At 45.9% G+C, this 144,179-nt stretch overlaps 2 protein-coding genes and 1 pseudogene across 3 annotated transcripts; all 3 read right to left on the bottom strand.

The window, feature by feature from the left end:
- Nucleotides 1-48,347: 48,347 nt before the first annotated feature.
- Nucleotides 48,348-53,393, bottom strand: LOC144130447 (uncharacterized). Its single transcript, XM_077664369.1, has 3 exons — nt 53,114-53,393; nt 51,233-51,326; nt 48,348-50,920 (listed from the first exon to the last, which is right to left on the bottom strand). Exons 1-3 carry the CDS (start codon nt 53,264-53,266, stop codon nt 48,459-48,461), a joined length of 2,709 nt encoding a protein of 902 aa, XP_077520495.1. The 5' UTR covers nt 53,267-53,393; the 3' UTR covers nt 48,348-48,458.
- A 19,872-nt stretch (nt 53,394-73,265) lies between these two features.
- On the bottom strand, nt 73,266-139,759 carry HPS1 (Hermansky-Pudlak syndrome 1 protein). 2 transcript variants are annotated; one of them, XM_077642607.1, is made up of 15 exons: nt 139,532-139,759; nt 139,029-139,178; nt 130,340-130,461; nt 130,180-130,285; nt 121,512-121,669; nt 110,958-111,045; nt 108,675-108,809; nt 105,057-105,212; nt 101,404-101,481; nt 99,609-99,724; nt 99,304-99,510; nt 80,878-80,980; nt 80,347-80,460; nt 79,058-79,146; nt 73,266-73,438 (listed from the first exon to the last, which is right to left on the bottom strand). In XM_077642607.1, exons 1-15 carry the CDS (start codon nt 139,658-139,660, stop codon nt 73,285-73,287), a joined length of 1,905 nt encoding a protein of 634 aa, XP_077498733.1. In that variant the 5' UTR covers nt 139,661-139,759; the 3' UTR covers nt 73,266-73,284. The 2 variants fall into 2 exon arrangements, with proteins under 2 accessions (XP_077498733.1, XP_077498736.1); XM_077642610.1 differs by lacking the exon at nt 101,404-101,481.
- On the bottom strand, nt 116,914-120,066 carry LOC144113432 (uncharacterized; annotated as a pseudogene).
- Nucleotides 139,760-144,179: the final 4,420 nt, after the last annotated feature.

Below are 144,179 nucleotides of genomic sequence, written 5' to 3'. Positions count from 1 at the left end.
TGTTTTGGTCTGTTTCAACAGCCGAATGAGGACTGTGACGCCAACGTGTGCTTACAGGTCACGCGAGGCAAGAAAAAAACTGCAATATAATCGCTGCTTCCACATTAGTTGTCATTCTGGCTCTTGAGGAAGGCTGGCTTCAGCACTGCAGTAAATTATAACGATGATGCAGCGATTATATGGGCGTTTTTCCATGCCTCATGTGACACAAAAGCACTCTTTGACGTCACAGCAATTGTTCGGCTGTTGAAACTGAAACAGCGGGACAGGAAAAATTCAATTATAAATTATTTAGCGGCCATGGGTAAATATCACGTGGTGATTCATGCGTAGTAGTATTTTCTGCATCGTTGTAGAGAAGAAAACATGCCACCAAAATTACGTGTCTATATTCCTTTAGCACTCAGAGAGCCAAATGGAAAATGCTCTTGGCCATTCCCTCCAATGCAAATGCTGTGTGGTGTATAATATTGTTACGTGGTGGCCGTCCAAAAAGTGAGGCGCGATGAACGATGGCAGAGATATAATTTAATGGCCGTTGGCCTAGCGCGAGTGCTCTGTAACGCACCACAGCCAGCTTCGTTGTCTTTGTCGCAATATTCCTTTTTCTCATGGGCACTGTCACATGTAGGAAGCTGGGTGGTGTTTCATTGTTTGCGTAAGAACTTAAGGACACTGAGAAGTTCCCTAGGTAGCCGCTGACCACACACCATACGTGGCAAAATTACTTTTGAAAAGTAATTAAATTCCATTACAAATTACTGGCCTCAAAAAGTAATGACATTACATTACAATTACGTGATTTTAAGTAATGAAAATTACTTAGTTTCGATGCTAAAATGTTGCACATTGGTCATAGTTTGTGCAAAATTTCTAGAGTTTTTTGTTTGCACCGCCACTGAGCTTGAAAATGGGCGTCAGAAATTTTGCCCCTCTTAGACAATTTCAACAGCCGCATTGTTGATGTAGATGAGGTCTTGGTCATATCACTCTTCAATCAGAAGGACATCGTTCAGTGTGTAATATGGTCCCACCATCCTGATTTTGAAGAATTTGTCATCCGCGTAAACAGCGGGAGTGTATTGACTGCTTATCCACGCATCATCCCAGAAGCGCACAGGTGCGCGAGAAGCTGCCAATTCTGCTGTTCGATTTGTTCTGGAGGCAGGTTGGTGGAAATACATTGCATGTCGCTGGGACGCTGTTGCCTATCTTGCACTTGAGTTAGAAGTACGGCCTCAGATGAGGCCACAAAAACCCGACAACTCATGGCCAACTTTCTTATACATGTCAGTTGAGACTTCTTGTCAGTGCGGCGACGTCAAAGTACTTGCTCAAGCACTCGCAGTGCGTCTGCGCGAAGGTGCCATATGGCATGCCTTGGTCATCGAGCTCTCCTGGTGGCCATGCAGTGCGTTTGTGTGAGACCTTATGCAGTGCAGGAAGATGCGTAGCAGTCCTGTGACTGATATGCAGACTCTTCTCCAAGGCAGTGCTGACACCTGCGCACACATCACCTCTATCTCCGCGTGCGCCGCTTCCCTGGGGTGCTGGCTATTACTGGTTGCGCGCTTTTAAGGCACAAGCCTTAAGTGGCACATTAACATCGATACCCGGCGTTGTTGTCGATGTCCAGGAAAAGTGGTCCATAACCCCCAATGACATCATCAGCAAAAAGAAAAATTTCTTCCAAGGGTGCAGAGAATTGAACCAAGGGCCTTCAGATTGTGAGGTGATCACACAACCCATGGGCCACAAAACCGCTTTGCTTCGTGGCAAGTAATGATTCATTTAATGTATGTGTTGCCCTATGGCTATAAGCTAATGAGTAGGTGTGTCACTAGAAAGGAAGGAAACAATATAAATTAAAAAGCAAATGTTTTTCGCCTTCAAAGCATGGAAGTAGTCTCTAGTGCCCTCCGTAATTTGTTCTTGCTTTGGGAGTCGCCGCGGTGGCTCATTGGTTATATTGTGCTCGGCTGCTGACCCGAAAGACTCTGGTTTGATCCCGGCCACAGCAGTCTCATTTTGGTAGAGGTGAAATGCTATAGGCCCGAGTACTGTGCGATGTCAGTGCACGTTAAAGAACCCAAGGTGGTGAAAATTCTCGGAGCCCTTCACATAGCGCCCCTCATAGCCATAGTCGATTGCTTTGGGACGTTAAACCCCCATAAACTGTATCTTTGCTTTGTATATGTTCATCTCCACAAACGCGAGGCCAAAGCATGGCAGATACGAGGAGAAGCATGAACTCGGTATGCAGCAAAAGTAATATTGCTAGTAAGTAATTACTTTTCCGTGAAATTACGGCTTGAAAGTAGTTCATTACATTAATAAATTACCAGGCCACAAAAGTAATGAATTACATTATAAATTACCGAGAAAAGTAATTTATTCACTGTAATTATATTACAGTAATTTAATTGCTGGCTAGACTGCCACACACTGATTTCAAGGTGATTGCACGCTGCTTTTCAATGAATGCGAAGTGCTGAATGATAGGTTCTGCAAATGGTACGAAAAAAGGCCTTTTGCATTTTTAAGGCAAAGGTTTGTGCCACCTTCCCTTTTATTTTTGTCTTGCCCCCCCCCCCCTCTTTTTGGATGTTATGAATGCCATGTTTTAGCAACAAGCTTGAATTAGCCCCTATGAAAAAAATTTTTGCTGGTCTGCACGTGACTGTCTCTATGTTCAAGTTTTGCACCATTTCCTAGTCCCTGGCATTTATTGGCACTTTCACTTGATTAAAACTTTTGTGAATGTGCTGGCACAAATTTTGAAAAGTTCCTTTTCTAGCGCTTGCGATTTGTTTCCATATTTTTCTTTTCCATTGGGGTGAAGTTTCATGGCATGTCCAGACCGTCAACTATTACTTACCGTTCTCAGATACTTTGTCCCGTTACACTTGTGCATTGTGGAAGAGCCGCAGCTGCTCTTAAAGGGACACTGAGGAGAACTCTATCATTTTTTTTGTTAGCAAAATCTGATAGTTCGGCATTTCATGGCTTTGTTGTCGCTTGTCCGGGCGCGAAAGATGCATTTATTTCAAAGAAATTTGGATTCGAAGTTGAGAAAGTTTTTCCCGCCGCTCTGTTGTTCTGAACGGTATTTCTTCACCGTATGCACCAGTTACGTCGGGAGTTCCCCAAGGCTCAGTATTGGGACCACTTTTGTTTTTGCTGTATATTAATGATATTTCAGTTGGCATACAGTCTTCATTCAGGATGTTTGCCGATGATTGTGTTGTTTACAGAGTAGTAAATTCCACTTCTGATTCACAAATCCTGCAAACTGATTTAGATACTGTGGCAGACTGGTGTGTACGTTGGGACATGTCCTTAAATATAAACAAAACTGTTCACGTCACCTTCACAAGAAAACGTGCTAATCATCCGTATAGGTATAGAATTAATGATCTTACTCTCAACATAAGCAAGTCATTTAAATATCTAGGCGTCTTTTTTACATCGGACTTACGATGGAATAAGCACATTAATTATATTGCGAATAAGGCAGCGTCACGTTTGGGTTTTCTACGGCGGAATTTTAGCCATTTACCAAGTAACTTAAAAACACAGCTGTATTTCAGTTACGTACGCTCCATACTTGAATATGGATGTGTTTGCTGGGACCCACACACATCTGAGTGTGTAGGAAAATTAGAGAAAATTCAGAATAGGGCAGTTAGATTTGTTCTTGGTAATTATAATTGGCAAGTTAGTATGACGGAAAGCAAACGAAAACTTAACTGGCAAGAGTTGAAGGACCGTAGAAGGTACATCAGATTGAAATTTTTTCATGAGATTTATTATTCAAAAACTGGCATAAACCGCGAACAATATATCCAGGCACCTCATTATATATCAAAGCGACTAGACCACTGTTTGAAGGTCAGAGAATTTTCTTGCAAGGGTGACGTCTTGCGTTATTCTTTTTTTGTTAGAACTGTTCGGGACTGGAACAGTTTGCCATCGAGCATTGTATGTATTACATCTAACGAAGCATTTTTCCATGCACTGCAATAATTGCTTTATACCTATAAATGAAGTCTGTACCCCCCTGCTGTAATGCCCTGCGGGGCGATGCAGGTAACTAATAAATAAATAAAAATAAACTCTTATGACGACAGAGAGAACTCTTATGACGTCACAGAACGGAGTGACGTGTAACGTGACGTAAACGCAGACTCCGTGATTTCTGACGGCTAGCGGTGCGGCGCGCAACCTTCCTTTGCCAGCCTCAGAGATTCGTCGCTTCCATGAAGTAAGGAAAATTCCTCCAAGGTGGCGCCTCTTGTCCTAGGAAGTCATCAGGCTTCAACTTGCGAGATTGGCCTGTGGCGGCGACACCTGTATTTTGGTTCTTGCTATTTCTGCATTACAAGAGCTTTGTGTTCAGTAAGAGTGGCGTTATTGTGATCAGGAGCTGCTATTCTATCGATACAAGCCAACTTCAATTTCTCCTCAGTGTCCCTTTAAGATGCTTTCTGTCCTTGCCTTTGTGAAGGGCAGCAGCGGCGTCTTCTTCGCAGTGCTTTTTTGCATGTGGGCAAAGCATCCAAAAATGATGACTAGCTTGGCTGGCATTTTCTCTTGGTCTCTGAATGCAGCATATGGTCAGAATTTGGCAAAATTATAGACCTGTATACCAATAAATCGTTTCAAAAAGTTATCCAGGATTTGTATTGTGAATAAAACTAGCACAACACGCATAATTTTTCGTTTTGTTATACTGCAGATTACACGAACCAAGAACAGAACAGCAAGGTTCTACTGAATTTCTTTGAAGGGCTGTGACGGTTTTAAAGGGTGTCTAGCAACCTAGAATTGTCAAGAGGAATTTCGTTTACATGGAAAAATCGGGGAGTTGTGAGGGATACCATCAAGAAAGTGGTCAGGTTTCGGAAAAGGACGAACTGAAATTAACGCAGAGGTCTGCTGCGAGGTTTAACGATACTGTGAGTGTCCAGCACACGGTTCGTTCTTATTGGCATGACATATTTTTGCTTCTAATGAGTATTAGGCACGGCAGCCTGTCGGTTTTAGCTGTCTTTTTCTTGACTTCAATTAAGTGAGCATTGTATATACTGGTTGGTTCAGTACAGGTTGACAAACTCCTCATTAAATTTGGTCTGGAGCATGTGGATAGACACAGCTACGTTCAAAAGTATTTTCTGTGAAACAAGCCGTAGTCATAGTAATGTGCAGAATTCATGCACTTTCAGTATACTGATGTGAGGTGCCACGCCCTCCCAGTGTGGCATCAAAATCGATCTGTAAATCTTGCTCTCAGGCCTCGTCAATCTTGTAGGCTATTGCAGAAACAAACAAATAGAGGCTAGTTTGTCTGCGGTTCGAGCTGTGATGACGAGGTCGTAAAAAGCTGTTACTTTTTGTGGAAATCGCTTGGTGCTTGTCCTGTGGCATTGCTGTTATCGAAAGGGATGCCAGAGTGTGCCGGCGGTAAATGCGGTGAGCAAACCAACCTTTGTCAGCCCTCTTGTTCAAGGGTTCCTTCTTGAAAGCCTGAACTATTCTTTTGCAGTACAATGAGCAGTGTATGGAGCCCCTGAAAGCATGCAGAGTGTTCAGTTTAAAAATTTTCCAGAATTTTCTCAAAGTAGAGTTGTGTGTTTTTTTTGTGAAAGCACATGTAATGTCAGCACATATGGCCACCACTCTTATGAACCATTAAAAGAAAGCAAAAACTTGTAAGCATAATTTTAACAAACTTCCAAATCTAAGACACCGGATCAGTCAGGCACTTTTCGTCCAGTGAGAAGGGAAACAGCTGCTGAAATTCCTGCACAGAGTCCTAGTTGAAATGTGCCAGCATCTGTGGGTCCGTTACGGCCAGGGAGTTCAGTGTGGTGAAACGCATACACAAGAGTTAAGCGGGCCATGTCCCGTCAAGAATGCTGCATCTGGGGCAGCATTCCACGGCTGGAGGTGTCACAAGGAAGTGTGGAAGAGGTCGTCTTGTTAATGCTCTCACTCTTGCAGCTTAAGCTGCTGTTCATCGATTTTTTGTGTCATTAATGTTTCTCAACAATGCCACATCACGTCATACGCCTTTTCAGTGTCTGAACTGTGACAAGAGCATCTCCACCGCAGCCGTGGCCTCGTACTTGAGTGCTCGCCTCAGCTACGGGAGGTCGTGGGTACGATTCCCGCGGCCTCCAGTCCTCCAGCCAATTAATCCAAGGGGAACAGGCGGTCCCCCGGCCTAGTGCTCGGCTCTCCAGGGGTGCACTGCGTGGGAAGGATAGCCTGCACCTCAAAATTCCCGTCAAATGCGGGCACAAAAACATCTCCACATGATTAAAACCCGCAGTCCAAAACTCCCGCTTTATGCCAGTTACAAAACTTACAACGTTCACTTCTCTATCCTCAAGAGAGATGTGCCATAGCTCTCTCCGCTCACAAACCCCCTTCGAGCAAAGTGCAGCGGTATTTGCTTGCTACCGTTGTGGCTGGCTCACACGCATCGGCATGTGTGCATGACGGGTTAAAAAAAAGATGGGCTTCTACCGCACGAGGTGGATTTAGGGTTGCTTGACGGCGAAGCTTATCTCTGATCCATCAAGGCAACGGTTTGGTCGAAGACCCTTCTCCCAAGCATCTCACCCTAGATGAACCGAGCACCATGGCGGGGAAATCTTAAAACCGGTGGTTATCCAGCGGCACTGGGAATCGAACACAGCACCTCCCGAATGTGAGGCGGATGCTCTACCACAAGGCTGCGCTTCGGGGCTATAATCTTCGCCAAAAGGCCGAGAAGTGAAAAGCCGTAAGATTGCCGTTCGGCAGCTTACAAAGTCAAGTTGTCATGTTTTTTTCTGAAAACAGTTATGGCTCAGACTAACTGTACCTTTCTACATAATTTTCCCTCATTCATTAATGTGCTCAATAAGCTTTAGGATGCGATAAATTATGAAGAGGAATGAAATATTTGTGTGAAATGTTTCTTTTCATCACTGAATTTTGTGGAAACATGTTTGTATTGTAATTTCAAATATGTTTTATACTTTGAACTACTCGAAAATAAAGCATATCGCAGTACTGGCCGGCATTTCGAAAGGCCCTGATATGCACAGCGTGTGTACGAGAGCAGACGACGCAGCGGTCCCTGTGTCACTACTTTTGGAGCCCACATGTCCAGGGTTGCTGCTCTTCCTCGGGAGTGACGTCATAATGCACCCCGACACTCAGGAGCCGAAATCGCTCAGTATAAATAATGCGGTAATATTTAGTGTGCATATTTGAATTGCGGAGCACGTATCACGCACCGGGTGGGAGTATGCAATGTTTGAAACTAAGAACACTCCAACCAAAAATTTGATGTCTCCGCCCCTTTAAGGTTTTGGGTTTAACATATGGAGCTTGTGACCTCCTGTGTGCCAGCGTCGGAAGCCTTTCAGAAACCCTTTCGTTGTTTGTCTTGACTATTTTTTTTTCATTCTTGGTCTCTGCCTTGTACACACTTCATTTTGTGTGTGGTGTCTCTGGCACATCTTGAACAATGTTCCTTTCATCTTTTTTTTAGGACCTTTCTAATGTCCATACGCAGAGCCACTGCAGGAGTGCGTGGGCTGCTGCTGTAGCCTGTTGGGAGATGTCTTTAACTTTTTTCCCTCATGCATTCCATTTTTTGTGTATTTGTTTGTGGGTTTCTCTTAGTGGTTTATTAGTTGCATTTTATTGTTCTGAGCTTGCATACTTTTTTCTCTTTTCATGGCATCCAACCCTGTGTATGCCTGACACTAGCGGAGGGACTGCAGCAGCCGACCTTGCATGGCGCGGCATTCTCTGGTCCAAGGCACCTAGCTCAAGGCTACTGGCTCAAGATTGTGCCCACAAGTCTGCACCTTGGCCTACAGGCAGAGTCGCATTAGGCCCACGTTGGCAAGGACTTCCTTGTCAAATAAAGTATTCCTACCGACACGCCTTGTCAGTAACTGATGAAGCGTATGAATAAATGAGTAACAACTTCGTTGGCCGTATAGAAAAACCGTGTTACAAAGCAGTTTTTTTTAAGGGCATACCCAACCACCACATTGTTTCCTCTGAGTAACCTACTCATCTTTGAGGTCAGTGCTTGCCGTGTGTCACATCACAGTCTGAAGTGTTGCTGCAGAACCGCATATTGCCTTCCTGTTTATGCCATTGCAGCAGAAAATGCTCCCCAAAGCTAATGAAAAAAAAAATTTTGCTAACATACTGCCTTGAGAAAACTGCTAAATGGGTGCTGAAGCCCACTGAACATTGTAATTGAGGCCCTTTCAATTGAATGTTCTTTGTAGGTATCTTACAAAGGCAAGATAACAGTCCTAGCAGTGCTACAGGGATTGCAACTCGCTGCAAACGAGGCGGATTCTGTAGCGCTGGGCTCTTGCTGGCAGTTTTTGAAATTCGCATTACCCGAAACTGCACTATAAAAGAGCATAAAGAAAACGATGTCTTCCTCAGTAATTCATGCCATGCAACATGACATGGAAACCATCACATGGCCAGTTTATCCATTGCCTTCAGGTTCACGACATCTGCCAGTTTCTATACGGTAGCTTCGGACTGTTGCACTGGAAAATTACATTTCTCTTGAAGGCACTTTTTGAGCAGGAATTGGGTTTACTCTGGTTTTCGTGTTTTATGTTTCGGGTCCACGAACTGGGTAATATCGGGCTTTAACTGCTAACAAGAGGCCCTAAATATTTGCTAAATTTGATTTATAGTCTTCTCTTACTGTTGTAACCTATATTTCCTCAAGCAGAACAGTAACCTGAGCTAGGTGGCTGAGTGAATTCGCATCACCTGTTAATGTCAGATTATTTTTTTCTTTTCTCAGCTGCTGAGGGCCATTATTGCCAGAGAGGTATGTAAGGTGTGTACTGTAGACAGACAGGGAAATCGCTTAATTCAAACCGGCGATATTTGCAAACTGGCACTTCGCTCCCGCCAAAATCGCGTATTTCAGTGCGACAAAGCTGCCGGTAATATAAGCATACGCAACGGCCGTACAGCTTACCTGTCCTGACCGATGAAGCATGGCAATGCAGCGTGCTGCATGCGGCCATCGTGGAGAACCACTCGTCTACTACCCCTGTCACACGGTGCTTTCGATTCTCTCCCCAGCTGCGCTCCTGTTCCTGCCATGACGTGGGACCAGTTTATTTTACCGTATGCGGGGCCTATCGAGTGGAATCTATGAGGCGCCGCTGACATTGCTGATGAGCGATCGCATAAGAATGAAAAGACCCGTACCAACCCATCTGGTCGGGCTCTCTTTGTTCCGAACTCTGCGTAAAGAACTATTTTTCGGTCCCCTTACCCTTTGTTTCTAACCAGCATAGTTTGAACAAATTTTCGGTCACTTAATAGTTTTAAGTATCGAGGAGTCGAATGCCTGACCATTGGTACGTGGCCATATCTATATTTCCCACCAATGGCGCGCACACAATTTGTCCCTAAACGTAATGTCCGTTGGATATATTGTCTTCATCTTCAAAAGACTTGTCGAAAATCTCAAAAAGTTTATTATAGCGACAAATTTATATATAAGACTGCTCAAAGGAGCACGACTACAAAACCACCGCCGCACACACGCGTTCACTCTTGGCGCTCTTAATTCAGTTCCAATAGATTGACCGAAGTTTGAGCTATAAAAGCGAGCACGAAACAATGAGAATTCACTGTGTGAGCGTGTGTTTGAGGAAGGATCGCGCATAAAAGGTTTTACCACTAAACGCACTGATCATAGTGCTTGCATGCGGCACAGCGAAACAGTGATATCGATTCGAGATGGAATTCCGCATCAGGCACTTCTAGCCCTCGCAATGAAAAAAGGCAGGATTAATTTTTCCCTTTGCAAAACAAAAATCTAGTATAACCCGCTGTTACGTTCGCGGTTGCTGCGTTTTTCCCGGTATGTTTTTTCTTATTCATATGAGCCAGATAGTGCAGCTGCCACAGAAACCCCTACAACTGAAACTTGATCGCCTATATCTGTTACATAATGCAATTGTTGCATAATTCCCTTGTCGTACGTCGCGAAAGTCATCTCACGATGGTAGTTTACACCGTCCCGGAATTCGTTCAATGCGCGCGTAATTGCGACCGCCGGCCAGAAAAAGCGATATTATACACGTACTCTATATAGGCACTTGTTCGCCGTTGCGTTCGGCGACTTCTGGAAGCACCCAGGCCAACGCCAACATACGGACAGACCATGTGGTTTTTTGTGCGTCTGTTTGCACAGTTACATCGACGCTGCGACACTAGCGCGAACGACAGCACAAAAGCGAAACTATGCCGCGGCTGACGGCACAATCAACGTTGTACGAAATGCGCTTGCGTGGGTTCGCTCCGACAATTTTGTTTCTGCCATCCGCCTTTGTTCTTGTCACCTGCACCTTAAAATGCACAATTTCTAGATTCCAATATAGCGATGATTCTATGGGATTAATGCGGCCACCGCGATAGCAGCGAAGAAGCGCACGCGTACCGCATCTTAGCACGCTCCAGGCATGCTCCCTCTTCATTGCTAAATACCTTCCACAGACAGCTGCTCAGGCTAACCGAGACTCGTCGAAGCGCATTTCTGAAGGATGGTATTTGCTATTGTCAGCTTTGTCCCCCTTTCCCTTATATATCGTGTTCATTCTACTTGATCGACATTGGATGTGCCCAGTGTTTCCCACAAATCATCTTGAATAACGTTGCCGTAGGCTCGCCTGATATCCAGAAATGCTAGCCATAGGGGACTGTGTCCCTTTTCAGCAATCTCTATATAATGCGTCAATGAAAACAGATTGTCCTAGCTCGAACCTCCTCTGTTTCCGGAACCCATTGTGTAGCTCCCCTAGCACCCCCTCGTTCTCCACCCAAGCATGCAGTCTGTCCTTTATAATCTGCATCACCACCCTATAAACCACACGCTTCACTGCTATGGGACGGTATTTGCTTATGTCAGCTTTGTCCCCCTTTCCCCTATATATCATGTTCATTCTACTTGATCGCCATTCATCCACTATCATTTTGCTCACTATCTCTATTAATGTTTGCTTGGATTATGGTCCTAGCTTCTTGATTAACATAGTCGGAATATCATCTGGTCCTGTCCACGTGCCACTAGCAGCCTTGTTCTCTTGTAACGCGAGCGCATGGTTGCGCTCTCTGGAAGGCCACTGCGTCCGACACGGCCGCGCATGGAAGCGAAGTGGCAAATGACGCGAAGCGCCACGCCCAGGTCCAACTTCTGCGCCACTCGACCGCGATGAGTGGCCGTGTCGGACGCAGCGGCCCTCCAGAGAGTGCAGCCACGCACTCGCGTGTTCAGGGTGGACGACCCTGTAGTACGTATGGGACCGCTGCTCGCTTCGACTGAAGGATGCCTCGGGGACTGCACAACCACCGTGCCTGATGGTATTTCTGACCATTGCCACACGTTGTAAAGAATTCACATTACTGACTTGCCTATACTCTGCACAAATGAGGACGAAAGCTCGGAACGGATGAGCGCACATATGGCCACTCGAACAACCCATAAATTACGCGAAATGAAAGCGTATTTTCATACGGTCAATTACGACAAGATTTTCCTGAGAAAGCTTCGAAAAGACTTTCATTTTTCTGGAGCGCCTTCGAAGGCACAGGCACTACAGAAGTGCGAGCACACAAACCACACAAGCGTCTTTTCACAACGAATGTGCCACACCACACGTCTAGAGCATCCAGAGGCCGACCAAACAAGCAAGCGATGCAAAACGCCCGCGCCCGCAAGACCGCGATCCACAAATCACAAATGACGCCAAGCCAATCTATAATCCATGGGTGAAAATAACGCTTTCGTTATTACGACCAGGTCGGAATAACGATTTGGCTTGGCTTTCCGTTATTTTCACCTGGTCGAAATAACGCCTTTATTGAATCGTCTCTGCTGCCCCTACAAACCGGATTACCACAAGGTAGTGTTTTAGGCCCGCTATTATTTAATCTATACATTAATGATATAGTTCGTATTAATCAGTCAGCTAAATGGCTTATATATGATGGTGACAGTAGCACTCTTTTTAAAGGTGAAGATCCAAACTATTTAGCTTTGCAGTGCAACTGAACGCTTGAATCACTGTCAGGGTGGTCCCACACTAACTGCATAGTAATCAATCCCACTAAGACTAAGGTTTTACTATTTAGACCAAGAAATAAAGTTTTCACATTGCAAAATAAGATCAATTATAAGAATAAAGATATAACAATAGCAGATGAGCATAAGGTTCTTGGCGTTACTTTTAATTCTCACCTAAACTGGGATCACCACATTAATCATGTCTGCAAGAAGCGCTGTCTACTGTTGCAAGCAATCTGTCCTGCTGCAGAAACCTCATTCCCGAAGGAGTAAAACTCCAGTTGTACCAAGCGTTATTTGCACCCCACATAAATTAATGCAGGCTTGTCTGGAGCTCAACAACAAAAGGAAATATGGATAAAATTAATGTGCTCCAGAAGAGTCATGCGCAATGTGGCCCCTTATGTAATACCCTGTGAAGGGTCCTTAAGGGATCAATAAATGATGAAGAAAAGTTGGAACACACACATCTACAAAAAACCTATTTCCGAAGTGTGGGATCATTCGTTTCCTGCACATTTATGAATATCACCTCTTAAACCGGCTTTATTTTTCGTCCGTTGAATCTGCAGATTTTCTTAAATCTGTTGCAACATTACAACAGCGAACAACAGATGTATTCACTAGAAACCCCCCATACTGGCTAGTTCCCTATTTCCGCACCCAAAAAAAGTTTGTCAATAAAGCATAATGTTCCGTTACTTCTAAACAAATATCCAAAAGAATTTTTTCCATCTAAGAAAGAATGTAAAATTATTTCTGTAACCTCAACTGAACTCTTACGTGTCACAGTTATTTGATGTATCTTGCCTTGGTTTTGAACTGAATAATTGTCCTTTGACCGTGTGCTTCCATATCATCTAATTTTTTTCTTTTTGTCTCACTGTTTGTTTCGTGTATATATACGCTTTTGAAACCTGCTTTATTGTCCATATATTTTGAACGTGATCTTTGAACTCCGCCGTGGTTGGGGATAGAGGGTGTGGGAAGGTAGCACATGTGAGGGGGACATGGAAAAAGTATTCCGGTTTCTCGCACAGTTTACAGGAGGAGAGGAATTGATCGGGCTAGCGGTCATGGAGGGGAACGGGGTAGAGAGCAGTATATCGAACTTTTTACTCGTCAGACTATGCACCGAGACAATTCCAGAAAATTGAAAGAATACACCTGCAAAACCGATGCATTTAAGAATTCTTTCTTCCCTTGATATGTCGGTGAGTGGAACGCACTTCCAGCTTGTATACTGCGGATGCCCCACTCTCGGGTATCTTGTATGAAAATTCAAATACCGATCTTAATCTGTTCGCGTGTGGTGCTCCTGCATTGCTCTTAGAGTTCTTGTGCCTATGGTATTATATATGTGGTTTCATTGTGCTTTTTCTTCTCTTCGTTTTTTTTTCATTTCATTATTGGAATGCGGAATGGCTGAGTCATTGTATCACAACTTAAACGCCATACTTTGACTGTTCCCATGTGGATCTGCTGTGTTGCCCTTAGCGTTTTTTCGTGCGTGTAGCTTTTTTTCATTTATTCTAACTTTTTCTTTTATCTATTTATGGTCACCACATTTACTGTACGAACTGCGTGCCGATGTGCACGACATTCTATACACTTTTTCGGTCACGGGCCAACTCCTGAAGCGGGCTTATCTTGTCTTATGTTTTGCTCTATTCCCGTCTTGTTAAGCACTTTTTCATTTCATGCTATGTAGCTTTTTTTTCCTTTTCATCGTGTACGTTCTACTCCTGCCTAAAGCCATCTATGAAGGTTAGCAGTAATTGTGAAATAAAACTAATAAAATTTCGAAGAAATCGCCAGAGTTGTCCGTAAGCAATGGCCTCCAAACATGCACAGCAATACTTGAGAGGAACGGCTTGGGCCCGAAGACACTAGACTCCCGGCATCTTGTGCGAGCGCATACCACTTGGTTTTCATGTGGATATCAGGTTTGCGTCGGTGATCAACTTGATTGAATGATTGCGACTTCAGTCACTCGCGGCGGCCAATCAAGCAGCATCGATCGCCTACAGACACACTTCCGGAATGACATTCCGGAATGACGTTTCATCGCCCGACGAATGTTCCGGTGCACGTAGTCACACGATAAAGTTTAGCGCAACAGTACATCGCACGGCGACACAAAGAAAAACTTTTCGAGCGACCGCCGTCTACGGTGTGCATGCAAGCACCTCAACAGAGCGCAGCAGACGACGTGGGCAGAGTATGCCCTTGTGACGTCAGCGATCAGAGGTTGCCAGATCATCAAGCTGTTCGCAGTAGAAACGGAATAATTTCTTTTTAAAAATATTTTCCGCATAGAATCAACTGAAACTTGGGGGAATTTTAATTAAACGTGTTGAGAATTAAATGCGATAAGCGGGAAGATGGGGAACACGGAGCGACATTGAATACAGCACTGGCGTGCAGTGCGTTCGAGGCCCACAGAAACGCAGCCGTCTCAGCCGGCATTGATGCAATCTGTGGTTTCTAAAGGAAGAAGGAAATGGCGCATTAACTGCCTGATTTCGCGGCAGGCACCTCAACCGCGCTTCAGGAAAGTCAGGAAGAGCGAATTAAATATGAATAGGGAGAGCTGCCGTTGGGGAGTTCGCCGCAATATTTTCGATCGCCCAGTGATCTCTAACGTCCGCTGACACGCACAGCACTGGGGCGCTTTTAGCACTTCGCCTCCGCCAACAATCGGAGGGCGTATAAGCTCCGTCTTTTAAGAGTGGGGCGCGGCAGCGTGTTGCAGCGTTGCCAGGAATCCACAAAATGCCATCGCCCGTTCGGCGCGACGCCTTGCCCATTGGACAATTTGAGGTTGGTTGTGAAACTTTATTTCCAGCGGATATAGAGGAGCGACACGAAGTCGCCCCCCGCTTAAACGGCGGCCGCTATCCCTTGGGCAGCGGCGGCGTCTTCAGCCAGCTGGAGGAGTTTGATCTGTATCCCCGGGTCGGGGCTGAGCAATAGAGCCTCCCAATGAGCAGAGTCGGTAATGAAGTGACTCGCGGGTAGGGACTGCGGGCAGTTCCAGATCATATGATTTAGATCGGCTTTCGCATCACAATTTTTGCATTTGTTTGAGTAGAGTCCTTCTGAATAGAAGCTACACAATTGGGGATTTGGATAGGTGTTAGTTTGAAGTTTACGCCAGGCTTTGGCCTGTTGCTTGGAGAGCGTTTTATCTGCTGGGGGGAATCTGAGTCTTGCAAGCCTGTAGTGCTGCAGGATTTCTCTGTAAGAAAACAACCTGTCCTTGCCAGAGTATAGGGCGGGTGGGCTGCACGAACCAGCTCGGCGGGAGAGTTCTCGAGCTAGGTTATGAGCCGCCTCATTACCAGCAAGGGAAGCATGAGCAGGCGTCCAGTTTAGGCGAATGCGCCGCGTGGACTGATAATTTAGGAGAATCCGTGCTGCTTGTGGGGAGATTCTTCCAAACGTGTAGTTACGTATAGCCAATTTTGAGTCGCTGACAATGGTTTCTGCCGAGGATCCCACAATGGCTAGAGCAATGGCTGTTTTTTTCTCCAACATGTGTGTGCTGAGTGCGTATAGTGCCCCCAGTTATTAGTGTACCACGTTCCGTGGTGACCACAGCTACCATCTTGTCAGCCGAAGAATCTGCCGCATCTACATATACCACAGAGGTATCATTAATAAAGCGTTTGCCTAATGATTTGGCTCTCTCTGTACGACGTTCAGCGTGGAAATCTGGGTGCATGTTCCGAGGTAGTGGAGGAATGACCAGAAGCTGGCGTATATGTTTGGGAAGGTCAGTTGTGGGAAAAGAAATGACGCCTCGCTCACATATCTCGGTGAACACCCGAACCGCACCGTACGAATAGGAAAATAAAAATCGGTTTCATAGAAAGGAAATGACCACTGCCTCACATATCTCGGTGGACACCCGAAAGGAATATTTCCGACGCGCATGCCGACAGCTACTACTACTCCGACGTCTACGGGTTTTCGACTGAACGATCTGTATACGCTGTCGCGAAAAACATAGCCCAATCTGTAGGGTCTGAGCCCGAGTTCCCGGCTGAATAGCCGACGGCCTTAACCAACTTATCCACTCGGGCGAGTCTAACACCTGAACCGAAAAAAATCAAGCAAGAAATCAGGGCGTGGAAAGGGGAAAAAAAGCAACAACTAAACGTTTGAAAAAAGGACTTGCCAGCATTTTTTGTTCTACGGAGTGGACGCTATTAGCGCGAGGCAAATGTTACCGGAGACTGCGTCCGGCTCGCGCGTGAGAATTGATGTTAACACCTGTATAAGCCGCCCGTGTGCAGTGCGATGTCAGAGCACGTTAAAGATCCCCAGGCTGTCGAAATTATTCCGGAGCCCTCCACGGCGGCACCTCTTTCTTCCTTTCTTCTTTCGCTCCCTCCTTTATCCCTTTCCTTACGGCGCGGTTCAGGTGTCCGCCGATATATGAGACAGATACTGCGTCACTTCCTTTCCCCCAAAACCTATTATTATTATTATTATTATTATTATTATTATTATTATTATTATTATTATTATTATTATTATTATTATTATTATTATTATTATTATTATTATTATTATTATTATTATTGTAACTCGTGGTCTAGCGCAATGGATGGATCTAGGGAGTGCGCAAAGCGAACCAAAAAAACGCCGCAGTTATGAAAAACCTGCAAAGCCATAGCACACCTTTGTTTTACTTGCTTTTCTGTGGACGTAACAGCTAAATTTACAAACTAAGGTAGCCTGTTCAATAGCAGTTTCTTGTACCGATGCGGTATTATATTTATTTAAAATGAATTCTACATTTGCGGAGTAGTTACGCTCAGACTGGAGCCACTCTGCATGTTCAAAAGCATGGCCTAGGAGCGGTTGCCGCTGTTAAGGTTGATTAGAATAGCGATAAAAGAAGGCTCTGCAACCAAATTATTGCTGTAACGTTGGCGCAGTGGTCGCAACGTTAACGCAGTTTTCGTAATGCGTTCAACAATGTTTCAATAATATGGTCAAAATGTGAGCTTGTTTGCGATACAGAAACCTTGCCTTAACAGAAGGTCAACATTGCTGGCGTGCCAATAATTGCAATAAACATATTTTTGCCGCAGGTACTCTTGCACATCCTGAGCAGGATTGCTCAATTGTAGATGCAGTATCAGCAAATCATTGGCGACCAACGCGCCCGACGCGCACACTATGTTTTCCTGAAAAAAAAACTGCAGAGTAAACTCCCGCGGTTTTAAGCCGTAAAAGCTGCCTTGTAACTCATTACTGTTTAGAATGGAAAATGTGGGAAACTAAAAAGCACTTTTCGAGAACACCGAAGTAGAAACATAAATCAAAACCAAAATTGAAACTGCAAAAACGACAGTCTTTGTAGGCATCAGTCAGGGCTCCGTAATCACGTGGCCACTTGTTCTCTGTCAGTCTGCGGTCCGAAGTGGGGCCATTTTTTGTGCTTGGAAGGAGTTTCCTGTGTGGTTTGCGCATAGACTTTGCAGTGATGGCATTTAGCTGCTCGCAAGGTTTCGGTAAATACCTCTTCCCCTCTTTTGCTTATTTGATTCATTGTTTGTCTGCATAATCGTGTTGCCGGGAATCGCAGTGCCGCCAGTGGCTGTGCAGCATTCCCATAAACGTCCCAATCAATCCTTTTCAATCAAGTGTGTCGGTAGTTCATCCGCAGATGAAGAAGTCGAGGGTGAAGAGCTCACACTGAAATGTGGCACTTCTCCACAGGCGAAGGTGAATAGCTGAACATGTTCAGAATGAGATGCAATATATTCTGGACAAGTTCTAAAGCGGCAGTTAATGCCAACTTGGTGACTGATGTACTGTCGGCGTCAAATGAAATGCGAACAGCAGATCGCGTGGCCAAATGTCGAGTTTACGCCGTCAGCCTGTCGCCATCAGAGATCGGTGCGCTCATCCGGATTCTTTGGCGTTGGTTTTCTCGCTTTGCCACTGCAGCACCTTATCCATACTTTCCACTGATCTCAGCTTCAGCAGTGCAGCTTCCCAGGTGGCAGCATGTGCAGCCCGCGTGGCTGGCTTTCCGTGCTTTGATTTTACATCTGTCATTGCCCGGTTATCAGCGTCTGGCTGCTGTGTGAACAGTGAGAAAGACCGATCGGGTTGCGGTCGGTGTCTATCGAGGTCGTTGCTGAATCGCTTGTTTCTAGCAGTGAGCAGAACTTTATCGCAGCGCCGCCACCAGAAATGTGGCTCTCCAATGGCAAATCAGGAAAACGAACGTCGAAGAAAACAGAAGAAAAACTAGCGCAAACCAGAAGAGCGTGCTTATCTCTGATGAGAACAAGCAGAAGGCGTAAAATGGACCTTTGGCCACGCGCTGCGCTGTTCGCATTTGACGCCGATAGTACAAAGAACGATCAGTGGAAGAGCAGCAGCCCTCATAGCATGCAGTAGCTGACGACAGTGCTTATCCGTGCTGCTCTTCTATGCAGCGTTTATTTGTAAAGGGTTTACAAACGCTTATGGTTTGGTTTGGTTTATGAAGGTTTAACGTTCCAAAGCAACTCAGGCTATGAGAGACGCCGTAGTGAAGGGATCCGGAAATTTCGACTACCTGGGGTTCTTTAACGTCAACTGACATTGCACAGTGCACAGGCCTCTAGAATTTCGCCTCCATCGAAATTCGACAGCCGCGGCCGGGATCGAACCCGCGTCTTTCGGGCCAGCAGCCAAGTGCCATCACCACTCAGCCAAAGCGGCGACTTAAACGTATATGTTTCTATATAACTAATGCAGGGGCTAGATTGCGCAACTGTGACAAATTCTGTCACAAGTTATTGACAGTGACGTCAAAATGACGACACAATGAGACGTCACCACGTGAAGCAACGAGGAATCAGCCAATTACAGCAGGGCGGCGCCCCGAGAGCATTTGAGGGACCGTCTGATTATTTTTTTGTTAAAAGAAGTAAAAAATAAGCAACGTTGAAAATAACTAATATTTTATTTTGTCAAAACATTGTGTTTAAAGTTCGAAAATATTAAGCAAAACAAAAAGCGCTCGAAGTTGTGCTATTAAATTGACTGGCGGGTAACTTTCGGTGCCGCGGAGGTGTGGTGACGGCAGTAAAAAGGCCACTTTGCACTAAAGCAGGCCATGTTGTTTTTTTTTGCGCGCGGCATCTGGAATCGAGCTACTGTGCGGTTGACCTAAGTGCGCAGAAAAATTTGAACGAATGCAGTGAAGGCCACGTGACTACCGAGCGAACTTGCAAGGAGCGCATGGTACGTAATCGACGAAGACAACTTGTTGAAGTCTGTGTTGTTCGGCTCTTTCGATCGATCACAATAATGCCAAAAGGTGAGGTGTTGCAGTATGTGATGTGTGGTTGTTTTCCCCTTGTGAAACAGAAGACGACCACGGAGCTCCATTTGCTGGGAAAAATAAAGTGCTTTGCCAGCATAAGCGTGTCTTATTTATACGTAGCTGTGTGTCACAGAGGTGACGACGGAACCCACCCCTCCTGCGCACTAACATTACAAATTGCCTCCAACACCCGCTGTACGCATTTGCTCACCGCCAGTTGTGCGATGCAGACGTACGCCTCGCTACCAACGGCAGCCTGAAAGCCGCCCGTGGCAAAGAACCGCAGTCCACATAGCACCTGCAGTCGCACCGGCAGCGCACTCGCACGCAAACCTCCAGTTCATCGGCGAGTTCGTCACATAGCCACTCCACAGTCTGCTTCTCCAGTCGAAAGAGGCTTCGCAACAGCCTGTCCGGCAAGTCAGACATAATCAAACGCGTCTTCGTGCGCTCTCCTTCGCCGTTGCTCGCGCCGGCGCAGCCGCTTCACTGGTATCGCCGCCTACACCGCCGCCATTTTCTGTCACAAAGGCAACGGTCAAATTGACGGCTTCAAAACTGTGACAAAAAGCTGTCAAATAGCGGCTGCATAATTAGGTGTGCAACGTCATAACTTCTGCCACATCCGTGACGTCATCTGCAGCCACCCATAACGCAAAAAAGCAATGTGGCCGCCGGCCACGACCGACCAATAGGAGCGAGGCTTATTGGCACCCTTGTGACAAGTTTTTGACAATTTTCCTAATTGACAGTCACGTAATCTGGCCCCAGCATATCTAAAGACACATGCAAAACCAACAGTTTCACTTGTGTGCAGTATTGCAGCCGGTGACACTTCTGTTCCCAGTTTCTTATTTTGTTAGCGTGGGACCAGCACCATGCTCACCTGCATTTTCCTAGCATCAGAATACTTAAAACTTTGTGTGTCTACCGATTCAAAACATATTTAAAATGTTTCACAGTACTTCTGATCCATCCATCGCAGGACTCGGCAATCTTTTTGGAGGCGAAGCTTTCAATTACACGAAAAGAAAAATTATGTACCTTAGAAATCAGCGCTTTTTCCATTTTATGCCGACTGTGAACCCCTGCCCAGCATAATCGGGAAGAACAATGCCTATGCCTTTTTATATGCATTATAATTAGGGGTTGAATGTTTCAGTTGTTATTTTCTGAAAATTCGGCAGACTTTTTTTGGTTTCTATTTAAGAACCCAGTATTCCGTTCGGCGAGTATTTTTTCTTGCGGTACAAAGTCACCTATATGTTTATCTCAGCCGCCGTTCCAGCTCAAGCATTCCATTTTCAAATAAGTAATGCCTAAATGGTGGTATGTAGAGCTGAGCTTGTTCAAGGATATGTTATCGGCGCCATTACAGAAAGTAACAAAGCTAAATTATTCGACCGTAAGGCAAAACTTTAAGTGAAATTTGATTTCCTAAAGGCAAGTCGTCATATCAGCATTGAAATGTTGCACTGGATTGATCAAGAGGACGGCTGGGCATCGCGTAGTCTGAATGTTAACAGCAGCGATGGAACTGCTGCTTAATAGTCACAGTAACCAGAACATGACACTTTTTCCAGATATTTATGAATGGTCTTGCATGAGTTTCCTAATATGCAATTGAGGAACCTACTTAATCAAGTAATTTGCCTACTGTTGTAATGACAGTGAACAGCGCTACGCTAGTCCACGAAGCTTGATGAGGAGGTACATGGAGCCTCTCGATGTACAGAGGCCTGTTAGGTAGTGGATCAATGTCTCAAATGCATGAATGCGTTGCTTAATCCAAAAGTACCCCCATGTCACCACGTGGGCCCCTGGCTAGCGTACATGATTAATTTCCTCCTTTGACCGGGCAACCCCTACCTAATAGCAAGCTAGCTGTGTTGTGCATGCGCATCATGGGTACTCACTTTTTTCGGTTAAAATTGAATGTTTAAAATAGAATTCGGCCTATCTTTATCAGATTTTTTTTTTCAGTTATACAGAAAACGCCAACCCGTTATAACTAATTCGGATATAATTTGATTGCAGTGCGTATGCATGCATCATTTGTTCAGCGCCAAATTTAGAGCTTTTAAAGCACCTCAGTACAGCCTGACTGGAATTAAGGAGTAAGCTTGGACATGTTATGAAATACTTGGAACAGGTAACTGGGGGTCTAATAGAGTGACATATTGAAACCAAGGAAGGGAGAACATAGTCAGGCATGGCAGACAGTTAGGCTGAGTAGCAGAATTAGGAAATTGCGATTTGAAGGGTGGGAGAAGCAGTCACAGAATGAACATAATTGAGTTAATATTAGGGAAGCCTTCATCGTACAGTTAGTTTGGCCTATGATACTTATGAATGGCTGCAGTGTGGTCATTTAGACACAGCGCACTTTTGTTTAAGTATACTGGCTCGTTGTAATAGGAAGTCACTAGCACTATATACAGTGTGTTTCACCAAAGACTACACAAATTTTAAACATAGGTTTTTGAGTTAGAAGAGCGATTTTAGGCATATCATTGTCAACGACGTAGAACATCAAAGTACAGTTACAGCATGCTAACTAGCGGGCTGATTAGCTCATATTGAATAGATAAATTTTTATCTTCAACTGTTAGTGTCCTTAATGATTGAGAGACATGTTGCGCACTTTAAATAGTACCCATACTAGTTTTTAGAATTTCTAAAACGCGGTTACCCTCGGCGCTGTGGCCCAACAAATTTTCTCTATTTCGATATGCTACGCGTGCTGGAGAGGTTGCTTTGCCTGCAGGCTTCTCGAAAGCACATGCATTTTGGCGCCATGCAGGCGAAATTTGTTGGGCAACAGCACCAAGGGTAGTCGCGTTTTCTAAATTCTATAAACATATGGATATTACCTCCGGTGGGCTACACACCTCTCAATAATTAAGAAACCTAACAGTAATAGGTAAAAGGTTAACTATTCATTATTAGTTAACCAGCCTGCTAATAAGCACGTCTTAGCTCCATTCTGATGGACTGCACCGCTGACAATGCTATGCCGAAAAAGCGCTCTTCTAACACAGAAAGCCTATATTGTCACGAGGTGGTGACGGGAACTCCGCCGGGGTCACGTAGCACCGACTGGGGTCCGGTCTTGAGGAAGGCACAGAGCAGCTCGTAAGAGAATACTTTAATAGGCTGGCTTACGCCCACTAAGAACAGCTCTTCGACTTACATGCTGACAGTTTCGTTTGGGTGCTGCATCCGTGAGTCCAGCAGCATCTGCGCCTTTTCCTTCCGGAGAATGTTGGTAAACGCCTTCCCGACTTCAGACTTGAATAATTTCCAGGTCTTCAAGGTAGTCTCGTGGTTTTCGTACCACGTTCTTGCAGGACCGTCAAGGGAAAAGAAAACATAGCGGAGCTTCATGTCATCTTCCCACCTGTTAAATGTAGCCACGCGCTCAAAGTTGTCTATCCAATCTTCCGGGTCGTCGCCAGGGTAACCGTGGAAGGTTGGAGGCACCCGTGGCTGGTGGAGCATGACAGGGGTGGACGTCGCTGGCTCGGTCATGGTGGGCGCTGGAGCTTGTTGTCGTTGTCGAGTAGGATCCGTTAGTAATCCGTGCTGAGCTTGCAGGCCTTGAAGACGGTGGCTGTGTCGTACCTCGGGATCTTCTTGGCTCTCGTTCTCTAGGGTGGATCTTCCAGGTTGGGTTGGGTGCATGTACCCAGCACCTCCACCAGATGTCACGAGGTGGTGACGGGAACTCCGCCGGGGTCACGTAGCACCGACTGGGGTCCGGTCTTGAGGAAGGCACAGAGCAGCTCGTAAGAGAATACTTTAATAGGCTGGCTTACGCCCACTAAGAACAGCTCTGAAAACTCAGCGGCGGCGATAGCAGCGAACGTGCTCGGCGGTCGTCGACTAACAGAATGCCCGCCGCTCTTAGCCGTGCTCGATTTTAAAGGCGGCAAGGAAAGTTCCAGAACATAGTAGGCACACTTGCGCGAGGCTTGGAAAAATCGAGATAACTCTGGTCGCGTCTCGCGTCCCAGAAAATTGATAATGCGGCGTGCCTGCCGCGATAAGAAGATCAGACAAAAAGCAAGCTTCGCGGCATTACTCCCCCCTTAAAGAAGCATCGACCCGATGCTTAAAAACAGGGATAACGGACATAAAGATACAGAGCATACAAAATAAATACTCATATTGTAAACACAAAGAGTCATTAGCGCGAATAGTAAGGCTTCAGACGGGCGACGTGGACAACTTCTGAGCGTGTGCGGCGTCTCTGGGATGCTGTAACTCCGTCAGGGACGACTTCATAGTCCAGATTACCCAGTCTGCGAAGAATCCTGTACGGGCCGAAATAGCGGCGCAGAAGTTTTTCACTCAGTCCGCGGCGGCGAATCGGCGTCCAAACCCAAACTCTATCGCCTGGCTTGTATTGCACTGCGCGTCTTCGAAGATTGTATCGTCGGGCGTCGGTGCGCTGCTGGTCTTGTATTCTCTCACGGGCAAGTCGTCGAGCTTGTTCTACGCGCTGCAGGTAAGCGGCGACGTCGAGGTTACTTTCGTCGGTAACGTCGGGCAGAATGGCGTCGAGTGTGGTCGTGGCCTCCCTCCCGTGGACGAGACTAAATGGTGTCATTTGGGTGGTCTCTTGCACAGCGGTGTTGTAGGCGAACACCACATAGGGAAGAATGACGACCCATGTCTTGTGTTCTGCGTCTACGTACATAGAAAGCATATCGGCGATGGTCTTGTTGAGGCGTTCTGTAAGCCCGTTTGTCTGCGGATGGTACGCAGTTGTTCTCCGGTGACTTGTATGGCTGTGCTGCAGAATGGCCTGGGTTAGCTCCGCCGTGAACGCTGTCCCCCTGTCTGTTATCAGTAAGCCTGTTATACTTAGTGGCACAGGCAGGGGCATATTGGTTTACATTCTTTTTCTGGCTGCCCCACCATACTTTTTGTCTGTTATCAGTATTTCGGGGGCGCCGTGTCGTAAAAGAATCGATTCGACGAAGAATTTGGCGACTTCTGCTGCTGTGCCGTTCGGGAGGGCCTTTGCTTCGGCGTACCTGGTGAGATAATCGGTCGCCACAATAATCCACTTGTTGCCCGTCGTTGATGTTGGGAAGGGGCCAAGTAGGTCCATACCGACCTCCTTGAAAGGTTTTGATGGCGGTCGAATCGGCTGCAGGAACCCTGCTGGTCTTTTCGGTGGCGTTTTCCGGCGTTGGCATTCACGACAACTCTTAACGTAGTGCGCGACGTCGGAGGATAGACGAGGCCAGTAATATCTCTCTTGGATTCGGCGGAGGGTGCGAGTAAACCCGAGGTGGCCAGCCATTGGTTCGTCATGCGAAGCCTGCAGAATTTCCTCCCGAAGGCTCTTCGGGACGACGAGAAGGTAGGCGGCCTTGTTCGGTGAGAAATTCTTCTTCACGACGATTCCCTGTTGCAGACAGTAGGACGATAGTCCACGCCTGAAGAGGGCAGGAGGTGAAGGAGACTTCCCCTCAAGATACTCGTGCAGGCGCTGTAGGTCAGGATCAGATTGCTGCTGTCGTGCGAAGTCGCTGGAACTTAGCAGTCCAAGGAAAGCGTCGTCGTCATCGTCTTTTGGCGGCGTGTCGACAGGGGCTCGTGACAGGCAGTCAGCGTCGGAGTGCTTTCGCCCAGACTTGTAGACCACCGTTACGTCGAATTCTTGGAGGCGCAAGCTCCATCGAGCGAGACGGCCAGAGGGGTCCTTCAAGTTAGCCAGCCAGCACAATGCATGGTGGTCGCTCACAACCTTGAACGGGCGTCCATACAAGTAGGGACGGAACTTCGATGTAGCCCAGACGATCGCAAGGCACTCCTTTTCACTGGTCGAATAGTTCGCTTCTGCTTTCTACAATGAACGACTTGCATATGCTATTACTTTTTCGACTCCTTCGTTTTTCTGGACGAGCACGGCGCCTAGACCAAAGCTGCTTGCGTCGGTATGGATTTCTGTCTCGGCGTTTTCGTCAAAGTGCCCTAGCACCGGTGGAGACTGCAGGAGACGCTGAAGTTCGTCGAAGGCTTCCGCTTGTGCCGAATTCCATGTGAATGGTACGTCTGCCTTGGAGAGCTTGGTCAGAGGTTCCGCGACGCGCAAAAAATTCCTCACAAAGCGTCTGTAATAAGCACACAACCCCAGAAATCTGCGGACCGCCTTCTTGTCATGAGGCTGCGGGAAATTGGCAATGGCGGCTGTCTTCTGCGGGTCGGGGCGCACGCCGTCCTTGCTTATGATGTGGCCGAGAAACAATAGTTCGTGGTAGGCAAACCGGCACTTTTCAGGCTTCAGGGTAAGTTCGGATAACTTGATTGCGTCGAGTACTGCCTTCAGCCTCCGGAGGTGTTCTTCGAAGCTCGCTGCGAAGACTACAACGTCGTCTAGATAGACGAGACAGGTTTGCCACTTGAGGCCTGCCAACACTGTGTCCATTACCCTTTGGAAAATTGCGGGTGCGGAGCAAAGCCCAAATGGCATGACTTTGAACTCGTACAGTCCGTCCGGTGTGATGAAGGCAGTCTTTTCCCGGTCTCTTTCGTCGACTTCAATCTGCCAATATCCACTCTTGAGATCCATCGACGAGAAATACTTGGCGTGGCAGAGCCTGTCCAGAGTGTCGTCGATCCTCGGGAGGGGGTAGACGTCTTTTTTCGTAATCTTGTTCAGTCGCCGATAATCGACGCAGAATCGAAGAGCACCCTCTTTCTTTCTCACTAGAACGACCGGTGCCGCCCATGGGCTCTTCGAAGGTTGGATGACGTCGTCGCGAAGCATTTCCTCTACTTGGTCCCGGATGGCCTGTCGTTCTCGCGGCGACACACGGTAAGGGCTTTGGCGGAGAGGTCTGGTGTGTTCGTCGGTTATAATTCGATGTTTGGCTATCGTCGTTTGTCGCACCTTTGATGACGAGGCGAAACATTCGCTGTAACTTTGAAGAAGAAGGGTGATTTTCTCTTGTCGGTCCCGGGGTAATGCTGGGTTGATGGCGAACGTGGGAGCATGGTCTTGCTTTAGGCTGTCATTTGCAGGTTCGTCGGAGATGATGAAGGCGTCCAGTAAATCAGTTGCTTCGTCCAAGAACGCAATTGTAGTGCCTCTGTTGAGGTGTCGGTATTAGTTCGTGACCAGTACTTCGGCTTTTCCATGCCGCAAATGAGCGATGCCTCTTGCGACGCCAAGTCGTCTGTCTAAGAGCAACTGCGTGTTTCCCTCGATGATGCCTTCTGCGTCTTCGAAATTTCTTGCACAGACGGGGACGATGACGCTGGACCGGGGTGGGATGGTTAGTTCTTCATCGAGAACACTGAGGGCCTTTGACTGCTCTGGGGTCGTTTTCGGAGGTAAAGCTTCGTCCGTCGAAAGCGTGATGGACTTGGACTTGAGGTCGATGACTGCGCGGTGCTGTGTCAAGAAGTCCATCCCCAGAATGACGTCACGGGAACATTTCTGAAGTACGACGAATACTGTCGGATATGTGTCCGTTGACAGTCAGTCTCGCAGTGCACCTTCCTGATGGCGTGATGAGGTGTCCGCCTGCTGTGCGTATCTGCGGGCCATCCCAAGTCGTCGTCACTTTCTTGATCCGGTCGGCGAAGGAACCACTCAGCACGGAATAGTCAGCTCCCGTGTCGATTAGAGCAGTAACGTTTCGGCCGTCGACAGTCACCTCTAGATCGGAAGTCCTTGCTCTTGCGTTGCACGTAACTTTCGGCGTCGGGTCACGGCTTGGTCGGTGATTGCGACTGCGGCTGCAGGGGCTTGTCGATGTCGGTGGCCTGGGGGTCTCTAAGTTGCGTCGTGTCGCCGTGAGTTCTCGTCGTTGGAGGGTCTTCGTTTTTTTGCCGGGAAGCAACCTCACCTCCTAAGGTTGCTGTTTTCAGTTTCCCCTACGGGGGCTGGGGGACCTTCCTCGCACAGCCGCTGCGTAGCTGTGGCAGGGCGACGTGAAGCGCGAGGCTCGCGGCGAGGGTGAGCGGGAAAATCGGCTCGACACGTATTCGTCGCGGCGCAGGTATTCGTCGATTTCTTGTGGATGTTGGCCGAAGCGTGGTCGTGGTGCGTCAACGGCGAATCCGCGAAGACCGATGCGTCGGAACGGGCAGTGACGCAGGACGTGACCGGCTTCACCGCAGTGGAAGCACAGCGGACGGTTGTCACGGGTTCTCCAGGTGTCGCATTTCCTTGGGCCCGAACGTTGTTCGTAGGTCGGGTGGGCGGGGCCCGGAGGGCGGCGGTCCAGCACTGCTGGCTCACGTCTAATAGGGCTTGGGGTGGCACGTCGAGGCGCGGGCTTGCGTACTGCAGCGACGTAACTCATGGCTGGAGCTTGAGGTTCAGTCGTCGCAGAAGGGGAGCCAAGCGCATGCCGCTCTTCTTCACGGACGACTTCCGTCAGGCTCGCTACTTGAGGTTGTGAAGATGATGGCAGCAGCCGGCGTAGTTCTTCGCGGGCGATTTCACGGATGATCTCCCGCAAGTCGCTGGTTGTAGTCGTCGTGTCCGGAAAGCTGGAGCAGACCTGCGGTGGTCGGTTGTACTGCCTTGTGCGGGCGTCCAGGGTCTTCTCAATCGTTGACGCTTCTTCGGCGAATTCGGCGACAGTCTTGGGCGGATTTCGTACGAGGCCAGCGAAAAGAGACTCCTTTACGCCCCGCATTAGATATCCGGTTTTCTTCTCCGTCATATTCGGGTCAGCTCGGCGGAAAAGACGCTGCATTTCTTCGACGTACATGCTGACAGTTTCGTTTGGGTGCTGCATCCGTGAGTCCAGCAGCATCTGCGCCTTTTCCTTCCGGAGAATGTTGGTAAACGCCTTCCCGACTTCAGACTTGAATAATTTCCAGGTCTTCAAGGTAGTCTCGTGGTTTTCGTACCACGTTCTTGCAGGACCGTCAAGGGAAAAGAAAACATAGCGGAGCTTCATGTCATCTTCCCACCTGTTAAATGTAGCCACGCGCTCAAAGTTGTCTATCCAATCTTCCGGGTCGTCGCCAGGGTAACCGTGGAAGGTTGGAGGCACCCGTGGCTGGTGGAGCATGACAGGGGTGGACGTCGCTGGCTCGGTCATGGTGGGCGCTGGAGCTTGTTGTCGTTGTCGAGTAGGATCCGTTAGTAATCCGTGCTGAGCTTGCAGGCCTTGAAGACGGTGGCTGTGTCGTACCTCGGGATCTTCTTGGCTCTCGTTCTCTAGGGTGGATCTTCCAGGTTGGGTTGGGTGCATGTACCCAGCACCTCCACCAGATGTCACGAGGTGGTGACGGGAACTCCGCCGGGGTCACGTAGCACCGACTGGGGTCCGGTCTTGAGGAAGGCACAGAGCAGCTCGTAAGAGAATACTTTAATAGGCTGGCTTACGCCCACTAAGAACAGCTCTGAAAACTCAGCGGCGGCGATAGCAGCGAACGTGCTCGGCGGTCGTCGACTAACAGAATGCCCGCCGCTCTTAGCCGTACTCGATTTTAAAGGCGGCAAGGAAAGTTCCAGAACATAGTAGGCACACTTTCGCGAGGCTAGGAAAAATCGAGATAACTCTGGTCGCGTCTCGCGTCCCAGAAAATTGATAATGCGGCGTGCCTGCCGCGATAAGATCAGACAAAAAGCAAGCTTCGCGGCAATATATAAAAATTGTGTAGTCTTAGGTGAAACACACTGTATATTCTTAGCAGGCAGCACCATGATTTCCACTAGGTTCGTGCAGTATGTCCCGGATCTCTTCGGAGAACACTCGGACCGAAAGAATGGACTAGGCGACAGGTGTACCCACACAGGCGCACATTTAATACACCCTACGTGACACAAACGCTATCACACAAAACTAACAAACTAACACAAAACATACTAGCGTTATACTATATTAGCGGTCGGCGTTCGTGCTCACAGTTGGTTCGGTGCGGCTGCGGCGTTGTATGGGTTCAGTAGGCGGCGTCGAAATGGCGTTCGACGTGTTGCGACTGGCGTCGCTGGCGGCGTCGTTGGCTGCGTCGTACAAGCTCTCGGTCAAAGCACCCGTGGTGGTGATGCCGGTGTTGTTGGCGTTGGGGGCACCAAGCGGATGGGTGGAAACAGCGCTGGAGACACCCCTGGCCGTAGCAGGTGGTAGCGTCCTCAGTTAACTGCCCGGAACGGGCTCAGGAATGGCAGGAAGTCCACGATGCAAAGCCGTAGAACGCGAGCTCACCGGAGCAGTAGCCGGCGTCGCTCTCTTCCAGCCGAAGCTTCCCTGACCCGCCGGATCCTCCGCTTCTCTGTTCACCCCCCACCCCCACCCCCCGTGCCTCGCTCTCCCTCGCCCTTTTATAGCCTTGGCGTTAGTCCACGTAAGCCTTGTCGTCGTCTTCTCCTTCTTCTCTTCTCCACCAATCATCTCTCTCCATCTCACCGAATGCTTCTTCATCTTCTTTAGTCTTCGGTTAACCACGTTATCCTTATCGCCAACCTCTTCGTCTTATTCACACCCCTTTCCTTCATAATTTTATTTTAGACTCCCTATTGTATGTGACAAGGGCCCCCTCTCTCAAGAGTTTTTCTGTGAAAAACTGCTCACATCATCCTCATCGTCAAGCCTTCCAGCCAATCGGCTATCTTCTGTGGTGATTCTTGACCCCGCACACAACACACCGCAGATGTCCAGCACACACCAAAAGCACACCACTAACACAGCACACCAAATTGCAGTTACGGAACATTAACACACCACTGTCGTTGTCTGTGCGGTGTCCTTAATACACATGTTAATGTTCACAACACACTCCCTTGTATAATCAAATAACAACAACAACCGCAACAACCACAACAACAAGATACATCCCGGGGATACCTAGCAGGACAACAAGATACATCCCACAGATACCTAAAGCTGTTTAGTTGGCTTTATTTGCATAGAGATCTAATTTGCAACATACGACCCCCGTTTTGCCAGGCACCTCCGAAAACATCTCCTCCTTGATTTGGAGTAGAGCTGTGATCGTCTGCCTTCATTCAAACTTGGCTTTATTAGTACCTCATCCCAACCTACACTTTTCTTCCCACTGCACATGGGCACCTCGGCAACATCACCTGTCTCCTCTGCCATTAGCGAACATGCTACCTTGGGGGCGTACCGCCGTACGGGACCTCTTCGTATTTCTTCAACATATTTACATGAAAAGCCTTCTTAGTGTCATCTATCAATATCTCATAATCCCTGTCATTTTTCTTCCGCGTCACAAGGCAAGGGCCCTTCCACTGCATCAGTAACTTATTGTGATCCGTGGCTAGCAGGATGAGAACCCTGTCGCCCGGGTTCAGATTCCTGTGAGTGGCTTTCTTTTCATAGTAGCCCTTATAGCGTTCGCGCGCACTTTCCAGGTCTTGATGTGCAAGCCTGCATGTTTCCTCCAACTTGTCCCGCAACTCAAGAACGTATGTGTATGTTGTTTTGAGGTCTGATGCAACCTCCTTATTAGCCCACAGCTCCTTGAGCATTGCAAGTGTACCTTGAACGGTTATCCCATACATCTCGAAGGGTGAGAAACCAAGACTCATTTGCGGTACTTCGCGGTAAGCGAACAAAACAGCTTGGAGATATCTATCCCAATCAGTATGTCTCTCCTGGCACATTTTCTTGGTCATGTTTTTCAGGGTGCCGTTGAACCGCTCTACAAGCCCATTACACATGGGATGGTAAGGTGCTGTCAGTAAATGTCTTACTGACAAAAGGCTGTTGACCTTCAATAGTTCCGATGTGAAGTTCGAGCCCCCGGTCACTCAAAACTTCCCTAGGGAACTCATAACGCGAAAGCATTTCGACAAGATCCTCCGCCACTTGGATACTGTCAATAGTCCTCAATGGAATAGCATCAGGATAACGAGTGGCCACGTCAACCAGAGTAAGCACATACTTATTGCCTTTGGCGGATACTGGAGAGATAGGCCCTACATTGTCAATAGCCACTCCTTGAAACGGTAGGTCGATGGCCGGCATCTTGCCCAAAGGTACGGAATCAACTCTTCCCTTCGGAACTGTGCTCCGGCACACGTCACATGAGCGAACAATGCGTTTAACGTCACTCTGGACACCCGGCCAAAATAACTCCTCGGTGATCCTAAACACCGTTTTTTGAACACCCTGGTGTCCGGCCATAATGCCGTCATGTCCTAAGCATAGCACTGTCCCTCGCATATCTCTCGGTAACACCAGCTGTTGGACCCGCCTTCCTGAGCTAAATATGCATTCCCTGTGCAGAAGACCATTTACAAATTTATATTCGAATGGCGTACGACTATTCTTTCTTTTCACTTTTTCCCCAAACTCCTTCGGAACATGCTTTCAAGCTCGGGTCCCCTCTGCCTAATTGCAATTTCGCCCGGTGTTACGCTGAAACACATCGTCAATTTTCCACATAGTTTGTTCTTGATTGCGACGTGCAGCCGATCCAGCTCTTCACAATATCAGAAAAAGATTGGTATTTTCTCCAGGTTTACAAAATTCGAGCAGTAATGGTCCCTAACGATCGAAATAAAAAAGTGAGCAGAACCCCTCCGGCGGAAACGACGGCTCATCAGCTCAACCTTTGCAATTGTGTCGGGGGTGATTGCACGGTGGCATTGGCCCGGTCTTGGATTGTCTTAGCAACGTTCACGTTCTTTTTTGAACCGTTTACCCAAACGCTTCACCGTGGCCAATGAAATGCAATGTTCGCCATACACGGCAACCCCACGGCGACTAATCACTTGTTGGGAAACACCTTCAGCTGTCAAAAACCTCGAGACACCATGCTGCTCAACCATTGGAGTGTCCATTACGTCGCACAACCGTGTTCAACCATATGTATATGTGAGCATTAAAGAACATTGATCCTCACACCTGCGTGTCAGTTTCGTACATGAGAGATGCCTGTGCACTACCCGCATGACCCGCAGATAATGGACCGAACTATTATTGCGCGAGGTGGGTTGGCTCACTTTCATCTGACTCGCCCTCGCATTTGTTTAAAAAAAACAGTACAACAAAAAGTGCCTATATCGATATACCTGCTCTTAGCGGTTCAAAATTTTACTACCACTGCCTGGGCATTGAGCGCTTAATGTAGTAACTCGATTTTTTTCTAGCATTTTAAAAAGTAATAAATCAAACGAGACTTAGTTGCCATAATGAGCAAAGTGCATCCGACACTCGCAACGGGAGTTTGGTAACGACAGTAAGGGCAACGACTTCCACGGATGCTGCTCAATCCTATCGGATAGCTTAGAGACACTTCTAACATCCCCCCCTCCCCGGGCTCTAAACTTTTTGAGAAAAACTGTACGCCCACCAAGTATAGAGCCCCTCAATGTTCTTCAGCTCTTACTTTTCGTGACTGTCGATTTCTGCGGTCAAATCATGCACATGCTCTGGTCTTGCGATTATGCAGCGCTATCGGTAATGTTGCAGCACGAATAAATTTGTAAATGCATCTGCAAATATATTCTGCCAGCATGTTCAGCGACTCTGATGACAGAGGCAAGCAGTGAAAGAAAACTGCAACGAAGTATCAAGCAGCCTATTTCCTCATTTTCCTTTGCGCATTCTTTGAAAACGCGCCTCGCCCATTTAGTCACATGAAATTTATATAATAATAATAATTGGTTTTTGGGGAAAGGAAATGGCGCAGTATCTGTCTCATATATCTCTGGACACTTGAACCGCGCCGTAAGGGAAGGGATAAAGGAGGGAGTGAAAGCAGAAATTAAGCGAAAGGTGCCGTAGTGGAGGGGTCCGGAATAATTTCGACCACCTAGGGATCTTTAACGTGCACTGACATCGCACCGCACACGGGCGCCTTAGCGTTTTGCCTCCATAAAAACGGAGCCGCCGCGGTCGGGTTCGAACCCAGGAACTCCGGATCAGTAGGCGATCGCCCTAACCAGCTAAGCCACCGCGGCGGGTCATGAAACTTTGCTAATCACAAATTAAGACAGCAAAAGAAGCGAGCCAGAGCCGAAGGGAAAAATACGGAGCCAAATGAAAGTAAACAAAACCTCAAAGTTCATCCTATGGGTGTCTTACAAAGGTTGAAGTTTACGTGCTATGTTGGACATGCATGGTTCCAGGAAGTGAACGCATCAACGATTTGAAATGGTAGTCGTTGCCATGCTGCGACATGCGCCTTAATGTACTGTACATTGACATGGTTTACGCAAAAAAGCGTACAGGCGCTAAAAGACTAAGACAAGCAGACTCAAGACAGGACAGGCGCCAACTTCCAACTAAGTTTATTCATGGAAAAAACCGCTTAATAACCACACCAGCAGGCAAAGATAGAAGCAAAACAAAAACACGCAGTGACAGAGCATAGGAACACGTGCCAAAAGGGTCAAGAAATGATTACAACTCTGATAATGACCCACTGAGAAACCTAATCTCTTCTTCTGAGAGCGAGACAGATGGCTTGCTTATGCAGATATGACCCCTCCGCTTGATGTAATAAGCTTCTATGATTTCACGCTCTAATTTGTCTTTAGGCCTTGCGATGAATTTGGTGTTTTCAAAACCTGGACGACACATGCAGCTTTTGCAGTGAGTGGCCATGTGGCTCCCACAACCATTTTTTATCGCAATCTTGTGCTGCCTCACTCTTTCATTGTAGCATTGACCTGTCTGGCCAATATATTCCAGACCGCAGCTAAGAGGCATAGCATACACAACGTCAGTAGTGCAAACAGTGGCGCGGATTTGGTGATTAGTTTTGCACTGCCTAACCATTCTTGCTTTGTTCAAAGTGCACACGCGCGACAGCTTGCAAGGAGCAGATAGAACCACATTGACCTTATACCTGCTGGCTACTTTCTTTAGATTGTGCGAAAGCCGATGAAGCGCAGAGGACCATCCAAGACTACAAGCGGCTGGCGGCACAGACAATGGAATTTCTATGGCACAGGATTAGAGCAAGCTTCCCCAAAGTGAAGGAGGTGCGACAGTCTTCGGCTCACGTCAGGGTGCTTGGTGATGTGGTTCTCGAACCCGGTGTGAAGTCAACGCTCGAGAAAGGCCCTAAATTCAGCTTTGAGCCTATGATGAAGAAACCTGAGCTTCTTGCCCTGACTAGGAAGGTGGCAAGAGCCAGAGACAAGGATGAGGACCGAAGGCTTCGGATGCCCTGTATTGCCTGATGCAGCACGTGAGCCGTAGCCGCCCTTCTTATCCTCCTTTTAAGAAGATCAAGGGCTACTTGAGAGACAACAACCTTGAGATACTTCAAAGCGACAAGGAAGGTGGCTTCATTGTCCTTCCCGAGAAGCTATTGAAAGAGAAAGCAGCTGAAGCTCTGCAGAAGAACTTTGTCGCAGTGAAGTTCAATCCTGGCACGGTCAAGAAAACCGCTGTAAAGCTGCTAACTGACATTAATTTGGAACCGCTCAAGAAAATGGTGGAGAGCGCAGACAGAGAGTTCCTGGATGTTTTCTTTACGGGCAAGTCTCACAAACCTGGATGCCCCCTGCGCACGATTGTTTCGGAAAAAGGGTCCTGGCAGCTGTGCGTTGGCCCCTTTCTCCAGTGCCATTTAAAGTCCCTACCTCTAGATGACCCTTTTCTTGTCCGCAGCTCTAATGAGGTTGTTCAGGAACTTAGAAACGGAATGCCAGGAGCACAGTGGGCTTTTTCGATTGATATCAATGATCTGTATTATTCCATCCCGCATACCGAAATGTTAATTTTCATCAAAGACAAGATTGCATGCATTGGCGAACTACCGTTTCAGGACAAAACAGGAATTAGTTGTGATGATTTCTTAACCCTTTTAGAATTTTACCTTTCATCGACTGCCGTTTTTTTCAACCATCAGTTTTATGTTCAGCGCGATGGTGTTTGTATTGGGTCGTCCCTTGCGCCTATATTGAGTGACATTTATTTATCATGTGTTGACAAACGTGTCAGTGACCGGCTTTTATTGACCTCTAACGTTGTTAGGGTATTCAGATATGTGGATGATTACCTAATTGTGCTAACCGATCACGTAGGTTCAAAACCAAGCGCCATTTATGAAAACATTGTCACCATTTTCAGTAGTGAATCCAAAGGGCTTCTCTTCACTCAAGAACTTCCCCGCGATAATAGCCTACAGTTTCTTGACCTGAGACTTGTGTTTAGGCAGGACAGACATATTTGCTGGTCCTACAACCCCAGATCGTGCAAAGAGCTACTCCCTTTCGGTAGTGCACATTCCAAGCTAATCAAGCGAGGAATCGTTGCGACATGCCTGAATGCAGCCTTGGAAAAATCTTGCCAGCATGAGATGGCACTGAGCTTTGATGCGCAAACTGAACGCATTCACCAAGCCGGGTACCCAAAACACCTCATCACGAGTATTAGTGAGAACCTTGTAAAAAAGCGCAAGGTGGCGTCAAGGGGTGAACAGGCTCAGAAAGACAAGGACAAAGAAAAGAAACCGACGGTGGTGATTCCCTATATTCATCGGCTTTCGCACAATCTAAAGAAAGTAGCCAGCAGGTATAAGGTCAATGTGGTTCTATCTGCTCCTTGCAAGCTGTCGCGCGTGTGCACTTTGAACAAAGCAAGAATGGTTAGGCAGTGCAAAACTAATCACCAAATCCGCGCCACTGTTTGCACTACTGACGTTGTGTATGCTGTGCCTCTTAGCTGCGGTCTGGAATATATTGGCCAGACAGGTCAATGCTACAATGAAAGAGTGAGGCAGCACAAGATTGCGATAAAAAATGGTTATGGGAGCCACATAGCCACTCACTGCAAAAGCTTCAAGTGTCGTCCAGGTTTTGAAAACACCAAATTCATCGCAAGGTCTAAAGACAAATTAGAGCGTGAAATCATAGAATCTTATTACGTCAAGCAGAGGGGTCATATCTGGATAAGCAAGCCATCTGTCTCGCTCTCAAAAGAAGAGATTAGGTTTCTCAGTGGGTCATTATCAGAGTTATAATCATTTCTTGATCCTTTTGGCACGTGTTCCTATGCTCTGTCACTGCGTGTTTTTGTTTTGCTTCTATCTTTGCCTGCTGGTGTGGTTATTAAGCGGTTTTTTTCCATGAATAAACTTAGTTGGAAGTTGGCGCCTGTCCTGTCTTGAGAGTGCTTGTCTTCGTCTTTTAGCGCCTGTACGCTTCTTTCCGTAAACCATGTCAAGCTACAACCAACTAGCTCAAATGAAAGTCTTGCTGTAATGTACTGTACTTTTTACACCGCTTTTAAGTTTGGTTTTAGTTTCGCACTCCATGTATGCCTGTGGATTGCAAAACAGCGGCTCTGTCAGTCTGTACTGTGTGTGTACTGAAGATTAACTTAATTACTTTGCAGGATTGAACAACGCACACAGGACGAGCACACTAGGAGAGAAATAGCGAGACACGAGCGCCGTCGCTGCCTTCACCTTCGCTCTCGCCCTAACAAACAATGGCGCTCGCACTTTTCCGATGGCATCAGTGTATGATGAACAATGAATCGCAGCGTTTCCCTGTCAAGAGCGCGATTCGTTATAAGGAACTGTTTATAATTTGCGTTCTGATGAAAAAATCGTTCGTAGCAGCTTTATCAGCATATCCAAATATGCACAATTGGTCTTTCTACGTCACTCCTGGAGCACCACTTGCAAGACCTAGCCTTGGGACAAACATCGACGGTCTTGAGACTGGGGTCAGTGTAGCCACAAATCCGCTTATACCTTTCTTTTGTTTTCTTATATATAGAGACGAGGACCCACCTCACCCTCATCGTGGAGGCTTGGGTAGGGCCCAGCCTTCACGCTCTTCTGCACGAATTACGGATTGCAGGATTCTGTGCTGCATCGTGAAGTCCTGGGTAGGGCCCAGCCTCCACGCTTCTTCTTCACGAATTACGGGTTGCAGGATTCTGTGCTTCTTCGTGGAGTCTTGGGTAGGGCCCAGCCTCCACGCTTCTTCCTTACGAATTACGGGTTGCAGGAGTCTGTGCTGCATCGTGGAGTCTTGGGTAGGGCCCAGCCTCCACGCTCCTTCTTTACGAATTACGGATTGCAGGATTCTGTGCTGCATCGTGGAGTCTTGGGTAGGGCCCAGCCTCCAAGCTTCTTCTTTACGAATTACAGGTTGCAGGAGTCTGTGCTGCATCGTGGAGTCTTGGGTAGGCCCAGCCTTCACGCTCTTCACGAATTACGGGTTGCAGGATTCTGTGCTGCATCGTGGAGTCTTGGGTAGAGCCCAGCCTCCACGCTTCTTCTTTACGAATTACGGGTTGCAGGATTCTGCGCTCCATCGTGGAGTCTTGGGTAGGGCCCAGCCTTCACGCTCTTCATCACGAATTACGGGTTGCAGGATTCTGTGCTGCATCGTGGAGTCTTGGGTAGGGCCCAGCCTCCACGCTTCTTCTTCACGAATTACGGATTGCAGGATTCTGTGCTGCATCGTGGAGTCTTGGGTAGGGCCCAGCCTTCACGCTCTTCACGAATTACAGGTTGCAGGATTCTGTGCTGCATCGTGGAGTCTTGGGTAGGGCCCAGCCTTTACGCTTCTTCACGAATTACGGGTTGCAGGATTCTGTGCTGCATCGTGGAGTCTTGGGTAGGGCCCAGCCTCCACGCTTCTTCTTTACGAATTACGGGTTGCAGGAGTCTGTGCTGCAGCGTGGAGTCTTGGGTAGAGCCCAGCCTCCACGCTTCTTCTTCTTCACGAATTACGGGTTGCAGGATTCTGTGCTGCATCGTGTAGTCTTGGGTAGGGCCCAGCCTCCACGCTTCTTCATGAATTACGGGTTGCAGGAGTCTGTGCTGCATCGTGGAGTCTTGGCTAGGGCCCAGCCTCCACGCTTCTTCTTCACGAATTACGGGTTGCAGGATTCTGTGCTGCATCGTGGAGTCTTGAGTAGGGCCCAGTCTTCACGCTTCTTTTTCGCGAATTACGGATTGCAGGATTCTGTGCTGCATCGTGGAGTCTTGGGTAGGGCCCAGCCTCCACGCTTCTTCACGAATTACGGGTTGCAGGATTCTCTGCTGCATCGTGGAGTCTTGGGTAGGGCCCAGCCTCCACGCTTCTTCACTAATTACGGGTTGCAGGATTCTGTGCTGCATCGTGTAGTCTTGGGTAGGGCCCAGCCTCCACGCTTCTTCACGAATTACGGGTTGCAGGATTCTATGCTGCATCGTGGAGTTTTGGGTAGGGCCCAGCCTTCACGCTCTATTTCACGAATTACGGGTTGCAGGATTCTGTGCTGCATCGTGGAGTCTTGGGTAGGGCCCAGCCTCCACGCTTCTTCATGAATTACGGGTTGTGGGATTCTGTGCTGCATCGTGGAGCTTGGGTAGGGCCCAGCCTCCACGCTTCTTTACGAATTGCGGGTTGCAGGACCGCATGTCGCCTCCTTATATACCCGCCGTAAAGGTCACGTGATGAGGAACCACGCGAAGCACAAACGACCACGCGGCCCTGCGCGCTCGGCTTCGTCTTTTCTTTTTGGTCACGTGGGGACGAATTTCTTTCGGTATTGAAAATTGGTTTTGGGGGAAAGGAAATGATGCAGTGTCTCTACCGCACATCTGCGTACACATGAACCGCGCCGTAAGAGAAGGAATAAAGGAGGAATCGAGTCCCGGAAAAGGAAGAAACCCTGGGTTACCTCAGAACATATTAAACGAATCAAAGAAAAGAACAGGCTTTATCACGCCTTTTTACGTTCGCGATGTCAAGACAAGCTGAGGGAATTTAAGAATGTGCGAAAGACTAAATGCTACACTTAAACAGGCAAAACATCTGTACTACAAAAACCTTTTCACTGAAACTATAACTAAGAATCCACCTGCCGTATGGAATTTGTAAATGGTATTCTTGGCAGAAGGGAGATTGCTCCCTCCAAAACGATACTTCATAATGGCGTAGAGTTGTGTGGTGTACAACTTGCTGATCATTTCAGCCGGCATTTTGCTAATATTGCCCAGGCAGTTAATTTAAGCCCACCAATGATAAGCACAGTAAGCCTTATTCCCCCTCACACTTTGTTTCTTGAGCCCAAGGATACTGAGGATGTCTGCCACACATTTATTAGCATGAAAAATAGTAAATCGCTGGATCCCAATAACATACAGATGAGGCCAGTAAAATTCGTAATAAAATTTATTGTTCCTCTTTTAGCCCACATGTTTAATTTAGCTCTCGAATAAACCATTTTCCCTGATTAAAAAGGCTAGAATTACTGTAGTGCGCAAAGGAGGTGATATAAATGTCGTGAATAATTATAGGCCAATATCCATTCTCTCGATTTCTTCAAAAGGGCATGAAAAGGTTGTATTTCAAAGATTTAATAACTTCCTCGAGAAAAAAAAACATAATAACTGACTCCCAATATGGATTTAGGAAATGACGGTCGACAGAAATGGCATTACTTCTACTAAAAGAACCGAAAGTTCAAAATATATATTTTGGTCTTTTTACCCTTTTCTGTTCATTGACTTCAGTGAAGCATTTGACTCCCTCAACCACAATGTCTTGTTAGGTAAGTTATCACAGTATAGAATACGGGGTGGACCCCTTAATTTAATTATGTCATACCTGAAAGACAGAGTCCTCTGCGTCCGTATACATAATACTGAGTCGTCTCTGCTGCTCCTACAAACCGGAGTACCACAAGGTAGTGTTTTAGGCCCGCTATTATTTAATCTATACATTAATGATATAGTTCTTATTAATCAGTCAGCTAAATGGCTTATATATGCTGGTGACAGTAGCACTCTTTTTAAAGGTGAAGATCCAAACTATTTAGCTCTGCAGTGCAACCGAACGCTTGAATCACTGTCAGGGTGGTCCCACACTAACTGCATAGTAATCAATCCCACTTAGACTAAGGTTTTACTATTTAGACCAAGAAATAGTTTTCACATTACAAAATAAGATCAATTATAAGAATAAAAATATAATAATAGCAGATGAGCATAAGGTTCTTGGCGTTACTTTTAATTCTCACCTAAACTGGGATCACCGCATTAATCATGTCTGCAAGAAGCGCTGTCTACTGTTGCAAGCACTCTGTCCTGCTGCTGAAGCCTCATTCCCGAAAGAGTAAAACTCCAGTTGTACCAAGCGTTATTTGCACCCCACATAAATTATTGCAGGCTTGTCTGGAGCTCAACAACAAAAAGAAATATTGATAAAATTAATGTGCGCCAAAAGAAAGTGTTGCGCTATGTGGCAAATGTTGGAACGCACACATCTACAAAAACCTATTTCCGAAGTGTGGGATCATTCGTTTCCTGCACAGTTATGAATATCAACTCTTAAACTCGCTTTATTTTTCGTGCGTTGAATCTGCAAATTTTCTTAAAACTGTTGTAACATTACAACAGCGAACAGATGTATTCACTAGAACCCCCCCCCCCCCCCCCCCACTGGCTAGTTTCCTATTTCCGCGCCCAAAACAAGTTTCAGTCATTAAATCATAATGTTCCGTCACTTCTAAACAAATATCCAAGAGAATTTTTTTCATCTAAGAAAGTATGTAAAAATTATTTCTGTAACCTCAACTGAACTCTTACGTGTCACAGTGATTTGATGTATCTTGCCATGGTTTTGGACTGTCCTTTGACCATGTGCTTCCATATCATGTTTTTTTTCTTTTTGTCTCACTGTTTGTTTCGTGCATATATACGCTTTTGAAACCTGCTTTATTGCCCACATATTTTCAATGTGACCTTTGATGAGTCCGGTTTTCTTTCTTTTGTTGATAATCTGCATCGTCTGCTGTCTTGTAAGGTGGCCCCTGGGCCGTCGTCAAGTTGATTAGTACAACTTTTAGTCCAGGGGACCATTCAGAATATGTGTTTGTACCGCTCTGGAAAATAAACGAATTGAATTGAATACACCTATGTAAATTTACGTGCCAGTGTCACCTACGCCACATATGCAACTTGAATTCATTGCTTTCTACCGCATTCATTAATAGCTTCCGACGCCGCATGCATTTTGTGAAAGGTCGTACATGTGATTCAGCTGGAGAGGAACCTAGAATTTCGCCATGATGAGTGTCCATTCACCAATTATCGCGTGCTTACATCCACTCCGCCAAGTGATTACCACGGGAACAAAATTGCTTACAGTATAAATCGTGCATTGATCTCCGCAATACCGACCCTATATATAGTCATTTTGATTCCTGAAATGGGAGGGTTACTTAGCGGTATTTTTAACAGCCTGCGCTATTTGAACAATTATCCACTGTAGTTCTATCCCCATAACGTACATGCCTGTGTTGTTCCTCTGCTTGTGTTTTTTTTTTTTCGAGGCGCCGATTGTCGTTAATCAGCGCTCGGAAGTGCGGAACCCGGCGCGCGCCACCAGCCGCCAGAGGCGCGAGCGGCCCGCGAACGGTAGGGTCACCGCGCACCTAGCGGCGGCGGAGAGCGTGACTAGAGCGTGATAGACGAGCCCCCATTGTCCGGGCGCTCAGTGCAGAGGCGCTAACCTTAACAACGGCCGCGCCTTTAGCAACGCGCGTACCGCCATCGCTACCAGTTGCCGCGTAGCACCATCCGGTAATTCGTATCCGAAGGTTGCACGGAATGGCCCGCACCTTCCGCGTTGGAACTATATTCGGCATGCGCACTGACGGCTGCAAGTTCAAATAGTTGGTTACTTACCTCCAGATTGTTTGTAGGATGAAAGGTCACGTGTTGCATGCGTGCCAGGCGTTCCTAGTTGGTTTACCGAGGCTCTCGTGCAGGGAAGAGAAAGCGACGGGGCGTCCGCGTCTCGTAAGTGTGGATGTGTCCTAAGCGGACCACAGCCTATCTTGGTTTCCACAGTGTCGTCAGGCAACGAGACTAGGCCAACGAGACAGTTCGTTTGAAAAATAGGCCCTGCGGAGAAGCTGTCACGCGGAGTTTCAATGGTTGTCCATTGCGCAGCGCGTCTGCCGACGAGAGTCAGCAACCCGTCTTTTTGGTTTCTGGGTAAAAACAAGAACGAAGGGGGAGGGGAGGGAACGGCGCCAGGTTTCGTGGGTGCCCGGTTGTAGACAGCCATGCGCTTGGTCCGAAGCGGCGAGCACCGTCAGCTATCCCGAAAGATCTATTCATGGGGACAACACAGGGTGTTGACCGTACTCGTGGTGGCTTGATGCGCTCTTCTAGGAACGAGGGACTCAGTTTCTAACAAAGAGGATTCTACTTCCCGATTACTTCATTACCTGTTCCTCAACGAAATCATTCGATCGGTTCTATCTGCTGGCACATGGAACAAAACTTCCCAGACAAGCATCGGGTTACAAGGCAGAATTTTAATGATCAAAGCTCCGGATGCAAAATTTCCGATCCTCAATGTTACAACCTACGGGGTTAGACAGCATATTTACACAATCCATAAATCTGGTCCGTGGTTCAGCCCCCGGGCGGTGCCGCCCGCCCCGTGGTAATGTTCCTCCTTGCCGACGGCGAATGACGTCAGTCGCCGTCCGCCGTTGGCACTGCAGTCGTTCCATCACACAGATGGGCCTCAGCCGACCCTTTCAGCAGTTCTCAGAAGGCTGCCCTTGCCGTAGCTTCCCTCAACACCACCGCAGACGTCGTCGCTGCCTCCACCGCTGTTGCGCCTTTGTGTTTCGCGCCTGCACGAACGCTGTCCGTGCTGCGGCATCCGCTGTATTCGCTGCATGACACCACCTGGGCGCAGCGCTGCCAAAGAAGCCAGTGAGCATCACGCTAGATAATTGACCAGGGACCCGCCCGGCACGCGGAAGGTTACCGAGTCGCGCGAGGACAGCTCTGGTACTTTAATCCCCTTTCTGTCCATCGGCGCCGTCTCGCTGAAGCCACCACAGGCGCCCGTCCCCGTGTTTCTCTGGAACCTGCAACAACGGCGTCAGTCCGGCTGCCTCCGTAGTCTTCGCTGGCCCAGGCAGATAGCCCTCCCTGTGCAGCGTCGCCCGGTGCAGGATTGTTCTCCGAACCCGCTTTCCGCCACCGCGTACTTGCCGACTCGCCGTACGCTAGACGAAGCGTTCATTGTTCACTACGTTGAGCTTGCAGCAGGGCTGGTTTCAGAGCCGCGAAAGAGAGACGAGCGCGGAGCAACAAAGATAGTACGGAAGGATCAGCTCGCGATGTTCGGCGCCATGGCACCGTCAGTACAATGCACAGCTGCCGGCAGAAGGAACGTTGGGAAGAAGCTCCTCGAGGAACAAACACCCCGAGACAGCCGCCGTATGGGCACTTTCATCAATTGCGGGTGCAATTACCGTGGAGCATGGTTGACAGGAGTCAGTTGGCTTTGGCCCACCGTTTACTGGAACGTGGAAAGAGGGTGTAGGCGCAGAGCTGGCAGAGCGCGCGGCGTGCGCAGGAAAATAATTTCATTTTTCTGTGCCTTTTTCTTCGGCCACAGCGTCCAGGGTAATCGCGTTTTAGAAATTTTGAAAACTGATTTGGCTTTTACTAACAACTGGCTAGCAATCTATATTTCAACCGAATGCCTAGCTCCAATAGCTAAAAGCTATATTACCAGGAATTAGTTATAACCGGCTACAGCTGACATTATTCTCCTTTGTTATGATGTCTGCCAACACAGGTAATATTGTGCTGCAGAAACCATCGCGATGTCTCTAAAGCCTATATTTAAAAATTTTTATTAGCTTTCGGTGAAACAGTCAATTTTTAGCTCGTCTATAAGGCGGCATATTTGTGTGACTAAATGGTTGGTAAAATAAATAAATAAAAAAGATCAATGAATAAGTAGCTAACAGGCAATAGGAGTTAAAAAAAGATGAAACAAGACGAATTGTAAAATAAAAAGAAAAGGGAGCTTTTAACAAAAGGGAACAGAAGAAAGTGTTGTACTTCAGGGTACGCTATTGTACCTGACCCATAAGGTTTCCATTCAGTAGCGATGGTTACGTTACCGAGGGCTGGCTGCCGAGATTGGGGCAGTTAGGCTTGTTCAGTGATCTGGTTTATCTTCTTTACTAGTTCTTCAATTGGGTTTGGTACGTACCCTGGTGTTTGAATATTTCAAACACCAGGTGTTTGTATTTTGTGGTGTTTGGACATTTGCGTGTCAGTAGTAGTCTTTCCGTTCTTGTTAGGGGCAGTCTATAAGTTAGTCACGGATGTTTTGTGCAGGTTTTCCGCATTTGCAAAAGTCTCGGTCAGTTTTGTTGGATCTTAAGAGGTAACGCGGAAATATACAGTATCCAGTGATTGCCTCACTTGTGTATTATTTTGTAGGGCAGCGCTGTGGTATGAGGGCGATATTTCTTATCCATTGATGTGTGGTTGTTTCCTCTCCATGTGTGAATAATCCGCCAATTTTTGTGCATCTCTTTAAGTCAAGAGTTTGGTTACTGGTATGTTGAGTGGCGTGCCTTAATTTGCGTTTTCTTAACCGGCCATCGCAGAGCAGGATTTGGCCACCCTGGTGTAGTACTTGGCCACAACCTTCTATGATCAAACCAATTAACTATAGCTTTTGTCAAAAGTTTAATTTCAGCGTAAACGGTCGAAAAGTGGGGGGCCCTGCCCCTCTGAAAAAATGTTGGGGGGAAGGAGGGGGCGACGGCCCCTCCCCCCTGTTTCGGAGTCCCCGCCAGCATCCTAATGATGCTGACTCTTGGTACCTTACTCCCTCCCACGTATACCTCTTGTTTGTGTAGGCGCGGTAGGCGGGATTCTCGGGTTAATTGTGCTTTGCTGCACATTGAGAACAGTTCAGATTTCTGAGGAGAGCAAGATAGTCTTCTATAGCTAGGGCATAGTACTCAACTATACACGCCGCTTCTTGCAGTCTATGCGAAATATCGGCGCTGGAGCCTCCTTCGGTACAAATTGTGATGTCGTCTGTATAGATGCTATGTTTGACGCCTATCGTATTCAGCCGAGACGAGAGATCTTTTATTACGAAACTGAAATGTACCGGGGGGAGGACATATCCATGGGGCGTCCCTCTGCCCCCGGTACTGATGGGCTCGGATCTGAGTCCCATGAAGCTAACTTCAGTTTTGCTGCAGAGTCTGCAAAGACACCATGCCGGATCTTATACTAACTCACAGATGCGGCCCAATTTTGACAAAATAGCCGAGAAACCACTTTAAAACCAACCGCGCAGCCGCTTTCTCTTCCTTGCGTTTCGCTGCAGCCTCAATGGTGGAGTGCTCGTTCCTTCGGCGGGCACAGATGGCGCTACGGGTATGACTGCAGTAGTGTTCCTGTATATGCTGCGTTGCGCGACTGTTTTCCCCGCGCCGCTCGTAACACTATTCGCGGAGCGGCGATCACGTGCTCACGCTGACGTATTTTGTTCCAAACCATGTCTGCTCATGCCAAACACATGCGTGGGAGGGGGACAGCCGCTCCCATCTGAGCACATTCTGCTTTGTTATCCCACTGAGGGGGTATTGTGAAGCCCCCACTGGGAAGAGGGTGGGGCCCGAGGTTCCTCATCTTGAGGGCAGTCTGCTTTGTTATCCGACTGAGGGGGTATTGTGAAGCCCCCACAGAGATGAGGATGGGTGCTTCTAAACGGCCGTCTCGTGAGGCTCCTCCCACACGAGAAGCAGCTTTCCCGCAGAGCTTGGAACAAAATGGCGGACCTTCGCGCAACTCTGCTCCCTGAGGGTGCATCAAGGAGGTTATATATTAAAACTTCTGGAGTGGAGGGGACGCTCGAAAAGTGAAGCCGGCGCTCACTGACGCGGCGCCATGTTGCCAGGGGCAGAAAACAGCCGGAACGCGTAGCGTCCGCCGTATAGCTTAGTGGCTCCGTGGTGTTTTGTTGCGGTTGTGCTAGTGCACTGTTTCTTCAACGGACAGCAAGCGACTGCATCGTCAATGGTGGGGTCGTGCGTCGCATTTGGATGTACGAATCGCGTCAAGGCGCCGGGAATAACGTTTCATTTGTAAGTATTTGCATAGCAGTGTACTAGGCTTGGTCGATCGCACCTGACCGCCCCGACCATGCGCGAATACAACTGTGCAGATTACATAGCGCTTTTTAAGCACTTTATTTTGCCAGAATGGAGCGTATACTGAGCCATGTTATCATGTTTCCCTGTAATAGGTTTCCTAAAGATCCTGGTTTGCGTGGTGCGTGGGAGCGTGCGGTACGCCGGGATGGCTGGGCGCCGAAGGATGGTGACCGTCTTTGTTCAACGCATTTTGAGCGTCAGTGCTTCGACAGGACCGGGCAAACAACCAGACTGCGACCTGGCAGTGTTCCTAGCATCTTTCCGGCATTCCCACCGCATCTCCAAAAGCCTGTAAGTACAAACGCGGCCTCATGTAGTACGTTCGCGATGGTTAGTGGAGATGACTTGCTCTTAAGCTATTTTAAAAACGCGCTGGTACAGTATCAGCGTTTCTAAAGTTGTTGATGCTGGCTCTCCAGCACTGCATGACTACGTGAGTATCGCAATGCAAAGCGGGTCACGAGTAATTAGGAAAGAACACAAATGCTCTATTGTCTCTGTGTTTTTCTTTTTTCTCAGTTTTGGTCTCTCGACAGTCGTATTTCATGTTCACTTTGCCATAACTTTACGGCAATATATGTAAGAGGTGCTTGAAATACACAAGCTTTCACTGACTCATACGCTTTCCTTCTTACAGCGAAAGAGAAAGCGTGACCCCCCCCCCCCAAGTGTCGGACGGTGCCCGCGATAAGTACCGAGATCAGCGAGGAGCCGGTGGAGCCCGAAGGACCTACAGATCAAGCTACAGATGAAGTGAGCTCACCAAGCAAGGATTGGTATCGGCAAAAAGCCAGAGATGCAGAGGGACAGGTCAACCAACTGAAAAAAAAGGTCAAGACATTGCACCAGACAAAACGAAGACTAGCGGCGCGGTGCAATACTTCCCGCGAATTGGTCAAGGAGCTGAGAGAGATGAAGCTCTTGTCAGAGAGAGGCCTTGAGGTTTTTGAAGCCTCCTTTTCTCCTGACATGCAACAGCTCCTTGGCAGAGCCATCGACAAGACAAGCAACAAATATCCTCCTGAACTGCGCGCATTCGCATTAACGCTTCACTTTTACTCTCCTGCTGCATATGAATATGTAAGAGCTAAGTTTAATAATGCTTTGCCTGCTCAGCGCACGCTGCGCGAGTGGTACAAGGCAGTGAATGGTGAGCCTGGGTTCACATCTGAAGCGTTTGCGTTGTTAAAAAATGTGACGCAAGGCCGGGACGAGCCATTGTTTGCTGCTCTTATGATAGACGACATGTCCATCAAGAAACACGTCCAGCTGGTCGGCAACAAGGTAGTTGGCTACGTCGACCTTGGCACAGAACTGTCTGACGACAGCCTCCCAGAGGCAACCAATGCTTGCGTGTTTATGGCTGTTGCATTGAATATGAGGCTGAATATGAGGCTGAAACGACACGCTTTACGCGCTTTGTTGAGAAAATTATCAGCTTTCCAAGGCAGCGACAGTTAACAGGAGAAATCGCCTACCGGAGCCTTTCAGGCAAATTCACGCGAAAATCGGGGAGAATATACAAGCGAATTTAGTGCCCTTAGAAGCAACATCCCTACCAGAAGATGTTTCTCACTTATTCTTGCGGCTGAGGCGAAAAAAAATCGCAAAATTAGTCGTTCTTTGCTGGCGTTCTCTGCTGGCGCGCATTTCACCACGGCCTGTTTCCGCCCCTGGCGAGATGGCCGCCGGTCGGTCTGGCTGGCTTCACCTGTTCCTGCATGCATGCATAGGGGGCCTCCACTCCAGAAGTTTTAATATAACCTCCTTGGGGTGCATATACAGGAACACTAGACTGCAGCATGTATAGGAACACTAGGGTGCCTCGATGCGCGCGCGCTCCGCTGAGGGTGAAGACAACTGCGTCGTCTGCTACGGCGGCCGCCATTGCCATGCCCACTTCAGAGGCGCGGGGCGTGCGCCAACAGGCTTTTTGCACTTGCCGCTGCAAAAGCGCGCTTGTCTTCGCGACCAAAAGACAATACAACTGCGTTTCACGCCTTTTCTAATGAAGTGTCAACAGCACAGGCTTGTAAGGGGCAACTGTCCAAATATTTTAAGATTTGGACGGTCGTTTCTCCTAGCACACGGCGACTCGGGTGCTAGATTGGAAAGAGTTCATAGAGCGCACTAGGAACCTAACTGCAGGATTAAAATAAATTAATAACAGCCGTATCATAAGCAATATCATAAGCAATCTTGCGTACCTGTCGGTCAGCGTTTTCCGTATTTCTTCATCATGGCTTGCGCACAGCTTCAAGCGCGGTCGGTATGCTTGCTTGCAGCAGACCTTTCCTAGGTATGCTGTAAGTGAGCGGACAGGTGACTTCATTGCCACTAGTTTGCCTGTGCACCATGAGTTTATCCCTACAAAGTGCTCCTCGTAGATTTTGAGCATGTGCATCACATCATCACTGGGATAAATTAGGTTGTCACCTTCTGACACATATTCCATCAGAGCAGTCAGAGAGGCATGTTCGTCACTAGCACATCCCAGTAGGGCATCCTTGCATTGCTGGCAGCTGACAGACGGCAAGATTCCTTTCAAAATGAAGCCTCCTATGTAGTGTAGAATGCTGCACTCTGTTGTGGACAGTTCTTCAATGAACAGAATTTCTGAGTCATTTATCTCATCAGCTTCCACTTCTGTCCTTTCTTTCTTTGCCTGGGAGAGAAGGTCTACCAGATATTCGCGGTCATCGAGATCGTAGCTCGTCGTCCGTGGGGTAAATAAAAACTGGCTCACGCTCACAAGCCTCAGAGCGCATTTCATATCATACGCACTGGGCACAGGTTTTCTTAGTCGAACCACCGAAAAGAGGTTCTCCAGACAATCCTGTAAGAGTCTGCTGGTAAGAAAAAAATCGTACCCCTCATTTCCCAGCAACACTTCTTGGAGGTGGATGACAACGGTTGTTGCAATGAGAAGGCCAGCTTGGCATGGTTTCCACAGTGATGTGGACCCCATTTTCGTACTTCTAATGGTCTCCATTGCCGTGTGCAACGTGCCTAGGGCGGCATAATACTTGGCCATACTCCTGCGACTTAAGGCCATTGTTGGGTTGCGAGACATTAGAGAATACCATTTGAAAATGAGCTCCAAAAACCATGCAGTGGTTTCAGCTTCTTCTTCAATTACAGATGCTCTTATTAAAAACCGAATAGCAGCTGGTGCTTCGCGGAAAAACTGAACGGCAACACCAACTTTCATTTTCGTGAAATGGCCACTGCTAGTGTGCACCTCGCATAGGTTGGGCGCTACCTTGAGCTCGTGCTCTGCGTCATAGTCGAGCACAGCCTGAACATGCTCGAGTTTGACCTCCGATGATGGCAGGTTGTTCTCCTTTACAGTGGCGTCACTCAACGTAAAAACTGATGAACTTAGTAACTGTCCTCTGAGATTTTTGAGAACGTGTGCAGGGTCAGCCGTGAAAAACAGTTGCTTTCCATCCAAACATGGGTGTGGTATAGAGCACACAGTTGAGGAGTTCCTGTGGCTTGAAAAGCCAAAGTCTCGCCACATCGCTCGATTTGACGCACCCATATCAGATGTCACAACACGAACTCTGAGGGACACCTGGCTGCATAATTGAACAAGCTCAAGGACATAGTGCTTGAGCACAGAGCCCTCTACGTGATGTCCGGTGATTTCAGAAGCGATCACCTGTTTCCACCTCTGATTTAAACCGCTTAGCATGAACACTAACGCGTGATTGGCAGGCTCGTCAGGCTTTGGCGGTAGCGTCTTTCCTCCAAGGAGCGCATCTTCAGCACGGTCCAACTCATATCCACTTGAAATCTCCATTTCATCCAAAAAAAGGATGCAATCTTTCTCCACCTCCTCCATGGCCATTGCCTTGCACCGCATGACGTCAATCACCTCGTGAAGTATCCCCAGAAGGAACTTCAAACCTTCGAGCCTGCGAGTCAGTGTCCTGTTTGACGGAAGGGGATATCCCAGCTTTCTGAGCGTTTCATATCCGGTTGTCCCGGAAGCGAACTTAATTTGAAGGCCTTGCTTGACCGTTTCAGGCGTCCAGGAATTGCCCCGGTTGTTGCTCCTAGACAGAGCACGGAGCTGATCTTCATTCAGGAACTTGACATTTTTTGAAAAATTCCTGATTTCGCTTTCAAGCCTCTGAACTTGATTTTTGAGGCCCTTAATACTGTTTCTGGCGGCAGCATGATGGTCCTGAAGGTCTGTGTATTTCCTCGTGATGTCCGCTAGCCGCTTCTTCAGCTCTGCAGAATACGAGGAAGCAGTCTGGGTCCCACTAGGTTCGCCGGCTTGCTCTCTCCTGTCTGCATCCTGAACCTGCTGTGGACACTCAGCAATAACATTGCTGACCTGGAACGAGTCCATTTCGGATGTATCTTCCTGAAGCGGAGGTCTGAATTGAGACTGCTCCGTGGTCGCAGAGAGCGTTATTCCTTCACATGACGAGCTGCTTGCTTCCACGGGGGTCGCATCTGATTTACCATTTGAGAGCGAGATCTCTGAAGCCGCTCTCTCCTTCGGTGCTTTTCGCTCCTTAGGTAAAGCTGCAACATAAAAAAATATGCACTTTAAGATCGGTTTATTCGACCTGGCGAGCTAGTACATTCTTTTCTACAACGAGCAAGATGGGACCAAGGATCACATCTTTTCTACAGTGTACTCTTGAGAACGCACATAAACTGGAGCAAGCATGTTAATGTTGTACGCTAACGTGCACGAACCCGACATTTCCAGAAGGTTAAAAATGTTTTTTTTATTTAATGCTATCCACAAGCATGTTCCCGAGACGGCTTGTAATCAATGCAGGTAACAATAGCTATATAATACTTATCCAGACTTTAGAAATAACAACTTACGTTTGAATGAAAAAAGAGTTGGAACTGCATTCGGCTTCAGCTTTTTCCATCCATCTGAACGATGCTGTTCAAAGCTGCTTGGTTCAAAGTGAGCCTGCAAATGAATGTGTAAGGTTGAGGCACATTAGCATTTTTGTTTCACTGTAGATGATATAGACAAAACCAAGTATATCATATAACTGGTATGTCCAAAACTGTGTAGTATAACCAAGTGTGTCATAAATGAAACTTTGTTTTACACTTGCTTGACGGAGAGCACCCAGAGCGAGATTTTATTTACAGACCCCAAGTATAGATAATTAATATAGCAACGTGCGAACAAAAATTCCAGTCATCATGAATATGTGCTCGCAGCAAACAATGCAGGTCATAGAGACGAGGGGGTGCATGTGCTCAAGGACAGGGTGCGAAATAAGTGATAGCAGGTACCAAGAAAAGCTTATGCAGAATGCCCTGAAAAAGTGAAGCTTTATTTTCGCATGCATTACTAATCGAACAAATTCACTTTTTCTCAGCTGTTATAAAATATTTAGGACAGTACCACTAATTTTATTTGTAACAAGCACAGGAGCACAATTATGCCATGTGTACTATAAGCGGCTTTCCGCGCATCTTATACCGAGCAATGAAATCAATTAGGTGGCATCAGTGATGTGAGCTGCAGTCGGTACACTGTTACGGCTGTCGCTAAACGTTTTAATGTGAGGGCAGCTCTCGCATTCCTTGGCTCGTTGTGCGAAAAGCCCGCCGTTGCCGTGGCAGGAATGCGTGGCAAGCACCCCCCCCCCCCCCCGTAATTAACCCGGGGGGCGGGGGGGGGGGGGGGGTTATGACAAGTGTATTGTCACCGCGGGGGTGACAATGCACAAGTTTAAACCTGTCGGCGTGGTGAAGGAATGTAGAAGAACTTCTTGCTGGGCGAGTTGGTGCATAGCTTTCTTGGGATCGAGCATAGCTTTCTTGGGAAGGAAGGAGCGAGCAGACAGCGGAATATTTCTGCAGCTACCGAGTGCATTAAAACGAAAATCCCGCGGTCAACATCAGCTGGCCTTCAGTTTTCGGAGAGCGAGGTTGCGGTGCTATGCCGTCTTCACCGTCTGAGGTTCAATCACTCGCGTCCACATCACCCACCACTCGAGACAGCAAAGCGTGGCCGTAGGCGGCAGGGCATGGTGAGAACTCCGCAAATAAAACCCAGCTGAGAGATCGCAATATGACCGATTTGTCGTCTCGCTTTGTCGCGACCTCATAACAAGCAACTTTCGGAGCCTCGCAAAAATTACATAGCCGCACTACACATTGCAGTAGTATTTCGCCGCAGCCCTACACTCAGCAACAAGTAACGCTCTCGCCTTTACACAACATGATTGCTTAGGAGCCCACATAATCAAAATAGACTGCACTTTTCCTTTATTTTACTATGAAGGGGAATTGTGTGCGCCATTGTGAAGAGATTTCATGTTCATTGTTTCAAGTTAAAATGCAATCAGTGAGTCAGAAGAGCAGGCGCACCAAAAAAAGCCTCAAGCTTTTTTTCAGCGAGAAAGTCTCATTCGAAGGAAAATACTCGAACAACGCCTCCTTTTTTTCTTTTTTCAGTCTCTCTCGTCAAGTGAACGCGGGCATTTTTGTTTTCTTAAAAGGTGCGGAACTTTCCGGGCAGCGATACTCGTTCTGTGAGCAATCTAATTTGCTCCCAACATTTGCCACACAATCCCTGTGCACGAAGTTGCTAATCCTCAGCGGCACTTAATTTCAGAGCGATCATATTTACATGTCCCTGTTCAGACCTTCCACACGTTCTCTCAATAAAAATGAATCGCGTACCTCAACGGCACGCACATGCGAATCCTTTGGCATACGAAGGAAAGTTTTACTCACGCTGCAGATGCACGATGTGTTTGTCGGCTGCCACTTGTCGCGCTTGGTCTTTACTGTCCAAAGCAGCCTTCTCTTGGGGTCCCTCGGGAACTGAAACATTCTCCATCCCTTTCTGGAGTGGTTGGTGCACTGCGGCACACAACAACCCGGCATTTTTCGATGTGCGCCACCGGTCAGCACCAAGAGAAAAGGCGACAGAGCGAACGCACGTGTTACGGCCGCCGCGCCGCCGCGAGAAAGGGCATGAAAATGGCCGCAGGTGGACCGTCCCGGCCGAGGAGGCGGCACTCGACCTCCCAAAGGGTGACCTCACCCTAGAGGGCGCGCGCGCATCGAGGCACCCTAAGGAACACTAGACTGCAGCACTACGCCGAGCATGTGGCGATGCGGGGGAGAAGCTCTATGGGAGGAGACCATCGAGCACCTGGTTACAGTGCTCTAGAATATGGGTAGTGGGTTCAGGGAGCGGCCAGCGGTGAGGCGACTTGTGTCGACGATACCAGATGGCGCCACCAGAGCATGGGCTGTATGAAATGCGGCGCGCCGCGCCGTGGATGCGCGCTGTGCATAGAATAGTCGGAGAAATAAGCAAGGCTCTGTCTTTTAAAACAGGTCCTACAAATAGGTGAAGCTGTACACAGATATTGTCGGCGAATCAAGAAAATTAGATGTAGTAGTAGCCAACAGCCGATAGCGCGGTGGTGCGGACGAGCGGCCCCGTTAATGCTTCGCAACGCTGATCGTGCTCTTTTGCAGGTACGGCTCCCATATTTCAACGTTAGTGCATACTAGTATTATCGCCGCCCATAGGAAAGGCTGAGTACAGGGAGAGGAGCAAACATTCTATCGATCATCGGGGTTATCCAGCGGCCAACTCGAAGCTGTCGGTAAACGTGGCCGAGTGTACTCCAGCTTGAGCCATCGGAAGTGTTTTAGTAGAGGGGCGGGGCAACAAGAAATTGGAAAAAAAAAACGCTTCACTTGGAGACCGTTGTGTGTACAGCGTACTATATGTGAATGCGATAATTTTAAGTGTGGTATGCATGCCTCTGTTTTGTAAAAAGGAAAGGAACGCCGACCAAAGGTTGTTAAAAAGAAGACGTTCTGGCTTCCCTATGGAAGCCTTGATAACTCTGATCAAGGCTTCCGTAGGGAAGCCGAAACGTCTTTTTTTCTAACAACCTTTGGTCGGCGTTCCTTTCCTTTTTACATGAATCTTCTACCTGACCGGACGAGTTTTCGTCGAACTTTACATTTCATGCCCCTGTTTTAATTGTTATTTTGATGCATGCATTTTTTTCATCAAAACGAAGGGTCAATTGCCGCCGATGTATAAACGCTGATGAATGCAAGACAAGATAAAATAACTTTTATAAAACAAAGCACTCCTTTATTGCAGCGCTCCAACTATGCACAGTGTGAGACCTATTCTTGAATTACTCAAAGGAATGCCGTGTTTTCTTGTTTGCACAGTACATTTAGCCGCGCGACTATGAGCACTTGCCCATCTTAGCATGAAGCTTCTTTTTCCTGCCAGCTTCTCGCGACTCATTGATTTATTTAACATAAAAATGCAGCCTTGTCAAAACATAAAACTTGAGAATGCTGGCTGTGAGCGCTTCTGAGTGCTGGCTGCACCCTACACCACATGAAATCTGAGATTTTCCCAGCACCATAACATCTACTATGCTGTTACTGCACAGATTTTCCTGACAAAAAAAAGTTGTGAAAAGGTTTTCCAGCCTTCTCACCATCAAAAAAAAAAAGCACACCAGACGGGTAGAGCAACCCTCCTTTGTCACAAATTGCAGTAAACTCACTGTCCTGGCTTTGAAGGAACATCCAGCTTAGAAAAATCGTCCGGCACAGGTGCTTCGTGAACTTCAAAAGGGTCTTGGTCGTTCGCCAACACGCTACTCTCAGTGTCAATGCCCGGACACCTCGATTCCTTAACGTCGGAAGCATTACTTTGTGGTCTTTTCGCTTCATTAGGATATGTACTTGTGCTTTTCCTCTTCCTAGGTGGTCTCTGTAGCGGTGTTTTCTTTGACCGATAGCTCGGCGCGTTCGGCAGCAAAGTTGGCACCGCATCGGGTAAACGTTCCGGCTTTCCACGCGGGATGCGGACTTCTTTGCCGTCAATGATGTGTATAAAGTCCCTCACAATGTATGACGGCTCGAAATGTAGCTCACACACACAGCAGGTTTCGTCCAAAACCTTATCTTTTCGATGAAGGTTGCGTTCCCACTGCTTCCGTCGGTTCTCATCCTTTGGCACAGCGAAGAGCGACGGCTGATCGCCTTTTGTCCACTGGTATCCCGTTTTGCACCCGGGAGCAAAACAATGCCGTTGACGCCGACGATTCGGCATGACCGTAGTCTTAACGCCGCGAACTCACAAAGAGGAAAAATGCACCGCACAAAAAGCAACAAACAGCTGCAGGCAGCTTGGCGGGACTGCTAGCCGCGCGCGCGGGCGCGCCGAGCCTACAGCCCACGCTACAACAGCGCCACCGCTTACATCCGGGACCTGTCGACACTCGCCGCCTCACCGCATCGCATGGAGCGCGCTGGCTCCTGAACCCACTACCCATATTCTAGAGCACTGTAACCTGGTGATGTCGTGCCAGACTCCATCCGATGCCGACAGAGGGCATCCCACAGGCGCCAGGGTCCTGCAGCGGGCGACGAAGGAGGCGCTCCAAGGGCAAGAGCGAGGGGGTGCTGCGAACCAAGCGCCGAATAACTCTTTGGTGGGGCATTGTGTCTAACCGCGCGAAACCGTTGAGTCGGACGTGAACGAGGTCGATGAGCGAACCTCCCCCCTCCTCCTGCTCGCTTTGACCTTTGCGTTTTTTTCTTTTTCAGGTGCGCTTTCTTCTGCTCGTTTTTTTGTTTTCTTGTTTTTATATCTTCTTTTGGTCCGGGTGCCCAACCTAGTGGTTCCCGCCCGTTACAAAGGGTAAGGCCTCAAGTATCTGCGAAAGCTTGCTGTTTCGGTCCGCCCAAGGAGGATATAAAAATCCTCCTAGGGTCCCCAATCACCGCAGACGATGGGGGTTTTCGATTCTGATCGAATCAGGCAAGTACCCCACCTAAATGTAATATAAAACGAAACTGACCACCAGATGCAAACTCCGCGTGAATTTTCAGCCCGAACGTGCGATTAGACCAAGATCCTTGTTTTGACTAAAAGTAACTGGAAGGATACACACTGTTCTGCAATTAAATGCGCGCTGTAGAATGCACCTCACCGCTAAACCAGTGAATTGCTCGAGCTCAAATTTCGCACAGAAATGGCATTTAGTCGGCAGAATCGTATTATACCACGAAATTTGTTTGGGGTACTTAAAGAAAACAAAATGAGATCACTGCTGCACCCGCATTAGAGGAATGCGTAAGCATTGACGCCTCGCTCCTCTTTGCCTCCGACCCTTATCGAACTGTTTATCGATTAATTATCGATCGCCTACTGGTCACGCGATCATGATTTAGAGAATTGACGTCAATTCATCCAATTGCCTTAATCAAGTCCATCATTGCCCAGTTTGAGTGTTCGAACTTGGCGCCAGCTGGGTAGTCCACTTGGTTTCCCTATAGCCCCAGTTGGACATTCCAATTGGTTCTGTGTTTCCAACTGGACTACCCAACTGGTTTGTGAGGTTCCAATTGATATCGCAGTCCCAATTGGATCGCCAACTGAAACCATTTGAAACCAATTGGGCTCCCAGTTGGAACCAAGAAAACCGATTGGAAGCTGATCTCCCAACTGGAAGCTCCAGTTGGTTCCAAATGGGCGATCCAATTAGAAAATCAAAGTGTAAGTCACTGATATCCTTCATTCTGTATATATATTTAGCTGACTATAAAGCAGAACACTCGGCTAATTAGGTTCTTGTAAAAGAGACATTAGCAGCTTAATCTCTTGAATTATTTTCATCACTTCTACCATCACTGCGGGCGTTCTTAAATTAGATATGAACATGAGGATTCATAGCGCACAGAATACACAGGACACAACACAAGCGCTTACTTCCACTGAATGGTCTTTATTTGGCGCTGACAGCCTTAGAAAGGTCAGGTATTGCGCAGGTACAAACAACTAACAATGATTATCTTGTCAAGGTCATGATGTGCCAAGGAAAGACGAAAGCCAAAACAATAAAAACATTAAAAATAAAAAATAAAAAAAACCTACCAAACAGTGCACAAGTTTCACACTTTCGCCCTCTGCCTTGCACCTAAGAAAGCCAAGTCTTTCATTGATAAAAACACCGAAGGACCACTGATACAATTTCCCAGTCCCTCTTTTTCCATCTCTGCCGCTTCAATTATTTCCGTCGTTTTTTTATTGCTATTTTTTTCCTAATACTGAACACTCCTTGAAGTTAGGCGTGCACTTGTGACTACGGCAGTGACGAGCCAGATTACCTGGTCCCTGATCTCTAACACTTATGTGGTGCTCGCTGAGTCGCTTGTTCAGGCACCGGCCTGTCTGCCCGATATACAACTTGCCACATGAAAGTGGCAACCTGTATATAACGCTATCGGCACAAGTTACAAATGGGTTCTGATGCCTTACAGAGCGGGCCTTCTTATCCTGCTTGTCTGGACATGTGTTCTTGCACATGCGGGACAGTTTTTCTGGGGCTGACATGCAAATCTTTACACCAATTTTCTCTCCAATCTTTTTGAGGTCTTGGGAAATCCTGTGAATATAAGGTATTACTTCAATTTTGCGGGTACCTTCTTTATCTGTCAACGTTGTGTTTTTCTTTTGTCTGCGCATGCTTTCTGCTACTGATACTACAAGGTACCTCGGGTAACCCGCTTCCTGAAGGCGATGAACCTGATTATTGAAACTTGTTGTCATTAGGCAGGTGCACGACTTATTGACTGCATTGGACAGGCATGTTTTTACTACTCCTCTCTTGACTAACTTCGTATGTGCGGAGGTAAACGGTAAGAGAGCCTTATTCCCTCTAGGCTCATACATCCAGCAAACCCGACTCACAGAAACTAATTTTAAATCAAGGAAACGGATCATTCCTTCAACAGGAAGCTCGTGAGTAATGGACAGTGGCTCAAGACACTTCGCGAAGGTAGATATAGTGCTTTCTGCTACCTGAAGAAGGCTTCCATTGCTCTTCTGAAGAACAACCAAGTAATCATCTACAAACCGGAACGTTTTTATCACCACTTTACTATCTAGATTACTCTGTATCCTCCTATCTGCGCTCGCAAGAAACAAGTCACTAAGGGCAGGCGCTATGCACGAACCTATACACACTCCCTTTTTTTGCAGATACAATTCCTCATTCCACTTAAAGGTTGACGAGAGGTACAGGGACACTAAATTCAAAAAACCATCAACTGAAATACCAGCTTCATTTTGAAACGATACGGCGCCATATTTATGAATGCAGTCTTCAATGCATTCTAAAAGCTGCGGGAAATTGTATCAGTGATCCTTCGGTGTTTTTATCAATAAAAGACTTAGCTTTCTTAGGTGCAAGGCAGAGGGCGAAAGTGTGAAACTTGTGCACTGTTTGGTAGGTTTTTGTTGTTGTTTTATTTTTATTTTTTAATGTTTTTATTATTTTGGTTTTCGTCTTTCCTTGACACATCATGACCTTGACAAGATAATCATTGTTAGTTGTTTGTACCTGCGCAATACCTGTCCTTTATAAGGCTGTCAGCGCCAAATAAAGTCCATTCAGTGGAAGTAAGCGCTTGTGTTGTGTCCCGTGTATTCTGTGCGCTATGAATCCTCATGCTGATTACCCACTAGCCCGAACCCTGACCCTTCTAAGTTAAATTAGATAACTGCTTAATGTTCACCCGCCACTGTCTCCGGCTAGACAGTCTCATGAGTGGGGTATATATAATTGACTGCAAAAGTGTGTTCTGTGGATATACGTTGAGAACTTGTGTTGGTATAGTGTTTGACTATATGTTTGTAATGTGCTTGTTGGTCTCTCTTGATTTTCATGACGTGTAGTTATAATTTCAGTTGCCTTGTATAATGTTGGAAGCAGTCTCACAGCAGTCATAGAAGAAAGGCCAATTGATTTCAATGCAACTCTAATTTTCTTTTTGCTGACCCGTTCAAACCATTTGAGCCGAATAGGTATGCCAATTGTATTCAATTGGTCGGCCATTTGGTCTGGTTGGATGGCCAATTATTTCTAATTGGAAGCACCAGTTGGGCTCAATAGGTCGAGCCCAAATGGGTGGCGAAAACACAATTGGTTTTCGGCCCATTGGTTTCAACTGGAAATTTTCCAACTGGACCCATTGGCTTTTTTTGACTGGGATGCTTTTGAGGAGAGCCGTATAACTGGCTCCCTGGGACAGTGGACGCCTCAATCGCGCTTTTAGGCCCGTGGCGGTGGTGAGAGAAATGTGGGCTGCGTGCATTAGCACTGACAATTAACGTTGTGGCAGACACGCGGCACTGTAGGAATAGGGTAGTATAGCGTTCATTGGGTATCCAACCTCTCGCCATCAACCATTAACTGCTACTGCCACCTGCCAGGCTAGCAAGGTAGGCGCAGTGCGCCTATCCAGTGTGCGGAACGCACTCAACGTTACAGATGCCAAGACGGGTTTACTTGTCCGATAAACCACAGCTTCTAACCCGGTTTAGCAGTAGATGAACCGCAGCTAATTTTTTCTTATTGATTCAGGCAAGTACCCCAGCACACGTGGTATAAAACAATTCTGCTGACCAAAACATTTGTGCGAGATTTGAGCTCGAACCGGTTTTCACCGGTTGAGCTGTGAGGCGGCCGGAACACGCTGTATATGCGTCAATAAAGCCATGAAAAATTTTCTCTATTCTCCATACACTGGCACAGCGTTGCAGTTACCATTGTTGGCCAGGAGAGCGGCCAAGTTTAACATGATGACACAACAGCAAAGGGTGTACGAAAAACGAAAGTAAAGCGCGGCGCGCAGCCACGTGCAGCAGGCAGATGACACTTCCACCCACCAACCCTAGCAGACCCGATTTTGGGTCAGTCCGCGCGTGAAGCAGATGCCACACGAACATCACCCGCGGCCGCGTGTTTCGGTCGTCCATTAATTGTCATAGAGATCTCTTACATCAAACGCTGGAGGAATTGGCGCTACCGTCTGTAATTCGCGGCCGGTGGGAGGTGTGCAATGTTTCACGCCCGTGTCCACTGATATGCGATAGTTACAGCGCCTTTCCTTTCCTCTAAAATCGCAATCACAACGGAGACGCACAACGGCCAATTCAGGGAGCAGCGTCACTGCAGCCTGTTCGTGCTCTCTTCAGGCGGCGGATATGGGCTGCTTTCAGAGGCCTCCCGAAACTCCGAGCGATATGTCCAACGGGCAAGGCGTCGTGCCGAATGGGCGATCGCGTTCCGTGCTCCCTGCCAGCATTGCAGCATGCTGTCGCGTTCTACTTATTTTTTTCATTCTTATTTTCCATTGTACAAAGTGAATGCAACCCTTAAAGGTCATATTTACTTTTTTCATTTCCTTGCCATGAGCTTCAGCAGTGCACAAATCTGCTCTCTCATTGCTTTTTATTCAGACATAACTCAGGACCCAGCAAGTTTGTTTCGTCCTTGAGCTGTGGCTGTTACTATGTTGTGTATGATGTCGCCCAGTAGTGGAATGATTGGATTTCTACAGTGAAGAGCTTTGAGTATGCTTAGTGAGTCTTTGTAGATGACATTATTTGCAAGGCTCTCGTTTAATAATTTTTCTACAGCTACACAGATGGCGGAACATTCAGCAGTTAAGACAGATGCACAGTGGAAGTCACACCGTTGACTCCCAATTCCCTTGTACTATTGCACTTCCAATGTAAACATCCGTTTCTGAACCATCAGTATAAAAATCCATGAAGCTACTGTATTTTTCTTTGAGTGCAAGAAATTCTTGTACGATATGTTGTGCTGGAGTTTGTTTCTTACGGAATTGTGTAAGAGTATAATCGCAGCTTGCAGGAATTCTACCATATGGAGGCAGTGTACCTAGTCTTTGTGCAATACCAAGTAATGTGTCCAGTACACCGAGGTTCTGGCACACCTCTTCAAAATGCAAGAGCAGTCGCCTGGTAGCTTGCGGTTTGTTGTTAGGGTTCTAGATGGGCACTTAGTAACATTATGGTAACGCACATATGTTTAGGCAGGGAACCGATTTTTAAAATGTATGAACATGTGAACACGATTCTTCTGTAAGTGGTGGCTCTTTGGTTTCTACATGAAGACTGTTTATGCGTGACGTCTTGCATGCACCAGTGAAAAGATGCGAACCTTTAAATTATGTACTGCATCCAGTCGTTTAAGGTACGATGGTCTCGCTGACCCATACAGTATACATCCATAATCCGTGGTGGAGTGTACTACACAACGATAAATTTGTAAAAGACATGTCCTATGGGCCTCGAGTGTTTTCATTAAAGTAATTTGAGTATATTTAAGGATCGGGAGGCTTTATTTTTCAGTGCGTTTATGTGAGGCAGGGAAGCGAGTTTTCTGTCAAAAGTTATGCCTAGAAATTTTTGTTCATTTTTTACAGGTAGCTGTTTTGTTCAGGTGCAGGGTGGGATCTGCCTGTAAGCCTTGTTTGAGCAAGAAAAAAATGGCCAGTTTTCTGTGGAGAAAATCAGAAACCATTTTTGTCCATGTTGCCAGTTTGTGTATTGTTAACTGCACTTGTCTTTTGCACATTGATATGTTAGAGGACTGAACATAGACTTTGTAATTATTTTGCTAATAGAAATAATTTTTACATTAAAGTGTGTTGTACTTAAAATACACCCCTGAGCCACTCTTTTCCTGAATGGGTTGAACCCAAGCATACATGGAATGAACGGTTAGACAAGTCTTTTGGGCAGTTCAACATCCTGCTGTGGAGGTTGGCAGGATGGAAGAACCATTCGTTATCTTAGCTTTGCATTACATGCCCTACCCAAGCCCATTTCTTCCTCTTGATTTAAACTAGGATGTTATTAACCCACATTTGTTCCCACACCCACCCTGCTCACTTTCTGTCTCTTAACGTTACACCTATCACTTAAGACTTCAGAAAACTTCAGAATAAGCCAAATATGACAGAGCTTTTTTAGAGTCATCGCTATATAAGCTCACTCTGCAGTCAAAATGGATTCTATAAAGTTGGCACAACAAGGCTATAATGAGTAAAATTTTACGTTTCATGCCTTCACTATAAAAACTCGCTTGATACAGGTGCAATAAACATGTTATACTGTGTACTGTATGAATTACCAGAGGTCATAATGAGCCCATTGCATGATTTTTTACAGCTTGTTCCCTGTATTTACTAAACAAACACTCTCTCTACAGGTAACATGAAGATGCTATGGAAAGTGTAATAAAGAAGTTAATTACATTTTGTCGAGTCCACTACAAAGGTGTCCACATGGCAACACTGACAACTGCCCATCTAGTTGTCAATCTCAGTCAACATCATCTCGTCACTGCTGCTTGCTACAATAGGCCGTCAATGACGCTAACATGACAGATGAGTTTTCTACAAGTACTCAATTAGTTGAGACTGTGTACGACTTCATATAGTCGATAAATGAAGGTAAGCAAACAGATGCTATATTCATGGATTTTCACAAAGCACTTGACAAAGTGCCACATAATAAATTAATACATAAATTTATATAAAAACCGACCAGATACTTGCATGGATCACTGCTTACCTTTTGAACAAGTCATTGAAAAAGTAATAGAAGTTATGAGAATTACACACAAGAAAATTCTTAAATATGTGTATGGTGCTAACATACAGTGTGCTGAAAGTAACACACTACAAATATTTGGGCCTGTGGGTAACTATATTACCTTTGTGGACAAAACGCAGGTACCGTTGAAGCAAATTCCCAGTAGAAACTGTTTTTATTCAAGCACTCATTGAAGTCATCAATGTGTAGTGTTCATCTTTTAGTGTATGATTCCCTTATTCGCCCGCTGTTGGAATATGCCGTAATTATCTGGGACCCTTTCACCTTAACCAACATTAACAAATGAACGAATACAGCCCAAACTAGTTAGGTTCGTTTTAATTCATACAGCCGTACATGCCAGCGAGCTCTTCAATGCAATGGATTAACCCCAGTGACTGTGTGCAATGGTGTCTGCCGATAATTCCCTTTCAGCTGGTAAACAGACATTAAAAAGTTAATACTTCACAATTTTTTGCTTACTCATCGCGGTACAACACGAAGACATGCACCAATAATCACCCATTTGAATGTGTGGAACAACTGTTTTAAACAATTACAGACTGCAATAACCTTAACAGCGTGATTGTTATGCAGAATTTCTTTACAGATGTTTGAAAAATGCCTGCAAATGTTACGAATTTGTGTTTATATGCTCGTATGTTTCGTGTATACCATATGTTATCATTCTGTACTAGATTGCAGTCTCTACAAATACATAAAAAATAATTATATTCCTTTGTAGTTGGTGCAGTTGTAGGTACTAGTAATGACTATTACTGGTTAACGTTTTGTATTTTCCTACCTTTGATGATGCCATGCCGTTTCGACCAATCGCGACTTTTGTGATGCCGCCACTTTTTGGGTGACACCGGGTTTTCGTGTCGATGAGTCATCTTATGTTTTCACATTAAAAATTCTACAAACACACTGCTATATGACTTGGTCAGTTTTTTGACAGTGCTTGCCCACTGCTGTCAAAACAGCACTGTACGAAAAAACGACGAACCAATCATGGCCAGGCGCAGATGCAGGAATCTGCAAGTGGTGGTGCCTCATGTACTTCAATTTTAAGGTGTAAGCTTTACTTGCCCTGTTCAGCGAAAACACCCATCCCTCCCCCTCTGTGTGCGTGTGGACACTCAATGGCACCCATAAAAGATGGCATCCTCACGCAACCAGCAGATGGCAGTTAAATTAATGATTGGTCGAGCAAGGTTGCTCAGGAAGAGCAACTTGGATCACACAAGACTCACTGGTGGCAGCACCTGCATCCCAGGGCGCTGGCACATTGCTGAACCGCTGCACAACTGTGCCAGGAGTTGTCCGAGGACTCCCAGAGATCTACGGGTGCTAAGTAGAGAAAGACCAATTTTACGTACATGGGCATTAGCCCATTAGCTATTGTGCCATACCCTTAAGGCGGAGCTGGGGGAGGAGTGAGCGTGCAGATCAGAAGGGCGGCGGCTACTTCACGCTGCGCAACGACTGCATTCACAAAGTGAGCGGGCGGGCTTACGCCTACTCACAGGTGAGCAGTCTTAAGTGCCTCTGCCAACCTTTACTTGCTTTTACAATTTTCTTGCTTATCAGTACTGTTTTCGGTAACATTTACTTATCTGCTATCAATGTAGCTTGAATGAGTATTCAAATTTAGTGTCCCTTTAAGCAGGGTATTCAACTAACCTAAAAGTCATATTCAACTTACCAATGCTGCTGATGCCTGGCAGCACAAAGTCATCGGCATCGCTTGAGGACAACAAATTAGGCCTTTTAATTATTACACATGGGTGCCAAACATACCTGTGGATAAAGAAATTTGAAGTCAAGTACAGTTGAACCCAATTATATCGATTATCCTTTATATCGAATAATCTGTGAGCACCTTAAAGCTACAACGTGAATGTATAGGAAAATGTATGGCTATATGGTACAAAAGTTAGCCGTCACATCCGATAGATCAAAACTTCAGGCAACACTAGGTGACGTAAGAAACTGGCTTTCACATAACACACCTGCCAGGGTTAGCTTCCTCGCAGGTCCTATCGAACTTCGGACAACTCCAGTCAACTCAAGAAGCTGGCTTTCCTTCAGCACATCTCCGGAGGTTAGCTTTTTCGCATGGACATGCGAATGCTAAAGGTGCTACGTAGTGTGCGCACACCAATGATGATGTTGCTTTCCCATGATGTAGGCAGCGGACATGTACCCAGCCAACCAAAATATACATTTTTAGAGCGTTGAGGTCACACTGTCATGCAGTTTGCATACACGATGCATTGTGCTGCCATCAGCAATTTCTCATGGTTTCGTTGCCTACATGCGCGCGCGATGGCAGTCGCGAAACGGCACAGCCTCCCTCCCCTTTTCCATGAAACAGGGAATTACCAAGCGAGTTGAACGAGCTGAAAAGAAATCTGAAAGTCGCCGCAGTGTACAAGATTCTGAGAAGCATGCCGAGCACCATTTTGAAGAACACAGCTGACATTTGGGCTAAAGCGCAGAAAAGACCTGGCGGAAAAAGGAAGCCTCTGTGATAGTTGCAGAACATGTTTTCGGTTCTGGTGACCTACATGTCCAACTGAAGACTGTGCTCCTCCTTGACAGTGGGTGTGTTTGACGGTAAACGAGAGGAAAGAAGAATGAAAAGAGTTTGTGTGCTTCTTGGTGACGAACTGTTCAAAAGCACATTATAGTAGGAGAGGCACTCGAAGTGGACACAATTTGCAGCAAGCACATTCCTTCTCCGCCTGAAGAGATCCTCCCGAGAGATAGAAAGAATGGGTTTAGACCCCCAGTTTATTTCACCTTCAGGCTTTCATAACAGTCGGTCTCTATCCTAATTTGATCTGATTACTTTTGAGAGATTGTGACCGGCAGAGTGAGACCTATCATAGGAAAAATGATGGTCATAGAAACAAGACCAGGATGGACCGCTCAAGGCTCACTGCCTTGATCAACCCATGAGACCCAGTGTGGCAGTGTGATAGTGCTTCATGACACTTCTGCCGAATCTGAGGAAATCTCTCATGCACTCACTCCTTTTTGGGAGCTGCAGAGCATTGGGCACAAGAAAAACGGTCCACAAACGAAAGATCAGGTTCAGAATTTAGTCCTTGCGGACTTTGAATGGAACATTATCAATAACGAAGAGCCGTTATAAGGTAGCTCTGCCATGGAAATTGCACATAGATTTAGCCAACTGTGCTGTAGCAACCAAGCACGTTAACGCTTTGCTGCAGAAGCTAAATGGCGACATCAGGCTGTTGGAAAGATTTTATCACACCATTCAAGCTTTCCTTGGAAATAGCCATGCCGAGAAAGTACCGCTGGCAGAAGAGGATTCTCCTAACAGGAAGTATCATCTTCCTCATCGTGCGGTCATTCGTGAGGATCGATCTACAATGAAGGTGCGCATTGAGTTCGACGCCTCTTCGCATGAGAAGAGTGCGAAATTGTTGAACGAGAATCTGGAGGCAAGTCCTAACTTAAATCCTTACGTCATAACGCTGCTACTTTGGTTTCAACGATACAAAGTAGCCCTGACAACCGACGTCGAGGCCTTTCTTCAGATAACAATACGAGACGAAGACGAGGATGCACTGCATTTCCTCTGGTTTAAAGCGCCACTAAGAAAGTGGTGAACCTCTGCCAGAACAAGAGACTTGGCAGATGACTCAAGTCCCATTCAGAGCCACTTCAAGTCCTTTTTTACTCACTGCTACTTTGAAGCACCATTTTTGGTTCGTAGAGACTCGCTACCTCGAGAGAGCTCGCCTCCTGCAAGACTCCATGTATGTACATGGATGATCTCATTGGAGCTGCAACTGCTGAAGACACACTTCAAATGCAGGAAGAAATCATCAACATTTCCACCGCTAAAACGTAAATCACTCTGGCAAGACTTGAATTAATGTCGGTGTTAGCAGCAGCAAGAATGTATAGCTACATCTTAAAGAACTGTAATTACGACTTTTCCGGTCAGACTTTCAGATCACTCTTTGCTGGATCAGGAAAGAACCGTACAACTGGAAGACCTTTGTACAGAACTGAGTTCAGGAGATTCGTGATCTCTCAGAGTAATCCCACCGGCGTTTTTGTACAGGTAAAGAGAATCTAGCTGACTTGCTAACCAGCTACTTCAGTCACACTTAAGGTGGCAAGAACCGATATGCATTACAGACTACACATGCTGACCACCCCCTCGATTCGTTAGAGGACATTCAGTTTCACATTCCTGAGCAGAAGCTGCCGTTCACATGTCGTGAATACGACTTGCAAGAGTGGCAGATCGGGCTAGTTGGTATTTTTCCATAATGCGATACAGCGCGAATAAAGACAGGGACGAAGCGAGACAATACGGCCTTTCGGCTGAAATCGCCTATCGATATTGAGAGATTCAGCTCTCTTACTAGGCTTTTAAAGACAACTGTGTGGATTTTTCGCTACGTCAACAACCAGAAGAACAAGGAAAAGGAGACTGGACCACTTTTGGCACCAGAAATTTAGAAAACGGAACGTCACGTCGTTTACAACCCGCAGCAGACCCAGTTTGAAGCCGAGACAGATTGTGTGGAAAAGAAAGCCCTATTTTCCCCAGGAAGTTCAGTGAGGCAGCTTAGGTTGTATTTTGACAACGATGGGCTGCTGCAAGTTCTGGGGAGAGTGCAAAAAGACACAGGTGACACGTATTGAGCACGGCATCTCATCTTTTTGTCGAAGAACTCCTATTTTTTCCGACTGATCGTCCAGCAGGCGCATGAGCAGGTTTATCCCACTGGCGTTCGAGATACTTTAACACAAGTGCGTGAAAAGTACTGGATTCCTCGGCAGCTTGTTAAGAAGGTGCTCCGAGAGTGTTTCAGCTGTCAACGACTGCAAGCCAAGCCGTTTCAACAGGTGACGCCTCCAGTGCCTGTCGACCGTATCAACCAGTCTTTCCCTTTCTTTGTGACAGAAGTCAACTTTGCTGGACCTCTTTACATAAAGCATGATGGCCATGAGAGCGTGTACGTCACACTATTTACATGTGTCGTAATAAGAGCTGTACATCTGGAACTTGTTGGAGATATGACAGCAGAGAACTTCCTGTATGCTGGGTGAAGATTTGTTTCTCGACATGGGCTCTGTCAGACAATGTACAGCAATAACGCACGAAAGTTTGTGAGATCTTCTCACTCGATAATTCTCGCCCCCTGACATACGTCTTTAATGACGTTGACAAGCCTTATCCGCTGTCACAGGCCTGTTTTCAAGGTGGTCAATGGCTGACAACGTTTCCACCCTTTCCTTCATGATATCCACCGAGTTCTTCAGACAAACTGAGAATGCTCCGGCAAGAGCGGGAAGACCAGCTGGAAGTTTTTTGGTCACGCCAGGTAGATTTGGTTAACCCACACGTAGTTATTGGTACTAAATCCTGGTTAGACAGCACTATAAGCAACAACAAGATATTCCCATCTAATTACGCAGTTTATCAAAAGGACCGTAACACACACGGCGATGGTGTTTTTGTCATCGTAGAGAGCAGTTTGAGTAGCATATATATTAATGTCGAAAGCAAGTCATGTGAGACAGTCTGGTGCAAGGTTGTTCTAAACAATGGTACCTCGATGGCATTTGGGTCGTTTTACAGGCCACCTGGTTCCAACACTCTCGAATCCTTATTTCAGTTAACCGATATATTATTATCCTTAAATGCAACGTGTATTGTTTTTGGAGGAGATTTCAACTTACCCAACATAGATTGGCTTTCTTCGGCCGAAAATCAACACTAGTTCTAGTATTTACTCTGCCTTTCGTGAAATGATCAGCGCGCATTCCCTGTTTCAATTTGTAGAAAGTTCTATGAGAACAACCTCCACTGGCGCAACTCTGTTAGATTTATTGTTTTGCTCCGATCGCACGCTCATTGCTTCTGTTGATTTAATACCCTGAATAAGTGACCATTAAATTGTCATTGCAAGCCTTCCATGCATTGCAAGCCGTCGCCGCAGTCTGCCACCGCGAGTGGTATTCCACTATGACCGAGCAGATTACGCTTCACTATCTAGAGAATTAGATGCATTCTTGTCCGATTTTAGACAACACATGCCTTCCCTTGATGTAAACTCTGCATGGCATCTACTGAAAACCAAACTTCTATCGCTAACAAAGTCATTCGTTCTGTCCCGTGTCATCTCTTGCAAATGTCGCACCGATAAGCCTTGGATGAACAGGAATGTTCGGGCATTGATAAACAGGAGACACCGCTTGTACCGCCTGTACTGCAAATCACCGAAACCTGAATTACGTGGCAAGATGAAAGAACTCAATAAAGAGATAGCAAAAGAAATGCGCAAGGCAAGAAGTATGTATCTGGGCGTTCTGGGAAAAAAATTAGACAAACCCGAAAGAAGTCTGGAAGTACATCAGAAGCAAGCAAGGAGCAAAAAGGATGCTATTCCGGATATTATAGATGACAATAATTATGCCAAAGAGAAAAGCTGAACAGTTTAAATAGCTAATTCAAATTTGTGTACTTACAGTCCAATCCCCAGGCTAGTGGCATACAAACTCTGCAGAATTTTCAACAAATGAACGAAATATCCTTTTCAGAACAGGGTATAACAACACTAATGCAAAAAGTGAAGTGAACGAGAACTTTGCACCCGGTCCAAATCACGTTTCAAATTACATAATAAAAAACTATGCCGCGTCAATTGCCCCATTCATAATGACTCTTTCAGAAATCATTCCATCTTGGTAACTTACCAGATGATTGGAAAACTGCAAATGTGGTTCCTGTTTTCAGAAGTGGGGACAAAACAAAATCCAGAAACTATAGACCGATATCCCTCACCAGTGTTTCATGCAAAGCACTAGAACACATTATTTACTCCAATTTGATGGCTCATCTCCAAGAAAACAATTTTTTCTGCCCAACACAGCATAGTTTCAGAAGGGGACTTTCCTGCGACACCCAATTAATTGAGTTTTCTCATGGTATAGCTCCATCAATTAATAACGGTAAGCAGGTTGATTGTATCTTTTTAGATTTCCAGAAGGCATTTGACTCTGTAGCACATTAGCACATAATTTGTTAATCGTAAAACTGTCTGTGCTGAATATTCCCGTTGATCTTTTGCGTTGGATTGAGGCCTATCTAGCTGACAGAAAACAGTGTGTAGTGCTTAACGGAACAAGTTCATCGCATAAAGCAGTCTTCTCAGGTGTCCCCCGGGGATCAGTCCTGGGGCCCCTTCTCTTTTTGATATTTATTAATGATATTTGTGACCAGGGATCGTGTCATATCAGATTGTATGCTGATGATTGTCTTTACCGTTAAATTAATGGCTCACATGGTAGTGTACAATTACAAAGTGACCTTGACTCTATATTACTGTGGTGCAAAACGTGGAATATGACACTGAATGTTGCCAAATGCAAAGTTGTCCAGTTTACTAACAAATGTCATGTTCTGCATAGTGCATATTCTCTCGAAGGCGAAAATCTGTCAATGGAATCAGTTATAAGTACTTGGGTGTTTTGTTTAAAAACGACTTCTCCCGGAATGAACATATAGACTACATTGCAGCTAAGGCTGGCTGTGTCCTTAACTTCTTAAAACGGAACTTCAAGCAAGCCCCTGCTAGAATAAAAGAAACACTTTACTTTTAAAACGTGCGCACAATATTGGAATATGGATGCTCCGCATGGGATCCTGCCACAAAAATATGTATTGCCGAATTAGAGCGCATACATAAGTGTACAGCGCGATTTGTTTCCTCAAATTATAATTTCACCCAAAGCTCATCTGACATAATAATCAATCTGGGCTGGCCCCTTCTGCAAGAAAGAAGGAAATACATCCGCCTAAAGCTATTCCATAAAATTTATTCAGGCGCAACAGGTATAAGGAAAGAAACATATATGCTTGATCCTACCTACAGATCCGCCAGAATAGATCACTCATTAAAAGTTCGTGAATACAAGTGTCGAATCAACATATGCAAATATGCGTTTTTCCCAAAAAGCAGTTCATGATTGAAATGGTTTGCCAGAGCATATTGTGTAAGCGCTGTCCTCTAGCTTTGACGATGCTCTTGCCGAATTTTGTTTACTTAGTTAAAGTGTAAAATTTTCTTCGTGTGCTTTGTGTACACAACTGTAGTTTTTGTATCCAGTTCTTGTATATACGTTGTTTTGAACATTCTTTTTCTTGTTTGACTATGTTGTGTATCTTGCATTATCTCTTTTGAACATAGTGTTACATTTTTTTTGTTGCTGAATTGTGCTACCTGTACAATTTTTCTATGTCCCCCCCCACAATAATTCCCGTTTCAGGGCGCTGTAGGTATCTGAATAAATACATAAATAAATAAAAGTACCTGAGTGACCTCAGAAACTTTGCAACAAACCAGGTAAAGCAACCCAACCCGTTGAAGCCTGGAACAATAGTGCTTCTTGGTGAACGACAATGTCCGAGACATATCTCTGGTCCCTTGCAAAAACTGAAGACCTTCATCGTGAGCGCGATGGCAAAGTGTGCTCTTGCTCCCTATGGTTCCCATCGCGGACTATAGTAAATCGTCCCGTCCAGCTCCTGTACCCCATGGAGTTTACCTAATATCATTTTGAGCCAGGCAGGATGTTGGAACTTCTTCATCGACGGATGACGATGTCATCATCATTTGCAAGTTCACGTGGGGCTGTGCCTCTCGTGCATCAGCGTTTCATCTTCATAAAAAATTTAAAAAAACAATGCTTCATTCTTTTCCTTCGTGGCTGTCTCAGCTCTGCTCCTTTGAGGCGTCCATGCAACAGCGGGTGGACCCTGAGGTCCATCACAACTTCAGATGGTAATACTTCTCCAAGTACCGCTAACACGCAATTTTAGGCAGAAAATTATCATCACCATAGAGCACCATGTCCTTCTCTGTAGAGAGACCTGACTGGTGTGGGATACACTGGTATCCCCTCCTCGTCCCTCGTGCCAGCGGCGAACGTAAACACGGGCGTGCTGGCCACCAGGAATGTGGAGAGAAGGCACCCCTGCGACTCTGCTCATTTCCGCCCCAGCACTACTGACGTGACGTCACGGCAGCGCGCTGCCTTCTGCGGAGAGGGTAGCATGCCTAAGCTTGACGGCAACGATTTGCTGCTAGGGAGGCAATGACCGAGGGGATAAAAGGGGGGAACATGCAGCGGGAAGGACTCTCGCTGCCGGACCTGACCTGAGTGCCCCACGGACCCCTTTCGCTGCCCGCCGGCCCCCGAGCACCAACGCCAGACGACGTCAAGGACCTGGTGAGCTGCTGAACATCTATTTTACGGATAGAACATTCTTCCGCAGTGTGCTTTACCTCGCGTTAGGATAATAAACTATTTCCTAGCGTGACCTGCCGTTACCTATTTCACCCGGACCTGCAGTGGCTGCGACTCTGCGCCACGGGTTGGGAAAACGTGTTGCGTACTTGAATAACGCCCGGCCGGCTGGACGCAGAGTGACCCCATACTGGATAGTGCAGTGGCCAGTTACTAATCCTGAATTTCGACGCGCTCATGACGCCACCTGACATATCACCGTATGTAAAAATCGCAAGGTCATCAGAGTAAGCAGGAACTCCTCCCAGTTCCTGCTTGCAGAGATCCTTCCTACCACCATCAATTTTGTGATAATGCCCCCCCCCCCCCCCCCCCCTCCATTTGTCATTTGTCCTGTGCTCCTCCCAAAAAAATTCTCTGGCTACGCCAGTGCTGCCGCATGCCTTGGTGAGCGAGACTCCAAGTAACCACTCACGGGTGGCCCTTCCTCTAGACATGCGTGCATCCCCATGCCATGACTCTGATAGGCTTCGCGCAGCACTCAAGGAGAGAGGCAAGTGGTGAATGCATGACTGCAAAAATCGGTTCCCGAGAACGCTTGCCCATTACCTAAAGGACTGCCTCATGGAGCCCAGGTACCCGTCTACAAAGCGCGCACCAGTCTCGCACTTACGAAAGATGTTCTTGCCAGGTAGTGCACTTATACACCAAGGGCATGAGATTGCACTGGAGCACTATCGACAATCCAGCACTTGCTGTGGGACTATCCAATTTGGAACCCATACGTACTAAACGCACAGGCCGCCGAGTTGATTTGCTAGAAGAGTGCACCGGGGGCCAAAGTGTGTACCATGCTTTGCTCCCTGTTGGGCTTTGTCCGCAAAACCAGCCTGCTCAGCAGAATGTAACCTGCACTTCCTTAACCCCTTTAACCCACCCCTCTCCCAATTTATAGGCCTATGTGCCATCCCTGAGAGTACATTTTTTTTCCTCCTTTGACAGTGTGATGTTAGTCACCACAAAAGTCTGCCTCGTTTCTAAAGGTTGATATGTTTTGCTGCAGCAGCAGCTGCATTGCTACATGCATGTGCAAACTGGGAACAGGCAAATGACTTGGCTGAGATGCAGTCCTTCATTGGAAGCAAAGATCCCTCAAAGATAATGGCAGTTGTTGCAGCTGCTCCAGTATGGTAGAAGCGGGGATGCTGTTGGCATGGGCACACATGAACTCCAGGCACGAGAGCTGTTCCAGTGACACATCCGGGAAGCAGTAGCGCATCAGTTGCCTGCAAAAACAAAGGGGTGCACCTTTCTACCAAACTGTGCAGTGAAAAAATTCAGGCAAACAATGGCTCCAGGGAAAAATGTGTGCATGACTGAATGAGTGATACTAATGATCTTGAAGATATAATGGTCTATAACAGCTATATTGCCACCACAGTCCTTCATAAAGTAAGTTATAAAATTCCAATGAGGAAGGCTATCAGGCAGAGAGACGCGATCTCGCCAATGCTATTCATCACCTGTTCACAGGAGGGATTCAGAGGCCTGAATCAGGAACCATTAAGAAAAAGAGTTAATGGAGAATACGTCAGTAATATGTGATTTGCTGGTGACATTGCCTTGCTAAGTCACTCAGGGGATGAATTGCAAAGCGTGATCAACGACCGAGACAGGCAGAGCAGAACGGTGGGTATAAAAATTGATATGCAGAAAACCAAAGTAATATTCAACAGTCTCGAATGACAGGAACAGCAGTTTACATTTGGTACCGAGGCGCTGTAAGTGGTAAGAGAATACATCTACTTAGGCCAAGTAGTGACCACAGACATGGATCACAAGAGTGAAAGGACAAGAAGAATAAGAATGGGCTGGAGTGCATTTGGCAGGTTCTTTCAGATCTTAAATAGCAGTTTACCAATATTGCTTGCTTGTTTTGTGCGGTGATGGTTCGGGCTAGTGGGTAATTTACATGAGGTTTCATAGCAGAAAATGAAAAAGTCTGCAGGGATAGAGCTTGTGTTCTGTCTTGTCCTTTCATTTTGCGCTATGGAACCTCATGTTTTGTGGGGTTTAACATCCGAAAGCGACTCAGGCTATGAGGGATGCCGTAGTGGAGGGCTACAGGCAATTTCGACCACCTGGGGTTCTTTAACGTGCACTGATAATGTACAGAACATGGGCCTTTAGCATTTCACCTCCATCGAAATGCAACTGCCGTGACCGGGAGTTTACCAATATCCCTCAAGTAAAAAATATATAACAGCTGTATCTTACCGCTACTCACCTATGGGGCAGAAACATGGAGGCTAATGAAAAGGGTTCAAATTAAATTGAGAACAATGCTTTGAGCTATGAAAAGGAAAATGATAGGTTTACCGTTAACAGACAGGAAAAAGGCAAGATGGGTCAGGGAATAAATGCATGTTAATGACATCCTAGTCATAATCAAGAAGAAATTGGCTTGGGCAGGGCATGTAATGCGAAGACAAGATAACCGCTGGTCCTGAAGGGTAAAGAAGTGGACACTAAGAGAAAGCAAGCGTAGCAGGGGACGGCAGAAGGTTAGGTGGGTGAATGAGATTAAGCAGTTTGTGGGGATAGGGTGCCTACAGCTAGCTCAGGACGTATATTAGTGTGGGCAGAGGAAAAAGAAAGAAAAATAATGTTGCCCAGCCTGCACCGCCTAAGGCACAACGGGCTTAACTTAGGACAAGGTTAAATGAAAAGATATGAGAGAGGTATTTGTCTTGCAGTGGGCATAATCATGCTGATGATGATTAATGGCCTTGAAAACTACGCCAATGACAAGGACAGTACTGCGCTACTGTTGGAAAACAGCCACCTCTTGCAAGCATCAGCAGCCTTAATTGTGCAATGTAAATGTAGTCCAAGGTTTGACAAAATTTCGTCTGGCAAAGACGAAATGATAGCATGGCCAAACAAACACTTGCCAAAACGAAGAAAAAAAATGAGCTAAAACAGATGACATTTCGGGACTGGTGAAGGTCTCTTGTTCACAAGGAACCCATATGGGTCCTGAACCGGTCATCTGTTTTAGCTCATTTTTCTTCCTTTAAGCATGCGTTTGTTTTATCCATGCTATCAAGCCTTGTGCTATGCCCACATTTTCAATGCTAACAGCACAATCACATATGATGACCACGTAATGAATTGGGGACTGTATGGATACAAATAGGTGTGATAGCGCCGAATCATTCTCCTACAATGGCAGCAATTTTGCTTTATGATGCAAACTGTTGCTAAGATTGGACACAACTGCAAGTTGGCACTGAAGATATGCCCACATTTATGACTATCACATAGAGTTCCTCTGCGACCAGGAAAAGCCCATTGTTAAAGCTTTTCTCGTTGTCTAAACAAAAGCCGTTATCACAGGAACAAATTAAAAGTATGAGAATTTTGATTCTTCCGATTTGCTTACTAGAATGAAACATTAAACTGTTGCTTTCGTTCACTGCTGCCAATGGTTAGTGGAGAACCCCACTGTTGCCAACTGCTGTTTTCTAACATTGTAAGAACTCCATACACATAAAAAAGGCTCAGAAAGTGCTGCAAGAGAGGGACAGTGACACAACAGTAACAACACACGCAAAAACATGTCATTAATGCTTCTTTCACTGCCCCTGTCCCTTCCACGCAGCAGTTTCTAAATGTCTAAAATGAACCACTAGCCCAACAAGCTTTATTGAAGTATCAAGAAAAAAAAAACTGTCCGTTTGGCAAAGTGTATTTATTAGTGCCGAGTTATTTCCTTTTATTTGGTGATGAACACACATACAACTCAGTGACACTACAGGTTTTAAATTATCATTAAACATTTTGTTTATTGACATCACTAACGAGGACGGTTGGTAAACTAATACTCAGAGCTTTATTCTGATTCACACAGTCACTGCAGTGGTGCCTTATCTTTCGTAAAACTGAGTCAACAAGAAACTGCCAAGCAGAGAAACGCCATTAGCTGATATGGCAGTCAAGTGGACCCTGCTCTTGATCACTGACAAATTTTGCTTCAAGTACGATGGCAATTACTGTCTGCAGAAACTATAAGCAATTGTAATGTGAGGGCATCAGTTTCTCAAAGGTTGCTTTGAGAAATTTTACCAGGCTAAATGTATGCGCAAGTATGAGGTTTTGTTTTCGGGAGCATATACTATTCAACATCAGCGAGATAGGACCACAGGGAAATTTTTCAGCATCTGTGGCAAATTCTTCAGGTTTCAATTTATTTCGATAGCAGTGCACTGCAGGCTAGTTCTCGATCCCTTGGCCTTTTTTGCACCTGATAGACTTAGTTCACAATGCTCAAGTATGACATGTGGCCAGCTGTTTGGGCATGCAGAAACACAATGTCACAGGAAGCAGACATTTAACAAGTGACAAAACTAGTATTTAGTGGTGTCCAAGGTGACATGTTTGAAAGTTTGCAGTTAAGTGGCACCAAAGAAATCAAGGCAGTAGCAACAGATGGCCCCAACTGTTCTGTTCTTCTGTTCCTGCTGTCTTCATTTCTCTACCGAGTTTGCCATACATGATTTATACATTTAGATCACATGTATGATTAAACAATGACAACGGTAATGAAAGTGCTGCAACAGATGGAAAACGCTACTTCACATGGTGCCAAATGCATATTTTACAGCGTCACTGTTACTAGCCCATTAGCCAGTTGAGCTGCACCAGTTTTCTGGCCATAACCGATTCTGTGACCACCCTTTGCACATGCCTCATGTACCTTTGTCATCTTGGGGCACTCAACCCTCATTACATGACCACGATAGAGTAGCACTTCTCCATGGTTGGGTGACAACCCCTTAGACACAGATGCAGCGTGCCACTTTCGTTGTCATCAGGTGAGGCACAGGAACATAAGACGCTGCCAAATGCTTCTAGACACCTCTAGACACAAAGAAACAGCTCGTTCTCAAAAATTCTCTTGTTACTGAAACAAAAAGTTAACAAGTTGAAGTTATGAGTGTGAAAATTTTGATGTCTGTCAATTGATTAACAGAGGGACACATTTTAATGTGCTGTAATTTGTCACTGGAGTATAACAGCACCCTGCAGGCCATTTCAGTTGCTGCCAAATGCAGTTTCTTGAAACTGCAGCCTGTTATACCTGATTTTAGTTTCGATGACTGGTCACCGCCATCTTACTTTGCTGGTGGCACCCTGTATGAACCAAATCTAAAAGCCCTCACCAGCACAATCTTGGGCTGTGCGTATGGCGTTGGTGTAGCAGTTACTGCACGGTGCTTGCGAATGCTGCCTGGCAGCGTAATGTTTTGCGGTGTCCCTGAACAGAGAATATAGCTGGTTTTGTGTAAATGAGCCGAGAAACCACACAATTCAGGTGAGAGATTGTGAGTGCTGCACGGTGCAAGCAGCAGCAGCGGCCAGAGTGACGTTGAAGAGCTGTGCTCCTTTTACTACTAAGACGTCTACGTTTTATCTTTTGTGGAACACATATTTCGAATTATGAATTGTAACTAACTGCAAAAGTGGACACAAGCGCACAGCAAAGGAACCGCATGCGCGGCTATTGATTGCGCAATGCAGGTGCACTACAGCTCACCGCAGTTCACGCACTGACGTTTGTTTCATGTATATATCTGCCAATGGTGCCTGTGACTAAAAAGCGAGCTTCCTTCATATTTCACAAAAGAATTTAGTGTTAACCAGGTCAGGTCACATGCCGATCGTTTAACATTGTTTATGAGGTTTGCCGTCCTGTCCTGGTGGACATAAAACCATACGTTGTGCCTTTTGCCTCCAGGGCTATGCCATAGCGTTAAACTGTTGGTTTGCCTAGACCGTCTCGGGGCAATGAATGTGCGCTAATGGGCATTTTTGCATCTTGTCCTCATCGAAGTCGGTGATCGCACTGAGCGGCAGCCACAGAAAGTCACTCACTTAACTAACGTTGGTGAGAAACGAGCATTAGGATTGGGTACCGAAGTCAGGTTACGAACGTTAAGAGTCTACAGTGTTAACGATCACTGGTGCTAAGATGCTGAGCGTGCTGTCTTGCCTAGAAAGTTATTGCTATATTAACTGGAATCACTGCACAATCCACCTTATTTAATCCCTTTTTCCAGATGGCTCACCATACACACATTCTCTGGAAGTCGTTGAATTGGTTTGGTTTACTGGAGTTGAACGTCCCAAAGCAACTCAAGCTATGAGGGACGCCGTAGTGAAGGGTTTCGGAAATTTCGACCACACAGGGTTCTTTAATTCCGGCGCAGCGCCATGCCGGAATGCCAGCATGCGTCGAGTTCCCAAACCCAAGAGAGAGAGCTGTCTCCCACATACGCGCAGCAATCACGTCGGTTCATGGCGCTGTGACGCTGGCGCCCTCCCTTGTTAGTGACGCTGGCGCCCTCCCTTGTCCGTGGTGTCCCTTGTAGGGACACCACGGAAAAGCAATCCAAAGGGGACGGAGTGGGGCGAGTCCCCAATGTTGTGTACAACTACAATTACTTCTAAGAACCAAAGCAACACTGGGCAACGAGACATGCTATAATAGTGGGGGGAGCCATGAATTATATTTGACCACTTGGAGTTTCTTAATGTTCTGCGAAATATCAGAATGCACAAGTTTATGGTTTATGGGGGTTTAACGTCCCAAAGCGACTCAGGCTATGAGGGACGCCGTAGTGAAACGCTCCGGAAATTTCGACCACCTGGGGTTCTTTGATGTGCACAGACATCGCACAGTACACGGGCCTCTAGAATTTCGCCTCCATTGAAATTCGACCGCCGCGGCTGGGATCAAACCCACGTCTTTCGGGCCAGCAGTCGAGCACCGTAACCACTGAGCCACCGCGGCGGCTAAAAAATGCACAAGTTGATGAAAACGCTTTCCAAGGACAACTCACCCATAAAAACTGCTGGAAACTACTCCAGGGTAGGCCATTTGCTGCAGGCTTGCAGGATTTACGGCACACTTGGGCTTCACAGTCTTGCCCTGGTAAGCAATTGAATAACCAAATGAAAGTGCTTTCTTTGCTCCTGCATATTTTTGCAATGAAATAATCCTGAGAGGAAAGTTTTGGTATCAGTCGTTTGTAAGGAGAGCTTGAGGGCTTGAAAAAAACTGTTGACATCCGAATCATTGCTCGTGCATTTTAAGCCAAATGGTGTTGTCATGCGATATGTCACAGGCAGTTTAAGTTCGGGCTCACCAACACCAAGACTGCCACTAACAACTTGTGGCACACGAAGCACTAACAATGATGAACCAGAATTAAACCTTAATAGATTGTGAGCCCATAATTTTTGTTTGGCATGAGTCATTTTCAACAGTAGCTGTGTAGCAGAAAATTCCTAAACCACAGCTAGAGATATATATTTCAACTGAAAAGTTTACTTATATACTACTACAAACACCTAGGGACCGATCAGCAAATATTGTAGGGGGTTATTTATATGCCCCAAAGTTAAAAGAAAAGCATGAAACCAGCCTAATGAAAACATCCGACCAAAGTTAAAATAAATGCACAAAGAAAAGCATGAAACCAGCCTAATGAAAACAATCCGAGCAATGCTGTTATTCCAGCGAAAAAGGAAGACAAACAAATCACACAAGACCTGTTAGAAAAGAAGTAGTACAGAAAGACTACGCGCTAAGAGAGATTCATGAACAGTGTGGAGGTTGCGCTCCCTGTAGTCCGAGACACGAAGCGCTGTTGGGGCCACCGACACCAGCTCCCCTCTCCTTTATACACAGCTGATTGAGTGTGATGAATGATAAGCTACATAGCAGCCTCGGATGTCCAGCAGGTCACAGTCCGACGAAGTGCGGGATAGCATGCTAAGGCCTATGGTTTTCTTCTAGACAAGCAATTCAGTTTTGCTACTTTCCAGACTTCTTGAATTTTCTTTACTACTTGAGACTGCGATCAGCATACTCTTGGCATCTGTGTATTGCCAAAGTGACTCGGGCTATATGGATAATTCCGACCACCTGGGGTGCACTGACAATGCACAGTCTCTAGCATTTCACCTCCGTAGGAATTCGATCGCCGTGGCCAGGATCATTGAACCCATGTCTTCCGGGCCATCATGGCAGCTACAACTAGCAGAAGAACAATATCCTAAAGGTGCAACCATGTGAGGAGCGGAGAGCAGAGCAGTCAGAAGCAGAGCAACGCAAGCGCCAACTCACTGCGTGGTTCTCAAACCACAGGGTGTATGAGAAGTGCAGGTCCCCATCTGCCCACATGGCGGTGAAAGATCCCTCGTGGCTGTAGCGCTGGGCAGACTCCCAACCTCTCCACACCTGCGGACATACAATGGGCAAAGCATGTGCACATGTCAAGTCTTCATGTTAAGGACAGCATTCAGAGTAACTGCAGTCTGTGGCCCAATTACTTGTACAATCTTTTTTTAGCCTCTGCCACATGTCGTACCCCACGAAAATGAGGGCAAGGTTTTCTTGTATGTGATCTTCTTGTGAAGCGCCAACCAGCGCAGTAAAAAATTTTCTGTGGTTCTCAAGATAACATTAACCATAATATTAACCACTGCTTTCTATAGCTGTCAAAAACACAATGCCAACTCATCTCGTGTGTCTACGTAGGGCGGCATGAACACAGAAATGGCAACCCTGAAAATACAGCCTTCAGTATTGCACTTTGAGCCTAGATGTCCCTAAACAAAATGCAAGTATGAGAGTAGTGGGAGACATGCACATTACCATGGCATGAAGTTCTGCAGCATTGATGCTTGTTGCTAGCATGCGGTTGGCTGTTCGGTTTATGTACACAAAATGAAGCAGGCCAGGGTACTGTGCAGAAAAACTGTTTACACGCATAGTCAAGGCAAATGTCATTTCATCTGAAGCATGCAAGTTCACCCTCTCCCATCTAGAAATAAAGCCACTAATCATGACTTCCACAATGCCCTCTTTGCGAGACATTACAGCTTAGGAGGAGGCTGACATGACGAAAGGAGAAGAAAATCACATGGCAGTCATTGCATTCTTTCCCAAAGTTTCACATAATGTAGCCGCTCAGCACAACACCAGTGTTGCAGTTTCTGTTCCATGCAAGCTGGCAAAAATATGCTCAATGGTCAACAGGCAGAGGCAGCTTGCACCAACACACACCGATTGCCATTCCAGCACGACTTACTTGACCTCCCTTACGTATTGAGCAGAATGCGAGCAACACAACCTATCAGTACAAAACATATCTGGGACTCTCCTCTCAGATTACAACAGTTGATATGTCAGAAGCAGAATTGACATCTGAGCTAGTTGGCTTTTCATTTTCAAAAATTATATAAAGCGCACTTAGGACAACAGACAAGGGAGACCAAACAACACAAGTGCTTACTCGCAACTGCGCGTTTATTCGAGAAACACACAAAAGGAAGAACAATCACAAACAAAACAAAAGCCATCGCGCCGGCGTGACAGGAAAAGTGCTCATACAGGTGCGTCAAGATAACAAAACTCTCTTTCATGCAAAACCACCATAGGGTCGGCAACACACGTGTGCTGATTCTTACGGATGTGATAGGCCTCTGAAATCTCTCTGGTTAGCTGATTAGGGTGTCGGAACAAGATTTTAGTTTGGTCAAGCAAAGGCTTGCAGCCGCTGCATTTCGAACAGTGCTTAGCGAGATTAGATGAAGGCGACTTATTCAATGACAAAAAATGCTCTTGCAAGCGCACATTAAGGCAGCGGCCCGTTTGACCGATATAGGTCCGGCCACAAGAAAAGGGAATGTGATACACCACTCCTTTTGAACATCTGACATAGCGGTTCTTGTGATTCACAGTGCAGCACCGCTTTCGTTTATCACATACACCGCTGCTAGAGCGCGCAGCAACCTTCGCACAAACACTACTAACTTTCTGAGGGGCAGAGAAGAGAACATTAACACCATATCTGTTACCCACGTTTTTTAGTTGATGAGAAAACCGATGAACATAAGGTATGACTGCAATATTTTTCTTTTTCTCCTCAGAACCCTTCAAAAGTCACCTATTGAACTCTTTTACTTTTTTGAGCACCTTGCTAGAAGCTAGAAACAGCACGTCCTCTGGAAATCCAGCCAATTTTAGTCTGTTCACTTGCTCGCAGAAACTTTCCTTCATTTCGTGAGGGCACGACTTGAGCAAAGACGATCCTAGGCAGGAGACAGCAATGCCGCACTTCACAATTTTTGAGTGATTTGATTGATAATTTAAGAGTGGTTTATCAGACCTCGGAGAATACCTCCAGCACACATGATCCTGCACGAAATGAAGTTTTGTGTCAAGGAACTGCAGGCAATCGTTTGTAGGAGTTTTAAAGGTGAACTGTAATCCACGCCCATATTCTTTAAAAATCTTAATAATGTCGACCACCCTCCTTGTAAATTCATGTCGGTCAACAAACACCAGATAATCATCGACATACCTGAAAATCTTTTTTGCAAGGCCACTCTGATTCTTTTCAATATAAGAGTCAACTCGAGACAGGAAGATATCACTGAGGACGGGCGCTACTTTGGATCCGATACAAACACCTGTCTTTTGAATAAACAAATGCCCATTCCAGTCAACAAAAGTAGAAGCCAGATAAAATGACAGCACTTCTAAAAACGAAGGAACGGAAATACCACAGGCATTGACAAAGCATTGTTCGTCATTATCCTCGGTAATGCAATCACTAACAAATTTCATCAGTGTGTCATGTGGCAGCGAGTAGAAGAGGTCCTTAACATCAATACTAAATGCAGACGCTCCTTTAGGATTATGATTCTTAAGGTAGTTGACAACAGCCAAAGAATTTGGCGTCTGATATGGGTCCGCTAAGGTAAGACCTTTTAGGTGCTTTTGCAGGAAGCATGAAACGACATGTTGCCAAGTCGACCGCTCAGTGACAATAGCACGGAAGGGCTTATTAAGAAAAAGGCTTATTCGGCAATGGAAGCACATTTTAGACCTGTTAAAGTCAAAGCTACAAAGGTCAAGGAAAATGCTCTGAAACTCTTGTCGCTTTTAAACCTAGAGAATTTGCGCTCTAGCGTTAAAAAGGCTGAAGGCCTAAGGCTCGAAGTCTTCTTTTCAGCCAAAACGCATAAGGACGACATACCCTTCCGTGCTATTGTCACTGAGCGGTCGACTTGGCAACATGTCGTTTCATGCTTCCTGCAAAAGCACCTAAAAGGTCTTACCTTAGCGGACCCATATCAGACGCCAAATTCTTTGGCTGTTGTCGACTACCTTAAGAATCATAATCCTAAAGGAGCGTCTGCATTTAGTATTGATGTTAAGGACCTCTTCTACTCGCTGCCACATGACACACTGATGAAATTTGTTAGTGATTGCATTACCGAGGATAATGATGAACAATGCTTTGTCAATGCCTGTGGTATTTCCATTCCTTCGTTTTTAGAAGTGCTGTCGTTTTATCTGGCTTCTACTTTTGTTGACTGGAATGGGCATTTGTTTATTCAAACGACAGGTGTTTGTATCGGATCCAAAGTAGCGCCCATCCTCAGTGATATCTTCCTGTCTCGAGTTGACTCTTATATTGAAAAGAATCAGAGTGGCCTTGCAAAAAAGATTTTCAGGTATGTCGATGATTATCTGGTGTTTGTTGACCGACATGAATTTACAAGGAGGGTGGTCGACATTATTAAGATTTTTAAAGAATATGGGCGTGGATTACAGTTCACCTTTGAAACTCCTACAAACGATTGCCTGCAGTTCCTTGACACAAAACTTCATTTCGTGCAGGATCATGTGTGCTGGAGGTATTCTCCGAGGTCTGATAAACCACTCTTAAATTATCAATCAAATCACTCAAAAATTGTGAAGAGCGGCATTGCTGTCTCCTGCCTAGGATCGTCTTTGCTCAAGTCGTGCCCTCACGAAATGAAGGAAAGTTTCTGCGAGCAAGTGAACAGACTAAAATTGGCTGGATTTCCAGAGGACGTGCTGTTTCTAGCTTCTAGCAAGGTGCTCAAAAAAGTAAAAGAGTTCAATAGGTGACTTTTGAAGGGTTCTGAGGAGAAAAAGAAAAATATTGCAGTCATACCTTATGTTCATCGGTTTTCTCATCAACTAAAAAACGTGGGTAACAGATATGGTGTTAATGTTCTCTTCTCTGCCCCTCAGAAAGTTAGTAGTGTTTGTGCGAAGGTTGCTGCTCGCTCTAGCAGCGGTGTATGTGATAAACGAAAGCGGTGCTGCACTGTGAATCACAAGAACCGCTATGTCAGATGTTCAAAAGGAGTGGTGTATCACATTCCCTTTTCTTGTGGCCGGACCTATATCGGTCAACCGGGCCGCTGCCTTAATGTGCGCTTGCAAGAGCATTTTTTGTCATTGAATAAGTCGCCTTCATCTAATCTCGCTAAGCACTGTTCGAAATGCAGCGGCTGCAAGCCTTTGCTTGACCAAACTAATATCTTGTTCCGACACCCTAATCAGCTAACCAGAGAGATTTCAGAGGCCTATCACATCCGTAAGAATCAGCACACGTGTGTTGCCGACCCTATGGTGGTTTTGCATGAAAGAGAGTTTTGTTATCTTGACGCACCTGTATGAGCACTTTTCCTGTCACGCCGGCGCGATGGCTTTTGTTTTGTTTGTGATTGTTCTTCCTTTTGTGTGTTTCTCGAATAAACGCGCAGTTGCGAGTAAGCGCTTGTGTTGTTTGGTCTCCCTTGTCTGTTGTCCTAAGTGCGCTTTATATAATTTTTGAAAATGATATGTCAGCCATTGATGGAAGACAAAAAGTTTTAACAAAGGAGAGTAACCTATGCATAACCAACCCTTCAATTTTGTCATGACAAAAACAGCACACACTTTTGACAGACATAACACAAAGAACAAGAAGGAAGGCACCACCAAAATGCTAACCGGTGCATCAGTGAACCTTCCATGGCCCTTTCAGACAGGGAATTCTGCTATTTGGACAATCAGCTGCACTCTGCTCATGTTTAGTTACCTCTTTCTTGCCACACCCGTTAATTTGTTCCCACGTGGTTCTGACATGTGCAGTTTTAGGTGGTTACTGTATATTACGTGCCCAGTTCTTTAGTATTGATGCCCATTGTTCAAACAGCTTTCCGGTCACTTCTGGCGTGCCGCAAGGAAGCGCAGTGGGACCATTCTTGTTTTTGGTCCACATCAATGACATTGTGGTTGTAATTAGTCAATCAGTGCAAATTAGGCTTTTTGCCAATGACTGTGTTTTGTTTCATGAAATCAGATTCTATGAAGACCAAGTCATTCTTAATTTTAACCTTCAGAACATTCACTCATGATGCAATTGATGGGAGATGAAGCTTAACAATGACAAAAGAGTCTCTATGAAAGTGACCAAAAAACAAAATAGCCTATCAATTCCGTATGCCCTTCCAAATCATCTGCTTGAGGAAGTTAACGAATACAAATACTTAGGTGTTACTATAACCAATAATCTTAGCCGGGAATAAGCACATAACCAACATATGTACGTCATCCTTTCAGAAACTTTGCTTCCTTAGGCATAGATTAAAAGGTGCCCCTTCTAGTGGAAAGCATTTAGCCTACACATTCATCACGAGACCGAAACTTGAGAATGCATGCATCGTCTGAGACCCTTAACAAAACAAAACGTCAAGGCACTGGAAATGATTCAGCGAAAATCTGTACGATTCATCTTTAATAAATATTGTTCTACTGACTCACCAACCATTCTTATGACACAACACAGTATACAAACATCGCAAACACAAAGAAAAACTCAGATTGAAAGTTATTTTCTTAATCAAAATTAACAAACTCTCCATGAGCCCTGATTTATTAATTAAGCCGATCACAACGCGACTAACATGACATCATCACACAGAATCACTAACACTGTACAGTACCAGAATCAATGTTTGAAATACTCATTTTTTTCCTCACACAATAACTCAAATGGAATGAACTCCCATCTGAGGTTGTAAACAGCATCGATGCCATTGACAAAATTTCTTATTGATAGTTGACGAGTTGTTTTTCCTTGTTCTTCACTATGTCCTATTACTCATTTGTTAGCTTTCTGCAATGTAATTTGCTGCATTTCTTTTTGTTGTTGTTTTTTGTCCCTCCTGCTTGGGCCTATCTTAGGGTCTGGAGTATTCTATAAATAAAATAAATGCATATAACTTCAGTTGTGAGTCAGCACTTGTGGTGTCATTCTTTGTGCTATGTCAAAGTGTGCACTGGTTTTGTCATGATGAATCAGTACCAACTTGCCCAAATGTCTCCTTTACTACCTTCAATTTAGCTTACAAGCGGACAGTGTTTTAACCATTTCTTGTTTTAATGTGTGTGTAAGTACACCCTTCATCCACAATTAGACCTCCCGACTGTTTTCAAGTGCTTTTGCACACTATGGACTATTTGTGATATTTTCATCTTCAACTCTTGGGTCAGTCTTCTTTTTTCCTTCATTCTGCTGTGCTTGCAATTGTCGTTGCAGTGCATTCTACACAGTTTCCGTTTTTTAACATTAAAATTTCTTTAATCTTATTTTATACTGCCGCATGCAAGAAGACGCCAAAGATGACGACTGGAACTACGAGCGCAAGGCTGGAAGAGGAAGAAGCTGAAAACGCGCAGGGACTCTTTCTGGTTCACCAGTAAACCGTTTTTTATCTTCAGCTCTCCTCAGGGTTCTACAGAGTCGTGACACTGGTGGAGCGTGCTGGGTATTAATAGGACTCCTGGCAGTCCACAGCGCGTCCCGGACATCGACACGCCTGTTCATCACGCTAGCCGCCGCCGTCTAGGCCTTGCCCGGGAGACAACAATCTGCCGGGCGACTTTTCAAACGTCAGTTTGCCAGGCCTCCCAAGCCATGACACCTTCCACTCCTGCGCCTTCCGCAGGAACGCGTTTGAAGATGTGGAAGACTGGCTTGACCAGTTTGAACGAGTGGCCAAGTTCAACCAATGGAGCGCGGACCAGAAGCTTTGCAACATTTATTTTGCACATCAGGATAATGCTAGAACTTGGTTTGAAAACCACGAGGCCAGCTTGTCCACATGGAATGACTTCCGCCGCCAGTTGGTGGACACTTTTGCCAGTCCTGGTCGACGAGAGAATGCGCTGCACCTGCTTGAAGTGCATGTCCAGAAGCCGAATGAAAGCGTAGCTATGTTTGCGGAAGACATGGCTCGACTTTTTCGCCGTGCCAACCCCGATATGACTGAGCAAAGGAAGCTACGACATCTCATGCATGGCGACAAGAAGCAGGTGTTTGCCGGCTTGGTGTGCAACCCACCTCAAACCGTCAGTGAGTTCGTCAAGGACACTACAGCTATAGAGCGAGCCCTCCAAGAACGGTGCCGCCAGTACGACCGACCCTTCAACGGTGTTCCAACGACTGCGGCGGCGCTCACTGCAACCGATAGGACCACTCTTCGAGAACTCATTCGAGAAATTGTCCTTGAGGAGTTGCAGCGAATTACTGCTACGAGCGCTCAGTCACCAGAGGCCATCACAGCAGCCGTAAGGAAAGAGCTCCGGTACGGCCTGTCATCGTATGTACCATACAAGGAGTCTCACCCAGTTGACAACGCGGCAGCCATTTGCAAACCATACCACGTGCCACAACCCAACAGCAACATGGCCGTCATTACTGCGCCTTACTACGAGCCGGAGCCGCAACCCGCTAGCTATGCGGCAGTCCTTTGTGGCCCGCCGCCAGACCACGCCCCACCGAGCTTACCGAGCCGTCAGCAGGCGCGGTTCTTCCAGGGGCCTCAGTGGGCACCTCCTGGCTGCTCTCAACCGTGCCGAACTGACATGTGGTGCTCTTATGACAGCCGACCACTCTGCTTCTTCTGCAGACAATCTGGCCATGTGTATCGGTAGTGCCGCTACCGCCAAGAGGGGCAGGCCTTTCCGCCTGCTTCTGCTCACCGCCATTTCGACGCTGGCCCTGCCCAAATCGAGGACTCGCACTCAGCAGGGAAGCCAACTCACCAGGCTTTCGCCGCCGCTCTCCATCTCCACAGCGTTATTCTTCGCCGACGCGTCGTAGTGATGCTGACGTTAGCGGACGGTGGACCCCGAGCCCTCGCCGGGGAAACTAACAGCCGCAACCTCGCGAGGGGAGGTTGCAACCAGTCGGAAGAGTTTCAAAGCCCTCATTACAGCCGCAACTGCCGATCACAATCCGTGACTGACGCCGCTGTTCTCATTGACCCTGCCGCACTACCACCGAAAATACCGCCTACATTACCGCCAAACATGCTGCACCAGATGAGCAGCCCCGACGACGAAACTGATAGCGCCAACCTTACCGCACTTCCACCGCAAACGCCGAAAGAGACGAGCAACCCAGACGATATTGTTAGCGCCAACTTCGCCGTTTGCATTGATGGGCTGGAGGTACACGCTCTCGTGGGTACCGGGGCGGATTTTTCAATTATTAGCCAAAAACTGGCTGACAGGCTGCACAAAGTAAAAACCGAATGGACTGGGCCACTAATAAGAAGCGCTGGGGGTCAGCTACCGGCACCGACTGGGAAGTGCACTGCCCGGATAGGAATAGGAAACTCGGTGTTCGTTGGCAGCTTCGTTAATCTCTCCGACTGTTGCAAAGACCTCATCTTCGGCATGGATTTTCCATGCCTCATGGGGCTGTAATAAGTTTTCGGGACAACGTCGTTACCTTCACCAAAAATCAGAGACCTTGGTTATGCGGAAGTACCACTGATGCCCTTACGCGTCGCCAATGAAGCGGTGACATTACCTCCGCCATCATGCTCTCTTGTTGAAGTGAAGTGCGACGTGGCGCATACCGGTGATGGCGTCGCCGAACGGGCAGTAGTCCCCCTTATACTCAGCCGAGGTGTGTCCATAGCTAGAGGGCTAGTCAGCTTGGCCAATGGGCACACCGAAGTGCTGCTGACAAACTTCAGCGACGAGCGTCAGCAAATTCCGAAAGGCACAACTGTGCCCTTTTTCGACAGCCTCCCAAGTGCGCAGGACTGTTTTGTGCTGCAACAGGAAGGATCAGTGAGCAAGGCGCCCGTACCCACCGTCGATGTGAGCCCAAATTTGTCATCTTCAGAACGGGAACGTCTTTTGGATCTCATAGATCACTTTCGAGACTGTTTTGCTTCAGAATCGCGGATAGGCCAAACACCTTTGACCAAACATCGAATTATAACGGATGACGCGATTCGCCCGATTCGACAAAATCCTTACCGTGTGGCTCCGAAAGAGTGCGAAGCCATTCAGCATCAGGTGGCCGAAATGCTTACAGACGACGTTATCCAGCTGTCACAGAGTCCCTGGGCTTCCTCCGTGGTACTTGTTAAAAAAAAGGATGGCAGATTACGATTTTGCATTGACTACCGCAAGCTCAACCAAGGGACCAAAAAAGACATGTACCCTCTCCCTCACATCGATGATTCCCTTGATCAGCTACAAAATGCACGTTACTTCTCATCAATGGATTTGAAAAGTGGATATTGGCAACTTGAAATAGATGAGAGGGATCGGGAGAAGACAGCATTCGTCACTCCCGACGGATTGTATGAGTTTAAGGTTCTTCCATTCAGTTTATGCTCGGCACCAGCAACATTTCAGAGGCTGATGGACACTGTGCTCTCGGGACTCAAGTGGCAAACATGCCTGGTGTATCTTGACGACATGATTGTATTTTCGGCCACCTTCGAGGAGCATCTACGCCGCTTGCTAGCTGTCTTTCAGGCCATACGATCTGCGGGCCTCACACTAAAACCCGACATGTGCCACTTCGGTTACGAGGAGCTGCAATTTGTCGTTAGCCAAGAAGGTGTCCGGCCTGATCCCGAAAAGCTCTCCGCAGTCGTAAAGCTCCCTACACCTACGGACAAAAAGACGTTGCGGCGCTTCCTGGGGCTTTGTGCCTATTACCGTCGAAATATTGCTGGCTTCTCATGGATCGCCTGGCCATTAATTTCACTGACACATGACAACGCTGTCTTTCGCTGCAGTGAAGAAGAGCACCAAGCTTTTAATGAACTCCGGAGACGTGCACAGACGCCACCTGTCCTGGCGCACTTTGATGACGACGCCCCTACCCTGCTTCATACCGATGCGAGCAATGTGGGTTTAGGTGCTGTATTGGTGCAGCGCCAGGGTGGTGTAGAAAAAGTGATTGCTTATGCCAGCAGGACTCTGTCTAAAGCAGAAGCGAACTACTCGGCAACAGAAAAAGAATGCCTTGCAGTTGTATGGGCGGTTATGAAATTCCGCCCTTACTTTACACTCGCCCCTTTCAAGTCATTAGCGACCATCACTCTCTCTGTTGGCTGACAAACTTGAAGGATCCTTCAGGGAGACTCGTGTGTTGGAGCCTTCGGTTACAAGAGTTCGACATGACGGTTATTTGCAAATTCGGAAAGAAGCATGCGGATGCTGACTGCCTTTCGCGAGCACCGATCGAACCCTCCACCATGGCCGATGAAGACACTGCTTTTTTAGGAGTCATCGATGATGCAACTCTTTCCCAACAGCAGAGAGAGGACCAGGAATTGCTCCCTCTTATTGATTTCTTGGAGAAGCGAACTACGGCTGTGCCTAAGATTTTCGCACGCAGCCTCTCTTTATTCTTTCTTCGCAACGACGTAATTTACAAGAAGAACTTCCGTCCTGGGGGGGAACAGTCATCTACTCGTCCCAACAGCTCTCCGCACAGAAGTCTTGCAAGCCTGCCACGACGAGCCAACCGCCGGCCACTTTGGCTAAACCCACACGTTGGCTAAAGTACAACGCAGATACTACTGGCCGAAACTGCCAGTGACAGTGAAGCACTATGTACGAATGTGCGTAGACTGTCAACGTCGTAAACCACCCCCTGCAAAACCAGCTGGCCTACTCCACCCTCTTAAAGTGCCAAAGACACCTTTCAAGCAAATTGGCATGGACCTGCTTGGACCATTTCCGATGTCTACTGCCGGGATTAAATGGATAATTGTCGCCACCGATTATCTAACTTGTTACGCGGAGACAAAGGCTACTGCCACCGAAGCAGCTCGGTTATTCGTTGAGAACATTGTCCTCAGGCATGGCGCACCGGCGCTCATTATAACTGACCGAGGAACTCCATTTATGGCCGAGCTTTTGGAAATCGTTCTCCGCCTCAGCGGTACCAGTTATCGTAAAACGACGGCCTATCACCCTCAAACCAATGGATTGACGGAACGCCTCAATAACACCATCGCAGACATGCTCTGTATGTACATCGACGTGGACCACAAGAATTGGGATGAAATTCTTCCCTACGTCACGTTCGCTTACAATACGGCACAACAAGACACCACTCGCATGACGCCTTTCAGCCTTCTTCATGGGCGACCAGTGACAACTATGCTGCCATGTTGCTCCCGAATGCCGATGGCGACGATGTCGATCAGGACGCCGAGGAATTCGCACAGCGCGCAGAGGAAGCTCGCCAACTAGCGCGTGTGCGCATCAGAATTCAGCAGGAGTATGATGCACAACGCTACAATCTTCGCCACAGACATGTCATATATGAACCTGGCGACAAGGTGTCGGTCTGGACGCCTATTCGCCGCTGTGGGCTTTCGGAAAAACTATTACGGCGATACTTCGGGCCCTATGTTGTGCTGAGACGTTTAATCGACGTAACGTATGAGGTGGTGCCAAACGGGTTATCGACATCCAAGCAACGCCAGCCACAAGTCAACGTCATCCATGTTGTATGTATGAAGCCGTACTACTCGGACCGATCTTAACCTCCTACTTCCGTTTCTTACCATCGAGACGATGCTTCCTGAGGAGGGGGGCAAATGCCGCATGCAAGAAGATGCCAAAGATGACAACTGGATCTAAGAGCGCAAGGCTGGAAGAGAAAGAAGCTGAAAACGCGCAGGGGCTGTTTCTGGTTCACCAGTAAACCGTTTTTTATCTTCAGCTCTCCTCAGGGCTCTACTGAGTCGGGACAATACTTTTACCAAGAGTAATCACGTGCTTTTGATCTGCAGGTCTTCAGCTCCAATTCACATCCAAAGCTTTTCCCTAACCTCATGACATGTGGTTTTTGCTCATTTTTCACGCTTTCTAGTAGTACCTCAGCACTGCCTTTGCTGGTTTTACCTTTTCACCTCATGTGGACACACCCTTCACCTTCACAGGGTGTACTGTTCCCGTTTCTAAAACTTCTTTTCTTCTACAGATTGACAATCTCTGCCTCCTGTGTGGTTTGTATTGGCCCCGGAGCATGTGCGTATTTTGGCCTTTGCTTTCTTTCCATGGCTTCCTTTGTTTGCATGTGCCGCCAGTTTAGCTATTTTTATTTCTTCACCTTGAGAACTGCTGACTCCCGTTTTTGAGTTTGTATATTGTTTTTTACTGTAAGCTTCTTTTTACCGTGTCTGTATATTGTCCCCTGCATTATACTGGGTGTTCAGTTAACTTTAAAATACAAAGGAATAATAGGTGGAGGTAACTTCCACCATATTGTTGACCACTGTATGGATTAAGCCATAGGATTTTCTTATTTGGTACACTTTAATAGTTAAAAAATTAACTGTCTAGCTATTGCATTTTGGGCGAAAATTCCAGAGCGAAATTGAAGCATCTCAAAAAAACGTCTAATTCATCAGTTCCTATTTTGATGTATGCAACTGATCAGACTTTTTTCTACATTGAAAAAAAAGCCCATGAAATATGAAAAAATCCCACGTGACCATGCACTCGCACGCCGCGACAACAGCGCTCTCATAAGTGGAATCTGTGAATATAGCCATGCTCAATCGCACCACGAATGTGACAGGGTGAAAACAACACAGTGGGTGCTGACGGCAAAATTAAAAATAAAACCTGCGACCTGGCCGTATTCAGTGCAGAAAACAGTGGCCGCGCTAATTAACGGTAGCAATGTGCAGGCCGGAACACTAAGCAGTCTTCCTAGTTATTGGTTGGGATGGAAGAAATCACCAATTTCAAGAGTAAAGCAATGCGTCGGAAAGCAAAGATGCTATGTGCTAGACACCACACACAGAGAACTGTCCAGAGACTAGCAATGCTGTTTAGTGTTTTGGCCTGCATGTTACTACTGCAAACCAGCACACCCGCTGTTTTCCACACTGAATGTGGCCAGGTCACAGGTCTTACTACAGGTCCACAGGTCTGCCAGCGCCCACTTCATTGTTTCTATGCTGTCACATCTGCAGCACCATCAAGCGTGCCTATAGTCACGAATTCTAACGTGTGAGAGCAGTGCTGACATAGCTCAACAACGCATGGTCACGTGCATACGAGTGCGTGCATATACTCTCAGACGGTACAGAAAATCTGAGCAATGGCATGCAGAAAAGAGTGACGTGATCAAGTGGCCGTATGATGCACACAGCAAGCCAAGCACCACGCCACTTGAGATAATCCTATAGATGTCGTTCATCTATATATACCCACCACTGGCCAACCCTGATGTGGCAGTGTTCATGTGGTGGCATTCGTACCAAAGTTGCGATGCAACCGTTTGTCGTATAGCATTCCGGGTGATGTCATTTGATTTCTCGTTGCATATAGCTTACATGTGCTAGTCAAGTTGAACCAACAATATATGCACCTTCAATTGCATGCCTTCTCGGACTCTACACCTTCCCTTACGGCAAGACTGAGGTGTCCACTGAGATGTGAAACAGTTACTGCACCATTTCCTTTTCTCAAAAACCAATTTTCGTATGGTCATACTGCGTTCCGGGTGGTGTCTATGCAGGCGTGTACAAGTGTGGGTGGTGTCATACTTCCAAAAAAAGGAGAGACTGATTGCCTGAAATCACTCAGTTCACAAACCGCAACCAAATGTCTGCGTCTTGTGTCTATGATATATTTTCGCATTTCCACACGTAAGCAGTCTTAAGTGTCTATGCCGAATGCTTTTTAATGAGAAAAAAACTCTAGCACACAACAAAATAAAAACTAATAAATTACAGTAATCCCTCGTTATAACAAAATCGCTTTACTCAAAATATCGTTTTATTCGAAATTTCTTCCAGTCCCAACCCAAACGCATGCATTTTAGGTCGCATTACTCGAAGCGCACGAAGAGCTTGACCCGCTTAGAGCGAAATGGAGGCATCGTCGCCGTGGCGGCGACCCTCTTGCACATGCAGTATCAAATTAATACAGCCGATGAATTAGTTTCAGGCAAAGAACAGGCCATAAAAGTACCAAAACTATGACCGATGACCTGCCTAGTAACGAGTAAGCAAGTGCCAAGTGCCCCCAGCTGTTTACAGCGGATGCGAACGGAAGCGCGCCCGAACCGGTCGCAATCGCGTTGCTGGTGTCCCCCGTGATAGAATCCAAACGAAAATGAAATTTTCGTGACGCTTTGCGATGCCAGAAAACCGCAGTCGCTTGGATGCCGAAAAGTGGCCAAAAGACCGCAGGCAGACTTGCGACGTAGCATTCCATGGGGTGCGCTCGGTGAGCAAAATTTTACCGTTCTAAAGAACATTTCTGGCGCTGAAACGTGCCAAAAAGCACAAAAGAAGTGTGCCTCCGATTATGAGCCCATTCACGCTTGCAAGTAGCGAGCGAGGTGAGCTTTCGGCAACGAATTTAGCTGCTCCCTGGCTGTCGCAGTCATCGCTAAGCCACATCGTTTCACATCGACCAAAGCAGACGAAAGTCTCGAAAGCGTGCGAAAACGTCACTCCCCAGTGTTTTCGCTTCAAACGAGAAGGCGACCCGCAGGTCACCCTTGCAAGTGTGAACAACGGTGTTGTCGAGCTGCTGCCTGGTCGCACGCCCTTTGCCGTGTTCGACACGAGGAGCTACGTTAACAAATCGGGAAGACAACTTTGGCGAAGCCGGTCTAGAAATCTGCATGCCGTTTGTCATAATCGGCCTGCATCGCAATAAAGCACCGCCCCTAGCTTTGTTGCACTTTTGACAGTGCAGATAGATTGATAACTTACCGAAAACACGAAAAATCCGAGCGTCGCCAGCGGCGAGTCAGGCTGTCAACATGGCGGGTCAACGTAACCACGGTATTTCCCCGGCGACTTTCTCCAACCGGTCATGCATGATTCGCGCCGTCCGACTAGACAAACGGTCTAAATGCGTGGTAGGGTCATTGAATTTTGTTCCAAAACATCTGTCAATGTCGCGGACGCGACGCTGCGCGAACACTGACACTCGAACCGTAGAATTAGCACGGTGTCGTCGACAACGGTGCGCCGAAAAACTAAATTGCAAACTTCAGAGCTGAACAGATCAGGAAAAAAAACTGCCCAATAATCATGTGAAGCCCCTATTGCAAAACCGTTCAGTTTTCACAATCACGGTGCGTACCTACAATGAGAGGCTAATCGTTTTTTGAGCACAACAAACACAACCTCAGACTCGAGCCACGGCATTTCCGTGACCCCGCTCGCATGAAAGCAGCCACTGCCTTCTAAAAACCCCGAAATACCCCCATAAAAGCGGCCACTGCCTTTGCGATTTCGAAATACCCCGAAGGTTGAATGCATGGGCACGGCGACCGCAGCCTCGTGTGATGCTTGGTCAGAATTAAAGCAGGGGTTGCACGCACCCGGTAAGAACTTGAAACAGCCAAAGCTCACTGCCTTTTTTGCACCTGAATAAAGTTTTGCTTCACTGAATACATTGTATTTTTGACTTCCTCGCTGTTGCTGTGCAATTAAAGCACGACTGCTTTAGATTTTCTCGGGTGGTCGTTTATATAGAATTACCGCTTATAACGAATTTTTTTGCCATCCCGCTGACTTCGCTATAACGAGGGATTACTGTAGATGTTTTTGGGATTCTCTACAATGGTTGAAAAGTAAAGTTTTACAATCTAATGATTCAAAATACAAAAATACTCTTTCTACATACACAACAATGCTGAAGTTACCTCCACCTACACTGTAAACAATAATCGATCCTTATGGGAGTTTAAATGGCAGACCTATCCATTCAAAATTCATGTGATGAATCTTTTACTCCATCAATATAGAGCAAAAATAGGAAAATATACTATTTTTCTCCCTTTAACGAATGATGGGGTAAAATTGAACACTCGCCTCTTTATAACTTTAATTTTTAAATGAAGTTTCTTGGTCTCAACACTCCCCAAATCCAAAATGAAGTAAACAACTCCACTCAGTGCTGTCCAAGCCACCAGATAGTGTCTTGCATGCTTCTGCTTGGTCACGTGACTATGACGGTAACCATCATTACTATCTTTGCTGGCTCCCTCAGGGGTTCCTGCCATGGCAAAAGAGGTCGAATTGTTGCCCAACTTACGCAACAGTAAGCTACACTGAACTGTTCTTCTGAAGCTTTCAGCACACTTCTACAATACCTATCTTCCTTTGCACCTTTCCAAAATTAACACGAATGCTCGAGTGTACGGCCTGGACCGAGAGCCACAAAGTGTTGGCCACGAGGTCTGAGACCATGCTGATAGGTGTGCTTGACACAGCTGACAATAGCTAAACCGGAACCCAGCTACCAAATCATATAGCAGGGTGGCTGTTTGGCAGCCAGCTTTTGACAGTCAAGAGAGACAGACAGAAGGTCGGAGCGTGAGGTTCACTGAACAAACTTTTGAACAGGAGAAAGACAGCCACCTTAGGATGGTGTCTCCGGTGTCTCCCCAACGGCCAATGCTCTGTGGCGCTAATGTCAATCCAAGCCATGTGTTCAAGCATATCAATTATGTCGCGGCTAGTTGTATGCGCCATCATCCTGCAAGAGCTCCTGCTTAGGCCTAGTTCTCAGAGCTTTTCCAGTGTGGTTCGCGGGGTGTGATGTAGACTGCAGCGTGGTGCATCAAATTGAAACTGCAATGGAACAGAGTTTCAACTTTAAGATTTTAACCTTTTAAACGACACATTACGAAGAAGTGTTTCCAAGACAAAAATTCCTGTTGACAATTCGCATATGCTTTCTAAAATAACCGTGAAAAAAAAATGTAAGTTTTATTTACAATGACTAAACACATTTTTTTTTTCCATGTTCCATTTTCGGAACATTGGCATTTCCTATATACAGACTGCTAACGTAGTCTGAAAATGCTTTTACGGTCTGTGCAGTGCAAATTTCTTCTTCTGAGGACTACCTTACGGCAACCTGCAATGTCTTCTCAAATTATATAGAGCCAAATAAAGAGAAAACCGCGATGCTTGAATAATGTTTTCTTTCACTGTGCGAGCTCATCGAAATGAGTGCTTCTTTTCTTGAGAAATGGCTTTTACAGCATAGCTATGATACACACCTCCCACGATGACACACGCATGCCTCTGCACGTGGGTAGCGCTGCCTGGGTCATCTTCAGGTGGGGTGCACCCTTTCGCTTTGTGCAACCTTTGCTGTCATCAAGTAGGAAGCGTGAGAAGTGCTAGGAAGCACATCTCAGATGCCACCAGGAGGTGAGAGCCTGAAGGCACTCACTCAACAGCATCCGCAAATCTGTCGCCCAGAATGGGCCATTGCTTATGCTAAAATAGGACCACTGCCCATCTTTTAATTTTCCTCCTGCCAAACGCCAATGTTCAAAAACAGAAACATATGCATAAAAATCACTGCCAGTGAAAGACACACGAGCTTTAGTTCATTATTTTTCTTTCATGAAATCGCTAACTATTTGTGATTACTTTTTCTGTTTTGTTCATTTTAAGATTTCTTTTTCCTGCTTAAGAGCTCCAAAAACATTTGGCTGTGACAAGGCCCAAGGTATACCTATTTCCAAATAATAATTGAAAAACTTCAAATAAGTCGATAATAAATGATATAGTTGCAATGTTTCCCACAATCATCATACAGTATGCGAAAAAATATTTTCTAGGGGTGCATTTTGAAAGCAAATAAAAATGGAGTTTCATATGTTCCAATTGTGGTACATTTCAAGTAGAAGGCGAGGCTTTAATGAAATGAAGATGAAAGCAAACACTGTCATGTCAGATTAGCTATGGTACTTGATTGCATATTGTAACGGTGTCAACGACAAGGGACGCATGCGGAAGGAAACTGACAAGATGTCGTTTACGCGGTTACACTATGGATTCAAGTACGAACCACCAACCAGCTCGCCTTTCCTATTACTTGTCGTGTTGTCCTCAATCACTTAGTTCTTCACTGGTTTTTATAGGCAACTGAAGCATGTTGCATAACCATGGTAACTTCAATGAAATCCTAATTCAGAACTTTTGATAAAGCTTGTAAGGTCATGATAACTGACAACCAAACAAGCTCACAAAGCACAAGCAGATGACTCCTGCTGCCTCTGCCACACCTACAGGCTGCAAAAAGAACCTGTGAGTAAGGTCACGTGTCACAAAAGCTGGTTCACCAGCCGTTCATGCCCCTTCTGTCCGTTTCTGTCACTGGCATGGCTGTGAGAATGAGCCTAGAACAATGGCGCACGGACCGAACACTATGTGTTCCATTTCTGTGGTAGGGAGAACTTCTACCTCCTTGAACTCCTAAATAACTCCAGTCTTCAAGGCACTAAACAAAGTACTCCATGTTGATAGAGTATAAAACCCTCACAAAGGCATGCATAGAGGACAAGTCACTTACTCCCATTTGGGCTCGTTTTTGCTAGCAGTGTATTATGCTCCGTTATATTTTTAAACTTTGGCAAAAGTTTGTAGGGACACGTGGTATAATGCCTAATGGGTGCTGTAGGCGTTTGCAATAAATAAATTCCCTGTGTCAACTGGATGATGAACAATTGCATGGCTGAATGTTTTAGTAGCCGATCTTCAAACAATAAAGAGCACCTGTTCTTTCTAGTGCATGCGTTTCCTTTTCCCCGTTTAACTGTGCCATTTTCCATTTGTTAAGTTCTACCAAAAGAGAACGCACATCGCTTACTGTCTCAACAGAGCATGATATACACTCCTAGTTTCTGCAAACGTTTATGGTTTATGAGGGTTTAACGCCCCAAAGCGACTCAGGCTATGAAGGACACCGTAGTGAAGGGCTCCGGAAATTTCGACCACCTGGGGTTATTTAACGTGCACTGACATCGCACAGTACACGGGCCTCTAGAATTTCGCCTCTATCGAAATTCGACCGCCGCAGCCAGGATCAAACCCGCAACTTTCGGGTCAGCAGCCGAGCGCCATAATCATTGAGCCACCACGGCGGCGTTTCCGCAAAGGATACGAGCTCACATTAAGGCCTTCAGCTGCCTTCACAAGCAAAAAGCTCATATAGTTTTCAAGTTTTTCCTGGGTGACTGCCTGAACCAACTCGAGTGAGCTGGCCAACATTGGTCGTGGCTCCGCCTCCCGTGCAAGCTCGGGATTCAACACCAGTTCCTTGAATGCCGTCTGCACATTTTTTTTAAGCAGCAGAAGTGCTTCTTCAGACCTTGCAATAGAATGAGGACAACAATTGAGGTCACAGCTCTCATGCCAAGACAATGCCAAGTTAAAAGCAAGGTATCAGGCAGCCCAATTAAGACGCACCTTGCAGCCAACTCGGCATTATTTGAGCCCGAGAGGTATTCCACAAATCCAGACATCTTGAGATGAGCCCATTTTCTTGTGATTAGGCTGACACATATTTCTTCACTCTTGTGCAGCTGAAAAAACAAACAGAGTGAAGTGATTGTCGGTGAGATACAAAAGCATGCCTAGACACAAAGCACATGCAATATGTACACAAAATGTTTGTCACGGTGCTGAAACTGCCACAGCGATGCATCACACCTTCAAGTGAAGGTTCAAAAAAACCTAAACTTACTGAAAATCAACAACCCAACCCATTTCCTGCAAGAATCTCCAAGAAAATTGTCGATTTGATGAAATCACAAAATGACAAGAGCCTTCCGGCTTTCTCTATTGGTGTGAAATATCTTTTATTATTCACTACTAAACAGAGGCAGCGATCAAATGGAGGTAGAGCATCCACCTCGCGTGCAAGAGGGCCGGGGTTCGAATCTCGATGCTGCACAATTCTCCATCGCACAAAAAAAAAAATTCTGCATGTCGATGGAATTACTTAACTAGGCCTGGGGCGCGGCCTGATCCCAGTGACCGTAACCGATAATGCACTCCCTCAGCAGAATAGGATTTGGCCACCCTGGTGTAATAATTGGCCATAACCTCCTATATATGAATACATCAACGAACCCTCGGCCCTCAGTCCCCAGCGGCTGCAGGGAAACTGACCAAAGCGGCAGTCAGACTAGAGACGCAGAGGAGGGTGCTAAGAATCTGGCACCAGACAGGCTGCCAATGGAAATTGAACCTAGCTAGAACCTAATCCAGTGACGCTAGTCTAACAGTGCTGCTCAAGGAACTAGCGGGTATTAAATGGGATGTCATAGGGCTTAGTGATGTTAGGAGAAGAGATGAGGCGTATAAGGGCGGCATGTACTATGCCATCATGGATTAGTGGACAGATGAGAACTAGATGTGGGATTCTTGATCAATCGGGATATGGCTGGCAACACAGAGATATTAATGAGAGGGTGGCAGTTATTGAAACTAGCTTTATTAAGCTTAATTAGTCTTCAGATAAAAACTGAAGGTGGTACTGGCCTATGCGCCTACATCCAGCCATGATGACCAGATTGTCAAAAACTTCAATTCAATTGAATTCAATTTATTTTCCCATGTACACATGGTGAGGGTCGAGGAAAAAAGGCCAGAAATTGTGGCTTAACATGCCCCTCGGCCCCTACATTGCAGGGCAGCAGGCAACATGCAAATTACATACACTAGTAACGACGCAAAATGCAAACAATGGTTGTCAAGAACGGTTGGCGCATCATTAGAAAAAAGAATAAGGAATGAAGCGTACACAAAAAAAAAAATATAACAAAAAAAGCAACAGAAAAATATACTTCATAGAAAAACATGTCTGGTTATTCAAATCAGGTCAACACTTTATGGAACAAAAGAGATAAAGAAGCAGTGAAAGCATGGTGAAATCTAAAAAGTAGCACATACATCCTGTATATCTTTGCGGCATGCTCGTGATACATCAACTGAAATCATCAATGAGAAAAGTAAAAACACAGTACACTGCACTGCACTGGTGGGCAATTTCAATGCAAAGGTAGGCAAGAGGCACGCTGGAGACCAGGCAGCGCGCGACTATGGCAGCGGCTCAGGTGGGAGGTATTAGTGGAGTTTGCAGATAGAAATAATTTATGGATCATGATACCTTTTTTGCAAATGGGAGAACGGGAAGTGGACGTGGAAAAGCCGCAATGGTGAGAGTAAAAATTAAATAGACTTCATACTGTGCACTCACCCTGGCATCGTGCAGGATGTGGAGGTTCTCTGAAAGGTTTGATCCAGCAACCATAGGATGGTAAGGTCTTGAATTAGCCTAGACTTGAAGGGGAACCGAAGAAACTAGTCAGGCGGAAGCCCATCAACGAGTTAGCCATAGGGGGGAAAGTAGAGGAATTCAGGATGCCGCTGCAGAACAGATATTCGGCTTTCAACTGAGGATGACGACCTTAATGTTCAAGCTATGAACGATAATCTGACAGCCATCATTACGGAGTGCGCAGTAAAGTAGGTGGTAGGATGGCTAGACAGGATACAGGCAAGCTCTCTCAAGAGACGAAAAATCTGATTAAGAAATGCCAAAGCATGAAAGCCTCTAACCCCACTGACAGGATAGACTGGCAGAGCTATTGAAGCTAATCAAACAAGCACAAGGTAACCTGCATAAGCGAGTTTAATAAGAAGAGAATCAAGCATGCGTTACAAAACAGAGGTGGCCTAAAAGCGGTGAAGAGGAAACTAAGCATAAGCAAAAACCAAATGTACACATTAAGAGACAAAGAGGGCAATGTCACTAGCTATATGGATCAGATAGTTAACGTAGCCGAAGATAGTTAGTTATAGTTAGTTATATTGATTTTAATGGCGCAAAAGCAACTTAGGCTATGATGCGCCAAACACACGGTTAGAGCTTTTGTTAAAGGTTACGCTTTTTATATCTAAAGTTTGTATAAAACATTGGCTTCTCTGAGAAATTGAAAAATGCTAGAAAAATCAACCAGTGCTTGATCTCCTAAAAGTAACATGGGGTGTAGTGGGATGTATTCATTGTACAATGTTGTGAAATATTTTTTCCTCAGTTGTTCCAGTTTTTTGCATACAATTAAAATGTGGTTTACCGTGAGTTCATCGCCACACATTTCGCAGAGAGGTTTGCCTTTTTTTGTCAGTAAGAAGTTGTGAGTAAGGTGTGTGTGTCCAATGCGTAGTCGACACAAAATAACTTCTATGAAACGCTCCTGATGTGTACATGATCTCCATTCTCCCAAAACAGGTTTTATTGAATGTATTTTGTTGTTTGTTTGTTCGTCCCATGCAATCTGCCAATTATTCCTGAGTTTACTGTGCAGTAATTTAGAAAAATCCCTCTGTGGTATGTTAACTTGTTTTATATGGCCAATTCTAGCTTGTGCTGCGCAAGCATCTGCTCTCTCATTACCTAAAATTCCAACATAGCTAGGGACCCAGCAGAATATAATGTTATGTTTTTGCTTTGTAATTTTAACTATGTTATGTATGATTTTTCCTATTATGGGTTCAGCAGCGTTTGTAGAATGCAGCGCTTTTAGCATACTGAGTGAATCGGTGTAAATGATGCTATTTTTTATGTTTTGTTTTACTATTTGTTCTACAGCTACAAAGATGGCATAACACTCCGCAGTAAATACCGATGCATACTGTGGCAATCGTATCATTTTTTCATTTGTTCCTTGAATTACTGCACTTCCGACATGACTTTCTGTTTTTGAGCCATCAGTGTAAAATTCGGTGTAAGTGTCATATTTTTCTTGTAGTGCAAAGAACTCTTGCAGTATGTGCTCGTGTGGTATTTTCTCTTTGTTTAAGTGTGTCAATGTGAAGTCACACACTGAAGGAAGGCTGTACCATGGTGGTAGATATTCATGTCTTTGTGCAATATTAGGTAGGGCGTCCAGCACTGTTAAGTCTTCACATTTATCTTCAAAGCGCATTATTAGTGGCCTGATAAAATGTGGTTTATTATTGAATAATCTCCTAGATGGGCACTTGGTAACAATGGGATAGCAGAGATGTTTAGGGAGAGAACAGGTTTTTAGGATGTACGTGCATGTTAGTGTGACTCTTCTATCCTCTAGTGTGGGCTCATTAGCTTCAACGTAAAGACTCTTTACCGGAGATGTTCTATAAGCTCCAGTTGATAGGCGCAAACCAAGATTATGAACAGGGTCCAGTCGTTTCAAGTAGGATGCTCTTGCCGAACCATATACCACACACCCGTAGTCCAGCTTGGAGCGCACCAAAGAGCGATATATTTGCAATAGGCATGCTCTATCGGACCCCCACCGTTTTCGCGAGAGTACCTTTAATACATTGAGGGCTTGGGATGCTTTCTTTTTCAGGTTGTTAATGTGTGACAGAAATGTAAGTTTCTTGTCAAAAGTGACGTAGCCGAAGAGTTGTACATAAATTTATACTGTAGCCAATGTGATCAGGACATTAATGAGAGAGGCAGCAGCACACAGCACTGGGACATACCGCCATTAACAAAAGAGAAAGTAAAGAAAGCCTTAGGAGCAATATAAAGGGGGAAAGAAGTTGGCGAAGATCAGGTAAAAGTAAAACTGTTGAACGATGGTGGGATTATTGTGCTGGAAAAACCAGCCATCCCGTATACATAACGTCTTCTGGCCTCGAGCGTACCGGAAACTTGGAAGAACGCTAACATGATTTTAATCCATAAGAAAAGAGATGTCAAGGACTTGAAAGTACAGGCCGATTAGCTAACTGTCCAGGATACTCGACAAAAGACCATATTCACACTATTAATCGGGTGGTAGAGGCCAGGGTAGGTGAGGGAACAAACGCGTGTTAATGACATCCTAGTCAAAACCAAGAAGAAATGAGCTTGGGCGGAGCATGTAATGCGAAAGCAGGATAGCCAATGGTCGTTAAGTACGGTATAATAGATTGTATATCAAGAGAAGGCAAGCGCAGCAGGGGCAGCAGAAAGTTAGACGGGTGGATGAGATAAAGAAGTTTGCGGGGACAAGCTCGCTGCAGCTGGCACAGGACAGGGTTAATTGGAGAGACATGGGAGAGGCCTTTGCCCTGCAGTGGGCATAATCAAGTGGTTGATGATAATTGACTAAATGGCAGTCCAACTATCTGCCTGCAATTTCAGAATGAAACAAGCTTGCTAGTCGCTAGATATTTAGAACTGCTGCAGTTTTACTTTTGCTCTCACTTCATAAAGTGGCAAAACATTCTTCAACTTCAAAGACATGGATATGCACTGGCTCCTGCTTGGCTTATTTTTAGTGATTTATACCAGCTGATCTGGACAGGAATCTCCACAGTCGACTTGATAATTCATTTAGATTTGTCCACAATTTTTATTCTTTGCTAACTGTTCACCACCACGCTTACAGCAGGTGACCTCCAGTAGATCATTCAGCACAATTCAATTTCACCCCTGCAACTGTTGTACAAGCCGTCACAACCACTACACATCTCTTGCACTGTTTTTTTAACAGAGGCAAGCTGATATCAGCAGTGCTGTTGCACGTATCGCACACTGCAGTGTTCACTGGGCAACTCTGGAGGGGAACTGCAGATTGGGCTAGTTGGTGATGCATAGTGGCGGTTCGACAGCGCAACAGCACACACAGACCAAGTAGGAGACGAGACGCACAAATCAGCACTGATTTGTGTGTCTCGTCTCCTACTTGGTCTGTGTGTGCTGTTGCGCTGTTGAATCTGGAGGGGAGTCTGCCCACAAACTTCTTTTCACCGAGCACACTCTCCTTGGCAACCCATGTCCAGAGCATTTGTATTTGCAACACAGAAGACAGGTCCACTTTGGACAGCATTTTAAAACAAGCTTGAGAAAGAGCTTCCTTCAGGTCAACCAACCTCAGCTCTTCGGAAAGTGTCAGACAGGCGGGTGATGGCATTTTCCAGAATATCGACTGTCAAACGACAACGACCATCTTCAGGCTTCTTCTGAATCGAGTGCAGCTGCTTCAGAAAGCTGGAGAGGCTGTCTGCTAATAGAACTTTGTTGCTCACCTGTCAAAATTCACAACAGAAAAAGAAAAGGCGTTACACAGTGCTTAAGAAGAACTTCTTGTTGGGCTAGTTGGTGCATACTGTTGTAGGTACGAATTGCGCACAAAAGACACACACAGGAAAAAGCACGAGGGAGACTGAAAGAGCGCACTTGCGCTCTTTCAGTCTCCCTCGTGCTTTTTCCTGTGTGTGTCTTTTGTGCGCAATTCGTACCTACAACGTTACACAGTGCCCCTGCAATAAACTGTCTCTACTACTACTGTTCAACTATTTAACTATTCGGTCTCTACTATTCAACTGAGGAACCGTTTTGCAAATTTGTGGTACTTGCATAAAATAAAATGCCCCACTGATGAGCCAATTTTGTTTTTGTCATACAAATACACTTTGAAACCATTTCAGTACAAAAGCATTCAAAATTGCTAACACAAGCCCACACAAAAATTTCCTCAAATAATATGTCTTCTACATGAAAGTTTTTCTAGATGCACAGTTTTGTGGGAAAATGCAGACTGGAAAAAATGAGCTGAAAGCTTCAGGAGAGTGCTTATACTTCATTGCATTCTCAAGAGCAGCTCTCGCACTGCATTTCCCAATGCATCATCCTTAAAGATGTGCCTCCCCCCCCCTCCCTTTCAGGCGACATTTTCCACTTTCCGCTACCAAGGACAGGTCACTTTTTAGTAAAAAAAAAAAATGGCGGCTTTTGCTCTAAGGCAAATGTGACACAGGAACTGCATACCCGCAAGGACAGAAGCACCCAGCGATTGGCTGATGCTGCGGAAGTTGTTGTGGCTTGGCTCTCTTTTTCCAGTAAAGGCACAATGCACTCAATAGCCTGGCGACATGCCCTGTATCAAATATATTGTCATTCATTAAGAAGTATTGTGTATTTGCTGCCTCTAGCCACAAAGTAATAACTCCTGCTTTGCTGGGTTCTAATGATTGTTACAAAGTGGCAAGCCTCTTTGAGTGCAAGTAGTAACGACTGTGTGTAGCTGCCACTGGAGGCCATGCAGCTTTAAGAGCGGGAGCTGATCTAATAATGGCCTTTGTTGCAACTGCTTCAGTCAACAGGTGTGTTCTTGTGGGGACCCAAGTCAGAATATGGACTGTGTAATCAGTCAGGCCTGGGCTATCCAATTCAAACAAGAAATTAAGCAAGATTTTGATTATTAACCCTGTAATGCCTGGCATATCGCCTGTGATAGCATAAAAATGTAAAATTTTCGTTTCTGCTCACAGAACTGCATGAATTGCTAAGATACTTCAAGTAATCTTTTCTAGCATACTTAGCAAAGTAAGGTCAAAGTGTTAGCAGATGCAGGACACCTGATGAAAGAGAAATTAAAAGTGTACTAAACAGGATCCTGTGCTCATATTTTTACCACTGGAACTCTACCTACACGCTCCGAGCATTCTTAGAAACCTATACGCCTGATTTCCCTATTAAATCAGATTAAACGTCCCAGCTCCCGTCTCTTTTTTTTTAACTGACCTCCGAGAGTCAGAGAAGCCAACCAACGCGTGGAGTGCCTTACAGCCACTCACGTGACGGCTTCGCTTTCGCTTTTATTTTGTTTTTAGGTTCCATGAATAAATATTTTCAGTCGCAGACTACAGAGCTGCAATTAGGCCCATGGAAATAAAATTATGTGTGCACTCTTTGCTTCCACAGATCACTCCGCGTATTACTATGTATCACTCCACCGATGGCAGAGCGGCAAACCGCCACGCAACTGGCTGAAAGGCACACCACGTGTTGGTTGATTCCTACTCTCAGAGGTCAGTTAAAGAAAAGGCGGGAGTCGGGACGTTTAATCTAATTTAATAGAGAAATCAGCCATATAGCAAAATAATTCGAAGTCTCTGAGAATGCTTGGAGCATGTAGATCGAGTTCCCCCGGTAAAAAGGCGAGCTCAGAATACTCTTTAGTGCACCTTTAAGGCAAACACTTTTCCCCTACTTTTCCTAATTTGTATTAACGACCTACCCAACGACATAACATCGAACATACGCCTGTTTACCGATAATTGTGTGATATACCGTTTCATAAATAACCTATCTGAAGTTACCACCCTACAGAACGATCTCATCAAAGAGCAAGAGTGACACGACAATTGGCTCATGAAACTAAATGTTAACAAAACCTTTTTAATCTCTTTCCACCACCGACGTAACTACTCATCTCCGAACTACCTCTTTACGGTTGTCCTATAACTCAAACCGACACTATCAAGTACTTAGGTATTCATATCTCCAGTGACCTATCCTGGACCAGCCATATTACTCATATAGCTAACTCTGCCAATCGCGTCTCGGGTTACTTACGACACAACATTGCCATAGCAACCCCTTCAGTCAAGTTAATCGCTTATGTATTGCTTGTCAGACCTAAACTAGAGTACGCACATTCTATATTCGATTATCACCAAACTACCCTGTCTAATTCACTGGAATCTATTCAGAATCGTGCTTCGTGATTCATTCTTTCCAAATACTTTTATCGCACTAGTGTAACCCAATTGAAATCCCAACTTGAACTTCATACTCTAGCATCTCGCTGCAAACTAGCTCGCCTTTCTCTTTACCATAAGTTTTTTCACAGCTTGCCACCCGACAACGCATTCATCCGTCCAGCCCATCGTCTGTCCCGTCATAGCCATTCTAAAGTCATCTACCCCCAGAGTGCCCATACCACAACATTCCAAAAATCATTTTTTCTCTGTACTGCCCTGGAGTGGAACGACCTTCCCGGCCACATCGCTTCTTTAACAGATCTTCCAACAATTCAAGATGCCATCGAAAACCATTTTTTGTCATAACTGCCGTACTCCCCGCCCGCCCCTCATGTAATACCTCTTAAGTGGGCCTTTGAGCACCTAATAAATAAATAAATAGCCCAAATAGAAAAACAACATAAAATTGCAGTGGACGTAATGCCACACAGGCAGGTAATGGTGCAGTTTTGATTTTTGCTCTTGGATAACTGTATCTGCCTTCGATTTAACGCATAGTTTCAGCATCCTTAAGACATCCAGAAATCGGTCAAATAGCCTACGCTGAATTACGCTGTGATCATTACCTTAATAAGTCTCCCAGTTTTTGCAATGAAGGGACCATCACTGATGAAATCCTAGAAGCTGATAGCTTTTATCCGACATTTTTAATACCTGGACATTACAGAGTTAAAAGTGTGCTGCAGCTGATCAAGTTGCCTCTTGTGAGGAGTGCTCACTACTCTACAAGGCTACCACTGTTGCACTTATTCACAATAACAAAGTGAAAATGACACCAGTTTTCATGAAAAACGTCACACATGTACTTCTGGAAATGCGTGCCTAGTGAGACACGGGAGCTATGCTGATGACATGCAATAACTTGTGCGAGAGAATAGGTATCTAATTTAAAGCTGAGCAGGAGGATATACTCTATGAAAAGAATCAAAACGGGCCTCATACCTCGCTGACAACAACTACCAGAATGGCATCCGTGATCACTATGGAGTGAACAACATGTGGAATAGACGAGTGAAGAGCAGTAGCAAAGAACACCAACAGGCTATGAATCCGGCCGTTCTTCTCTTGCCTATCATCCTGGTTATCATAAAAGAAACAGCGCAGAGGTTAAGCAAGAGCTCCACTCGATGAAAATGAATAAAGAGAGGATGAGGGTCTTAAATTTTTTTTTTTAATTTGTCAACATATCTTAATAAAACTTAGCATATTAGGAGGAAATATACGGAAAATTAACATATCCTAATTATGTCATTTCTTACCGGCCTTTATTGTAATTTCTGTTAAAAAAAGCTTTTTTTAGGAATAAGTACACATTTGCAAAGGCCCACCGAGCATTCTAAAGCTAACAAAATGCCTATAAAGTCTTTTTGTGGACCACAAATAAATAAGAAAGTCGGAAAGAAAAAACAATGTGGCAGTAATTAGCCCACACACGACCTAATTGCTAATCAATCATGTTTAATGGAAAAAAGAAAGCTTTTAGATCTGTGGTGGACCTTTGGAAATGTCTACATATTCTTAAAAAAGCTTTCTGTTAACTGAGAAATGATCATAGAGGCCCGTAAGAAATGGCCTAATTGGGAAGTTATTTTACTATACATTTCCCTCCTGGTGAGATATTCGAAATCTAAATGCGTATTTGAAATGAGCATTCCATGATACACCTGCACGCCAAGTTTTGGCATTTTGTTGACAAATAAGTTTTTAAGACCCTCATCCCCCTAAAGTGAAAGAAACAAACAAATGCACTCAAACTGGGCATACTGTATTTGCAAGAGTATGATGCGAGCTTTACAGAAGTAGCTTCCTTCAGACCGCATCCCACACTGTAATCAAAACTGACATACGAATAGAGCGCAAATTGTGTTTTCACTGATCTTAAGAGACACCTGCAGCAACCGCCAGGCTTGCGAGCTGCAAAGGGAGACCAATTTCTTGAGACGACATTGGGCCATCAAGACAAAGTGCACAGTACATACAAGCGAGAGAACAGGCACAGAACTGAGCAGCACAAAAACCTCTCCCATAACACTAATGACATAGACAACAATGTTGAGGTTAAGGTTGGCACGAACTTTTTGAGCTCGCATCGTAGCAGTCTGAACTCACACTCAGGTCATGATCAGAGTCGCAAGTTCGGGCTCAGGCTCATATCATGGTCTGTTTTTGCAATGGTGTGCACTTGTTTGTTTTTTTTATCCTCCTCGTTTGCTGACAGCAGAAGGGAGGAAAGTTTTGCCACCACAACCAACGATGCTTAAGGGTCAGGTGGCTTGGTGGCATCAATGGGTGATCAAAGCAGAGAATTCTACGGAAGCAGGGAATACGGCTTTGTGTCCCTTCCCCTTTGATGGCTTACGCGGGTGCCATAATTACCCATGTGGGGATATGTCGGAAGCTTTGACCGAGTTCCACCGTGTAGTCGCGAATTAGTCGTGAACTGAGGTGAGTAAGTGTGCCCAAATGAGTCACGAGTCGAAATGAGGGAGGCCAGATGAGCCGCAAGTCGAAATGAGTGAGTGAGTCCAGATGAGTTGCAAGTCTGAATAAATGAGCCCAGATGGGTTGCAAGTCGAAGTGAGAGTGAATGAGTTGTGAGCCTAAATGAGGTTGAGTACATGAGTTCAGAGTGATCTCGGGCCTGTGTGAGTCAGAGTTTGAGTGAGCCCATAGGTTGGCCAAACATTTAATGCTAATGCGCTCGAGTGAGCACTCATGATTTTGACAAGGTATGCCCCAGATGAGTCATGAGTCAGAGTGAGCCGAAGTAAGTGGTGAGCATAAGTGAGCCTGAGTGAGCACTAGTGATCTTGCAGAGGTATGGGCATGGCCTCGTAAAATTATAATAGGTACAGGCTTGGTCAAATGAGGCCATGCTGTGCGACTCATTATGCATTGCTAGTGCCTCTTGAATGTGAGAGGAACTGTCATTCTCACTCCTCCAAAAGTTAGGATGCTGCAAGAGGTGCAGTACACTGCTCAGAAGCAAAGCACTTGGGCTCTTTACTTTTGACAAAGGCTGTGCATATATATGAGCGGCAGCCCACAAATATTGGAAAATTTGAAAAATACAAGACACTGGTGCAATAAAAAAATGCACATGGCAGTCAAGCCTAGTGTATGCCATGCCACTGCACTTCATGTGCCATAGCTGCGATTGTGCAAACGTTTGTACACACGCCCCATCAAACGAATTTTGTCAAGAGATTTGGTGAGGCTACTTACCCCAGTAGCATGCCTCACGCCATGAAAGCTTCGCAGTATTAAAAAAAGCAGCAGCATATCACCATGAGACAGGCGTGTGGAATTTCGCCTGAAATAGGAATATCAAAATGGGTCAGGCTTCCTTCTACTAGCTATTTATTCATCCAGTGTTTATAAGGGTAGAGTGAGCAACATCTTTAACATAATCACTAGCCATTCATCAATTAACTGATTGCTCATTTGTGCTACCAACACTATATGTTAAAATGAAACTGTTATGAGTTACTGTGACAAACAACTGAGCAGCACAGAGCAAGTTTAATATATAGTCCTTTTTGGTGCAACATTTAGGGAAAAAACCCCAAAAAAACACGATGAATTTGCTCTTTTCATTGATCAGTTTTCTTTCCGATTTAATGTTATCATGCTAACTGAAACTTGGTGCACAACGAGCAACTGTGCGCCTTTGTTACCCGGTTATAATAATTTTTTTATCAATCGAACCGACATGCGTGGTGGCGGCGTTGGCATGTACATTTCTGACAGTTTATCAAGTGAGAAGGTGTCCCAGTTTACCGATATCACCAAACATTATGAAGCACTTTGTTTGCAACAAGAGAGCACTCTTTTCGCTGTCGTATACCGACCTCCTTCAGGCGATGTTAAAAGATTCATGGACTTTGTGGATAACCTACTCGAATATGCATCCTTCGAACGATTGCGGCTAGTTCTTGGTGGAGATTTTAATATTAATGTTACTGCAGATAATACCTCTTCTACTGAACTGAACAACAAACTTGCAGCCTGTGGGTTTCAAAACGTCATTAAAACACCAACGCGTGTCACATCAACAACTTCATCGGTTTTGGACCTATTGATTACGAACAGCAACACACCAGTAACCGCAGCCGGAACCGTCAATTGCAGCCTCAGTGATCATTGTCCTGTTTTTATGGCTTATTCAGACGTCGCTGTGCGTCGCAAACCTTCTCGTTCAAAGTTCATTTTTCAATCTATAAATGACACCAGTATCGATGATTTTAGGAATAAAATTATTAGCACTGACTGGTCTGAGGTTTTTGCAGAAAGTACTGCAGATAAAGCATACGACACTTTTATGACTATTTTTTCTGCCCATTACAAGGCATGCTTCAAACTTAAATCTGTTAGGCAGCGTCGATCGATAAGAAAACCTTGGATCGGCATCGAGCAGGTAAAAATGATTGAAGATAAAAATAAGCTTTTCGCCCTGTTCTTAAAAACGCGCAACCCTTCCATATTAGCAGAGTTCAAGAAACTACGCAATCGAATCACATCAGAACTAAGGAAAGCCAAAGTGCAGTACTTTCAGCAGCTGATTCCGGATGCCTCGACATCTCGTCCTGATCGGATCTGGAAGATTGTGAACGACGCACTCGGCCTGCGTACAGCTGCGCCTAATCAGTTTCAGATGACTGTCCAAGGTCAACTGCTTACTGAGGGTGCTCTAGCAGAGCATTTCAACACCCACTACATAACTGCCATGACTAACAATGCTGCTCCTTCTGTAACGTCTTGCGTCCTTGACGACAACCTCTTGAACACTGTTTTTATGGTGCCAACTAATACAGCTGAGGTTTACAACATATTTACGTCACTAAAGAACAGTAAAAGCCTTGACATAGATAATATCCAGGTCCGACCGGTCAAATACGTCCTCGACGTCATCTGTCCAGCCCTCGTACACATTTATAACCTTGCTTTGGAGACTGGTTTTTTTCCACTAAACATGAAACGCGCAAAAGTTTCAGTTATATATAAAGGCGGCGACAAAAATGATGCTGCCAACTACCGACCAGTGTCAGTTCTCCCAGTGTTTTCAAAAGGTCTTGAAAAAGTTATTCTGTCTCGTCTCGACCCCTTTTTTACCAAGCATAAACTTCTTTCTGAATGTCAGCATGGGTTCAGAAAAGGGTGCTCTACCGAGTCCGCCCTTTTGATTCAAAAGGAATTGATACTCAAAAACATGGATGCGAATAAACTGACGCTTGGGGTGTTTGTAGATTATAGCAAAGCTTTCGACTGCCTCAACCATACTGTTCTCCTTAATAAACTGTATCACTATGGCATTCGGGGCGTACCCCACTCACTATTAAAGTCGTACCTTGCAACACGCATGCAATCTGTAGTTATCGATGGCAGTCTGTCGTCCTTTAAAGAAATACCATGCGGCGTCCCTCAAGGCAGCGTTTTGGGACCGTTTTTGTTCAATACCTATGTTAACGATGTGGTTCGTATTGATAAGCATGTCAAGTTTGTTTTGTACGCTGATGATACCAGCTTGTTTTTCACATCAGATAATAGTTCTCACCTACTGCATACGGCTAATGAAACTCTCTGCAAATTGCTTGATTGGTCGAGCAAAAACTGTTTAAGAATAAATCCTAAAAAATCAAAAGCCATTCTGTTTGCTTCAAAAAACAAACCAGTAAGTTTGATTGGCGAGCTCCGCTTGGGCAGCTCTACAATCGATATAGTCAAAGAGCACAAGGTTTTAGGAGTGGTACTATCCCACCATATGACTTGGGATGCGCATATACAGCAACTGGTGAAAAAACTCTCTTCCGCTGTTGGCTTAATACGTCGATCTCGAGATATTTTTCCAACTAACATTAAACTTCAAGTTTTTCACTCCGTCTTTCGGTCCCACATTAACTACTGCACGTTAATTTGGGCCACGACTACTAAAAAAAACATAACTATACTACATAGGCTCGAAAAGAAAGCTGTTCGTTGCATCGCTAATGTTTCATACTTTCACAACACTCATGACCTCTTTACTCAGTTCAAGTTGGTCAGTATACAACAGATTTACGATTACCGTCTACTATACCTGCTGTACTTCTCTAGTGTATCTTACCAGCAGTTCCTGAAGGAGCTGTGTACTCTTACTTTGCAAACTCGCACATATCGAACCAGGTCGTCTGAGGAATGGTTTGTACCGCGGCCACGCACTAATTATCTTCTGCAAACATTAACGTACAACGTACCATTTCTATTAAACAAGATTAAAACGCAATTTTCTGGTTCCATTGCCCTAACGCGCACCGCATTGCGCAGCATGTTTGTTTCTGGGCAATTTTCTAAGACTGTTTTATGATTTTGAGTGGTAATTGTGAAATTGGGCATACAGAGTGAGTGTGTGTGTGTGTTTGCCTTCTCATCGGGATCTCACATGTCAAACTCTTTATGGTACTAATTTTTATTCGTTTGTTGCGTAGTTTGATTGTAGTGCACATTGTTCTTTTGTGGCGTAGTTAAGTTGATGAATGAAGTCCGTGTATTCCATTACAATATTCACTTGCATTTTAACTATTGTACTCAGTAAGTAGGACAATGTATGTAGTCTGTTGCACATTTCATTTGTATTTGAATTATTGAAGTGCATATGAAGTCGCTGCTGCCAAAATGGTTGCCTGACCTAGTCAAGCTGTCCTCACAGCTTTTTGTCACGGAAGCCATCAACATTGTATCAATGTTGAAAATAAATTTTTTGATTTGATTTGATTTGATATTGAGAGTAATTACTCATTAGCATCCACTCAATAGCAGGCCTACAGCTACAAAGAAATGCTATATAGCTGCCACAGAAACTTCATAGTTAAAGAAATTTAATTCATCCTGGTTCGAGGTATACATACAAATCTACTCCATCTTTCACTGAAACTGGAGCTTTCATAAGCTAGAAAAGAAATTAAATACAGGTGTCAACACCACTGAACAATTTCGCAAACGGCGGCACCTGGCTGCAGTGGGCATCTCGCCAAGCAGTCCTTCGTCATATACTCCTCGACTTCATTAGATCGGACAATCTTTTTTCATTTATTTAACCACCCTTTTCTTTCATCCATCACTACATACCCCCTTTATGCCCTGAGGCAATAAACTAAGGCAATCAGGTGGATCAGTGGTTATGGTGCTTGGCTGCGTTTGATCCCAGCCATGGCGGTCACATTTCGATGAAGGCGACATGCGAGAGGCCTATGTCGCGTGTGATGTCAGTGCACGCTACAGAACCTCAGGTGGTCGAAATTATCTGCAGCCCTTCACTACGGCGTCCCTCATTGTCTGATTTGCTTTGAGACGTTAACCCCATAAACCCAAATAAGCATCACTTAAAAAAAATAAAATCAGGGGTACAGTTTTAGTGTTCTGTTAGTAGCAAGTGACAATGCTGAGCTCCCAGATAAACGCTACACAGGGCTAGGTTCAAATAGATGCTGCTAATAAACAAGAAGGACCAGGGCCTGGCATGAACAGTTCTGCGGTGACAAAAAAAAAAAAAAACAGCTGGGTCTGCCCGACTGCTGCTGCTCTCGTGAAATCCTCAGTGCACTTGTGCCTTCAGCAACTTAAAAATGGCACACAAAACATACTGGTGCTCTAGCGATATCTATTTTGCACTAAAAATGAATGAATTTTAATGTGCTGGTCAGCTCCAGAAGCAGCGCTGTGGATGTAGTAGGGAACTTCCAATCAAATCTAGGGTCCTTTAACGCGTGCCAACAGCTGAAACACACAGCTGCTTTCGCATTTCCTCCTAGTCCAAATAATACCACCAAGGCCCACTGCTGATCAATACGGAAAATTCCGTCTTTTGCTGTATTGACTTGCTAACCAATATTATTTCTGGGAAACTATCAAAGGCTTCTCCGTTTTGTGGCACAGATATGTTGCTGTTTGTCTTGCCACTGAACTGGTTTTACTTTTGTACTGAACCTATCCAAAGAGTGTAGTGGGGAGTTTTAGATCAAATCTGGCTTCGATTTTGTCACACTGTGGCCAAACATCGCAAATATGTGAATAAGTGACACTGCGTTGCTGCTCTGTAGCCTTGCCACTCAAGCATTACTTGGAGGCAAGCGCCCCCTGCACACACCACTCACTTTTCGTGGGTTGAATCCTTGCTGCATTTTGATGAACGGGAACTGCAAGAACACTCGTGCACACTAAAGAATTCCAGGAGGACAAAATTAATCTGGTGCCCTTTACTGTTTTTCCAGAAACCCCAATGGCTTTGAAAGAGACCTTCTGGCTCGTGGACAATGCAACATTAGCGACGATGCTTCGAGCACTGCTTGCTTGCCATTACGTTGTGCTTTCAGCATTTTAACTGAACATAGGCAAGTGTCCTGTTTTGCACAACCTATCTGCTGCCATCAGGTTGGCCACAGTGCATTAACAAACTCCGGCACAGGATACACATGATGTTCATGCTTGCCCTTTGCAGTGCTAATGTGAAAGGCCCTGTATACAATGTGCGGTCTACAGGTTTGATGTTATGGAGCTTAACGTCTCAAAGCGACTCAGGCTATAGGACATGCTCCAAATAATTCCCACTCCCTTTAACGTGCACTGAAGTCACATAGTACACGAGGCGACCACAGCAGTCTGGATAGAACCCGTGCCTTTTGAGTCAGCAGCTGAGCATCGTGACCACTGAGCCACCACTCTTAATCATATGCTCACCGAAGAGGCATCACAACCAGGTAGATAATAATGCAATGCACTGGCGAGCCGCTGTCCTTGGAATATAGCCTTGCAAGCAAAGAAAAGGGGTTGTTTCCTACAATTTGGTGTTGGGTCTTTTCATTGCTATGTATGAATAAGTGCAAGACACAGTGTTTGCTTTGGCACGTAAGTGTCTGTGCTAGGTTTTCAGTTTTTTTCCTTTTTATTGTGAACTCTGATTATTATGCAATGGGCAGAAAATATTGTAAGGGGCACGACCACACAAAATTACACAAATTCTGCAGAGTTCTTAAGTTGCGACACCATACAGATTTCAAGTGACCCAACCACCTAACTAACCACGGCACACCACACCAGAGTAAGATAGGTCAAGCGCTTCGATGCCTCTGATAGACACCATGGCTGAGCTGAAGTGCACACTTCCAGTCTGGCCATGCCATGACAAAGCACCGAAAGAAACCGGTGTCTATGGGCTGGTTTTCGAGCTGAAAGTACTGGGGCTAGGGTGCTTCACGTAAGGATCGCTCTGTGCCAAGAAAGTCACCGGGTTTCCGGGAAAATTGGGCATTCCTGCATGGCACCCCACAGCGCTGAATCAACGGGGCTGGTGCAGGCCCCTGGTTCCAATTATGCAGCAGAATTTGCATTCGAAATTATGGGACAGCAGAAATTTCTTAATTACCTGAGACCTAAAATTAGGAGAGTTTGAATTTTTGAGGTTTTACTGCACATACTTCCTTTGACCAATCCCTGCCATCTAAAGTTATTACGAACACAAATCAGCACATTTAAAAGCACTCATGCTTGTTAAGTAAGCAAACAAAAAACGCACACTCCTTAAAGCTTTACCGTCAAACCTGGAGGTTTTAAAAACCTCCAGGTTTGACATCAGTACATTTCATTGCGAACATAGTAGGGGACATCACACCATGTAAAGTTCCGAGAGAACACCCACCCAAAGTACAGAGATACGCACTGGGTGAACTACAGAGTCAAGTGCTAGAAACTACAGATCAACGGTACATCCATGTTTATTTTCCAATTCATCATCACTGAACCCATCTAAAGGCGCATCACTATCGGCATTAAATAGGAGTAGCTCCAGTGCTTCGTACGCCATGCTTTCCTGAGCTTCCGGTCCCATTGTCAGTTCACTGCTTACAGAGGCCAGGTGGTGGTTGAATTCCTCGTCTTAAAAGCCATCGAGGTGTGTAGAGATGCTGCACGGCTTAAAAGATGCTAGGACAGCATCCTCTGAAGCAGCCGCCCAAACCTCGGACACAAAGCTAGTAACGTCCTGACGTGATGGCTTCTTAAGGTCCCCCGGTGACAGCAGCCCCTTCCCACAAGGAGGCCCAACAATTTGCATCCTTAAATGGCTTCATCCAGCTGAAGCATGGACGTGCAGCCACCAGGATTGAACACATCAGTTTCCTTTCCCTCCCCTCAATTTTGTGAATGGGTCAAAGATAAACAGCCACCTCACATCGTCTCACCTGCACATTTCTGAAAGGAGCATCATCATTATCATCATCATCATCAGCCTTACTACACCCACTGCAGGGCAAAGGCCTCTCCCATGTCTCTCCAATTAACCCTATCCTTTGCCAGCTGCATCCACCCTTTGCCTGCAAACTTCTTAATCTCATCCGCCCTCCTAACCTTCTGCCGCCCCCTGCTACGCTTACTTTCTCTTGGAATCCACTCCGTTACCCTTAAGGACCAGCGGTTATCTTGCCTTCACATTACATGCCCTGCCCAAGCCCATTTTTTTCTCTTGATTTCGACTAGGATGTCATTAACCCGTGTTTGTTCCCTCACCCACTCTGCCCGCTTCCGGTCTCTTAACGTCACACCTATCATTTTTCTTTCCATGGCTTGCTGCGTTGTCCTTAACTTAAGCCGAACTCTTTTCGTTAGCCTCCACGTTTCTGCCCGTAGGTGAGTACCGGTAAGATTATGCTGTTGTACACTTTCCTCTTGAGAGAAATTGGTAAACTGCCACTCATGATCTGCGAGAATTTGCCATATGCGCTCCACCCCATTCTTATCCTTCTAGTTATCTCCCTCTCATGATCCGGATCAGCTGTCACTACCTGCCCTAAGTAGACGTATTCCGTCACAATTTCTAGGCTCTCGCTGCCAATTGTGAACTGTTGTTCCCTTGCTAGGCTGTTGAACATTACCTTGGTTTTCTGCATGTTAATTTTTAGACCCATCGATCTGCTCTGCCTGTCTAACTCATTGATCATGATTTGCAGTTCACCTCCTGAGTGACTCAGCAAGAAGTCTGAAAGGAGCAAACTCCGCCAAATCCAACTACACCAACAGCACAAGCAACCACCAACATGAAATTAATAGCAAAACAAAAATGGCGACAAGCCCATGCAGTGTTCTGCTAGAAAAGCACCAATACAGGCAGAATATGTTTTCTGTAGCAGTCATAAAGTGGCACAGCTCTACCAGCTGCATTTATTTTATTCAAATTCTGCAAAAAGCACTTACAATATCTTTTTGTGATGAAGTTTGTTCGGATCAGGCAAAGCAGAACATGGTGAATGTGCAGAAATTGAATACCTGGAAGTTGATGTGCAAACAGAGCCCTTGGGGGAATCTAGCCCGTCAGTTCTTGGAGCGCGACAAGAGCTGACAATGTGATGCTCGCACTTATTGCGCAGATGGCGACAGTCAGTCCATGACGAGTGCAGCCTGTGTCGACGACGAGAATGCTGGATTCACCGGCAGCATTATCCGTCCACTTGACCAGGCAGTCTATGCAAACAAGCTTCCCACAGCCTTCCAGAAGATGGAGATGGCCTTGGCATAGTCATCCGGCAGCTTCTGGTTCTCGTTTGTGCCCACTCACAATGACACGTTGAAGCGGGCTTTCCAGCGGGGCAGGTGATGATTTGAAGCCTCGAAGCTGCCCAGGTTCATTTGGACTGCCAGCTTGCGCAAGTCTTGTTAAAAGAGGCAGTTGCTTACCGCTTGCCCAGCTGCACGTTCAGAATCCAAGAAGTTCATGAGCACTTTGTCAAGCTCTTTGCTGAGTGCGTGTGTTGTTCTCGAGTTTATTTGCTTTTTGCAGCGGCACTGTTGTAGAAGGGACTGGTAGTTGTTGTTCCTTTCACAATCACGTTTTCTGTCCAACTGGAAATGTGTTGCAACTCTGATGACATCTCCATTCTTCTTGTGCGCTTCAACAACTTCCATCTTCCTCTGAATTGTGTACCAATTTCTTATGGTCGACGCTGGAAGCAAGCATGGATGAACAGTTGTGTGGCAGGCCGAGGAAGGATTGTCTGCTGGTTGTTCACAAGCAGTTTCCATTTCTCTATTTTTCTGGCAGCCGGACATCAACTTTGCCCTTATCTCTCCGCTACTCTGTTCTTTCTATTTACTAACCCTCCTCCTTATCTGGACACAGTTATTGTCCCAGTAGACTTTCCTCCCCTTTCTAAGAAAAACCAATATCCCCCCTCAAACGGACTCTGAAACACCTTCTGAGGAGAGTACACAAACTTGCTCAATCCCTATATTCTCTCGTCATGAATATCTGAGCCAAATAATACACATCTACACGCAGCAGAGAACCCACAATTGTGCAAGAAAGCTGGAGAGTCCTACCTGGCCAGTCAGAAAGCTCCTCCCCCCCCCCTGAAGGCAATCAAATTTTGACTACAGCTAACTCAGCTTCTACAAAACACATTAAAAAAATTCTTGCTGAATGATATTTGTGAAGTGACGCCACGTCCTTGACATCCCAGAAATACCGCATGTTTATTGACAGCCCCTTTCAGAGCCCCTTTAACAAGTAGTATGGGCGGTGGTATCATCTCTTTTGTTCAAAACAAGTCTCTGGCAGTGTTCATGGATGAGTCGGCTGGGGCCATCGGACGTTTTCATGGAGGGAACTTCCTGGGCTTTTGAAGGTGTCAAACCTGACATGCTTTTTGGGGGATGGGAGATGGTTGGGGTCTTTTCGTAATTTAGATATTTTGGGTGGGGGCGTTCTCTCAGAACTTTACACTCTATAAGTGCCTGAATTAGATATATTTAGGTATTGTTTCGCACGAAGAAACGACTTTGAGTGCAGCATCTAGCTTTGTTAGCTTACATGTTTGTGTAACTTGATTCAATTAATTGGTCTAGAGAAATTTAAACCTGGATCAGGCATTACTCGATTAATTGGTAGGTTAACTGCTCCAGCAGTGTGGCATGCAGAGTAGAATGTACAGTGAAGCCTTGTTATAGCGAACAGGTAAAAAATCATAAAATACTTGGTCAGTGCAGGGAGGGCACTTCAGGCGATCCTTGCTAGAGAAATGGAGAGACCCTTCGGCGGCGTTTCGAAGGAGCTCGCGACTATTCCGGAGACCGCAAAAACCAAGCACATTCAGTTAGCTTTCCCGCACAGCACCGCAAGCGCGGGTTAAGCACCAGGTACGGCTGCTTCCCTGCATCACAGCCGTGTTGAGTGGAAAGCGGTACCAGAGCCAAAGCTACCATCGTTTTCACCACTTCCGCAACACACGAAATGAGCATAGGGTTGTTACTGCAAGCTTATAACCACCTGCGCTGCTGCTTGAGAGAGCTATCGACGGATGCCAAAGGTGTGAGCGCATACTTACTGCCGGGCTACAGGCCGGCCTACACGCCGCTGTTGGTGAGTGCGAGATAAAAGCGCAAACCTTGGCGCTATCGCTTGCCGCATCACCACCAGTCACTTGTGTAGTGCGGCGAAGCCTGAAGCCTGCCAACCGAATGGGTACCGTTTGGAGCTGGGGAGTTCGACATATCCATTTCACGGCCAACCGCGTTCGATATATAAAGTAGAAATTAAATGCATTAGTCAAAAATATTTACAAAGAGTTTGATATAGCCAATACTTAGCAGTATCCATATTTGTTATATCGAGGTTTGACTGCACTTGGCAAGTAAGTAAACAGCTACAAACTACAACAAAAACTATGCAAAAAGAAATGCTATATTGCAAGAAGCTCTTCACAGCACTTGTGTCAAAATGCAATCAGTCCTGCCCAAAGAACAAACAGTAGCAGCCACCTTGAGAATGATGACACCAGTCTGTAGTTGAAAAGCAGGAAGCTGTGGCATGCTGTTTCCCCTTTAAGACAGCAGCGCTGGACCATCTCCAAGATTTCCTGCAATAACTTTGTGCACGATGAAGAGATGTCCCTGTTGACTACAACTTGTTCAAGTGCCTGAAAAAAAAATAATAACAATAATATACACACACGCACATGTGGATACAGCCAAAGGTTAAAAAAAACAAAAAAAAACTCGTGCATATTGTGGGAGTGAAATTGAAGCAACACCCACTTGGAGTGGAAAGCTCGCATTTTGCTTCATACCCATTAGCTACTCCCAAAGCTTTGCTAAGAAGACATAAAGCAGCATAAAAAGCCGTAAATGGCAGCTTTTTTTTTTTTTCAGTACTTGGAAGGTAGGTAGTAAGTGCCGCTGCAGAGCAGCTAGAAGTGCGCCATGTCACAAGGGAAGATATTCAAAACATGCACCACTTCTGGTTTCCGCTCTTGAGAAACATACACGTGTCTTTCCATTGAGGTTGAACGTAAAAATGACTGTGTACGAAGGTTTCAATGCACAGTTTGGTTCCCCAAGTCGTTGAAATTAGACCACTACGGTATGCCTCATGGCTCAAAGTATTACTTTGGCAAGTCAATGCTTATAAATCAATCAACTTTTCAGATATATCTAGTTCCATATTCATTGATCCAGACTGTGAGAAAGAAACCAGGCTATCAACTGCGGCTTACTGTTATCCCTCAAGAGAAAAGTACAGCACACTAGAAAGGAGGCTTGAAGTCAGGCTGAGGACAGACAGCGAATTTACGAAGAAAGTGAAAGGGATGACATACAACTAACACCGCATGCATTAGAGAACAAACTTGAGTTTCCATGCCACACGTCTAGCTCCATGCACCCTGCACATTAGACCGAGCTGGTAACTGAAGAGAAAATTATGTAACACGCAGAACTGTCACAAGGGTATCAAGAGTGGGTCTCAAAGGAAGCATAGATGGGACAGTAATGGGAGATCTACTGGATATAGAGGGTGGTTGTGGCTGGCTAACTGGGGACCAAAGAGAAATGGTACTCACAGTATGTTCATGCAGAAATGGTTATAAAGATCTCATAAACACTGTTTTTGCAGGAGGTGGCAGAAAGTTAGGTGGGCAGATGAGATTAAGAAGACTGCGGGAATAGGGTGGCCGGAGCTGGCACAGGAGAGGGCTAATCAGAGAGTTATAGGAGAGGCCTTTGTCCTGCACTGGGTGTAGTCAGGCTGATGATGATGATAACAGCCTTGTGTCGTTTCAACACGTTAAACCGCTGATATTACTACTAATAGTACAAAATAAATGCATAAATTGGTGTTTTTTTTTGTTTCAGAATCCGAACATTTGTTGTTGCATGCGACGGAAATAAACAAGCAAAGGCGGGCTCGCAGCAGTGGTAGAGATACTTAAGAGGAAAAAATTAAAAAGTGATTACACAAAGGGACAATGTGTAAATGCATGGGCTCACTGCCATGCGATAATGATTACACCCAAAGATGCTACTGCAGAGAAATGCAACTGTGATGAAACGATTTTGTGTTATGCCAATATGCTAAATTGTTCTGCTTATAAAATATATTGATGCTAATCACTAGCAGGCGGCTTCGTCACACTGTTCCCAGACTGCTGGACCTTGAATTCTCTGTCAGGCAGCTTATATCTGCCTCTCGCTGTTGCACTTCATGTTTCTGGTGTCCGAGACGAGAAGCTTTTGCTTGTTGGTGTCCGTTCGAAAAATGCCTGGGAGACGGCATATGTGAGGCATTCACAGCAATCCGCCACAGCTACATAGGCCGCAGGTAGGTGGGGGTGAAGGTCAGTGAAGCTGCATTTTTACCAGTGAAGGCCCACATGTGCACCCACTGGAGTGTGCATCAAGGGGGGAGGATACACACACACCCGTACAAGCACGAGCACACATACACACATGCCACGGTTATTTTGGGAAAGGAGGCTACACTGTTAACACAGTAACAAAAAAACAACTGCCATACTCTAACCCCGAGTGGAATTCGAACCAGCAAATGCGCAACAGAGAAGCTTCATTTAACACTGCCTTAGGCTACTCAGCCAACTCCAGAGCTTCTTTTCATTGCTGTTGTTGCATGAAATATCAGGAACCTTCGTGACCATCCTCGTGCCTTACTTGACCGGGTCGAATTCAGCTGTCTGCCACCATCACTCCCTTACTCCACCCAGACATCAAAATTTCGGAAGGCACACACATCAAGGAAGGGCAACCAGTCTGCAGGTTGAACCTGCGTAGTATATATCTCCTGCGCTAAAATGCACGGCTCCCTGAACAGTAACCTCGCTGAATGTGGCGGTTCTGCATGCTTCTCCATCACGCAGCTTTTGCACAGGCTAAACGGCCCTATGAACAGAATTCAGGAGTCTTTCATCACAGGCAGAAATCTTAGTGTAAGGTGTGATCTCAATACCTTTTTTAAAAATCTTCTGAAGTATCTCCCAAAAAAACATAGCGTCACAACAAATAAAAGTCATTTCATTGCTCAACAGATTATCGTTGGTCGCATAGGTAGCAATTTACTGACCATGGCTCAAACGTCCCCTTGCCACGAAGGCACATCCTAATACACAAGGTCCATGTTTGAAGTCTAAAAAACGTTTTTGCAGCCTATTGAATCTACATCCGCTGAACTCCCTTTAATGCACTGGTGTCAAGAAAGGCTATGTAAGGCTGAAGGTGTAAGGGAAGAGGAGGTAATCACCAATCAGAACCTTTGACATTTACCTTATGGAGGGGCTGTACAGGTATTGTAAGGAAAAGCGAAGAGTAACGAAACGATGTATCAGCACAAAATTCTCTCACAACCATGTCCAGAAAAGAGTCGCCTATTAAGCATATCTGCCAGGAAGGGGTGGTTTGCAGTTTTGAAAAATAAAAACCCTGAAACAAATTGGTGGACAAAAAGTGCACAACACATAAATTCACCAGACTCTATTAAGGGAGCAAAAAAATTCTGTGAATACATATGCTCCCTTTGGCAGCGCCCCAGAGAACTCACAATAATATTCTACGTAGCGCATGTACCTTCTTCCTCGCACAGCGCAGCACTTTCAACAATGTCGCAATGCAACGAAGATGTTGCAGATTTATGTCTGCGCAGACACCAAATACTCCTCATCCATCCAAGCCTGCTTTTTTGATAACATTCTTTTTGTCAGAACAAAAAAGGCGACATCATCGACATAAGTAGAAATCTTTTTTACACTGTACTAGCAAGAACTCATGCTTAGCTGTGTTTGTGGCGATACTACGCTCTAGGGGGCTCGAGATATATAACGCAAGTTACAAAGGCGATGTCGAACAGGTTATTTAAATAAAATATATTTGGAAAGCTTTTGGTTGTTCGGGAGAGCCAGTATTCCCATGAGGCTCTCTTGTTAGGTGGGGGATGGGTGGCTGTGGGAGCCTCGCATATTCTCATGCCATATGGTAGAAGGTCAGGGGGAGAGGGGGCTGCTTAAATGGGCTATGAAATGGATTCAAATTTACTGGTAAATGTGCTCATTGTGTAGAAAAAACGCTTTTGAGAATTCATGCCGCGTACGAGACCTTGAAACGGAGCCAGTGATTTATTACTGTTAAAAACTGCATTTTTTTTTAATTAAAGGGACCAATTGATGTACACGTAGTGGCAGCTTTTGGAACTATTTTTCTAAGAGTTATATGTAACTAGTACGGTGCTGTCATGGTGAACGACAGGGAGCCCCACACTGCCATTCACTGCTAGCATGACGTCACGGCTACGCTTCTGGTAAGGGAACAGTGGTCTGCTCTGCCACGGCAGCTCGATCTACGGCACCTCTGAAGTTGTTGCCGCAGCTGTTGGGCGGACTGAAAAGGAAGGGAACAAGAATGACGCCCCTGCGCTGCCTCCTTAGTCGGTCCATGTGGCTGGCGACGAGTCGTTGCTGCTGTTGCCAGCACTCAGCAGCCGGTTTCTACACATGGTATACTTGTAGGGTTCGAAGCCTATCCCAGTAGTCAGTTGTAGAAGCCGCATCTAGAGATCTGGGTCCACAATGCACTCACAATGACAGCAGTGAAGTGCATGCCACTGCCGGAAGTAAACAAACCGGGTGCTGACCTGTGATGTTTTCACAGGTGGAGCACAGTACCAACCTATTTTTTGTACACAGGCAGGGCATTTTGAATGCATTAATTTCTAGCACAAAGGACCCTTCTGCGTGTTTTAATGTCCATGTCTTTGTGCTGTTCCAATAATGTTGGAACTCGCCCAGGCTTCCATTTTGTCCAACTGCACCTCGACTCTCTTTACTATTACGCACTGATCCTCCCTGGACACTACCCAATGGAACCAAAATTGTGGGAGATTGACTGCTTCTTAATCAAAAATGCATCTATTATCTTTTCTAAGTCCTCAACCTCCTCCCACAATTGACAAACCAAACAACTCACCTATATCTGCATACCCACCTCTATAATCTGGAACTTTCAATTCAGAAACAGATGCCCTTTCACCCGTCCAGAATTTGATACCGCTTCCAGCCACTACAAAATCAACACAACCCCTGATTAACCCCTTTGTGGGTCAATGGGACATATACATCCCAACTTTGTTCCCTATACTAAAGGTCTTGTAAGAAGCAGTGGGACGCAGGAATCCCACTTGTGCTGTGCTGCCACCTATCTTAAAGTTTCAATGCTTTCTTTAAACATAGTTTCAGCCGCATCCACTAGATGAGGTAGCGGGTGGAGATTTTGAAATTCTGTTCTTTTTTTTTTCGGATGCATGGTAAGTTTTTGGCTATATTCAACCTGGCAAAAAACAATCAAAATGCCCAGTACACGACTTCTTTTTCTGCATAGACATGAACAACTCTAGATCACGTGTACTTGTTCTGAAGATTTGAAATTGAATTTGACCTTTGCCTAAGCCTAACAAGTGAATTTTGAGGGGTAATTCTCAGATCTATATAGAGTTTCTTTTCAGGCATCAAATCATCAATGGCCAAACATTCAGAATTCAACAGAATTCAGAATTTCATTCCACTGCCGGCGCAACCACCAGGATGCAATTTATACAATTAACAAACCTTCCCATTAAATCAGTAGATTCCTATAAATATCTCGGTATGCATTTAGGTAAAGATCTAAACTGCTCGCAACACATTCACCATGTCATTAATTCAACTAATCAAGTTTTAGGGTAACTGCGCCATAACCTTCTCTTAGCACCACGTTCCATAAAATTGCTTGCTTACTTAACATTTGTACGGTCGAAATTGGAGTTTGCATGCGCCGCCTATGATCCTAACTTTGCTAACCTCATTAACATGCTTGAATCCGTCCAGAATCGCGCTGCAAGATTCATTTGTTCTAATTTTTCATACCACACTAGCGTTTCCGCACTAAAGCTTCAGCTTAATCTCCCCACATTGGCCTGTCGTCGCAAGATCGCCCGTCTTTCCTTACATCATAAATTTTTCCATACCTTAAATCCCGAAGTTATTCCTATCGCACGTGCTCATCGTATTTCCTGTAATTGTCACCCTAATGCCGTCTGCCCTGTGAAAGCCAGCACTGAAACATATCACCAGTCTTTTTTCCTGAAAACAGCCCGAGACTCGAATGACCTCCCATCCGAAGTGGCAACCATCATCGACTTCAGCAAATTCAAAACCGCCATCGAAGATCGTCTGTATTCAAGCTAATTGCCTTCTCAGCCGAACCCTCATGTAATGTCCCCTGTGGCCTTTGAGGAACAAATAAATAAATAAATAAATAAACCCAGCAGCATGAAGCCCTTCGGAATGAACAAGGAGGGTAAAAAAAGGCCCAAAATAGTTGCCGTGTCGGCTGACGTTCGGCTCATCAGCTAAACACAACCCTGTGAAAGTTGAGCAAAAGCGTAGATGCCGCTGGTGTTCCATGACAGGAAAAGTAGTGCGAAAAAGTTCCACAAAAAATGAACAAGTGCAAACAAGTTCATGAAGTGGTTAGTAGAAACTAACTCAGTAAGGAAACCCATGTAGGTCAATAGGACACATGTATCCCATTTTCTTTATTCCCATTTGTTACACATAGGACAAATATGTGCCACTTTTTTTCCTGAATTATCCGTGCTAAAATCATGAAATTTGTTGAGGATTGTTTATGTACACTTCATCTGCTCGTGCAGTCAAAAATTTTTCATGAATTTTGCAAAAAATATATATTGTCCCACAAAGGGGTAAAGCACAATCCCACAACACACATTTTAGAAATCTTCCAGACTCTGCCAAGCAATTCTTGACACCATGAACAAACAATGGACAGAGAGAACCCTCCCTTCTGAGTGGAAATTTTTTTTAACCCCTCTCATATCCAAAGCAGGTTAACACCCTCTCTTTCTAACATGCACCCCATTTAAATCACTTAACGCCTGGGTAAAACATTCGAACGCATGGCTCTCACATGGTTTCTCAATTTTCTTGAACTTTTTCCCACCTTCCCTAATTGGTTTCCTATCCTGTATCTCTGCCCAGTGCATCTTCATCTTCCAATGCACCTTCTTTGGTCCTCTTTGGTCACTGTAGACGTCTGTAAGGCTTTTGATTGCACTCCCATGACCCCATCACCAAGGCCATGACCCTAATGGGCTGTGGCTCCAACCTCTACACAACTTCCTCCCCCAATGCAAAAACGCAATGCACACTAATGCCAGGTATGGACTAAAAAATTTTTTGCAGCCAGAATTAAGCCCTGTGGACTATGCCAACATAATTACTGCCTATAAAGATTAACAGCCATGCCACAAAGGCACAAGAAATGATCGAGAGGTGCATGTGGGTTCAAGAATGTTCTACTAATGTGCATTCAGCTGCCCACAAAGAGCAAGAAAACAAAGGACAAGAGTTAACTGCGACGTGGTCAATATGAGCTCTCCTTATTTGACACATGAAGTTCAATAAATAGTGCAATAAATAGGATCCCCTTAATTAAAGCAAATTTTCGGCCCCTCATGAGCTGGAATTGCCGAGAGTCAACTGCACATGAACTCAGCTAAAAACCACAAAACAAGCATGGAAAAGGGCATGACTAAATTAGATAATAATTCACTGTTGTACAGGGAGATGGAGAAAGCACTCAAGTATGTGAAACAAGCGTGCGCTTTGTTTGAGGTATAAACATCCACTTGGCAGTGGTGAATGGCCATGTCTTGAAGGAGCTACTGAATAACCACTCGAAGATTTCCGAGGCGAGTAAACAAAATCATCATCTACCCTTTCCATACTGACAGGCAGAGGAAGGCTTGAGCACAATGAACTGGTTTTGTAACACTACCCATTGTATCTTGAGGCACAAATTTCGGTGCTCTCGCAAAGCCACAACTGGGTGAACCGTGAACAATGGATCAGGCGCAACCCACTTGAAGGCACACATTCCAATTGCAGCAGCGATTCCTGGGCATTGAAGGTTGCCTATAAATGCAACTGCAGGCTGAGCTAGAAACACTAATGTTAAGCTAGAAGCCTATGGCCCGACACTGTGCACTTGCCGCCACCACGTGCAGATGGCTTATCACTGCCCCCCCCCCCCGCACGCTGCTGAGCGCCTCACCGCCTCGTCCCTTGCTGGCCGGCCGTACACGAAGGGGGACGTTGTTCTGTTGTACTGAGGCTGGCTCGAGGAAACCGCTCATTTCTGGTCCTCAGGCGACCTTGCAGTAGGCGTCGAACATAACAGGGAGTGAGACCAAGTGAGACCAGAGTCGCCAAGGGCCGACGAACTTTTCCCCCTGAGGAGGGCTTCACTCCCAAGTGGAGCGGTCATTAAAGTTGGCGACGTCCAACTCTGCTGTCAAGCTAAGCGATGGGTTTCTTTTTACTGTAGTGGAGACAGCAAAGCCGATGCGGGGGTGCCTCGATGGTGCCACGATGGTTTGCACATGTATCGTGCTGTGTACGCGAAACCGCGAGCCCTGCATGTTCGAGGAGGTTCGGGGCTCTGCAGAGTAGGGCTCTGGCAAGCCCTGGGCTCCGCCCATTTGTATGTGTGGTGCCGTTGTACTGCTATTGGCCGAAACTGGGCGAGAGCTGGAATAGTAAAGCTCCGCCCAATTATTGAAGGGTTTAAAACCTGTGGCAAACAAAGAGTTTGGAGGAGCATGCCGAGTCTCTGTCTCGGCCGCTTTTAAACAGCCTTTTTTTCAACTGCCTTTTTCACACCTGCCTTGTATTTCGATCCCGTCTTTGATAAATAAGTTTTGTTGTTAAGAGGTTGGAGTTGCTGCCCCAACCGGCAACGTGTCGCCGGACAAGCGGACAAAAACCACAAGGCTCTTCGTACTGCTAACCATCGTGTATTCGATCACCGGCCAGCGTGCCATCATCATACATCGCTCACGACGAGCCTCCAACCATCACCAATCGGCCATCAGAGAGTTTTGTGAAGTTTAACTACTATGAAGATATCAATTTTAATAGCAGTACTACTAGCCTTTTTCGCACAAACTGAGTGACAAACACAATAACCGATGTGAAAGGCAAAGGCTTAACTATCACATTAACTATCAGGCAGACACTCCAACTACAGCAGGTAGGTTGTGCTTTTGCACCAATATTTCACCATGAAAAGAAAAGAACCTCCTTGCACCCACCTCAAACAAGAAGGCCTGGTCCTCCTGCCTCAGCCTGCAGTAAGTTTCCATCACCTCAGCCAACAGTTGTGACCTTGGGCTTCCACTTGCAGTGTGTGGCTTCAACCTGCAAGAAGGGCATCCTTTCCTGCCTGCCCTTTCCGCACCGAGTTGCACTTACTCTTGCAAAGCTGGACCAAACAGCCTTTGAATGAGAGCAACAAAGACTTTGAGCCGCTTCTGGCACACTGCCTCAGAGTCTTCTTTTTCCGAGCTGATGCCCAACACTGTCCAGTCATAGAACTGCAAACCAGCAAGTGACACCAGCAGTGCAGAATCCAGCAGATAGCAAGGACAATAAGTACAACTCAGAAGACAATGAAAATGCACAAATAACCAACATTTTGCAGGCTATGCATGGTCAACTACTGACTTGCACAGCTGGCAGCCAAACATTTTGCATTAAAAAAAAGAAAAGAAAGACGGCCTCTGCGCACGACGTCATGATCTTGAACTGGAAGAGGTATGTGCACGACGCGACCTTAGCGCACTCAGCAGCGGCACACTCAACGAAGACAGCCTGGCTCCCGGCTACAATCCCAGCTATTGTGGGCGTCGCGCCTATGTGCCCGTGTTGGCAGTCAAGGCCAACAGTCAAGGCGTCATGTGCTTGCTGCATTCTTTCGTTCGCCGCCCTCACCCATGAACGACGGGGCTAAATTGTTTATCAGCGCACAGCTGCGCCGGGGCTCTGCGGTGCAACGCCAGTGACATTTAACGCTGCCTAGGGTGCATAGAGCAGCGCACCGCGGCGACAGCGGTGGCATCGAGGCACCCTGATGCGCGCCCTGATGAGGCACCCTGATGAGTGGGGACAGCTGCGTCGTTTGCTACGGCGTCCAACATATCTGCGCCCACTCTTTTCATCGCGCTTCGGGAGCACACACTGGACTGGGGCCGAACGCGCTTCCTTGAAAGTAAGTTGTTTTGCTCACGGAGCAAAACTCATCAATATAAATAGAAGGCAGATGACTCAATTGATAATTACTCATAAAAACAGCGCTACGGACACAGGACAGAGAAGAAAAGGACACATACTGCGCTGACTTTCAACTGGTTTTAATGAGACCATGCTTGCTTTTCAAGGAAAACATCAAGCTAGCACGCACGCTTGCACATGGTCAAACAATAATCACACATGTGTCCACGAGAATTTTTAGATGTGACAAGTGCATATACCTGTATTTGTCTCACCATGCGCATGCATGCAAGCTTGATGTTTTGCTTGAAAAGCAAGCATGCTCTTCCCATTAAAACCACTTGAAAGTCAGCGCAGTGTGTCCGTTTCTTCTCTGTCATGTGTCCGTAGAGCTGTTTTATGAGTAACTCTCAAAACCAAATCGCCCGATCTGCCGTTCTTCCTCAATTCAAGAGATAAAATGTGCTACTTTTGGTGAAGTCAACGACCTCTGTGGCTACCTATTATAAGGCAGTTATTCTTCGGTAGCACACACAAACGATGCTAAAGTGCCCTATTTGACATGCATTTGCAACATCCAATATTATACCATATTTTGCGAAACCTGTTCATGCAAAGTCGGAATTTTATCGGGCACTTAAAAATAACAAATGTGTTATAGGAAACGAAAGGCGCAGTAACTGTTGCTCTCTTTTACGTGGAAACCTCAATCACGCCATGGGCAAAGCAGTAGAGTAGGGAGAGAAAGAAGTGCCGTATCGAAGAGCTTCGGAATAATTTCGACCACCTAGGGATATTTAACGTGCGCTGACACTGCACAGCAAACAACCGCTTTTTGCGTTTTGCCCCCATCGAAATGTTGCCGCTGCAGTAGGGTTTGAACCCGGGTACTTCGGTTTAGTAGTCGAGCGCCTTAACAACTGAGCCATTGTAACGGGACGGCGCTGAACAGCATTTTCTTAACCTGCCAAAAAAAGTTGCTGTAAGTGCAGCCGTTAAAAACTCCCAATCAAATGAACAGTTCCAATCACTGGTCTTAGGACATAGGACTACTAATCGCCACACAGGCAGTAAAAATCAACAGCTCTAAATATTTCCATGCCATTGTATTGGTACTCAAAACCAATTGATGGAATTTTAAACTTGAATAATTTGTCACGCAGCCTTCACACCTTTACCTATTTTCTTCAGAACCTCGGATAAAAGCTACGGTGTAACGATCTCTGATACGGGTTCGCTTTCATATCCATTTTAATCAGTAACAGAGACCTTTGCAGCTTTAGGCAAACAGATTACGAGCAGAGGAGGACTAGAGCATGAATGTCCGGGCGCCGCTGCAACGCATACATGTAATTCATGTGTTCTGATCAGATAGGTTATATTGCACGGTTATATTGCACGTTGGTTATATTGCACGGTGCAGACCCAGATCCGTGGTGCAGGTGCAGCACGGCAGCATTGCCTGCAAACTGGTTCCGTGCACCACAGCGGCATCATGACTGCACCTAGCTCAAATCGGTCAAATGAGGATGGTGGTGCAAGGGTGCTCTAAATTAAGGATTTGAGTGCAGCGCACCATGAACCGGTGCAGGCGGTGCAGTGAACCACTGCTGAATCATATGCAGCTAATGTAACAAAGTACAGGCAGCACGTAGCGTCTGCCTGAGCTCTAGCGTCTGCTATGCGAAGCAAGCCTTCCTAGACGGTTTCTTGCTTTTGCCGCTAGGTGCGGCATGAAATTCTGGAGTCGCGAATAGCAGCGCCGCGGTGCAGCCCCGCAGCCGCTCCTGCCGCCGGAGCCGTGGTCTCTCCACTTTTGCTCACGCCTGTATGTGCCTGGCAGCCTGCAATGGTGCAGACCTGCGTCTGCTGTATGACCGCAGTGCACAGGGCTTGTCATATGATCAGCTGGTACAACACTGCAGTGAGGTTTACAGCAAGCTGCAGATTAGTGATGATGCAGTCAGCAGCACAGAGGAAAGAACTAGGCAACAGTTAATGAGTACACAGTGGTTTGTATACTGGGCTGGCCGTATCACAGCGTCCACATTGCAAGATGTCCGTCATACAAGAAAGGAGGTGCCTGTAATCAGCTTACTGAAGCACATTTGCTACTCCCATGAAAACAAGGCGTCATCACCTGCACTTAGATAGAAGGCAAAATGAACCAAATTCCCTCAGAGAGTACAAAAAGATTGCCAGAAAGCTACACCAAGTACAGTTTAAGGAGGCAGGGCTGCTAGTTTCACGACCACATTTACCTTGGTGCTACTCCCGACATGCTGGTAAAATGCGCCTGCTGTGGTGAGGGCCTAGTCGAAGTGAAATGTCCCTGGAAAGTCGTAGATGGGGGGAAGAGGGTCTTAGAAATAGATTTCCATTAATGAAGTCACAATTATGAAATCTTTAGGAAACATTCCAAATATGTAATTTAATTTTATGTCCATCAAGTCCTTGTGCACTTATGCAATATGTTATGCAACTTTTTGCCAAGAATTTGAAAGAAATTCTGCTGCAGGGAACTAACTTGATAGATTGCATGCCGTTGGTTTCTCTTAACATCAAGCTATGCAATAAGGGTAAAATTATCATCCTGCTTGTTGTAGGAGAGTTATAAGATTTTGAAATCATCACGAATATAAGTTTTTCTTCCCGTTTGTGAAGTGGCAAATTCAAAACCCTGTAAATCAGCTTCTACGATAGGCAGGATAATAATTTTGCCCTTATTGCACAGCTTGATGTCCAGACAGGCCAATGGCATGTGTTCTAGCTAGTTTCCTGCAGCAAAATTTATTGAAAGCTCTTGGCAAAAAGTTAAATAACATTATTATACAACTGCACAAGGACTTGTTTGACATAAAATTGAATTGCATATTTGGAATAAACCTGCAAAAATAAGTTTCTTGAAGATTTCATTATTGTGACTTCATTAACAAAAATTTTTTTTCCTAAGACCAGCTTCCCCCATTAAGTGACCTCCTGTGTGATACAAACAGCGTGTCATTCAATCTGATGGTCCACTTGAGCTGAAAAGTAATGACCGGTGCTATTAATAAGTTCAGGTCTAAATGCCTGTATGGCAGAGAACTTACTGTGACTTAGTGTAGAGGAATAAAAATGGAATTAACGCACAAAAAGTGAAGGCAAATTTTTCTTTTGTTGTACTTTTATTGACAACAGCACAGAAATATTTTTTCAAAGTGCTTCTCCTTGAATTGATAGGCCATTGGTACACAAGGCAGTAGTAATAAAATTGACCTCAGACACTGGATCAGTACGCTGCAGCCTCAACTGCTAACATGCCTCAGGCCACGCAAAACTAAAAGTTGCCGCACAGCAGCAGAGGTAATGACAGTATAGTGTGCTGCATATGCAAAGGACCAGAGAAAGGCAAAATGATTGCCTGTGATGGCTCGAACTGCCCCATTACATGGTTTCATTTTAAATGCGCAAGTATGACAAGAGCACCAAAGAACGACGAATGGTTTCGTCAGTTTTGCAAGTGGTGAGGCCTGCCTCACCTTCGGGAAGTGCAATGAGCATATGCGAGTTATGCACCTTAATAAACACGTACGTGCAAGGGAACTCGTTGTATCTGGCAGTACATTTAGATCAGTGGAACTTGGTGTGACGCTGGCCCATACACCTCTTTCTAGGGAACTGCCACAGCCAAGTTTCAAAAGCACATTATGCCTGAGTGCGTAGTACCCTGGCTTAACTGAGTGCGGAAGTTTCTTAGTGTGCAACTTCCCCATCCAGGTTTAACGTTTGAACCCTACCAGCGGCAAACTGCATGCACCTTATTTTTGTCATGAAAACTGACTGAAAACGACTTTTCTTGATTTTAAGAGCCTACTTTTGGTCAGACAGAAGTCGCACATTCTTTGCCAGGACCATCTTTGACTTCTGAGGGTAAACAGTACAGCAATATAACCTGCAGGTGCGTGGTCACCCTTCCCTCAAACGGTACTAAAGAGTTGCAAAGATTTGTAAGGGCACAACACACACGAGCAATTTTTGTTTGGTTTAGTTTATTGGGGTTTAACGTCCAAAGCGACTGAGGCTATGAAGGACGCCGTAGTGAAGGAATCCGGAAATTTTGACCACTTGGGATTCTTTATCTATTTGGCATTCCCTGCGCTCATTTGCTTTCAGGGCTTCAACAGGGAGAGAGACTCCCTTTCAGTATGGTGAACTTGTTTCTCACTATTCGTCCCACTGTCTCTACACGGAAAGCCTGTTACACGCAGTGGCACAGGCAGGGGCTTAATTGTTTACATTCTTTTTAGGTTGCCCCACCATACTTTTTGTCTCTACACAGAGTGGTGCAGGCAGGGGTCTATTATTTTTCATTCTTTTTAGGTTGCCCCAACCTAATATATGTCTCTACACAGATTCTTACGTTTGCAATCTCTCTTGTCCATTCAATGTCACTGCTAGTCAACTGCCTTTCTTCTTTAGTGAAAGCAAGTGCAGCCAGTGATGCATGACACAAACCCACACTTTCTATTATCAAGAAATCTCTGTCAGCTAACACAACGTCCCCATATCCAAGCAGGTTCCGTACTCCACTTCATCTGTTACGGCCTTGCCACAAGCTCGACCACCAACTGCCTCTGACAAAAACTTAACTGAACCCTGTTGACGTATTCCTAACAGAAATTTCACGATATTATTGTGCCTGTATCCTGACCACGTCTCTGCTCGAGGCAGGTACAAGCTTCGTCGATCAATGAACACTTAAAAGCAGTCCAATATCACACGTACTTTCCGGCCAAAGTTCTCCACAAAGGCCATTTGCATTGTTTTCATAATTTCTTCCCTTTTCAGCCAACGAACCAGTGGCCCAATGCTGTCAAAACATACATCCAGTCACCTCTCCAAATTTTTTGAAGCTGTCGACTGTGCGATGTCAAAGCGATAAGCGAAGTCCTGGAATAGGCAGCCTAGTCACATTGGAAATAACACCATTTCTTGGAACTGGGTCAGTGAATGCTTCCCAAATATGAAATGTGGCCTTTCAACTGATCAAATACACGAAGCAGCATAACTAGGGGTGTGCGAATATTCTAAATTTCGAATACGAATCGAATATGTTTCATATTCGGTTCATATTCGTATTCGAGAAATGATATTCGTGAATTTCCGAATATTCGAAAATTCCCGAATACTCGGCAGCAATCGTATACCGCGCAGACTTTCATAAATTTGTTTGTGGCAAAAGCGCAATATCTGGGCAAATTATCTGAATATAGAGTTTAAAGTTCCAGGAAAACAATATAAAGGTTCTGTTTTTTCTTTCTTCTCCATCGTTTACTGCGTGGACCGATCGCTTTCCGATGCTGCTAGACTTGACCTTGTGCGCAATTCCGCAAGTGGGCTTTCCCACATATCACACATGCTGCGAACGAGATGAGGGACGACCCGCTTCTAACAATTGCAACGCGAAAGCGCGTTTACTTTTTATCCTTCCGTAATATGTTATCTAATTAATGCCCACACCCATGGCGTTCGTTCTGTCACCTTAACTCTCTAAGCGTGACCACCGCCATCTTATGTTGGTCAACTACGCTATGCGGCAAAGCCTACTTGCGGAATTTCGCGTGAGGCTCCCGAAGGGGCGAGTCGAGGTGTCGCAGCAGGGCAAGCGATCCTGTAAAAATCCCGCCTATTGCATAGTGCACTGTAACCATGCACCTCCTAAGTGGGCGTAACGGCAGGCGTGATAACGTTCGGAGGGAGCGTGTCACTAGGTAAATAAAAAAAATAACCTGGCCACGTAGTTTTGGTTTCTGAGGTTCGCCACTCGCCAGTGGCAATGGCAACTGTCGGCCCGTGCATTCGCCAGTAGTCCAATCTCAGCACCGTGCCGCTTTCAGACGCTGACTGACGTGTCGCTGGTCATTTTTTTTTTCCTTTTTAGAAGCAGTCTCGCCATTCCAACGTCAATGTGCGTTCCCATCTCGCTTACGTTCGCGACGTGTTCCAGCACGCCGAAACTCTGTGCTTGTCACGGGATTACAGGTGTTTGCATTGCACTATAGAGCCGCCTCATAAGGCTACCGCATTTTCGGTAGCTTTTTTTTCGTGGCCGCGGGGCATTTTACAAATCGACCTTCGAATTACTCGGGCATTTCTGTCGGTTCCTTGAACTCCGAATTAATGAGGTTTTACTAGCCATCATGTTATTTTTGTTTCCAGTCTTGTCATGTTATGGATTTCATTTTGCCTGACCACATTACAGGTTGGATACTGTTATGCTGTTCAATTAAATAGTAAACATTTCTGCACACATCATGTTTATTTTTTTTTATACGGTGCTCAGGCAGTCTAGTTTTGTTTATTTCAGTTGCAAAGGCCATACACTATTTTGAAAAAAATATGAGCAACGTTTGCTTGTTTATCTTTTCTGAATTTATTCTTTGTGCCGATCAGATATTTGGTATTCGATTCGATACTCGAAGCCATTTTTTCTTCATATTCGTATTCGATTCGTATTCGAAACTTTCAATATTCGCACACCCCTAAGCATAACCAATGTAGGAAATTCCGGAGCAGAAGGCAACCTTTCCAATGCCACTCACCTGGGCTAACTGCCGCACATCTCTTCAGCGATAACAATAAACAGACAAAACAGCTGCTGCCATAGCAAGCCGCTAAGTGCAACGTTTGAACCAGCACCGGACTCAGGTAGTCTACATATGACACGTAGGTTTTCTTTATTCTCCCTTTCGAGAGCTTCAGCAAGTGCCATTTCAACACTGGTCCTAGAATGCGATTAAACGACGCTATGATCTCGACAAAGTCACGCAGTGTTATTTCCCAGATTATCTTAAATTTCCCACATTGCACGTCGAACAAAACCTGTAAAGGCAGCAAATACCACACCACCCAAAGCCACTCTGGTCGAGAAGGAGGTGCGCACTTGAATGCAAATTTTAAAACAAAAAGCAAAATGACTTTAGCTCACCACATGCAGTGAATGTAAATTTCATTTGAAGCTCGACGAAAATGTCTATGCATGCGCTTGTGAGGCTCTCGCAAAGCCACGAGAGCAAAAAGAGAGCATTCTTGCATACATTACCAGTGGAGCGAGATTTCGACTCATGTCACAAATGTCTCTTTCATCAAGCAGAATTAAGCTTTATAAGCTCGCTTTGTGCTCGCCAAATATGCATTGCAAAGAGAGAGATCACATTTGCCCACACATTCAAAGTAACAGTACAGTAACTTCCACGTCCCCCGGACTGAAGTGGCTTGGAAAAAAACAGATAGCACATCACAAAAAGAGGGATAATAAGGGCTGGCTGGTACATGTTGACAATAAATGATGTACGTAACAGCGTTTTTTTTTTTTTTTTGCGTGAAAAAGCTGCTTCGCGTCGTGCTACTTCTTGCACCAGCACTTTGGTATGCTGTATACGCCTGGAAGTTGAGAACTGTAGACGATTATTCTCTCTACCTCGCGCTTCCTCAGTCATATTTAGTCAGCCAACGTAGCCGCCCGCCGTGGCCGCGCTGTTTCTTGCTGCCGCTATATGAGCGAGGAAGCCGATGCAGCGCTCCGCGTGACGATTCCATCCGCAGAACACGCTGAAAAAATGTCGAACTACTCTTGGGTCATCAACAAGAATGTTCCTAACCACAAGCGACGCTGTCTTCGAAACCTACTCACGTATTCAAATCTTTCAAAGGCAGCGTCGCTTGGAGCCATGTAGGCTTGCTGCGTTTTTGCCTATACCCCGAGTCGCTGCCGACTGCAGTACCGCCTTTATTTACAAACATGACGCTTGTCAATATGGTGCAATTACACAACATACACTGCATTTCGTGAGGGAGTAAAAGAACCCAACAAAAGCCCAGAGTTGAAAACGCAGCTTGTTTCACTTACCTCAGTAAACACGCATAACGTTTGGTCCTTGCAGTATATACAGCTGTAGGCATTTCGCATTCGCTCTTTCATCACTCGGTGGGTTGCCACCAGAGGGGAAAACAACTGGACAAGCACGTCATTGGTGATCCTTTCCGATGGATGTGCGGCCTGGAAAGAAACGGCCATAGCGTGACCCCAAATGAACTCCCTGTTGACAGTAACACACCATTTTAGCATCAAGACGGGAGCCTCTAAAGAAAGAAATGTCAGAGGAAAGATATCTTCAAGTAGAATACGGGTTTTACGCGCCGTTTCCACGCCTTTTCTAACGCTTTGTGAAGCAGCTGCCATTCCTATCTGAACTTGAGCTACGCGGTAAAGATATGTTACAAACAAATCAACTTTCACATCAGCGGTTCATGCAACACTTGGTCTGTGTCAGAACAAGGACTGCTTTAGTTGACGATGCACGCCACTTGAAGTGCCCGCTGACAATTCGGCGATATAGCGTGAACGCGTACTTGCTCAGACGCTCCCTCGGGGATAAGGCCGTTGCGTGCAGAAGCTTCTGTCAGATGCTTCAAGAGATCCTCGTCCATTTGCTTGTAAACAACATCGTTCAAGGTATCGAACATCAGAAACCCCTTCATAGTTACACTTTTAAGATTTTACTCGCTTCGGCATTAATTCAGACAAACGACGAGAGCTGCTACGCGGCTGTTGCTCTTATTGGATGGATGGTCCAGGATGGATGACAATGGCTTTACCCTTTGTATCGGGCGGCAGCTTGCGCCACCTAGCCTACGATTTCCCCCTTGTTATTAATTTTTTTAGAGCGAGAGCTCTGCTACTCCCGTTCTTCAAGGTCGTCTCGGTACAAAACCTAAAGCTATTATACCAACTCAAGAGCGAAAGCGGTGGTAGCACTCCCACGCAATTCCTCTCCACTTTTTTTTGTATATGCAAGGGTTGGTGGCGTGTTGCGATCTGCCGCGCTAGTCCGCGCATGCGCGCTCCCAGCGGCGCTAGATATCACCGCACGCTATCACGTGGCATAGTAACAAAAAAAAACGCCATTTTGAAGTGACGTCATTGCAAACCACGTGACATGGGGATCACTTTTCTCCTGTTAGCCCTACGCGCCGGCGGCGGCGCGCCGATGCCTCAGCGCACACCTCTACCTTTCTACTAGAACCGTTTCAATTAAGTCACGAGAGCAATCGTACAAGAATCCAAAAGACAAATCAAGGCGGGGGACTTCATAACAAGGATCAGACCAGGATCCAACATCGGACTACTGATCCGGAGTTCCCGGGTTCGAACCCGACCGCGGCGGCTGCGTTTTTATGGAGGAAAAACGCTAAGGCGCCCGTGTGCTGTGCGATGTCAGTGCACGTTAAAGATCCCCAGGTGGTCGAAATTATTCCGGAGCCCTCCACTACGGACCTATTTGTTCCTCTCTTCTTTCACTCCCTCCTTTATCCCTTCCTTTACGGCGCTGTTCAGGTGTCCAACGATATTTGAGACAGATACTGCGCCATTTCCTTTCCACCAAAAACCAATTATTATTATTAATGGCAAGCGTTCCGGACGAAGAGAAGGCCAAGATAATCGCGAAAATCCATGGAGAAGCTGTAATTTGGCGAATAGGGCTACGAAGTACTCCCGTACGCAGCCACAGGAGGAGACTAAAAAAGAGCCGTGATCTACGGAATTCTGGCCGGAATAACGATGGAAGAGTTACTACGAGTAAGAACACAAGGGGTAACCATCATGTCGGCACAAGCCCTGGGGAAGCCAAAGACGGCGCTCTTAGTCTTTGACGGACCCATCGCGCCAAAATGGGTGATATATGAAGGCGTCGAGCTCCGGACGCACCCATAATGACCAACCAGGCAGGTCTGCTACAAATGCGGAGAACTTGGGCACCACTCGGAAGTATGTCCCATGCCCAAGACCAAGGCCTGCAGAACTTGCAGACAGAATAACCCGGAGGAGCAGCACGAATGCACAGCCAAGTGCCTGACCTGCGGCGGGGACCACGTCGCAGGAACGAGATAGTGCACCATGAAACTCAAGAAGCTAGAAGAGCTGCGAGGCCGCAGCGAAGAAAAGAAAGGAGCGAGGAACAGATGCCGAAGTCAAGGCCGAGGACGACCGGGGCAAGGGAAAGGCGATTCCGGAGGAGATCAAGGCAAGCAGCCTGGGGGTCAGCACGGTAGAAGCAAGTCAGATGCCGAAGTCAAGGCCGAGGACGACCGGGGCAAGGGAAAGGCGATTCCGGAGGAGATCAAGGCAAGCAGCCTGGGGGTCAGCACGGTAGAAGCAAGTCAGATGCCGAAGTCAAGGCCGAGGACGACCGGGGCAAGGGAAAGGCGGTTCCGGAGGAGATCAAGGCAAGCAGCCTGGGGGTCAGCACGGTAGAAGCAAGTCAGATTCCGAAGTCAAGGCCGAGGACGACCGGGGCAAGGGAAAGGCGATTCCGGAGGAGATCAAGGCAAGCAGCCTGGGGGTCAGCACGGTAGAAGCAAGTCCAGGACCAGGAGCCAGAGCAGGGGCAGGGACGAGTCCTTCCCATCATTGGAGGCCAAGGTACCGGAGGCGCAGGTGGGCCAGGCAGAAACGAAGAACAGCAAAGAAAAGGTGAGCTAGGAAGCGGGACCTCCTAAAACACTGCAGCCCTACACGGCTAAAATTAAAGAGATACAGGCGAGAAATTCGAGAAAGAGAATAGGCGGCTCAGGGAACAAATTAAACAAGCCAATGAGCAAAACAGGCTGCTCCAAGATCCAATACACTGTAGCGCAGCAAAAGACGAGGACACAGGATACTAGAGACGAACACCGAGAGACGAACCGCTTGACGACCCCTTTATGGTTAAGAAATCTGACGAAATTTTAGACTTTGTTCGGTCGCGCTCTGATAACAGCATGGTTGCATTTTCAGTGGATGTTAAGGATATATATTACTCGCTACCAAACGACAAGGTGCTGTGCTGTGTAGAGGAGTGCATAGATGAGTACGGGTGTGTTGCTTTCCAGAATGCGGCGGGTGTGTCGGCAAGCAGTTTTTTTTAGAAATTTTAGCTATTTACTTGCAGTCAACGTTCATTAACTGGGAAGGAAAACCCTACCTTCAGAAAGATGGGATATGCATCGGGTCGTGCATAGCGCCAATTCTGAGTAATCTGTTTTAACAAAACTTGACAAGGCTGTTTCCAGCCACCTTGACAGCTTGGACGTAATCAAGGTCTTTAGATTTGTTGAGGACTTCGTTATTCTTGTTAAGTGTGACCAAGGCTCACTTGAGTCAAAGGCTCATAGCATTTTAACTACCATGACAGAACATTTTAAACCGCTTGTTTTAACATGCGAATTGCCCATCGATAACTCCATTAGATTTTTAGATATTAACTTCACCTTTCACGCTCATCACATATGCTGGGCCTACCAGCCGCGAAGCAACAAGCCGATGCTGCCATATCACTCCGCTCATTCAAAACTGATAAAAAGAGGTATTGTCAATTTATTTTTTCGAAATGCTCTCCAGAAATCTTGTCCGCACATGATGACCGATAGTTTTCAAGAGCAGTCCAAGAGGCTTACTAATGCCGGATACCCCTCCCATGTTCAAGTTTCTGTTGCAGAAAAACTTGTTAAGAGAATGAAACCAGAAAATCAATGTAATCCAAACCCAGTTCCTCGTGAACGGAAAAACCTTGTTGTATTACCTTATCTACACAAGATTTCCCACAATTTAAAAAGAATTGGTCAACGAGCGAATGCGACCGTCGTGTTCTCGGCGCCGAAAAAACTTTCAACGTTGTGCAAACTGGGAAAAACCAACACCAACAAAGCGCGCGGATGCGCAACTAGGCACCAGAATCCCTACGTCACGTGCGATGAAGGTGTTGTATATCAAATTCCCTTGTCATGCGGGAAACACTATATCGGCCAGACGGGGAGATGTCTGAACGAGCGCCTAATGGAAAACGCTCGCAACGTCAGAAACGGGCAAGGCGGATCGCTGGTTGACCACATTCTCGCATGCAAGTCAAAACCCTGTAAGCCTTTCTTTGATAAAAGTCTTGTAATAGGAAAAAGTAGAGAAAGATTAACGCGCGAAATCATTGAAGCCGAAAAGATAAATAGGTCAGGATGCTCGTGTGTAAGCACACCTTCCATTCTCCTCTCAGATAAAGAGCTCGTTTTTCTAAGAAATCGATACTGTTCGCACGTGTGATTACTGTTTTCTGGTGTATAAATGTGATGCTTCAGGAGATTAAAATTTGTTGGAAGTTAGCGCTCGTGGTGTTCGTCTCTCGTCTCTTGTGTCCTCGTCTTTTGCTGCGCTACAGTGTATTGGAACTATGTACCAACAAGCCCAAAAAGCCATGCTACTGCTCCAAGAGAAGCTAGATAGGGTCGTGAAAATGTTGGAGGTGCAAAGGAAGGGAACGGCCCAGGCCCCAGCAATGGGGCAAGGGCCATCCCAAGATAAATTAGAGAACTTCATGCAATACATAATGGAACAAAATGCAAAAATGCACGAGGAGCTCGAGAGGATCGAGCAAGCAAACGATGTAATGGCAAACAGGGTAGCAACCATAGAACAGAGAGTAGGCATAGTAGAGCAAAACTGCAAAAGTATGTCAAGAACCAAAATACCCAAAGAAAAACGAGCGAGGCCAGGGACCGACTCTTCAACGAAAGAAGGTTCGGAATTGAAAGTCAGGACAACGGTCAAAACAACGATTAATCATGGGGGGACACAAAGAAATAGAGTTTTGGCAGTGGAACTGCAGGGGCTACAGGCGAAAGCAGGGGCTCTTGCAAAAATTCATAGAAAGACAAGAGAAGCAACCCGACATAATAGCTCTACAATGGACCAACATAACCCCAACTTTGAGGGGCTATGATTGCCAGGAGAGAGGACGCACAGCAACCCTAATTAGTAAGAGAATTATCACCATAGAACACCATGCAGCGAAATTGTCAGCGGTTACTGTCATCCCTGCTCAGGGACGCCGGAACAGGGGGGCAGGGGGGTCCAGAGCCCCCCTCTGCCCCTCCCCCACCTGAATTCCTGCCTTGTTTACATTTTTTGCTGTAACCTGTGGGGACCTGCCCTGCAGCCCCCTGAGTTTGCTTTCCCGCGAGGCAGTGGCAG

This window comes from Amblyomma americanum, chromosome 1 (genome assembly GCF_052857255.1).
Source record: "Amblyomma americanum isolate KBUSLIRL-KWMA chromosome 1, ASM5285725v1, whole genome shotgun sequence".
NCBI classification, from domain to species: Eukaryota; Metazoa; Arthropoda; class Arachnida; order Ixodida; family Ixodidae; genus Amblyomma; species Amblyomma americanum.
This window is presented reverse-complemented; position numbering and strand designations above follow the sequence as displayed.

What these genes read in the sequence shown, in the direction of transcription:
- LOC144130447 (XM_077664369.1), bottom strand. Translation starts at nt 53,266, where the DNA reads ATGCCGGGTTGTTGTGTGCCGCAGTGCACCAACCACTCCAGAAAGGGA. An exon ending in ACACATCGTGCATCTGCAGC is followed by an intron (nt 51,327 to 53,113) that starts GTGAGTAAAACT and finishes ATTCATTTGCAG; the next exon opens with GCTCACTTTGAACCAAGCAG. An exon ending in AACTCTTTTTTCATTCAAAC is followed by an intron (nt 50,921 to 51,232) that starts GTAAGTTGTTAT and finishes TTTATGTTGCAG; the next exon opens with CTTTACCTAAGGAGCGAAAA.
- HPS1 (XM_077642607.1), bottom strand. Translation starts at nt 139,660, where the DNA reads ATGAAGGGGTTTCTGATGTTCGATACCTTGAACGATGTTGTTTACAAG. An exon ending in TTTGGTCCAGCTTTGCAAGA is followed by an intron (nt 130,286 to 130,339) that starts GTAAGTGCAACT and finishes CCCTTCTTGCAG; the next exon opens with GTTGAAGCCACACACTGCAA. An exon ending in AATGCCGAGTTGGCTGCAAG is followed by an intron (nt 99,511 to 99,608) that starts GTGCGTCTTAAT and finishes TTCTATTGCAAG; the next exon opens with GTCTGAAGAAGCACTTCTGC.